General features: G+C 33.5%; 4 protein-coding genes and 1 long non-coding RNA gene across 6 annotated transcripts; 3 read left to right on the top strand and 2 right to left on the bottom strand.

Moving 5' to 3' along the window:
- Positions 1-12207: 12207 nt before the first annotated feature.
- LOC133183138 (adenosine deaminase-like protein) lies at positions 12208-21735 on the top strand. Its single transcript, XM_061318094.1, has 8 exons — positions 12208-12466; positions 12789-12910; positions 13592-13652; positions 14366-14656; positions 14953-15033; positions 16425-16560; positions 19353-19453; positions 21118-21735. The coding sequence occupies exons 1-8, from the start codon at positions 12434-12436 to the stop codon at positions 21325-21327; spliced, it is 1035 nt and encodes a 344-aa protein (XP_061174078.1). The 5' UTR covers positions 12208-12433; the 3' UTR covers positions 21328-21735.
- Positions 21736-26808: 5073 nt separating this feature from the next.
- Positions 26809-38982, bottom strand: LOC133184042 (uncharacterized). Its single transcript, XM_061318913.1, has 4 exons — positions 38932-38982; positions 38640-38814; positions 27965-28093; positions 26809-27572 (listed from the first exon to the last, which is right to left on the bottom strand). Exons 1-4 carry the CDS (start codon positions 38980-38982, stop codon positions 26809-26811), a joined length of 1119 nt encoding a protein of 372 aa, XP_061174897.1.
- Positions 38983-55143: 16161 nt separating this feature from the next.
- Positions 55144-73177, bottom strand: LOC133181564 (protein shisa-5-like). The gene is made up of 4 exons (XM_061316053.1): positions 73094-73177; positions 59420-59618; positions 58000-58124; positions 55144-55745 (listed from the first exon to the last, which is right to left on the bottom strand). Exons 1-4 carry the CDS (start codon positions 73131-73133, stop codon positions 55603-55605), a joined length of 507 nt encoding a protein of 168 aa, XP_061172037.1. The 5' UTR covers positions 73134-73177; the 3' UTR covers positions 55144-55602.
- Positions 73178-81144: 7967 nt separating this feature from the next.
- LOC133183137 (uncharacterized) lies at positions 81145-87369 on the top strand. Its single transcript, XR_009720589.1, has 3 exons — positions 81145-81178; positions 85775-86021; positions 87313-87369. It is a non-coding gene; the product is annotated as an uncharacterized LOC133183137 (long non-coding RNA).
- Positions 87370-90007: 2638 nt separating this feature from the next.
- LOC133181559 (neuronal acetylcholine receptor subunit alpha-7-like) lies at positions 90008-123519 on the top strand. Of its 2 annotated transcripts, XM_061316046.1 has the most exons (11): positions 90008-90498; positions 98262-98349; positions 105781-105926; positions 112401-112445; positions 112836-112945; positions 116467-116723; positions 119300-119494; positions 119773-119793; positions 120819-120905; positions 121332-121441; positions 122970-123519. In XM_061316046.1, exons 2-11 carry the CDS (start codon positions 98280-98282, stop codon positions 123399-123401), a joined length of 1473 nt encoding a protein of 490 aa, XP_061172030.1. In that variant the 5' UTR covers positions 90008-90498; positions 98262-98279; the 3' UTR covers positions 123402-123519. The 2 variants fall into 2 exon arrangements, with proteins under 2 accessions (XP_061172030.1, XP_061172031.1); XM_061316047.1 differs by lacking the exon at positions 119773-119793.
- The last annotated feature ends 1862 nt before the right edge of the window (positions 123520-125381 follow it).

The following is a 125381-nucleotide window of genomic DNA, read 5'->3' as shown; positions in this document are numbered from 1 at the left end:
TTAATATATCACAGACCCTGAAAATTACTCCTGGGGGGACAAGTCTGTGTGACCCCCTCCTGTGTTCTTTACTCGTGGCCGGAGAATTTAGTTGCTGGTGCCCTGTAAAGCCGGGATATTGGAAACACCTGGTACTTCTGATCAAACATTGACTGTATTTGTATAGGATCGCAATGGATTCATTAATGTCATAGCATTATCAGTACACGTGTTTGACTGTATCTTCTGTGATTTGCATAATTCATGTAACAAATTCAGAGATAACCCCCGTGGTTCTTATTTACATCCAACTACATATAATTGTAAGGTTTTTTTTCTTCTTATTTATAAAAATAAAACAACACATTTTTTTTTCTTAAAAGTTGTAAAATTGTTTGAGTAAGAAACTATTAATGCAAAGTCGTTGCCACTTTAGCACAAAACTGACGACAAAAAGTGACTACGCACTTTGGCATATGTAGATTAAAAGTCTGAAAATGTATGTGGCACTCTTTCCTTGAATAAGACGAGAAAATAAAAGAAGTGAATTAAAGTATTTTGAAAATCCCTGTATTTGCGCAGATTCCTCCGGGAAATCGCCCATGTTTGTGTTTGATGAAGGTATTTTTGGAAAGTTTTTTCTAATTCTGTTCGCTTTATCAGTACATACCTGAAAATGATTCATATGCTGAGCAGATCGTTTATTACCATGGTAATATATATATTTTTAAAAACAACTACCACAACCACAGCTATATTGTCATGTTGTAAATTTTACATTTATCGGATGGCAGTGAATTTAAAATTTATATCATGACACTATTATTTTCTTAAGCAGATAAAAGCTTGGATTTCTTATTTGTATGTTTTGCTTTGTATCATTTGTATGATTGTTTGTTTTGTAATTGATTGTAGTTATGTACATCCTTTTATAAATAGGTAGACAGATATTACAGGTTGTGCTGTAATTATACGATCTAGTATAACGATATAATGATGAACATTCCGCATTCCTTGTACCAGAGATAAGGATAATGTATCAAGTCATTACTGTCAAAATCAAACACAATCACTTCACATATGTTATTTTTCCTAATAAATGGACTGTCCACGTCCTAAACCATCAAAGTCAGATTTTAATAATCATGCAAAAATTGTCAGGATGTCCAGTAAGTGCTCTCTCTCTCGCTCGCTCTCTCTCTCTCTCTCTCTCTCTCTCTCTCTCTCTCTCTCTCATGATTGCTTTAATGACGTTGAAAAAAATTGTATTTTCGCTACTGTCTAGATCCATGGAATACACGTGAATTGGTTTCTTTTTTAGTGGACGGACACATTCAGTCTTCTGGACGGAATGCAAACAATCCCTTCATGTATTTAAAATTTGTGGATTTTTTTCTACAGTCTTATTTTGAAAATACTGCATTTTTCAGAATGTGAGTTTTATATATATGTTTTTTAAGCATGCTGAGTAAGGAACGAGGTGTTCTCTGCTTTCGTCACTAAGAAGAGTATATTTTGTAGCCTTTGTAAATTCTTAGAAGCGAAACCTCTACGACCTTCATACGCCATGTGATTTTATTTTTTGTTTAAACGCATAATTGTTTATCATAGCTCGTTGTTCTATAAAGCAGATGTAACTTTTATGCTTTGATCTATAAAAAGTTGCAATGCCTTTAATAATGAAGTTCATCGAAATCTTTTCATTACTTCTAGTGTCATTGTCTTCCGTTATTTTGGCCGCTACAATAGACGCAGCGTGCATTTTTACCACCTATAATAACTTCTTTAGACGGATAGCACAATTAGTAGCAAATGACTAGAAATACAAATCAAAGCTAAATATTCACAGTGTCAAGAGAGTATTCTATTTCCATAGTTTTCCCTATCTCGTTTCCCCAGACATACATGTAATATTTCCATGGTTATCCGTTCGTCCTTCTCTCTATCTAACTCCCTAGCTCACCAATATAATTTTTCGCCAAAATCGCACACGCAAATAAACAGTATCACCATGACTGTGTAGGTCATGTTTTCAACTGATGGTGATTAAAGGTCATGTCATCAATTGATGGTAATTCAAGGTCATGTCATCAATTGATGGTAATTCAAAGTCATGTCATTAATTGATAGTGATTCAAGGTCATGTCATTAATTGTGATTAGTTCAAGGTCATGTCATCAACTGATAGTGATTCAAAGTCAGGTCATTAATTGAATGTGATTCAATTCAAGGTCATGTCATCAACTGATAGTTATACAAGGTCATGTCATCAATTGAGCATTAGGATGATCAGAGACACAACAGGGGACGTTAGAAATACTCTTTTGTTAGTAAGAAAGAAAGCTATTGTCATGATTAAGTTTTGAATTTATTCAAAATTTATAACATTGTCTAATTCAAAGTTTATTAAAGAAGGACACTATGTATTCAACATTTACACTATCAAATTTTAAGGTCAAGTTCATGTACACGCTATTAAGCGAGGGATACTTGAGGAATATTTATAACAATTTGTAACACGTATCATGCACTGTGAATGGGAAAAGATTATCATTCTAAGTTTTAATATCATGATTCTACATTTCTATTATTGGTGTGCCATTCAATTTCAGTGAAGATTAATAAATTATATATGTAATATTCTGCTGTTTCATTAAAAAGTTGTCAAGAAAGACAACAGTTTGCTAAATTGTGGTAATTTACAATTTCCACATACATGTATTTATACATGAACTTGTAATGATTACAGTCAATCAATTTCTTCTGCGTGTAAACAAGACCCACAAACCCTGATTTTATTTGTTTTTACTTTAGTTTGGATTTGTTTTTACTTTGAGTTCATTTTGCGAATGATAATATCTCAATAATTGCTTCACAGCAGTATTCAATTTTAAAGATGGATGATAACTCGTGTTTTCAGAATTTCTGGATGATAACGCCGTTAGCGTCTGAGGCTGCAGAATTGGACGCCTTCCATTTGGCGCGAGTATCTGTTAGAACTGCCTATAACTCGTCCCTAGATTCACTTTACTAGACAAGACATGTAATTCACTGGATCTGTCCAGATCTAAGCGATAAATGGTAGACTTTAAATGTCAGAACAATCTTGAATTAGAACAGTGTTAGATTTCAAATCATTGAACTTATAACATTGAACTAGATCACTTATTTTATCGGTTTGTTCGTCAGTTTGAATGCAATAAGAAACCACATTCTTTAATCATTCCACTTTAAAGAAAGCTTTTTTAAATCACATAAATAATAAAATGAACAGATAAAAATGTTAAAACTGGATGTTCTTTTAAATTAATCATGTTTTTCCCCCCATATATCTTTTTTAAAAAACAAGATTTTGAAACACCTGGTGGCACAGAAAGAGTAATGTTGATCTTATGCAATTTTATTTTTGGACCTCAGGAATGTTTCAAAAACAGATGAATAAAAGATATAAAATCAAGGAAATGATGATATAACAAATGCATGTTTATTACGTAGTAATTTTATTAGAATATTAGTGTTTAGGAACAAAATGGTTGACTTACTGTAGTCCTATTTTATTACAATGTATATGACATTACCTATACTCCAGTATATACTGTGAAATAGAACATAGAGATAAACTGTGGATGTCATGGAAAAGTCACAGTTCTCGTAGTACAAAATAAAAACAACAAACCAACTAAGGATGTTAAAATTGTATACACCAAGGCAGCTTTCTTGTATAAGAAAAATAGATGAAGAATGACTAAAGTCCCGGTACACGTTTCCAATATTTACTGATCTCTATTGATTGCATGAGACTGAGATCTATGAGATAAGGCCCATTTTTACTGGATATATATAAACTGAGATCCATTGAGATACGGCCCATTTCAACTTGACATCAATAAAACTGAGATCTATTGAGATATTGCTCATTTCTACTGAACATCTATAAAACTGGGATCTATTGAGGTATGGCTCATTTCTACTGGACATCTCAAAAACTGAAATCTATTGAGATATGGCTCATCTCTACTGGACATATATAAAACTGATATATGAAATAGGGCTCATTTCTACTGGACATTTAAAAAAAAAAAGATATCTATTGAGATACGGTTTGTATTAAACTGAGATCATTTGAGATACAGTTCATCTCTACTGGACAGGTATAAAAACTGAGATTGAGATAAGGCTCCTCTGTACTGGACTTGTACATGTAAAACTGAGATCTTCTGAGTTACTGGAAATGTATAAAATTGAAATCTATTGAGATACGGCTCATCACGACTGGACATGTAGAAAGCTAAGATACGTTTCATCTCTACTGGACATGTACGGATGCATATATATAAAACTGAGATCTATTGAGATATGGTTTATCTCAACTAGACATGTAAAACTGAGATACGGCTCATCCCTTCTGGATATGTATAAAACTAAAACCTATGGATCTACTAGACATGTATAAAACTGAGATCTGTTGAGATATGGCTCATCTCTAATAGGCATGTATAAAACTGAGATCTGATGAGATATGGCTCATCTCGAATAGACATGTATAAAACTGAGATCTGATGAGATATGGCTCATCTCGAATAGACATGTATAAAACTGAGATACGGTCATCTCTACTGGACATGTATGAATATGTATACATATAAAACTGAGATCTATTGAGATACGGCTCATCTCTACTGGACATTTAAAAAAAACTGAGATCCTTTGGGATATGGCTCATTTCTATTAGGGAAGGAACATCATTGAAAGTCAATATAAAAGACAAATGTGGAATATCATTGTATCCCAGATACACAGATTCAATGTCGATTTATTAATGGCCGCTTAATGTAATGGTATGTTTTTTTTTTTTTTTTACTTTAGATGTTTTGAAATTATATGTAGAGTGTAAGACTTGGTAAACACAGCTGACTCCGGATCTGTTTATATCATGCTGAGTAATGTGCATATGGTCAGTGATTAAGAATGGCATTATACACACAAAACAGACAGGAATCTCTCTTTCTTTCTCTCTCTCCAAATTTTTCCTGATTCTTGCTGGCTCAATGTTGTCAATATATCTAGCTAACTTAGCGATTTCCGAATTGTTACAGCACTAGTCATTGTTTTTACGGCTCCTAGACACATTCCAGAGAGGAAATTGATAAAGTTTACAAATGTAAAGACGATACAAATGTAATGGCTGGAATGCTCAATTTTTGTCAAGTTTGGCTTGTTACTATTATTGCCTAAGTTGATGTTTTAATCTCTAGAAGTGTTAACATATATGATGGTAATGAATTGAATTTCAACATGTGTTATATACATGTACATGTATAATTAGAGAAAGAGAAAAAAGTGCCAATGAAAATAAATAATAGAATATTTTGTTGTATTACGCAATAGTTTACATTATGTACATACGGAAGTAAAATATTAAGATCGACTCGTCACAATTAAGTCTTTCCTACAAAAGTAAAAATTTCAGAAATAAGATAGCTCCAGGTCTGTCTGTGATGCCAAGATACAAAATGAGTGGGAGGAAAAAAGAGATGAAGAACACCAGTCTGGTGTGAAAACCTCCATCTCTCCCCCTCCCCAACAGCTGATATGTATCAAATGATCACACGACTAATTTATAAATGTAAACAAACCTACCTTTTGGATGTTTGCTTCGACAACTTCTCGATGGATCAGCAACACGGCTCTACTCTACAGCGTATAGAGATTGCTGGAAGAATTCTCAGAGATAAAAGTTTAATCACTCTATTACAGATTGTGTTTAAATGCTGGAAAAGTGCTGTAAACAGGATTTCTTATCTTACACCTGGTACCTGTGTATTACGTATGTAACTTCTGTCAAAGGAATGTTAACCCGTTATACACCGTTATACAAAACAATGGGAGCGTCAGCCCCTCTATACATCGACCAGGGTCGTTAAAGGATGTTATTTTTATGGTGATTTTTTAAATGAAAAATTATTTTAAACCAGTATACATGTAGATTTAAAGAGATGAATACAAAGAATACACAATACGTTGTAATCCTAAGGGCAGCATTCTGAAGCTGGGTTTGTACTTGTCCACATATCACGGCTGACGTAGCCCTGTATTTTAAAACTTTTCATTGTAGAGATATACCTTAACCTTTATTGATAAGAATATTTATGCATACAAAACAAACTTCTCGGATATGCACACAAAAATCGATTGCACATGAGATTTCACTTTTTAAATCGCATTACGACCATTTATATCAATTATTTTTTACTCTACTACCCACGCTTTAAATTTCTTTCAATTGATTTGCACGGTACAGTGCAGTGCTCTAAGACAGTAAACTTAGGTTGAAAATTTACTTAAAGCTTATTCAGATCCTTTTTTTAATTTCATCAAGGGAGAGTCATCTTTTAAGTGCGTGTGGGGTGGGGAGAGTGGGATGTTATTAAAATGCACTTTTACATTTTTACCACAGCTTTTTAATTCCAGTCTTTGACTGAAAAGAAAAAGAAATAATCCAATCAATCAATCAAAGTCACAATCGTAAATAGCTTGTTTTTCTATTGTATACACCCCACCCACCCCCCTCCCCGAGAAATCCCTTCCCGTGCCCGTGTTCCTACGGGCCTATAATGAAGATTATAAAGATTTTTATTACAGATAATTTCGGAGCGTTGCAGACGTTCCAGACAGAGGCGCTGTTTGGAGATAGAAAGCCTGCATTGGTATGAAACATTCACTAAAGTTCGTTGTCTTAAAATGCAAATAAGGAATGAATCGTCTTACTCGTGTTGTGTGTAAGATTCCAAAGACAGACTGCAAAAATCTAGAGAAAGTTACAGTGTATAGAAGTGATGCATTTCAGAGAGAGAGAGAGAGAGATGTCTGTCTTTGACAATCTGCACTATTTCCATGAACCTCACATTAACTTATTTATTTATTAAACAACTATATAACGGAATGTTTATATTCAGTGACCCTCGTCAAAAGCTATCAGTTTGGAAATTAGCTCTCTTAGGCCCATGTCACAGTGTGTGGAAATTTGAATGAGGATCCAAACTTCCTCTAACCATAATTTAAAAAGGAAAAAAAACCAAATGAACTGTCCTAACTGAATCAGGCAATTACTATTTTGGTTTCCACTATTCTTTCCACAAATCAAGGAATAGCGGATTCGATATCCTTGTTTGGACGTCTATAATGCTACCACTGGTACCAGTGTGATTCCAAGCAATATATAGAATGTTTTGTAAATTCGTTAAAATCTTTAAAACAATGAACAACATGATACAATTATGTTTCCAAACAATCTTTTATTAAGAGGGGTTGTAAACATTTTTTATCCACCCCCGCAAAAAAGTTACAAAACTAGTAAATCGAGTGTGAGCGTTCCTTTTACAGTGTTATTTGCATGATGCATGTATGTAGAACCAAATTTGACCTTGCTGCAGGATTGCATACTAGACCAGGATTTCAAGTCTAATTATTTGAAAGCGTAAAAAGGTCCAAATAAGTAAAAGAACTACAAGTATACTCTTGTACAATATTAAAAAGGATATTCATATACATATTTACAATGTACTATATACTACCTGTATGTACTAGGACATGTAAGTCGGGATTGGGGAAAAGAGAGAAATGGGAACGTATGAAGTGCAATATAACTTAAATTCAAATAACTGAATACTAGTACCTGTATATATATTTGATTATTTGAGAATATTTAAATTCAATATCGTGCGCAATAATTTGAATTGATGCACTCATCTAATCCATTAATGCATAGTTTTCTCATGCGCATCATTTGAATTGATGATCATGAAAGAAACAATGGATTTGATTATCAATTCAGTAGAGAGCAAATCCATTTTGTCACAAATTTATACACACACTTTAAAATAAATAAATAAATAAATAAATAAATAAATAAAACAAAATCCCCTTGTTAGGGGTATTTATTGCTCCTCAAACAGAGTGGTATCTTCTTTTTTATTTGGAACTGTAAAATAATGTTAACGTACGTCTTACAGACATGTTGCATTCAACGATGTTATCAAGGATGACGCATCATAACAGTACAAGCTTATATAAATTAAGTGAATTAATTCCTCATAGATGTTTTCAGACGGTGTGTACCTGGTATGGAACCATCAATGGTGAAGAAATGGACTCACCCCTTAACTTTATATCTTTAAACGTAGTAGCGGGGTGGGTGGAAGGGGTGTCCCAAATTCTTTTTGCCAGTGAAATATGGACAATGGAAACAATATGCTGAATTTTCTTTCTATATATCAGAAGCATAAATTTTCTAGTTGTAAAACTGGATATGTTTTCTCTTCATTGAAAAAATATACTGCATCCCAACGAAAGATAAACCAGTTCATTGCCACAGTGTCAAGATTTCATCGAAAACTCGATGGAGCCATTCTATCTCTAGATCGGATTTTTTCTTATCAAAATGATTAAATGTTAATAAGTTTTGTTTTGACATTTTGGATATATGTGTCTGTGTTCCTTTTGGCGTTTGTAAATCGCTCAAATACCCATTACATTTTAGCTTCTCTCTTTTTCCTCTCTCTCAAATGAACTGAAGTATACCAAACATAATGGTTTTGATCACACAAGCAAGCAAATTTTACTCGATCTATGGCAACGGGTTTAATCGCCCTCCCCCTTTTTTAAACCGTAATCCTCTCTTTTATATTCCAAATCAATATGTGAAAATATTCAATTAAAATGTTGTACATTTCAGGCCCGTAGCAAAGGTTTCAAAAGGGGGGGGGGGGCAACATTCCAAAATAAAATCTGACAAGCAAAAAAAAAACAACAAACAAACAAACATAAACTGACCAAAAGTGTGTGTGTGGGGGGGGGGGGGAGGGAACTTCCAAAAATTATCTGACAAGCAAAAAAAAATTTATATATATATATATATATATATATATATATATATATATATATATATATATATATATATATAAAGCACTAAAAACCAACAACACTGTATATCCTAAGTGTCGGATCTACTAAGTAGATACAAGGTCACGGATGGAAATTTATATAAAGCACTAAAAATGACCAACGACACGAACAATAATAATTGTCAAATTTTCGGGACAACCTGTCCCTTCCTCAGGACAAAGAAAAAAGTTAAGAAGTCATAAAAACAAAGGAAATAGAGAAGCAAAAACAACTAGCACTACTACTAAACTACCAAACACTAAATATTTACAATGTTACATGTTTAATTTTGAGTTTATAGACAGTTGTGAACAAAGAAATCCGGAGCGCTATGAATTGCGTCCGGTCTATCGGGTGTACTCTGGTGAAGTGTGATTTACATAATTGAACGAATTAATTATCGCTAATTAATTACGGCCAACAGTAAATCGTACATTGTCTTATTCTCTCAACATAGCGTAACTCTACATGATAAAAAGAAATTAAAGAAAGATAATATGGAAGGACAATTTTGAAATATGAATTTGGATATATTCTAAATTTGGAAATCGGAAAAAAGAAATAAACAAAAATGTGAGCTGTAAATATTTGGGTAGGTTGTTCCAGGATTACTAATACGAATTAACGGTAAAGTTTACACTATATAGAGAGAATGAACTTGTTTGTTACAATTCGGGATTGGGTCTAGTTCACGTTCATCCTGGTGAAGTCATTAAGTTTGTTAATACCATTAGGGCGGAATGACTTCAGCCTGTGCATCCAGAACTTTTCCTTGCCTTTTCTCTGCGCGTCTGTCCATCTTGGATTATGGTCAATAACCACTACTGTCATGTCCTCCCATTTGTGACCTTCAAGGTTGAAATGTTCCCCAACGGGTTCATTGAGTTTTTTGGTCCTAATGGTAGAACGGTGATTATTGACTCTCCTGCGGAGATCTCCTGTTTCACCAACATACTGTTTGGAGCAAACTTTGCAGCTGATGAGATAAATGCAGTTGTCTGTTTGACAGGACAAATTCCCTAGTATTTTGTAGCTGCGGCCTGTAACGGGGCTGTTAAAACTGTCTGTGTCAGAGCTGTACTTACAGAGAAGACATCTTCTGTCAGAGCAAGTTTTAAAGCCCCCGTTAGGTAATGGATTGTCCAATCTGGTTCTTACTACCATGTCCTTCAGGTTCCTCGGGCGCCTGTAGCCCCCATTGGCTGCATACAGGCGCCCGAGGAACCTGAAGGACATGGTAGTAAGAACCAGATTGGACAATCCATTACCTAACGGGGGCTTTAAAACTTGCTCTGACAGAAGATGTCTTCTCTGTAAGTACAGCTCTGACACAGACAGTTTTAACAGCCCCGTTACAGGCCGCAGCTACAAAATACTAGGGAATTTGTCCTGTCAAACAGACAACTGCATTTATCTCATCAGCTGCAAAGTTTGCTCCAAACAGTATGTTGGTGAAACAGGAGATCTCCGCAGGAGAGTCAATAATCACCGTTCTACCATTAGGACCAAAAAACTCAATGAACCCGTTGGGGAACATTTCAACCTTGAAGGTCACAAATGGGAGGACATGACAGTAGTGGTTATTGACCATAATCCAAGATGGACAGACGCGCAGAGAAAAGGCAAGGAAAAGTTCTGGATGCACAGGCTGAAGTCATTCCGCCCTAATGGTATTAACAAACTTAATGACTTCACCAGGATGAACGTGAACTAGACCCAATCCCGAATTGTAACAAACAAGTTCATTCTCTCTATATAGTGTAAACTTTACCGTTAATTCGTATTAGTAATCCTGGAACAACCTACCCAAATATTTACAGCTCACATTTTTGTTTATTTCTTTTTTCCGATTTCCAAATTTAGAATATATCCAAATTCATATTTCAAAATTGTCCTTCCATATTATCTTTCTTTAATTTCTTTTTATCATGTAGAGTTACGCTACGTTGAGAGAATAAGACAATGTACGATTTACTGTTGGCCGTAATTAATTAGCGATAATTAATTCGTTCAATTATGTAAATCACACTTCACCAGGGTACACCCGATAGACCGGACGCAATTCATAGCGCTCCGGATTTCTTTGTTCACAACTGTCTATAAACTCAGAATTAAACATGTAACATTGTAAATATTTAGTGTTTGGTAGTTTAGTAGTAGTGCTAGTTGTTTTTGCTTCTCTATTTCCTTTGTTTTTATGACTTCTTAACTTTTTTCTTTGTCCTGAGGAAGGGACAGGTTGTCCCGAAAATTTGACAATTATTATTGTTCGTGTCGTTGGTCATTTTTAGTGCTTTATATATATATATATATATATATATATATATATATATATATATATATATATATATATATATATATACAGTTGAACTTCAGTATCTAGAACACTGGTATCTCGAATACAAGAATAATGAAAATGTCGAAATTATCTGAAAGTCACAATCGTTTATTCTTACCCTCGATATCTCGAAGCAGGTTTGAACAAACTTTATATTTTAACCAAAGATGTATCTATCCAAGACTAATTACTGACATAAAAATTTTGCATGTTCAAAGCTGCGCTATATATGTTTCCCATAAGCAAAACGTCAAGAAAAAGCTAGGCACATTTTTGTCTTATTTTGATTGGATTGCAAAAATAGCTTCATTTCTGACTTCATCTACAGCCTGTAAGTGCATTTAATTGTGAAAAATGTATTGGAAATATTTCTAATATAAACACTTCTACAAAATAATAAACAAAAAACAACTATACATATCTGAGTCACATTCTAAAATGCTGGTTTTGGGGGGACAAAATTGACTCTTATCATGTATGGTCCTTTGCCCACAAAATTTAGAATTTCCTTGTCTTCAGAATTGAGTAAGTAAAAATGTTTTGCCATCAAAAACTTTGAAAGCTGAAAAATTTGGTATTTGTTTTTTAATTAATTGAAATACATAAATAATCTTTTCTAGGGATATGTTAGCAAACCTACCCACTTCATTTTGTAACCTCAGTGCTGTGCAGAAATTCTTAATTTACATAGAGATCTTTCTGTGTTCAAAATTTGTAGCTACAGATAAATAATTTCCATGACCCCAACTTTGTTTGAGTTTCACATTTGTGCAAATAGCTTTGTTGACTTGTAAACTTATTTGTGAATGTCGTCTGTGATACCAAGAGACATAACTCGTACTAGAGTTTCTGCCCTTACTCTCTCATTTCCGGTGTAAACAAATTATCGTGAAAAGAGTCAGAAAACGTGTCGTACAGTTGCAATATTATCGATATATTTAAAATATCAGACAGAAGCCTCCAAGGCCAAATGGAGCAATGTGTTTATTTGAAGAAAAAATATTGATGCTTTTTGATTAAAGCAAAATTTGATGAATTCAGAGCTGAGCAATCAAAGAGTGAAAGACTAAAACAGTGAAAGGGCAAGGAATATATCGTGCAGTTCGAATTTACTCGAAACGTACTAAATATCCTGAAGAACAAATGGTACATCCTTAAACGCACTATAGAGCAATGGAGGAATTTTGCAAAAGCTTACCTAAAGTTGTAAGTATCAAATTCGATTGTTATTTTTTCCTTAAGCTGTTGTGTGAGATCACAGAAGTTCGCAATTTTATCAATAAAGTCAATAGAAATCACTCGATTGACCAAGCCATGAGCTATGCGTTAGCATAGCATGGCTTGGTCAATCGAGTGATTTTTATTGACTTTATTGATAAAATTGCGAACTCCTGTGGTGAGATTGCCTTAGGTCTACCTAACAAAAAGTTTTGTTTTTTTTTTTTTTTTAAAAATTGAGTAAAAAGAGAAATGTTTCTGTATGTAGTTTATTACAAATAAGATTTTTAATTGAAAACATCATTTGCAGGAATTGCATGCACATATCAATGGCTCAGTTAGTGAGGTTACAATCCAGAAATTACTGGCGAAGAAAAGGAATTTTGACCAAAGTTTCAGCTTTAAGAAAGGAAGCACTGCCACTCTGAAGGAGTAAGTTAAAATAGAATCAAAGAGCAATGAGTAACTTACACTTCAAAAATAATTTGTCGTATCTTAGATAAGAAATTTAGAAACATCTCTTATATCGGAAATTAAAGTAGAATACAAACTGTATAATAGCCATATTTTAGTATATGTTACATGTGATTGTGTGTGTAATAATAGTAGTTTGCATACATATTCTCAGTGCACGATATACATTTAATTGATTTTACATTTTTTTGTCTTTTCTTTACATTATGTTTCATGTGATTGTATGCCAACTCGATAAATAAAATTAAATATATCATGTTATACTGAACATATACCTACTTCCAGAGAACAGTCCTTGCAAGTCCTTTGATGTAAATATATTTTATGATGGTACTGTATTTTTCTATATTTTTTCATTGGTTTGAATTTACCTAGTAAGGAAAGCTTCAGGTAAGATGATTATTTTTTGTACTTGTTCATAAGCTAGTATTCATTGGGTAAGGAGAGGGTTGAGACATTCTGTTTCTTTGGTAGCCTGACATCCCAAAGGATTTTTTTTTTTTGCAATAGAAAAAAACCTCTCCTATAGACAGGAGCTACTTTCTACCTAAAATACTCTCTACCAGGTGTGATCATTTTCAATCAATTCGAAATTCTGAATAAAATTTTGTTTTTACAATACATTTTTTTCTGTTATAGGTGCTTTGAAAAATTCCGCCTCATCCACCAACTCACAGACAATGCTAAATCTGTTTACCAGGTAATAAGCTGAATATATTTACCAGGTAATAAGCTGAATATGTTTACCAGGTTATAAACTAAATCTGTTTACCAGGTAATAAGTTAAATCTGTTTACCAAGTAATAAGCTAAATCTGTTTACCAGGTAATAAACTGAATCTGTTTACCAGGTTATAACATGTCATAAGCTAAAAATCTGTTTACCAGGTAATAAACTAAATCTCTTTATCAGGTAATAAGTTAAATCTGTTTACAAGGTTAGAAGCTGAATCTGTTTACCAGGTTATAAACTAAATCTGTTTACCAGGTAATAAACTAAATCTGTTTACCAGGTTATAAGCTGAATCTGTTTACCAGGTAATAAGTTAAATCTGTTTACCAGGTTATAAGCTAAATCTTTACCAGGTAATAAGCTAAATCTGTTTACCATGTAATAAACTAAATGTGTTTACCTGGTAATAAACTGAATCTATTTACCAGGTAACAAGCTATATCTGTTTACCAGGTAATAAGCTGAATCTGTTTACCAGGTAATAAGCTAAATCTGTTTACCAGGTAATAAGCTAAATCTGTTTACCAGGTAATAAACTAAATCTGTTTACCAGGTAATAAGCTAAATCTGTTTACCTGGTAATAACCTGAATCTGTTTACCAGGTAATAAAAGATTAATTTTTTAATTAAAGTGAAAAATTGTGATAACTTACTGACTGTCTCACCATTCTTTCTTCTCAGGTTACATATGATGTTATTCATGAATTCCATGAAGATAATGTAAAGTACCTGGAACTTCGGAGCACCCCAAGAGCAGTTCAGGATACTGGCATGTCAAAAGAGAGTTATGTAGAATCTGTGTTACGTGCAATACGAGACTGCAAAGATTTAGACATCAAGGTGAGACTTCTCCTTGCGATTGATCGCCGGAATGGAGTACAAGTTGGATGGGAGACGCTGAAACTTGCTCAGAAATTCCAAGAATCACACAGGGATCTCATTGCAGGAATCGACCTCAGTGGTGACCCAAATGTGAGCAAGCTAGGTCCAATTTTTATATTGTTTGGAAACACTGTTCTTCTAAGAATACATAAATTGATGTTAAATTTATTAATGACATGGCTGAGCAATTATTACCACCGAATGATGGTCAATTTGGAAAGAATAAATTACTTATTTCTTTCAAAATATGAGGGCTGTTATGAAATTATTGAGACACTGAATTTATTTTCTAGCCATTATAAATGTTTTGGATATTTTTGATTATAAGATCAGCTGTTGTTTCAAGTAGACTGTGTAATGTTAAAATCCGCAGTGACAATTACTAGGTTGGTGATGCGAGAGACTACCTCCCCATTTTTAGAGAAGCGAAGAAGTCGGGTCTCAAGCTAGCTTTACATCTTTGTGAGGTAGGAAATGTACAGGATTCATGTTTAAATCTGGCTGAACTCACAGTAAAGGTTTCGATATGTGACTAAGGAATTCAAATTTAAAGCTGGCTCTGTGTCTGTGTGATGTAAGTAATGTAGAAAATTTAAATTTGAAGCTGGTTGTATTCCTGTTTGATGTAAGTAATGTAGAAAACTTAAATTTAAAGCAGGTTTTACATCTGTTTGATGTAAGTAATGTTGAAAATTCAAGTTTTAATAAAGCTGGCTATATACCTGTTTGATGTAATTAATGTTAAGAACTTAAATTTAAAGCAGGTTTTACATCCGTTCGATGTAAGTAATGTAGAAAACTCAAGTTTAAAGCTGGCTATATACCTGTTTGATGTAATTAATATTAAGAACATAAATTTAAAGCCTGTTTGTTATCTGTTTGATGTAAGTACTGAAGAGAACTCTCTGACTCATGTTGGTTAACTCAGTAGGTAAGATATATGGCAGACTTGGTTAACAAGCTACTTTACACCTGTGTTAGGTAGAAAATACACAGAACCTAATTTTGAAGCCAGGTTTTACTTCTGTAATGACAAAAATATTAACAGTATTTGGTTTCAAGCCGGTCCACATCTGTAAGGTAAGAAACAAGCTGAACTCGTATCTCAAACATTCCATAACTTACACTTGTAAAAGGAAAAAATAAACAGGGAAACTGAACACCAGTTGGAGTTAATAAATGTAATAATTCAGATCATCAGTTTACTTTATACCCCTTTTTTTGGTAAAAATAGACAAGTATTCTCAGGTCTTAGGCTGGCTTTACATGGATTAAGAAAAGGGCAGGACTAATCTCGTGAGTAGCTTTTTACTTAGATGAGTTACATCTGTGACAAGAAATAATAAAGATCAAAGACTCAGCTTTTAGGCTTTGTACTTAGATGAGTTACATCTGTGATGGATGAGAAATATTAAAGATTAAGCTCTTAGGTATAATATTTTGTGGTATGAATTGAAAGGGTTCTGGCTATGTACCTTATCAGAGGTTAAAATGAGCAGCACTTTGACTGCAATTGGATTTATACTTGAGCCAGAGACTGAAATAAGTATCTGTTGTCCATTTGACTAGGTGTTGTTGATTTGTCAATTTTTAAGGCATATTCTCAAGAACTACATACATAATGCAAGGACAGAACAAAACATATACACATAGGTATGTACTTTAAGAAATGTTTACATTTGTGCCTTTATTGGGTGTACAGCTCTGTCAGGCATTAAGGCATGCTGGCCTCTTGTTTAATTTGGCTATCTCCACAGTGACATGTCACTGGTTATTTTAAATTATTGTCTTTTAATGTCACTTAATGTTTATTTTAAAGTTCTATATTATGTAATCTTTAGTTAATTGAATTTCACAGGTTCCCGCCCCAGAGGAAACAATGGATATGCTAAACCTGCCCCCTGACAGGATTGGACATGGTACCTGTCTTCATCGGGAGGCAGGGGGAAACCAGGAATTTGTAGACACTGTTCTTAAACACAACACTCCACTAGGTATTACTAAACATGTAGACACTGTTCTTAAACACAACACTCCACTAGGTATTACTATACATGTAGACAGTGTTCTTAAACACAACACTTCACTAGGTATTACTATACATGTAGACACTGTTCTTAAACACAACACTTCACTAGGTATTACTATACATGTGGACACTGTTCTTAAACACAACACTCCACTAGGTATTACTATACATGTAGACACTGTTCTTAAACACAGCACTTCACTAGGTATTACTATACATGTAGACACTGTTCTTAAACACAACACTCCACTAGGTATTAATATACATGTAGACACTGTTCTTAAACACAACACTCCACTAGGTATTACTAAACATGTAGACACTGTTCTTAAACACAACACTTCACTAGGTATTACTATACATGTAGACACTGTTCTTAAACACAACACTTCACTAGGTATTACTATACATGTAGACACTGTTCTTAAACACAACACTCCACTAGGTATTACTATACATGTACATGTAGACACTGTTCTTAAACACAACACTCCACTAGGTATTACTAAACATGTACATGTAGACACTGTTCTTAAACACAACACTCCACTAGGTATTACTAAACATGTAGACACTGTTCTTAAACACAACACTTCACTAGGTATTACTATACATGTACATGTACACACTGTTCTTAAACACAACACTCCACTAGGTATTACTATACATGTAGACACTGTTCTTAAACACAACACTCCACTAGGTATTACTAAACATGTACATGTAGACACAGGTGTCACTATACATGTACATGTAGACACTGTTCTTAAACACAACACTCCGCTAGGTATTACTATACATGTACATGTAGACACTGTTCTTAAACACAACACTTCACTAGGTATTACTATACATGTAGACACTGTTCTTAAACACAACACTCCACTAGGTATTACTATACATGTAGACACTGTTCTTAAACACAACACTCCACTAGGTATTACTATACATGTAGACACTGTTCTTAAACACAACACTCCACTAGGTATTACTATACATGTAGACACTGTTCTTAAACACAACACTTCACTAGGTATTACTATACATGTAGACACTGTTCTTAAACACAACACTCCACTAGGTATTACTATACATGTAGACACTGTTCTTAAACACAACACTTCACTAGGTATTACTATACATGTACATGTAGACACTGTTCTTAAACACAACACTCCACTAGGTATTACTAAACATGTAGACACTGTTCTTATACACAACACTCCACTAGGTATTACTAAACATGTACATGTAGACACAGGTGTCACTATACATGTACATGTAGACACTGTTCTTAAACACAACACTCCGCTAGGTATTACTATACATGTACATGTAGACACTGTTCTTAAACACAACACTTCACTAGGTATTACTAAACATGTAGACACTGTTCTTAAACACAACACTTCACTAGGTATTACTATACATGTAGACACTGTTCTTAAACACAACACTTCACTAGGTATTACTATACATGTAGACACTGTTCTTAAACACAACACTTCACTAGGTATTACTATACATGTAGACACTGTTCTTAAACACAACACTCCACTAGGTATTACTATACATGTAGACACTGTTCTTAAACACAACACTCCACTAGGTATTACTATACATGTAGACACTGTTCTTAAACACAATACTTCACTAGGTATTACTATACATGTAGACACTGTTCTTAAACACAACACTCCACTAGGTATTACTATACATGTAGACACTGTTCTTAAACACAACACTTCACTAGGTATTACTATACATGTAGACACTGTTCTTAAACACAACACTTCACTAGGTATTACTATACATGTAGACACTGTTCTTAAACACAACACTCCACTAGGTATTACTATACATGTACATGTAGACACTGTTCTTAAACACAACACTCCACTAGGTATTACTATACATGTACATGTAGACACTGTTCTTAAACACAACACTCTACTAGGTATTACTTTACGTGTGTATGTAGACACAGGTGTCACTACTATACATTAACATGTAAACACTGTTCTTCAACACAACACTCCACTAGGTATAATGATACATGTAGACACTGTTCTTAAACACAACCATCCACCAGGTATTACTACAGTAAAACATGCTTATAACAAAGTACCTGGGACGGATGATTTTGCTTTGTTATAAACACAATTTGTTATATCTGTTAAGTTCACAATATACTGTATGTGTACATTAATTCACTTAATCAAAATTTAGTGCAGTAAGTGGGTATTGAGTGGTTGGTCTAATCATGAATTAGGGCTACACACATCCGCACCATGTATTGTATTTTTGAATGATTTATTAATGGTATTCATGAATTAGCCTATTGTTGTCAGCGCCAAAGCCGCTAAAATATGAAGCCCGCTTGTTTAAGTACACATACAGTATTTTAAAGCCATGAGAAATGAAAATCTTAACTGTAAGTGTCAATTCGTTATAAGGGTGTTTGCTATAAGCTTGTTTTACTGTATATACATTTATGGAGTGGGATTTTGTTTTGTTTTTTTTTAATCTATGTTCTTCTTGGAAAATGTGGATTAATAATTTTTTGTTGAGGTAAAATCTATAGTTCTTTGATAATCTTATTTCATGATCTAGCTCAATCATGAAAAACAACAATAATTAGTATGCAGCATAAAATAATGAAACCACTTTAAGGCATTTATTATGTTTATAGAAGAAGATTAATAGCATAAAATAATTTATATCAAGCAGTGTATTTTAGTGTATTCATTGTTGCAGAGCTTTGCTTGACCTCTAACCTCATTGGTCAGACTGTCCCTAACCTTGACAACCATCAGTTCAAGTTTTGGTATGAGAAGAAACACCCCTGTATCATTTGTGTAAGTCAAGATGTCCCTTGTATTAACTGTGTTTATCCAAGTTAGAGCATTTAAAGAAAGAATACCCTGTAATAATTGTGTAAGCATCTTTCCTAGCCAAGGGTTTCTGATCGGCTACTCTCCTCACAAACCCTTGGCCTATGGTGCTGTCAAAAGTCGGGTTTGTTTATGTCACATAATCCTGAATCTTACTACATATGCACGGATTGCGTCATCGACAGAAATAAAAAGCAAATTTAAAAGTAGAAGTTTTTGGATATCGAATTATTAAAAAGAAGGTATCGATGTTTGTTATTTAGCGTGCAGATCTACATCTGCAATATAGATTGAATGACACCAGAGCTATTTATAGAATTGAATATTAGAATGAATAGAATGGATCGTTGTTTACTCTTTTTTTTTATTCCGAGACTAAAGAGTCAAGATATATCCTAAATACAGTTGTTGTCATTGGTCAAACGATAACATTCAACTCCAATCACAACACTAGAAAAAAATACAATTTTTTTAAGCACTATAGGCCAAGGGTGTGTGAGGAGAGAAGTGGATCAGAAACTGTTGGCTAGCAAAGATTTTGTTTAAGTCACTTACAAAGAACACCCCTGTATCATTTGTGTAAGTTAAGATGTCCTTTGCATTAGCCGTGCTTATGCAAGTCAATTATTTAAAGAAAAAATCCTGAATAATTTGTGCAAGTCATGTAGTCACAAGAACACCCCTGTATCATTGGTGTAAGTCACTTAGTCACAAAGAATGCCCCTGTATCATTGGTGTAAGTCACATAGTCACAAAGAATGCCCCTGTATCATTTGTGTAAGTCACATAGTCACAAAGAATGCCCCTGTATCATTTGTGTAAGTCACTTAGTCACAAAGAATGCCCCTGTATCATTGATGTAAGTCACATAGTCACAAAGAATGCCCCTGTATCATTGGTGTAAGTCACTTAGTCACAAAGAATGCCTCTGTATCATTGGTGTAAGTCACATAGTCACAAAGAATGCCCCTGTATCATTGGTGTAAGTCACTTAGTCACAAAGAATGCCCCTGTATCATTGGTGTAAGTCACATAGTCACAAAGAATGCCCCTGTATCATTTGTGTAAGTCACATAGTCACAAAGAATGCCCCTGTATCATTGGTGTAAGTCAGTCACAAAGAATGCCCCTGTATCATTGGTGTAAGTCACTTAGTCACAAAGAATGCCCCTGTATCATTTGTGTAAGTCACTTAGTCACAAAGAATGCCCCTGTATCTTTTGTGTAAGTCACTTAGTCACAAAGATTTGTTAAGTCATGTAGTCACAAGAATACCCTTGTATCATTTGTGTAAGTCACAGTCACAAAGATTTGTTAAGACAGTAGTCTCAAAAATATCCCTGTATCATTGGTGTAAGTTAGAGTGATCAACAGATCACCCATGTATCATTTGTTTGAGTTGTTGTATTTATAAAACATATTTAGTATCATATTTTTGGACCTTATATTCCCAGCACACATGTATTATCTGATTAACTGACTGTCTAAGATAACATCCAGTATAATCTTATTTAAAGCATAAAAGTTCTCTTTTTACATATTTATCATTTTTCTTTGGATAAGTTATAGTTGCTTCTAGAAATGTAACCAACATTAGACTGACACTGTTGTAATTTTCTACTTTACAGACAGATGATAAGGGGGTCTTTAGTACCTCCTTGTCAGAGGAGTATCAACTGGCAGCTTCTACTTTTGACCTTAAACAATGTGACTTATGGAATCTATCAGAGCAAAGTATAAACTATGCTTTCTGTGAGGAGAATGTCAAAGAAAAACTGAGAGATAAATTTAAAGTATACAAATCTAAGATTGAGGAGCAGTTTAATATAAAACTGTGACAAGTAAGGTCTGCAATCTGATAGTCCTTTCAGGATATTTGTTCAGACTGAAGACCTAGACTTTATTTTTAGAATCTTGTATTATTGATTCATATTTCAAAGAATCAAGTTGAATCTGATATATTATGTCAATTTTGGTTTGTTTTTTTTCTGGAATATCCATCGTATATAATATATCACACTCAGCAGAGCTTATGACATCCCACAAAGAAATTATTGATACAGAATCAAAAAGAGATTCTATGACTCTATAGACTTTATGTGGATATATTGGCAAGATTGCAGCACAAAATCTAGTGTTTGGATTGATGATGTCTATGGATTAATGTTGGTTTTATGCCGTTGATGGATTGATGATTTCTATGGAAGATACCGTGGTAAAATTGTCATTATTAATAAACAGATAAATTAGAATGAGATGTGTTATCATTGCACCACCAAATTGACCTTGCTTTGACCTTTGCCCTTTCAATTAGCACACAAGAAGAATTTATTTATACTTGCATGATGTATTCAGATCAGTATCTTTTAACATCATAAATAACTAAATCAGAATGATGTTTTAAATACCCCACTTAATTTTGTGATTAAAAATATCTTTCTCATTCTTGGCCGATTCTGGTCATCATTTTCAAACTTCACACTGAGGTAAATCAAGCTGAGATGTAATTTGTAGCAGGGTATAAAGATTAAAGAAAAACACACAAGGCTTCCATTTTTTTTTTTTTATAGCTAATTGCATTTTCTTAGACATTTAGGTATATGATTGACTTAGAATACGATTAAGGGCTCAAAGCAGGTGTGACGGTCAATATAGGGGATGCTTACTTCTCCATGGCACCTGGTTCCACATATGATTTTTATGCCCCTCCATGAATATGGCCGGGGCATATAGTGTTTGTCATGTCTGTCTTCCGTCCTTCTGTCCTTCCGTCCTTCCATCACACTTTGTGTTTAGCTCTGTTCAAAGCTCAGTTTCAAAGGAAACTATCCAAAATATTTTTATCAAACTTCATATGCTGATAGATATTGATGAGAGCTATGCAACTGCATCAACATTTTTTGACCTTGACCTTTCCTTTGACCTTGACCTCACTTTTCTTAAATTAGTGTTTAGCTCAGTTTTAAAGATACCATTCAAGATAGTGTAATCAAACTTCATATGTTGATACACACTGATGTAAGCTATTCAACTGCATCAACATTTTTTTTACCTTGACCTTTCTTTTGACCTTGACCTCACTTTTCTTAAATTAGTGTCAAACTCCATATGCTGATACATACTGATATAAGCTATTTAACTGCATCAATATTTTTTCACCTTGACCTTTCCTTTGACCTTGACCTTACTTTTCTCAATTTGTGTTAAAATGTTGCATTATTAATATACCCTTGGCGGGGCATTCATCTCCTATGGACATATTTCTAGTTTTTTTCAGTTGCCCATGTTTGGTCAGCTTTCAATTTGTATTGTTTTATTGGACAAGGAATGTTCTGATTGTACACTCAAGTACTCTGAAGTTGACATTGAAAAGATGCTTGAGTTTCTGATTGACAATATCTATGTAGTTTTTGGAGATCAGGTCTTCCAACAATCTGTTGGAATTCTCATGGGTACTAATTGGCCCCGTTATAAGCAGACCTATTTTTGTATTCATATGAAGCAGAATTTATTTAAAAACTTCTATATGAGAAGAAGAAAACGCTTGCTGTGGCCTTCAACTCGACATTTACAATGCAGATATATCGACGACGTATTATTAATTAACAATAGTTACTTTCATTCATATATCGATATATATTCCAGTGAACTTGAAATAAAAGACACCACAGAGTCTGACACATCTATTTCATATTTGGATAATTTACTAGTACTTAAGAGACCTAACCTAACAACAAAACTTTATGATAAACGTGATGACTTCAACTTTTCTATCGTCAACTTCCCTTACTTATGCAGCAATATACCCTTATCACCTGCATATGGGGAATATGTCTCCCAGTTGATTCAATGCGCAAGAACATGCTCTACATACGATCATGTTTTAAAACGAAGCAAGCTATTAACCAATAAGTTGATGAAACAAGGATATTAACAGTCTTGTTTGAAGTCATCATTTCGCATGTTCTATGGTCGATCGATACAATGACCTTATCAGCAAATACAATCTATCATTAGGTCAAGTGCTGACTGACGATTTTCATACTATTTTTTAGGCCATTATTTACACACTGAAATTTCTACGGATTTTCCCGTTTACCTGATTATGACAAGGAGCACATGGTGGGTATGACCGGTTGACAGGGAATACTTATTCCTCCATGACACCTGATCCCGCCTCTGATGTTTTTGGAGGTCTGTGTTTGCGCCGCTCCTGATTTGTTTTGTTTAAACGGACTATGAGCTTGAATACGTTCATTATCTCCATACATGTATTTCATTTAAATATACTATCGCGTTTTACAAAGTGATCTTATGCAGAAAGCAATAAAATATCTTGGATTTAAAAATATCAAGTAGTTCAGTATCATGGCCTTGCTCAAAAATCAGAAAAGTTTCGTTTGTTTACATGCATTCTGGGGATATGAGAGTGTTTACAAATGTAATGGGAGAGGAGAAAAATGCAGTGGACCAGACCAGGATTCGAATCCGGGCCCTCTGAATCTCCAGTCAGGTGCTCTACCAACTGAGCTATCTGGCCACCGGCGATCAAACCCGACTGACCGCCACATTCCTCCCTCCTTAAAGGTCTTCGGCCCCTGCAGACAACAACCCAGGCTCTTCCGTGGCAGGTCTTTCACCTGTCACTTCCAGGGCATGGCACGGAACCAAATGTAACAGGACAGGAGAAATGTGGCGGTCAGTCGGATTCGATCGCCGGTGGCCAGATAACTCAGTTGGTAGAGCACCTGACTGGATATTCAGGGGGCCCGGTTTCGAATCCCCGTCTGGTCTGCTGCATTTTTCTCCTCTCCCGTTATATTTGAGCCACACATTTTCTCCTTTCCTGCTACACAACATAAGACCTGATGGAAAACCCCGTTACAGAGAGACTAATCCATTGTTATAGAGTTCACAGAGTCTTAAGAATGAGTTCTTCTGGGCTACGCCATGAATATTATTCAGAAACATGCTTTTTTCTGGAATTAGGACAGACCCCCTCGTCATACACCAATTCAAGGAGTATTTTAAAGGAAATCGAAAAATACGATTTTTTCCTGGACACCAATATTGTACTATGATTAGTGGAATTACCCAGAAAATGGTTATTTTCATGTTATATGAAGATATAAACATTTTATCTGCACAAGCTGGACTGTGAATGAATTCTTTAAGAAGCACTTTTAGGAAACCATAAGTAAAAAATTGTATATGATTCTTTAAATACACAAGGTTTTGTTCTGCCTGTGAAAATCATCTTCGCCACTCACTGCTCCAATGAATACCTAGTTTGTGACTTATAGATATAAAATGACACCCAATCTTGACAATATGTCGCACGAAATATGAAGAATATGAAGTGAGGTCTGTCTATCCATGAAGAGGCAGATGGCGGCCAAATGTCACATTTCAAGCAAATTGCATGATCAAATTCCCTTGTTCCACTATTTATTTCCGTGTATTGTAAAATTAGGTAATATTGATAACCCCATGAACAAACTGTTTATATATGACGTTGTGCACGGTGTTGGTACTATAAGATCTGACTCTTTAGATGTCGTAAAGAAACTGGCGTTTTCAAGATGATAAAGTTACTAGAAATTAAAAACGAAATTAATTATTTTATCCAAGGTAATAAATTATTCTAAAAATTCTCTTTTTAATAATATAAAAATATCATCTATGATATGGCTTTATTCATTATTGGTTATTGCGGCGAAATTCCCGTGTCCAACTTTACATAAATTATTAATCGCGCAACTACAAGATATAAAAAGATCCACTTTCAATCCTCTAAATTAAATAAAATTTAGGAAATACAATAATATGTATACATTCTTTGTGATATTGTTGAATTTTTAGCATCATTTTCTCAATTTCACGAGTTTGGGCTGTATCTACAGTGCGTAAGTAATATGTCCAACAGGAAAAAATCGTTTCCTAAAGTTGACATTAGCCCGCATGGCGATGTGTACGAGACATAAATGCCAAACAAAGATAAATTTTGATGAATAATCTTTAAGTACATATGTTTCTAAAATTAGTTATGTTGATACATGTTATATAACTGCTGATACGTTAATATTAGTAAGGCTTTGTTAAGTGTAGCCATTTTGTTATGCACGTACGAGTCGCTGTACTATTACTTAAGGTAGAACCTATGTCGGAAAAGTCTTTGTCACAGGATTTTCAAACTTTTTAAAATGATTTATTAGCATTTGCTTATTAATCAGTTTAAAATAAATGGTGTCTTTCCTTGTTATTAAATACAGTGCAACTTGTGTAACTTGGTATCATATTATACACTGTAACTCTATATTTTCAGCCATATTGAGTGTTGCAATTAAGACACAAAAATGATATAAAAAATAACAAAAACACCGTTGTGAATATCAAAATTAACTGATTTTATTGACTGGACACTATTTTGTAGAATTGATCAGGAATTCATTCATTTTTTTCAAATTTTCTAAGAGATAAACCCACATTTCAACAAATGTATGCAAAGAGGCTCATTATTTTCAAAGGATTTTTAGTCAACCTAACATACTAAAATTGTAAAAAAAAATTCAAAAGTCTTTGTCACAGGATTTTTAATCTTTAATATGATGAAGAACATACTTAAATGATGATAAAAAGTGATTAAAATATACATGTTGCCTTACTAACTTACGAAAAATATGTCAATTTATTAGTACAACTTCTGTTGACCTTTTTGCACTTACACAACATTTGGTGATAAAGACTGTTTTAAGGATATTTTCTGTTTCACTTCGTAAATATTTATCAGAAAATGTAACTTTTTATTAAAGAATAATATTTAAAAGAAAAAATTATTTCTATACAGCAACCATCAAAATACTAATGAACAAGGGAAAACTGTCAATGTGACAGCAAATGGGCCAGATTTCCTTTTGTGTGAACAGTACCGTTACTAGTATTTCTCACAAATTTTTTTTAAAAAAAAAGTTTCTATTCTGATAACTCTAGGAGGTGAGTCATACCATCAATATACATGGTAACCTATAAACATGTTTTGCATTAAAGTGACTAAATTCAAGAAATTTTATTTTTCTCACAAATTATGAAAAATTAAAATCCAAGTACTCTGCACCTATCTGACAAGTATACAATAGAAAAAGTTCATATCTTGAAAATATGCAATATTTTGCACAAAAATGATTAAGTTCAACAACTGGTATTTAAAATTTCTCACATAATTAGCAAAAATTAAAAATTCTAACTACTATGCACAAAATGTTCAATACCAGTACACATCATGATATAAGCACTATCAATCTTTGAACAGATCCTGCCACCTATGCTTCCGATGACAAATCATCAAGGAATTTTATTATTTTGTTGGCAATGGAACATTTCTTTGCAATCTTGCACTCTTTTAAAATGCTAGCAATACCATTCATATCATCACGGTTGTGAATTTTCCTTAGCTGAGACATCCCTAGGGAACAAGCAGCAAGTTTGTTGCACATATTTTGTGAAATTACCTTTTTCTCAACTAATGCATGGAGACTAGATTTACAAGCAAAATAAGACAGTTGGAAAACAAAATCATTTAATTGATTTTCATTCAGACTGAAATGTTCAAACAGTTCCCGCAATGCAACAACATCTTCTAATGCATTATGTGCTGCATATTCTTTGCCTAACAAACATTTAATGAGGGACTGCTGAGAAAAACTTCCATTTACTTCATCCTTATTGTACAATGATCTTGCAATAACTAACGTATCAACAAAACCTGAAATACTTCGGTTTAAAGTTTCACAAAGACCATATTTTTCCAAAGAATTAATGAGAACAGGCACATCAAAGTTTTTAATATTATGTCCTACGATGCAAGGATAAGTAAATTTCTTCACAAATGCAAGAAATTGTAACAGACCATCCTTTTGCTTAACTGCTTCAATGCTTTTTTCCTGGAGAAGTAGTTTTCCATCTTTGAAACTCAAACCAGTGGCTGATGATGCACCAGGACTTATGGGCTTAGTAGGGAATACATATGTATTAAAAGTTTTATCACTGCAGACAGCTGCTATCTGAATGATATCTGAAGTACGCCCTGTAATGGAACACATTGAGACATTATAATTATACATCTGAGGTACTAAATCATTCAATAAAACAATTTTTTTTTTCAATAAGATTTCACGAAGTTCTGCTTCTGCCTTTTTTTTTTTTTTTTTTTACAATTCCACACTTTTTTTTTAGTCTCTGCAAAAAAATTGTCTTTAGACTGAAAATATGTCACACTACAACACACTGAAGTGCTTAGGATGAATAATTGCTATATATTATTTTGCATAAAGATATCAAAACTTCTTGTGGAGAAGTAAAATGATTTTTTTTTCTTCAAAATTTGCAGATATGAAATATATATGCCCAAAACAAAGATGCTGCATCTGTATTGTTTCCACAGTTAACCAAATTATTCAAGCAAAATTATGCACACACCTAGTCCTGTTGTTTCCAAGTCAAAGAACATAAACGGCTGCTGAGCTGTTAGATGCTTTTCAGGCAAAACACTTATTTCCTCAATATCAGTGTGGTCCTGTAATTCAATATTGGTGCTGTAGGTGTCACCTGATTGAAAATATAAAACATGTAATACAGTACAAGTCGTTTTTTATCATACCGGTTTTATATCATACTTCTTTTTTTTATCATAGATATTTGAAACACAAAACCATTTCTTAATAATTCATTGTAAATTTCGTCTGTTATTATCATAGATAAAAGTGTACACTTCGCTTACTATAATAGAAAATTATCGTCCGTAATATTTTTTTCACACCTTGGGACAATCAACAAAACAAAAGATAACACCTATCTACACCTGTGGTTCATGCACTGTCCCTTGTCTATACACAACAGCTTGTTTGGGGAGATTAGTCACACTTCAGTGCACTTACCTGAGTGATTGATACGAAGTTTGTTTATTTTACAAAGTAGATTACATAACAACACAAAACCATTCGCAATCTTGTTTTCTTCTTTTGTTAAAATCCTGAATTGTACATTGATAATAAATGTGTTTTACCAAATGTGTTGAAACTAAATTTTGTGTCAATTAACCCAGTGACATATGTACTAACGTTAGTATATATTGGTCCCTGATTAACCCAAGCTTTCTTACGCTTGTTGCCTGATCAATGTTCATAATTAATTACATTTATAAAACTGCCCCATTAATTAAGAAGTGATTTTTTTATGTCTACTTTAGTTGAATAAAAGAAATGAATAAAAAAATGAAATATTGGTAGTTTGAATTGATCATATATTTAAAAATGAAAGTAGATCAAAACTAGAGCCGAGCTCGTTGCAATGCAACGAATAGGTCTTCCGTCGGAGCTCCGGACAGGACAGAGAGACCTTGAGTCAAGGTCATGCAACATTTTAAGGTTATAAACAATCCTGTAAGGGGCATCAACTTTCAATGTTTCAACAGTAGAAAGACAGTAAAGGAATGTAAAATTCCCCTGTCAGTGAACTTGAACTTGTCCAAATAACTTTGCGTCAAGCCATGACACATTCTGCAGCTGGTTAAGAGCAAACACCATCTTTATTATGTCACCGACATAAAAAAAAATCACAGTCACGTATTCTTTCAGACTATTCATCCAAAACATCATATTCTAAGTGACCTCGAATTTAAGTCAAGGCCATTACACACTCTGGATGATATATTTATCATCTTTTCAGTGAAATGCAAATGCATGCAATTTTTTCTATTACAAAAGTATAGACCTTTTTGTTTATTTTTTTGTATGTTGTTTAACGTCCCTTTCGAGAATTTTTCAATCATATGGAGACGCCACCATTTGTCGATGGAGATCTGCAAATTTTGACCTATACTCGGCACACATGGCCATTTAGCAGTGAGGGATCTTTTTCGTGCCAGCACCTACTGCCAGACGGGACCTCAGTTTGTACGGTCTCATCTGAAGGATCAGTCTCTGCGTCCCACAGTGGGATTCGAACCTGCGACGTAAGGATCAACTCCATAATCCACGACTCTAGAGCAGACACTCTTACCACTGCGCCACTTGGGCGACTAGACTTATTACACTTATTATATCAGTGACCTTGAACTTGCCTAAATGACCTATGTTAAGGTCAAAAACAACCTTTGAACAAATTATGAGCTTCCAGTGATACCCAATGACAAAGATATACCTGAAAAATAATATTGTACTTTACTGTCAGTGACCTTGAACTTGCCAGAAAGACCTTGGATCAAGGTCAAAACATTCTTGGATCATAAGCAATCTCTGTATCAAGTAAAAGCTTCCAGTGATTTTATATAACAAAGTTATAGCATGTGGAAAAAAAATAATATTTATCTACCAGTGACCTTGAACTTGCCGAAAAACCTTTGTTCAAGGTCAGGAAAACCCATCTCAAGCAATCTGAGAAAAAGTATCCTGTGTTCCTCCCACCCCTTATAAATTTATAAATCAGGCACGAATTTTGCCACTTCTTCTGCCAGTCTAGTACTATGTTATCTCAAACCGGTGGATCATAAGCAATCTTTGTTCCAAGTATGAGCTTCAAAAGTTATAACACATACAGTAATCTTACAGTTTTCTGTCAGTGACCTTGAACTTACAGGCATGACCTTGGATGAAAGTCGTGTCAAACCCTTTAATTTTGTCATAAGCAATTTCTGTATCAAGTATGATACTTGCTATTTTTTTCCAATGACCTTGAACTTGCTGGAATGATGTTGGATCAAAACCATGACACACCTTCGGATCATTAGTAATCTTTGTACCAAGTATGACCTTCCAGTTTCTTCATAACAAAGTTATAATATCTTTGGCGATCTATCACGTATAGACAGACAGCTAGGCAGACGGACAGTGTGATTCCAAAAGACTCAAAACACCCCCACCCCAAACCCACACACTTCGTTTTGGGGGATATATAAATTCCTTTGTTAAATTATGAACACTCTTTCCGGCCCAAACCTTCTCCCTGGAATCAATATTTGAAAAAAAAAAAAAATGAATGTATGCTATGTTGGAAATTTTCTCATTCTAGTCCAGGGATTCTTGAGAATGCTATTTTCAAATGACCCCATGCGCGGATCTAGGGGGGGTTGGGGGCAGTTAAATGTATATACTAAACAAGAGGCCCATGGGCTACATCGCTCACGTGAGTAACTTTGGCCATGCTGTTCATTACCAGACTTCCCCCCTTGTAATACCTAATGTGGCCCCACCCTACCCCAGGGGCCATGATTTGAACAATTTAGAATCTACACTACCCCAGGATGCTTCCAAAAAAAGTTTCAGCTTTTCTGGCTCAGTGGTTCTTGAGAAGAAGATTTTTAAAGATCTTTCCTATATATTTCTAAGTAAAACTTGTATTTCCTATTGTGGCCCAGCCCTGTCCCTGAGGGTCATGATTTGAACAATTTAGAATCTACACTACCCAAGGATGCTTCCAAAAAAGTTTCAGCTTTTCTGGCTCAGTGGTTCTTGAGAAGAAGATTTTTAAAGATTTTTCCTATATATTTCTAAGTAAAAATTGTATTTCCTATTGTGGCCCAGCCCTGTCCCTGGGGGTCATGATTTGAACAATTTAGAATCTACACTACCCCAGGATGCTTCCACAAAAGTTTCAGCTTTTCTGGCCCAGTGGTTCTTGAGAAGAAGATTTTTAAAGATTTTTCCTATATATTTCAATGTAAAACTTGTATTTCCTATTATGGCCTCGCCCTACCCCCAGGGGTCATGATTTGAATAATTTAGAATCTACACTACCCCAGGATGCTTCCACATAAGTTTCAGCTTTTCTGGCCCAGTGGTTCTTGAGAAGAAGATTTTTAGATTTTTCCTATATATTTCAATGTAAAACTTGGATTCCCTATTGTGGCCCCGCCCTACCCCCAGGGGTCATGACTTTAACAATTTAGAATTTTCACTATCCCAGGATGCTTCCGCGTAAGTTTCAGCTTTTCTGGCCCAGTGGTTCTTGAGAAGAAGATTTTTTAATGACCCCACCCTATTTTTGTCTTTTCTTGATTATTTCCCCTTGTAAGGGGACTTGGTCCTTTATTTTAAAAATTTAAACTCCCCTTCCCCCAAGGATACTTTGTACCAAGTTTGATTAAAATTGGCCCGGTGGTTCTTGAGAAAAAGTTGAAAATGTGAAAAGTTTACAGACGGACGGACAGACAGACGGACGGACGACGGACAACGGGTGATCAGAAAAGCTCACTTGAGCTTTCAGCTCAGGTGAGCTAACAAGTAAAACTGACCATGCCCCCCCCCCCCTTAGAAAACGCGGATCTGTGTTAAAATGGTATGAAAAGTCTTAGGTATGAAGCTTTAAAAGTCAACGACCCCCCCCTCCCCCATACACACACACAAACACACACACGAAATAGGTTTTTCACCTTTGGGAAAAGAGTTTCTATCTTTTGGCTCGTCAAGAAATTTCTGGGTTGAAATATTTTTTTTTATTGGGATCCCCTCCCCTCCCCCCCCCCCCCTCCGTGGAAAAAAATTCCTTGATCTGCGCCTGGACCCCATCTAATTTTTTCTACATGTATCCGTTAAAAGAGGATGTGACCCTTCATTTGAACAAAACTTTACCAAAAATATTCTTTGTTAACTTTCGTTGTTATGGTCCAGTGGTTCTTGATAAGATAAAAATGAGAAAAATTTACGAGTAGCTTTAGAACAACAACGACGATAATGCTTATATACACCAATATAGCAAACAAAGATGAAGAATTATGAACAGCAAAAGCTTACTTGGGTCTTTGGCTTGGGAGATGAGATACTTATTAAAAATTGAAATTATTTTGTCATTTTTTTTTTTTACAATCGACGGGCCTGCATTTCAAAGAGAGAGAGAGAGAGAGAGAGAGAGAATTTCTAGCTAGGTCTTTGAATAACAGTGAGATCGGTTCAGAAAACCAGGTCCCTAAGAATGTACATGTATATAAAATAGGCAGTGCCTTTCTCTCGGAATTCATCACCTGCTTCTATAAAGCTCCATCCTCACTTGTACTGACATGTACCTGGTAAAACCAACCGACTGCGAAGGAAAACATTCTATTTATATCGAGGATGGGGGTTTACGTATAGTGATGAGAGGAAATTTATTCACCTATACGTTCATTAAATATGAAAGATTGCTTCTGAGTATTTGTATACGATCGCACGACTTTCGTGTTAATTTATAAAAAGTTAGATTATGAAAGCAAAGAACTAAACTAACATTTGTTGTAGATGAATTGAATAATTATTGAGCCGTTTATAAGGTTTTTTTAACATCTGTAAGAACCATTTTATTTTAAAAAACAAATAATCGTCCTATTATTGGCGCCCATGATATATTAGACTATGTGTTTAAATAAAACATAATTCAGATATCGACATCCAAGAGAACGACGCATTCTTTTTCAGTGGCGGAAACAGGAATCTTGAAAAGGGGGCCCGACCAGTTTTGTGTCGGGGTAGGGGCCCAAAGCCACATTATAAATTGATTTATTAAATCTTGTGTATATTTTGGATACAAAAGGGGGCCATGGGCGGATATAGGATTTGTGATGGGAGGAGGGCGTGGATATCTTCGTTCAGGCAGGGGTCTGGGGGCCGCCTTAAGGCCCCCAGTGGGCTGATATTTGTATGTAACTCTAATATTATTCCAAAAAGTGTTGTTTTTTTTTTTTTAAATTCCATTCACTGACCTACACATGTATCTCCACCGCAGCCAACGAAACAATATAAACAAACACGCTGTAACGTGCAGTTCCCTTTATAGCAGTATGAAATAAACGAAGCACAATGATACAAAAAGAATATCTGAATATTGAAAAATTAAATATTGCAACGTTTGTTTTTATAAGTATTATACGTATATGACAGATACACTGTAGGGTAGGGTGGTGTAATTTCGACCGATTATTTTTTTATATTTAGATTTGTTCAAGTATGTCACTGCCTATTACATGTATTACGCTCAACATTTACTGGATTATTTTTCCTTCGGAATACCTTTTATTGTTCAGATTACATTGTGTTATATGTATTATTCGTCATGATATAAAATAAATGTGTTCGATTTACAAGATATGTGTGTTGGGTAACTTCAACTGCACACAGGGTATTTTCGATCGATGTGCAAATATAAATGAAATTATTCGCGTCATCTCTAATTTAAAGAAAATTCATATATATTAATTTAAATTATTCTGTTGTAAAACATAAAAGATTGTGAAAAAATGCTGACAAAAAGAAAAAAAAAGCAATTTTCAAAATGTACCTAATTTGAAGACATTAAGTGCACCAGGTGCCTAGAGACTAATTTACCGATTTATCAAGGCATGCTACAAATATATATATGCGCAGGCATCTAAACCGCATGTAAACAAAACAGATGATTTTTTCACGGTTATAGAACTAGTTTCTACGGAGTATTCTTGTACATAATATTATCCTAATACTTTTTTTATACGGATGGTGCTCATGATTTTTTTCTGGTAACAAATAGCATTGCATTTTCATTGGTCGAACTGAGTTACCTGCTGACGCCGTATTCATGCAAAGGGTAACTTCGGCCGATTTCTGTTCAGCTGATTTGCATTTTATTTGTAAAAACTAAATACTATAAATTTAAAAGGTATGAATTTAAGTTGCAAATTTAAACATAGTTGATAAATTTCACGCCAGGAATATCCACTGTGTCTTTCTGTATATACAAGATATTTTTAGAGGTGATAAACTGATAATTCCCCGCAATGGTTTAAAAATACTCGTCCGTAATTTTTCGGGCGATAAAGTTTCTTCTTGGATGTAATTTTCCAGTAAAGAAATAAATTTCGCCTATTATTATCAACATTGATTTGTATATGAAAAATGCATTTTCTTTCTGCATAAAATAGATGTGTGTACACTATAATGGGTTATAAACAAATTATTTTACGGTATTTATGAACAGTCGAAATTAACCAGGTGGTCGAAGTTACACTCGTCTGTGACCATCCTAACCTATATCCTGACGTTAAAAAAAAGTCTTGTATCTATGTAAGTAAATTACTGCATAGTTACACCATTTGATAAATAAATACATCAATCAGTGGATAGGTTTGTAACGTAGACATTCTGATTTTAAATTCATTTATTTACCTCACTCGGCACACCTCGGCAGATTCGTACCTCATCTGGATGAAGGTGACGGAATCAGCCGAGGTTTGCCGAATGTTATTTATCTTCGACCAGCCTTTATTTCTTTGCATCATCATAGGAGATTGACAAGTGCTGTCTACCCTTCAAACGAAATCGGGAGACGTTTTCCGCTTTGAATAATTATGAGATAATATTCATAGCCTAGGGAATGCAAGGTTTTCAGACTTGATTTTTAAGAAAACTGATACTTGGTCATAAAATAAAATTACCATTTTTTAATTGACCATTAATTATAAAACCAAAGTATGGCATTATTAATATTAGTCATGTCATATTTTGAAAATTTTAGGGGGGGGGGGGCGTGCGCCCCCAAGCCCCACTTAAATCCGCCAGTGGGGGCAGGCTCCCTGAACCTCCTCTAAATCTGTCAGTGTTTTCTTTCATTATACGGACTTGCAGAATAAGCGAAATACTCCAGACATTTAATAAAAATCTCAAACCCGATCTAAAACGCGTTGACAAAGTCAAACCAGACGGTTTTAGTTTTTACGGCATTTTTACAGTGATATGAGAAAAGTCGGATAATTGCTGTTAATTTTAAGAAATAAAGTTCGGCATTTTTCAACCTCGTTCGGTATAATATAATTTACTGATAATTTTTTCTGTTAAGGAGGAACACATGGACGAAGGATAAAAAAGAAGTATTCTGCATGTACATGTACACATCATTGCTATAATTGGGTACTCGGGATTAAACCCAAAATCCTTCGTTACATTGTATTTGGGTATAATTTTCACATGTTCTCAGGCGGATAATCATTTATTTTTATCTGTCTAAAGACAATAATTTCAGTTAATAGAGAAATGTTTTTATTTCGTCGTTTTTTCCCATCCTTTTGGTTTACACGTTTGCTTTGTACACAAAAGCGTGTGTTCATATACCGCTGTTTCTACACGCTATCGATGTGATCAGGGAGAACATGATATCCTCCAGCAATTTACTTTTTATGAAAACACTCAATGAAAACATATTAGGTGAAAATATATACACCCATTAGTATCTTAGTACCTTAGTATCGACCTGTTTAATTGCAATGTCACCAACCGTAACGATCGCTGGCCAGGACTTGAATATAATTTATTACCGTTATTAAAACAACTCGTCAGCTGAGTGGACCTATGATTTAAACAGTAAAATAGGGAAATTCCAGAGTTTGAAGTGTATTTATTTTGGGCGCTCTTCCGCATAAACAAATTAAATCGCATTTACGCGTACTTACATGCATGTACCAATAATTTGTGTCATGGGTAAATTCAATGTATTAGATGAAATAAAACAAATGCATAAGATTAATCTTCCTAAACAACACGTTTTTAAAACAATCTATCTGATATAACTGACGGTATAAAATAACAAAGGAAATAAAGGGTTTGTGTTTGTATTTAATTTGGAATGAGAACAAATCTTAACCTGTCAAATAACTTATAAAACATACTTCGTTTTCCAGACACTAATTGCCATGCGTAATCTTCACATGCACTGACCAAGAGGTCACAAGTTTGAAATGTATGGCTTCTCATTGCGTGAGTTTTGTCAACACATGTCGGAGTAGACTATCTAAGCCAATTGATCCCTAAAGAAAACTGCATAGGAAGGGTTCTTTTTTGGTACACTTTTTAACGGGTAAAATTCATTCGACGATCGATAGAATTTTCAAATACAAGTGAAATATTGAGGCGGTTAAGTTACATGCGTCCGACCTAGTATTTTGTATGCAATAATATTGTAAGTTAGGAAGAAAATAATACAAACTCAAAAGTACTTAATTTTATTTTCGATTTTCCTGTCAATTAAAAATGTGACCTCTACATATAATTATCGTTTTTAATTATATACATCCTGTTTAATGTTCATGAAAGAAATAGCAACTCGTTAAATAATAACATAAGAGAGATAAATAAACTGTTTCTTTAATACGCAAAGAAAGTGGTCTTTTCGGCATTCAAAATGCATTGAATTTGAAGTGAATAAGTGAAAGGCACTTAAGACTAGCTGATTAAAACGAGCGAGTGATAATTAAACAGTAAGACGGAATCATATGAAAGATTCGAAATGATTTTAAAGTAATTTTCCACAAAGCGCAATTATCTCAACAATGCAATGTTTATAAGAATAAATATGCAACTTTCTTGTAATTGAGCGAATAAAATATAAATCGAAATGTACTAGCGACTTAATCAAAGATATGAAATAATCTGAAAGATTCAACATATTTATCCACTCATCACTTAGTTAAAATGTATTTGGAATGGCCATTCTATGGTTTGTTTTGTGTATGACCTTAGGTCGCTGGTTCACACGCCGATTGATCCTCGGTGACCTCCTTTGACACGCGCTATCGAGGGAGGGGTTACATAATTGTAAACACACGAGGTGAATGAAAATGGCGTGTACTTAATGGCTGTGAATAGTCTATGTTTAAAGTTTTGTTTTATTTTCTAACTTTACTGTTTGTTTTTATATGATGAGAAGAAAAGGTTATCTTTTTTTCCCTGTTTAGTAGACTGGTTTATCCAAATTTGAAAACAAACGAAATAAAAGGGAAAGTTGTCAGTAAATAATTTGGAAATAAAGCACAAAATACTTCAAAAACCTGATTCTAAAGAATATTAGCATCTAATATAGCAAGGTTTATTATTTATAGTAAGTTTATTTTAATTACACGCATGAAGAGCTCTTGTTTACTTGCTGAATGAAAACACTTACCTGTATATGTGTTATGCTTCTAGCTCATTTAGAACAAAAGACTCAAACAAAATAACATTTTCTTGAGATCAATAAGATGTTAAATAACAACTTTAACTACGGCAGCTATTTCGAATTATTTACCGTTTTTGAGTTATAAAGCAAAAACTTTAAAGGGCCCCAGATCCCTAATTTTAGGAGCCAGACCCTTTTTAGTGGTCTCAAATGAAAGGCCTTAAAATTGTGCACAACTTTTATTCTACATGTTTTATCAAAATATTTTTAGTTTAGAAGATACAAAGGAAAATATGTGTAAATTTTCGCTCTTTTTGGCGTTCTAATTTTTGACCCCTCTCTAGCGTCATTTTGAATACAGAAATTGAAAAACAAAAACCGATGTGCACAACTTCAGTGCTTCTATTATTTAAATTCGGTAGAATTTCTACTCCAGCTTCAGTAGTCTCTGAGCCTTTGTCTGGAAATGAAGCCTCCTAAATTTTCATTTAAAGGGAGATAACTCAAAAGCGGAAGTGGGTTTTTGAAATGTTTGACAGCATTCTGATAGAATTTTGTAACGTCTTTAAACCCTGCAAATTTGAGCAAAATCTGTTGAGAAATGAGCAAGATATGAGGTCTCAAAGTTGGCGTCTAGGAAAAAAAAAAAAAGAATAATAAGAATAATCTTAACCATCAGAATCAGTAGAAGGTCTTCCGCCTGGAGCGGAAGACCTTAATGAAAATAAACAAGATGGATGCCAAGAGATCTAGAAGACAGGTCGAAGTTCTTTTAGTTCTAGAGAGTTTGAAGAGTATTAAGCTTTATTTAAGTGAATTTCTTTATTACAAAAAGTTAAACAGTAAGTAAATATCGAGAAATGATTTTAAAAAAAAAACTACAAAAAATTGAAATTACATGTAACATAACATGTATAATATAAATACATCCAATAATTTATACAAACGTCATTTCATGTCAGACGTCTGACATGAATTTCAGCCGACTATGGTTATTATAAAAGTCGCTTATTATAAAGTTTTGGCCTGACAAATAAAGTATGATAATAAACGCATTGTACTGCACATGTATTAAATTAACAACATATCATTTGGGATATATCAATTTTGGATGCATGTCATGGCCTTCAGACAAGCATCCTTTTTTTAAACATAATTATTCACTTTGTACTTAAAATACAGAATGGCATAATTAATTCATCATAAAATATGCATATAAGTTTACCTTCAAGGACAGTCTTCACTGCATTTCTAGAACTGCGGTTTGCTCTGAGCTCAAGCCTGCGTCTTTTGTACTTTGATGATCTCTGCAAAAGTCTTTTCCGTTTGAGTTTGTTGGCCAGCTTAATTGTGTGTTTTCTTGTAAATGTACCTGGACTGAGGCAGCAGTTTTTGTTCAGCTAAAATGTAAAAATTTATGTACTATGTGCAATTCGATATTGAGTTAACATTTGACAAAGATACAAAAATCAGTCACAAAATTATATATATATATATATATATATATATATATATACCAAAATGTTATCAGGAACCTGTTTGTCCAAATTGTTGTTGTCGTTTGACATTTCACCGGATATTTACGCTACGTATAATTTTAAAACCGGATTCGATCAGACATAGCAAAAACGTTTCTATGACGTAATACGACGTAGGTTCTACGTTAATATGTCTCAGTTACATATCAAATATACATAAATTAATGTCATATATATATCAATCATTACTGTATCTTGAAAGAACATTTCATACTGTATTAGATAATAACATAATTTTTACGGTTATCATCTACATGAAATAAACGCAAGCATCAATATAGATGTAGCCATTTTGTCACAGGTATGAAAAACGTCATTTTACACACTACATATATACGAATGACGTCGGGAGAGTCAAATTGTATCGCCGTGCTCTTTTTTTTCCAATTTTCTGCAGGTCCGGAGTACCAAGTAGGGTAAAAGGTCCTTCTCCAATTATTTTAGAACAATCTTTTGTTTTAGATATTCTGAAAATTTTCATTCTACTAAAATTTCACACTAAAGGATGTTTTCGTTATAACAAAAGATTTGACCTATAGGAGAGAACAATTTCCTGAAAAAGTCACATTTAAAAATCAATGTTATTTAGTTGTTTTCTATCGTAGATTTGTCTAAATTTTTCAAATTTGCATTTTGAACCGAATTTTTTTTTATTTGCAACTTTGAAAATTAACCTCCAAAATTGGTCAAACAGTATATTATCCGTTAAAGCACTAATTTTTGCGTAAATTTTGGAATAGAAGTCCTTCAGGGCAGGCCTACCCCTAACTTAAATTATGAAATTTTGATAGATTTTGATCTGAAGAATGATTTAAAACAAGATTTTTTAGGGGCACCCCTGCCCTAGGGTCGAAATTCGTAAAAAACCTACAAAAAGTGCGAAAACCTATTTCTATCATACTGGATTATATTTATGTCAGACGTATGTTCACATAGTCAGTACGAGTATAGCTCAGAGAGACAGACCGTAGACTCTCACCATGGACAATTTTAGCGTCCTGGTTCGAATCCACCTGTTGGCACACTTTAATTTTTCAAATTTTTCACCTGTATAAACACGAATTTTTCATACTGGCTTTTTCATTTTACTTCTATTTTCTTCCTTAAATGTATATGTTTGCTGTTGATATTAAAGACATTTATGGAAATGCAGATCATAAATTGGTTGAGGCTATCTGGTACCGCTTGCAGGGTGGCTGGCAGGAGTTATCTCTCCATAAATGCGTACGAGTTATTCCGCATTACGACGGTGATAACCATGAATTTGTCCCCTTATTAAAAAGTTCCACATCAATCGTTCTCTAGAAAGGTTAATGTTTAGGCCCTATTTAATATGTAAAACGTAATAATTAAGAAAAAGAAAGGGAGAGAGACAATTAAAGTCCTCTAATTGCTGATTTTGGAGCATATAGTGCATTCGAACTTTAGGGTGGAGGGGGAGAGGGTATCGTCACAATAATTTTAACGTTATATAATATTTACTTGAAAAGAAAGATGACTTACGGAGCTCTCTCTCTCTCTCTCTCTCTCTCTCTCTCTCTCCCCAAAAAATACAGTGTGTGATGAAGTTTATTTTTTATTTTTTTTATATATATTATTTTATGTACATATTTATCTTTTTTATTTATTTATTTTTGTAAATACATACCTTTGGTTTATCACTCTAGACTGCGATGTTTTCAGTTACCTTTTGTTGTTATTCTTTCCTTTTGACAAATGTTCACTCGCTTTGTCATTCTCCCAGACATGGCAAGATAAGCGAACGTCTTTCTTCTTGAAATTGAAACTCTTATAAATTAAAGTACAAAAAATTAGGGAATTCCGAATCCCACTACATGTATCAGTGAATGCCGGTATGCAAAGACTCTACATAGACCTTTTATTATATACGAACAATTTAATCAAGGGTCAAAAGGAAGTGTTTTTGAATGTCTCTAAGTTACTAACAGCTCTCTCTCTCTCTCCATCTCTCTGTCTTTCTGACGGTAGTGAACCCCTGCCTCAAACCGTGCTTGCTGTGTTCTACATTTAATCTAATTTTCAGACACTCTTTATTAGCTTTCTAGTCAATTCTATGATTACCTTGTACAATTTACTAACAATGATAGCATTTATAACATAGGTCCAAGTAGTATTTCAAGACTATCCCAAAAATAAAATTCGGCATCTATATGTATCCCCCCCCCCCCGATGAAAAAACTAAAATTGTTAAACCAGTATTTAATAGTGATATTTATTTTCTTTAGTGCATAATATGAATAGAGAAATGTTTAAACGCCAAGAATCAACATTTAATAGTTCTAAATATGTGTATAAAAGTTAGAACAAACTAAAGTCACCTCTACCGACCGCCAAAGTGTTGCTAAGATTGTCAAATCTTTGCACACCTTTATTTACAGTATTAAGTTTAACATTGTACATTCTTAAGTCCTTCTTAAGCATGGTCTTAGACTTAAGTACCCTTTATGTTATGACACCCAGAAAATGAAACTGCTCACCTCTAACAGGTACTACATTATGTAGCTTGTAACTGTAACACGTACAGATATCAAGTTATGATACTACCTACCTCTAACAGGTACCAGATTTCAAAGCTACCTACCTCTAACAGGTACCAGATTTCAAAGCTACCTACCTCTAACAGGTACCAGATTACTACCTACCTCTAACAGGTACCAGATTTTAAAGTTACCTACCTCTAACAGGTACCAGATTTTAAAGCTACCTACCTCTAACAGGTACCAGATTTTAAAGCTACCTACCTCTAACAGGTACCAGATTTCAAAGTTACCTACCTCTAACAGGTACCAGATTATAAAGCTACCTACCTCTAACAAGTATCAGAGTTCAAAGATACCTACCTCTAACAGGTACCAGATTTCAAAGCTACCTACCTCTAACAGGTACCAGATTTTATAGCTACCTACCTCTAACAGGTACCAGATTTTAAAGCTACCTACCTCTAACAGGTACCAGATTTCAAAGTTACCTACCTCTAACAGGTACCAGATTATAAAGCTACCTACCTCTAACAAGTATCAGAGTTCAAAGATACCTACCTCTAACAGGTACCAGATTTCAAAGCTACCTACCTCTAACAGGTACCAGATTTTAAAGCTACCTACCTCTAACAGGTACCAGGTTTTTAAAGCTACCTGCCTCTAACAGGTACCAGAATTCAAAGCTACCTACCTCTAACAGGTACCAGATTTCAAAGCTACCTACCTCTAACAGGTACCAGATTTCAAAGTTACCTACCTCTAACAGGTACCAGATTTTAAAGCTATCTACCTCTAAGAGGTTCCAGATTATAAAGCTACCTACCTCTAACAGGTACCAGATTATAAAGCTACCTTCCTCTAACAAGTACCAGAGTTCAAAACTCCTGTATTAGGTACCGTTTTTTAAAGGGAGCCTTTTTCTATCAGATTCCACATTATAAATAGTCGCCTGTGTGGCGCAGTGGTAAGAGCGTCTGCTCTAGAGTCGCGGAGTAAGGAGTGGATCCTTACGTCGCGGGTTCGAATCCCACTGTGGGACGTAGAGACCGGTCCTTCGAATGAGACCGTATAAACCGAGGTCCCGTGTCGCAGTAGGTGCTGGCATGAAAAAGATCCCTCACTGCTCAATGGTCCTTAGTGCCGATTATATGTCAAAATTTGTAGCTCTCCACCGGTAGATGGTGGCGTCTCCATATGAGTCAAAAATTATCGAGAGGGACGTTAAACAACAAACAAACACATGATAAATAACGTATCTCTATTAGGTAGAAGATTATTAACTACTACCTCGAACAGGTACTAGATTTTGAAACTTTCTGCTTTTGTTTAATAGCTTCATCTCTTTTCTCATGTTATATATGCCAACAATTACACATACACAAAACAAATAATGAACCTTAGTCTTGCTACAATACATGAAAAATTAAATGTCATGGTTGTAAAGTTCATATTGTCGTTTTGTACATATTGTCGTCGGTGACAATATACACGTATAGTGTTGTAGTGTCGTCAATCGACAGATATTGTTGTCGGCTGAACACATATATATATATATATATATATATATATATATATATATATATATATATATATATATCATATATGTATTTTTTGCCAACATAATCATAATGAGCTTTCCCTTCTCGTACATATTGTACGTTGCGTCACAGCTAGTGTTGCTTAATGTGTTTGTAGTTTTTTTTTAACGTACTTGACGTGTAAATCACACAAACATATCTGAAAACCTATTATATGCAGCGCAATTGTCAAGGTACATATTGTCGTCCTGTTCATATTGTCGCCGGCGACATAAACTACTTGTACTAATGTGACGAGTGCAAATAACATGATATTATATAAATCCATCATCATCATCTCTCTCTCTCTCTCTCTCTCTCTCTCTCTCTCTCTGAAACTTCAATCAAATACCCCCTTTCTGTCAAAAACGAACTTTCATCACTTTTGTCTCACTGATGTATAAAAATTGTCGACCCCAAACACCAATAACTTCAGTACATGTATAAGAATAACGCAAAAAATAACTTTCGGATAAACATTACTACTGAACAAAAACTTCATTTCAATTTCCAAGTATACATAGCAAGAAAAAAAAGAAGAATTGGCTGGTTTATCAGATATCAAATATCTCAAAAATTACGGTATCTTGACTTATCATAGTGATGTACATAATGTACATCATTCCTGGACACAATTTTTCTGACCAAAACATTTTGCCTATTGTATTGCGATCGAGTTATGCCAAATAATGTACATCAATCCTGAACACAATTTTTCTGACCAAAACATTTTTTCTCCCTACTGTATTGCGAGTTATGAAAATTGTTTACTTATTTAACTGGCGCACACATTGTCTATCCTTTGTCTATCTTTCTGTTTGTATGTCTGTGTGTGTTAATCTCTCTCTCTTCAAAACCTTAGTAAATATTCTTCAACACAATATATCGGCCACAAAATGTGCAAATGTTCACAGCTAGTATATGTCGCCGACGACAAAATGTTTTGTCGTCCATTATGCAGGATAAAAAAGGCTCGATATATATTGTCGCCTCAATATGTACCGATGGTCGACAATATGTCCAGTGAGGGTAGGTACATATTGTCGCCGACTACAATATGTGCCGTCATCATGCACGTAGCAACAGGAAGGGGCAGAGGGGGCCTGCCCCCCCCCCCCACGTTTTTCCGAGCATTACTTTTTACTATTGAAAAGTTCATGGAAAGGCCAGTTGCCCCCCCCTCCCCACTTTTTGTTGTTGTAAAGTCAATTAAGGGTAATGAAGTAGTGTATGAATAAAATTTGGTACTGGAAGAACCTCAGTTAACCCCCCACTCCCCCCCCCCCCCCCGAAATAGAATTTTCGAATTTTGTCAATTTCCTTTTTTTTTTTTTTTTTTTTTGCTTGTCATGCTTTTTCAGGTAAGTTGAATTATATTTTAAATTTTTTTTTCAATTTTGGAAGAGGTACCCTTGCTCATGATAACTATGCACGTAGTTTGTTTTATAAGTACCCAGGAGAAGAGAAGATTTTCAAAGAATTACAGCGCATTCACTATATGATCAATATAGCCCCTTTCTCTCTCTAAGCACCAGAACCCCCGATCCTAGGGACGTGATTTTCACAGTTTTACTAGAGATCTCAAGGCGGTAACTACCATTGAGGCAAGTGAGCCAAATGCCTCACGAAGATTTTAGAGTTTTCTGAGAAGTGAATAAGCTTTACTTTTAACTGTAATAATGTATGTCTTTGTACTAGATTAATAATTTAAATTTTTGTTTCAATTCCTGTACATCAGGTGCTTCATTATAGTTTAAGAGGAATGTAAAAAGAAGAATTCAAAGCATCTGAAAACTTTCTAAGATTAATGTCTTTAATTTGCTAAAATCCAGGTTTTGGAACCCCCCCCCCCCCCAGTCAGGACACTACCCTGGACCCGCTTAGGAATCGGGTGTCCCCCCTACCCGAACCATAACCTCACTAAAAATTTGAGCCTAGTTACGACCTTGATCTTAAGCAAGATTTTGCAAGAAAAAAAATCATACAAATTCTTATTATAAATTTGATTCTGTATTGATTTTCTAACCTATCCCTAATGATCAAAATTTAAACAACCTTGAATCAACATTGCCTAACCTTTAACTTTTTGGCACAATGGCTTTTGAGAAGACACAACCATGTTTCCACTATTTCTGAATTATATCCCCTTGAAAGATAGTGTAGCCTTTTATTTGAACAAAAACATAATGATTCTAATCACCAGAGACTGATTTATGACAAGTCTATTTGGTGACTTGGAGAAGATTGTAAATGGGAATGGATAACATACAGATGACATACAATATACAGACAGACATGCAGACAGACAGACGCTGAACTCTCTAATCAGCAAAGGTTACTTGCGTCTTATGCTGTTTTGAGATAAAACTATGTCATTATGTCAACCCAAACAAAGTCAAGCGACATATTCTTATTCCTAGACCTACAATTTTGTCCACGAATATTCTCACAGATGGCTTGGAGAGTTTTAATGAAATTTCAGAGATAGTCACCAACTCTAAATGTGCAATTTAGGTTTATGCACATCAAAATCAAATGGCTTAAAAGATTTTCAGGAACTAAATTGTAATACCAAAAATCATCCAATTAAATTGCTTTGTTATATGTTTAATTTATTATTAAAATCAATTAAAATTGTGTTTTACTATAGAGACTTTAACGTTTAAATAACAGCAACAAGTAAAGGAACTGGATTATAACTGTCAAAACCATATTTTTGCTTGCTGTACTAGATTCACATGATTTCCTTATCTGTCGCTGATACGAGGGGTGATCAAAAAGTTCGCGGAATAATTGGATAACTTCCTTAAAAGACATAAAATGAGGTTTCAGTGTTTATTATTTTTTAAAGTAGTCCTCTCCGATTTTAATGCACATCTGCCATTGTTCTGCCCATGCGCGAATCACGTGATCAAGGCAGTCACGTGACATGCTCCGTAGCAGTCTGTTCAAAGAAGCTTAAAGATTTTTCCGAATCTTATATTTCTTACCATGCAAGTTATTTTTTATAACAAGAACAGTCCATCTGTCAGAAATGGCCAAATGTCGGCAATAGGATAGGTGGATAAGGATATCCCTTCCCACAATTAGTATGGTGACCCATCACAACCCGAGTTCTCTGTCTCGGGAGCGTCGTTTATCCAATGTGCATAAAGTATGGGCGCATTCTTTTTATCATATCTCATATGTTTAAAGTCTAAAGTAAACGATATTTTAGGGATTTAATGATTGTATTATTATTACGACATTCAACCATTTTTCTAATTGTAACTTGACGATGTTCATAACAAATTGCTCAGCTAAGGACACATCTTTTCCCCGGCTTGCTTTCGTTGGGCAACATAACAAACATCATTTTTAACCATCCCCCTGCCTTCACTAAAACAATCAATCCAATTAATGTTTGAACGTCTGGTAAGTCTTTTGTCTTCATAAACCTTGTACAAATTATCATCTTCTACTGCAAAAAAGAATTTCCAATGTATACGTTCAACTTTACAGCCGTTCGTTGCTCGAGTACGAAAGAGTCAACCATTTTGTGTCACAAGTGACCTACATACTGACGTCATTTTCAATTGTGACGTCACAAACACAGCGCAAAACATTATTTAACATCTGTTATTTATAGAACATGTGTATGACTATATGTGTGCCAAATTTCATTCTGATCTGAATTGTGGTTTTGTAAATATAGAGACAGTTCGCGAACTTTTTGATTACCCCTCGTATATACATTGTATTTTAAGAGCCATTCTCTGTAATGACATGAACTTTTATATAGGAGCTGTGGCACGCATAGTCTCAGAATTTCTCCAAACTCTCTATGATAAAAGTCTTTAATACCGTAAACTCAAATCAGGCAAAAATTGGTTGCTACGTGTCATGGTTACCATAGCAACGTGTCCTAAAGTTTGAAAAATGGCATTTTTTAACATGTTCAGAGTCCCACAGTTAACATTTGCAGCAAAGCAAACAAGTGGCAATGACTGTTTCTGAAAGTTGAAGGCCTGGTGTCTTAAATGCATGATAAACATGTTTGGTAAATCATATATTATATACGTTACTACGGAAACAAAGTATTCAAAAGTAATAATTTTGTTCATTTAATTTTAAAAAGTCATACACTTAAGAATAAAAACAATTATAGGTTGAAATGCGAGCAAATAATAGACAAGAGATCCTTGTAACATATACCAAGGACAAAATATGATATTTTCCATAGGATGGCAATGCTTGCCATGGTTTTAATACCACGAAGGGATTTTAAATTTACTCTATTAGTGTTTTAATCTTATCCTATCTTTTTAAAAAGCATATTTCTATATAACTGATGATCAATTTTTAAAGGCGTTGGAGTGACCCTAATTTTCACATTTCAAAAAATTTAAATTCAATTCTTTAAATAGAGCGTTGCTGTGGAAATAAGGCGAAAAAACATGCATAAAAATCTGAAATATATTCTGTTTCCTTGGATACGTACCCTTGTATGTAGATTCCCAAAACTTTAATGATTGATATATATGAACAACTAACCTGAATTTCAATTTTGACTACCATCCAATCTCTAACTGGATGCAAAAAGCTGGCACATAGGGTTTAATATTGACATAAAATTAACAAAATCGAACATTTTCTCTTCTTGGTAACCATAGCAACAGTGTTGTATTTTTTAACAAACTTTATCAATATATGATATTAAACTTTAGTTCTGCCAGAAAAGTACTATTCAAGGTGAGTCAAATAATATGTTTCTTGATTAAAAGGTAAGTAAATTCCTAAAGCAGCAAAAATATCACTATAAACAACTAGTATGTTGTTTCCATGGTTACACTGCAAAGTAACAATTAATCCCAATTTTTCTTATGTTGTCGTAGTTGCAAGGTCCTAGGGATGTATTTGTGCCAGTCATGAATTTTATTGTTTTTCATTAAGATAGGAGCATTAACCCAATCATAGCAACAGATTTTGCATGGTAGCACTGTGTTACCATGGCAACCATGAAAGTTATATGTAGAATAATATTACCAATACCTAATTACTTAAGGTCAAATATTTTTTATTGTGTTTCTTAGGTTGTTGATTGAGTTTGATCATGTGACATCTATCATATGTGAATATTGAGCGTTTTTTTTTTTTTTGTTTGTTTTTTTTTTTTTTAGCTTTTTTAGCATCTTAAATGTATTCCAAATGTACCCATGGTTACCACTTACTTAGAGATAAATTCTAAATAGTTTCTTTATAGCATAAGTGGCAACAAGGTGTCATGTTTTTGCGAGAATGATTTGTTTGTTTTTCTTATTCTTTATTAAGGCTCAATAAAGATTCAAAGTAGATGAAAATCTCAATTTTTTCAACTTTTCTGGCTGTTACCATGGCAACAAAGACACATAGCAACGAAATTTTATTTGATATATGTTTCTGGTGTCAAGATGTAATAATGGACAAAGTTTCATCAAAATCGGTGACCATGCGTGGCAAGAAGTTTAAGTGGTTACAGAGAATCGCTCTTAATTACGCTCTATAATCTTGATTAATCTTTTCAAAAAATTGAATTTTTCCTGTAATCTCAATTTTCTCTCTTGGCATAGTTAAGTGAAATTGGAACTTGTTACAGGAAGAGTAATTCATAATTTAATAAAATTAATGTTAGGATAGGTGAGTCATAATCTGGTACATGTCTGAGATAAATAACTTTAGGTAGCTTTATGATAATTGCTGCATAGAATTAGTATGTAAATTATAATCTGGTTCTTGTTAGAGGTGGGTAGCTTTGAAATCTGGTACCTGTTAGAGGTAGGTAGCTTTGAAATCTGGTACCTGTTAGAGGTAGGTAACTTTGAAATCTGGTACATGTTAGAGGTGGGTAGCTTTATAATCTGGTACCTGTTAGCGGTAGGTAGCTTTAAAATCTGGTACCTGTTAGAGGTAGGTAGCTTTGAAATCTGGTACCTGTTAGAGGTAGGTAACTTTGAAATCTGGTACCTGTTAGAGGTAGGTAGCTTTAAAATCTGGTACCTGTTAGAGGTAGGTAACTTTGAAATCTGGTACCTGTTAGAGGTAGGTAACTTTGAAATCTGGTACCTGTTAGAGGTAGGTAGCTTTAAAATCTTGTACCTGTTAGAGGTAGGTAGCTTTGAAATCTGGTACCTGTTAGAGGTAGGTAGCTTTACAATCTGGTAACTGTTAGAGGTAGGTAACTTTGAAATCTGGTACCTATTAAAGGTAGGTAGCTTTATAATCTGATACCTGTTAGAGGTAGGTAGCTTTGAAATCTGGTACCTGTTAGAGGTAGGTAACTTTAAAATCTGGTACCTGTTAGAGGTAGGTAGCTTTAAAATCTGGTACCTGTTAGAGGTAGCTAACTTTGAAATCTGGTACCTGTTAGAGGTAGGTAGCTTTACAATCTGGTACCTGTTAGAGGTAGGTAACTTTGAAATCTGGTACCTGTTAGAGGTAGGTAGCTTTATAATCTGGTACCTGTTAGAGGTAGGTAGCTTTGAAATCTGGTACCTGTTAGAGGTAGGTAGCTTTGAAATCTGGTACCTGTTAGAGGTAGGTAGCTTTAAAATCTGGTACCTGTTAGAGGTAGGTAACTTTGAAATCTGGTACCTGTTAGAGGTAGGTAGCTTTACAATCTGGTACCTGTTAGAGGTAGGTAACTTTGAAATCTGGTACCTGTTAGAGGAAGGTAGCATCATGTTCTGGTATCTGTTAGAAGAAGAGTGCTTTATTTTTGTATCATATGGCTTAAATGTCTGAATTATCTTTTTTTTGTGTCTGTTTTCTGCATATTTAGAATCAAATTACCCTCAAAATAATTCAGTTCACTATTATTTTTTCTATTTAATCTTAATGTTTTAATTTCAATAGAATGCATGAGGGGTATGTCTTAATATCTTAAACCAATCTTCTCTCTCATGTTTGCCACATTTCTCCGATTGCCAAATTTAGATAAACTTTAATAATAGTTGAAGCATTTAAATTATTTGGATATATATAGGTCTATCATTCACCCAGTTACTGCGTGCAAAAGTTTGAATATATTGATGCGGAATGAAATCGATAGTTGTCGCTCTCTGATCATTAAATTATTCTCTGCATTCACAAGCACTCTTTACCACCAATATATCGAATGATATGAAATAAACCGATATTTTTGTCTAAATGTCTCTAGTTTTTTATATGCAAAAGCATTATTTTGTTTGTATGTTGTTTAACGTCCCTCTCGAGAATTTTTCACTCATATGGAGACGCCACCACTTGCCGGTGGAGAGCTGCAAATTTTGTCCTATACTCGGCACTTACGGCCATTGAGCAGTGAGGGATCTTTTTCGTGCCAGCACCTACTGCGAAACGGGACCTCGGTTTATACGGTCTCATCCGAAGGACCGGTCTCCACGTCCCACAGTGGGATTCGAACCCGCGACGTAAGGATTAACTCCTTACTCCGCGACTCTAGAGCAGACGCTCTAACCACTGCGCCACGCGGGAGACTCAAAAGCATTAAAAAAGAAATGAAATGAAGAATTATTCACTGAAAAATATCGAGTAGTTAGAATGAAAAGTTTCTGTTTGCAGCAGCAAAAATCCTTAAATTCTAAGTAATAGTTATTGTATATTTATTATGGTGTATCCTGATTTATTTGGACGAATGGCGGTGACGAGTGCGAAGCACGAGTCTCTGCCCTTCGTCTAAATAAATCAGGATACACCATAATAAATATTCAATAACTTTTTTGTTATAATTATCATGACCAGTCAAAACATCAATATTGTCTTGTGACCGGTGTTCGATGTGTGATTTTTAATAAGACCAATTTAAAAAAATCAAGTTTTTGTTATGTGACTACGTGTACACGTATATTCTCTCCTTCACGCCAGTATTTTTCTTTTTGCCTGTGTTTCAACGGTAGAGGATGTCGGGCTGCAGCTTTCCAACTGTGAACACGGAGGATTTACGAGATTTAGGCCTTGATTTTTTATCGAATGATGAGGACCTAATTTTATATCAGGCCTGCGAAAAGTTTAAAATCCTAAAGACCTGCGAAAAGTTTTAAAAAATTGCCGAAGAAAGAACCCAAGGATGCCCCTGAACCTCTATTGGATATATCTACATCTGATAAAATGAACGTTCCTGATAAATTGGAAGTTTTGGGTTAGACCGGCGGTAGCAGTACATTTAATAACTGCACTTTCATTTCGTATTAAACTGTGAAAAGTAGTTTGGGATACATGACTGTGCCTTGCAATTAAGAAAAAACCCTTTATTTCAGTGACAAAAGCATTGTCTTTATATTAAAAAACATTTTTTATTCTGTAAATTCAAATTTAAAAAAAACGTTGAAATTTCCTTCGTGTTCAATAATTTATTTATACGGCACAGTTTTTGCTGGCTCCGTCCATCAGTGTATCTCTATAGTTATTGAATTTTTTTTTATTTCAAAGGAGAAACACCACAGCCATGATACAAACTAGGAATATTATACATAGAATTTTACCGTCAAACTATGTACATTCTTTTTTGCAATGCTGTTTATATCAAGACGCATCCTGTTCATAAAAGTTCACACCTTGCATCATGCGGGTGTCACTCTCTCCCTCTCTCTGTGTGTATGTGTAGGGAGGTGTGCATGAGAGGGGGTGGGGTTAGATATTAATTTTTATTGCTCTCCATTGATCCAGGACTGTGCTCTCTAGGCAATATTAATTAAAATGTTTTGGGGGGCACAACCAAAGAGAAATTCCTTTAGAAGCCAAAATATATGAATTAAATAGAATAGAATATGTAAATAAATAAATTACATAGGATAGAATACCGGTATGTAAATAAATAAATAAATAAAATAATTAAATATTCAAGCAAATAAACTTCATCATGCATGTGTTTGGGGGGGGGGGGGGCACAGCTCTGTTAAACACCTTTGTTTCCATTTTATAATCATTAATGTTAAAATTATTGTGACGATTTTATAATCATTAATATTAAAATTATTGTGAAGACCCACCCCTTTCCACCCCGAAGTTCGCAAGATCTTAAGATCAGCAATTAGAAAACATAAATTTCTCTTTCCCTTTCTCTCTCTTTATTATTACGTTTTACATATTATATAAACATTAATCTTTCTATAGAACGATTGATGTGGAACTTTTTAATAAGGGTACAAATTCATTGTTATCACCATTGTAATGTGAGATAACTCGTACGCATTTATGGAGAGATAACTCCTGCCAGCCATCCTGCAAGCGGTACCAGATAGCCTCAACCTCATAAATTCTCTTTAACTAAACGCAATCAACCGGAGCTATACCTCAGTGTAAACACACTTTGTTCAAGGACACGAATCATTCACTTTGTGTTACTCGATACTGCAGGTGTCACAAAAAAAAAAAATCATGCCGAGCAAAAATTGCTGTGTTTGTCTTTCAAGAACATCTCTGGGTAATAGTACTGTTGTGCCATTGGGAGAGATACTGCGCTATGCAGAGTAGATGCAGTTCATTCCTCGGGAAAATTGTGTGCATTGGCGACATGTTATGTCAAAAATGCAGGGGGAAGGTTTACAGATTAGAAAAGAATGTGGTAAGGTCAGTTAAGGTTTTATGTCCCGTTGCCATTACCCAGGCATCAAGTAAGGACCCTCTTATAAAGGATGTTTCTGTAAATACCGATGTAGGGTCATATGAAGACAGTTGACTATAACTAAAATGATACATGAGAAACAAGAAACTACACGCATGTGGCCTAAAGTCAAAGACTGGAACGGATATCGATAAGCTTTTTCTAAAGACTGAAACCAATATCGGCCATATAAGTCAACGTATATATTTACCTAGAAGTGATCCTTTGAAAAATTTTTGAGCGAAAAGATTCATATTTCTATTAAAAAATCAGTTGACTTTCATATAAACTTTAGCAATGTCGATATGATTTAAGCATTGATAAAACAGGGGAAAACCTACTCTGAGAGAGAAAGAGGGGAAAATTAGCTCTAGTGTAAGATTCCTGAGTATAGATTCCGGGGTGGGGGGTGGGGTGGTTATGGGGGAAATCCTACTTTGTACAGCGGTTGTCATAAAAATTACATCATTCAAATGTTTTGATTTTATAATTCCATTTTTCTCGTAGAAAGACACATTTTCTCTATCGTAGAAAAATATATTCCTTCGCAAAATCAAGTTTGTAAATGCTAGGTACATTACCTGATTTAACATATTAGAAAAATATAGAAAGAAAATGACAGAATTCAAAAGGTTTCAATAAAAAAAAAAGGCAGGCGGGGGAGGTCGGGAAGGGGATTTCGGACCCCCTCCCCCCCTTGGATTTTCAGCTATAATTTTTTTTTGTTTGTCAAAAGCTTGGAGAGTCATATTTTTTTAGTTGGTTGGACCCCCCCCCTTCGCAAAATTTCTTGGAACCGCGCATTAACCGATTTTCTGTGCTTGCTTTTCTCTGGTCTTGGTTGTCAGAAACCAAGGCGCATGCGGGGCTTGATAGATATAGAAAACTTGAAATGACCTAATGGAAAAAAAAAATGAAGGAGAAACGGTTGAAAGAGAAAGCTACTTGATGTGTTTTCTCTTTGCAAGACAGAGAGTACAAAGTGAGAAAAAAGAAATAGAAAGAGGAATCAAGGATATGAATGGGGATATGTATGCCTGTGACAGTTTCATAATAAAAATCTGACAATTTATTAAATATTTATAAGATTATAAGATTTTTAGTGTACATCTTAATATTTTCAACGAAGATTCAAAAATTGAAAAGTTTGTGCTCTGTTATTTTATTTAGATTTAAAAAAAATAAATAAATAGAATTCACATTAAACAACTAAAATATGCAATTAACGTTTGTTACGTCAAAACAACGTTATGACTTTAATAACGTTATTTTGACGTAACGTCAATGTGTACCAACACCGTGCGCAACGTCATATATTGTAATGTTTTGAATCCGAAAAATGAAAATATGTTTTGAGATAAATTTAAAAAAAAATCCTACCATTATCTCCCCGTCGTCAGCAGAGAGCAACAGGTTTTACTTGGCTTAGTATGTAAAAAAAAAAAAAAATAATAATAATAATAACATGGTAAATATGGAAAGTAACTCTTTTAAATATACATCTAAAATATTCATAGATTTCACTAGAAAAAAAAAAAACCCACACATTTTTTATTAAGCCTCTACAGTTCTCCAATATTTCTCCTCTATTTAGGGATATCCGCTCCTCAGCCAGGAACGATAATTCTTAAAACTATAAATAAATTCTCAAGTCTCAAAATGAAGCTTGAAAATAATTCTTTTTATGCAACAATTTTCATTTCATGCATGTGAAGTATAAGAAACGGTCGAGCAAGAGTTGACATTTGTAGCCCATAGAAGTACAAAAATAACAGCATTTTTAGAGAAATCAAATTTCCTTTAATTTAGAGTTAGATACCAGTGTTTCTTAGCTTGATAAGAAATTAGAAGTGATCGGTGATGTCTTGCGATGATAGCACACGCTTTTTACACTATGTGTACATGTTATATAACAATTGAAGCACCCTTGCAGATAAATAGAGATAACAAAGTACCGCATAAGATATCAAAGTACCGCATAAGATATCAAAGTTCCTCATAAGATTGCAAAGTACCGCATAAGATAACAAAGTACCGCATAAGATATCAAAGTTCCTCATAAGATTGCAAAGTACCGCATAAGATTACAAAGTACCGCATAAGATAACAAAGTACCGCATAAGATATCAAAGTTCCTCATAAGATTGCAAAGTACCGCATAAGATATCAAAGTACCGCATAAGATATCAAAGTTCCTCATAAGATAACAAAGTACCGCATAAGAATAAAATACATGCAATTTTCTCCGAATGCCTGGATACCTTTGGTTTTTAATCCTTATATATTTGTTGATCAGTTTTCAATTAGAATGCATAGCACACGCTTTTATTCGCGTTTCCAGAAAATATATTTGAAATTTGACTATTTTCCATATATGATTAACTATACATTGGTATATACACATTACTTTGAGAATCCGGAAACATTTTTGTCAGCATTTGCAATTACTCAACTACTGATTTTCAGAACCTGAGCATCAGACTACATGAAAGGCTTCAAAATCTTCAATCTTTATTTAATTAATTTGTAACTTCTAACATCTTTTACTGCAGTAGATCGAAACAAAATATTTACATTGTTTAAGGAATGATACAATTGTTTTAAACTTGCTGTTAACCTATATTTCAACAAAAAAAATGACATACAAAGTAATCTAAGTGGACACCGGAAACTCTCTAAAATTACATTCAAATCTTACTACATGTAGCTTGCAAATTAAAAAAAAATACTAGTAGCCATTGGCTAATTTTGTTTTTAGAAACTGAACAACAGAAAAGGATACTTGGTATAAACACTAAAAGTGTAAGTCATAACTGTAAGAAATATTTACATTCACAATTTAGAATTCAACAACTCATCATGAGAAAGCAACTGTATCATTAATCTGTGTCGTTAAACTTCACAACAAAATCCTATAATAATACAAATTCATGTTAGGTAGAGTGATCACACATTATGCTGGGTAGCTTGGAGCTGGCTGTGGTTGCATGGGATAACCTGGCTGTTGTTGCATGGGATAACCTGGCTGTTGCGGCATTGGATAACCGGCTTGTTGATTTGTGGTCATTGCAGTATTTGAATTCACCACTGTCACACCTAAGAGAAGGCAATTTGTTAAAAATTCTATCCCTGGACTTTGGCGAAAATAATTAAAAACATTTTTTTTATTTCATTGCACTTGTAACATGGTGAATGCTTCCAAATGTGAATGAATTGTTGATTGGCATTCTAACCTGGTGTTGCTAATTAACATTCTTACCTGATGTTGCTGATTGGTATTAATTCTTACCTGGTGTTACTGATTAACATTCTTACCTGGTGTTGCTGATTGACATTCTTACCTGGTGTTGCTGTGCCATGCATTATGAATAGTCTTACCTGGTGTTGTTGATAGACATTAATTCTTACCTGGTGTTGCTAATTGACATTCTTACCTGATGTTGCTGATTATCATTCTTACCTGGTGTTGCTGTACCATGCATTATGAATAGTCTTACCTGGTGTTGTTGATTGGCATTAATTCTTACCTGGTGTTGCTGATTAACATTCATACCTGGTGCTGCTGATTGACATTCTTACCTGGTGTTGCTGTGCCATGCATTATGAATAGTCTTACCTGGTGTTGTTGATAGACATTAATTCTTACCTGGTGTTGCTAATTGACATTCTTACCTGATGTTGCTGATTAACATTCTTACCTGGTGTTGCTGATTAACATTCTTACCTGGTGTTGTTGATTGACATTCTTACCTGGTGTTGCTGATTAACATTCATACCTGGTGCTGCTGATTGACATTCTTACCTGGTGTTGCTGATTGACATTCTTACCTGGTGTTGCTGATTAACATTCTTACCTGGTGTTGCTGATTAACATTCTAACCTGGTGTTGCTGATTAACATTCTTACCTGGTGCTGCTGATTAACATTCTTACCTGGTGTTGCTGATTAACATTCATACCTGGTGCTGCTAATTGACATTCTTACCTGGTGTTGCTGATTGACATTCTTACCTGGTGTTGCTGATTAACATTCTTACCTGGTGTTGTTGATTGGTATTAATTCTTACCTGGTGTTGCTGATTAACATTCATACCTTGTGTTGCTGATTAACATTCTTACCTGGTGTTGCTGATTAACATTCTTACCTGATGTTGCTGATTAACATTCCTACCTGATGTTGCTGATTAACATTATTACCTGGTGTTGCTGATTAACATTCTTAACTGGTGTTGCTGATTAACATTCTTAACTGGTGTTGCTGATTAACATTCTTACCTGTTGTTGTTGATTAACATTCCTACCTTGTGTTGCTGATTAACATTCTTACCTGGTGTTGCTAATTGACATTCTTACCTGATGCTGCTAATTAACATTCTTACCTGGTGTTGCTAATTAACATTCTTACCTGGTGTTGCTGATTGACATTCTTACCTGGTGTTGCTGATTAACATTCTTACCTAGTGTTGCTGATTAACATTCATACCTGGTGCTGCTGATTAACATTCTTAACTGGTGTTGCTGATTGACATTCTTACCTAGTGTTGCTGATTGACATTCCTTCCTGGTGATGCTGATTGACATTCTTACCTGGTGTTGTTGATTAACATTCATACCTAGTGTTGCTGATTAACATTCTTACCTAGTGTTGCTGATTAACATTCTTAACTGGTGTTGCTGATTGACATTCTTACCTGGGTTGCTGATTAACATTCTTACCTAGTGTTGCTGATTGACATTCTTACCTGGTGTTGCTGATTAACATTCTTACCTGGTGTTGCTGATTAACATTCTTACCTTGTGTTGCTGATTAACATTCTTACCTGGTGTTGTTGATTGACATTTTTTCATGGTGTTGCTGATTAACATTCATACCTGGTGCTGCTGATTGACATTCTTACCTGGTGTTGTTGATTGGTATTAATTCTTACCTGGTGTTGCTGATTAATATTCTTACCTGGTGTTGTTGATTGGTATTAATTCTTACCTGGTGTTGCTGATTAATATTCTTACCTGGTGTTACTGATTAACATTCTTACCTGGTGTTACTGATTAACATTCTTACCTGGTGTTGTTGATTGGTATTAATTCTTACCTGGTGTTGCTGATTAACATTCATACCTTGTGTTGCTGATTAACATTCTTACCTGGTGTTGCTGATTAACATTCTTACCTGATGTTGCTGATTAACATTCATACCTGGTGCTGCTGATTGACATTCTTACCTGGTGTTGCTGATTGACATTCTTACCTGGTGTTGCTGATTGACATTCTTACCTGGGTTGCTGATTAACATTCTTACCTGGTGTTGCTGATTGACATTCTTACCTGGTGTTGCTGATAAACATTCTTACCTGGTGCTGCTGCACCATGCATCACCACACCTGTTCTACTGTGACCACAACACGATTTACAGATACACACCAATACACCGACAACGACAGCAATACATCCAAGTCCTATCAGGACAGGGACCCACCTAGAATATTAGGGAACATAAAACAGAAGCAGGCTTCTTACTATCTTTCGTTAATATAACATAATTTAGTTCATTAGAGACTATAGTATGAAATTGACACACGATTTTTAATGTGTTTTAATCTTTTAACTATCAAATCCTTTCATTCCCTATCAAGTTTATTATAAGAATTTGAAAAATTATTTATTTTACAGATATTGTTTGAATTCCTTTTCCTCATCGAGAAGAAGATAAAGAAGCAAACTGTAATTTTTAAGGATTTTAAAATACCGTTATTAATGTGCAAGTATTCTCTAACATATTTTCAAGTTTGACTTGAACAAAACCTTTTTTCCACTGGTGGTTATATGTTCTAAGTTGCACATATAAATCTGCAGTAAAAAATCTTAATTTTCTTTCTAAAACCATAGTAGTTAGAGCTCCTGAATCATCAACATTCAAGTTTAAGATGCTTGTGTGTATGAATCTTGACCTACAAAACTGAGGCTTAACAACGAAGGTGTTCCAGCTAAACAGTTCGATTCTCTCTCAACACGATCATAATTTACTCGTATTAAAAAGAATTCAGGAACAATAATTTTTCTTTGACTTTTTGAAAATCAATTCTATGCACCCAGGTTCGATGAGATGGCATCCATATTAGATGCCTTGGCGTTACATAAAAAGGCGTCTTAATAAGTATTCTCAAAAATTAAAACTAATGAATACACCCATTTAAAGTTTATTCGAAAAATTACCCTCATTCTTCCTTATCAAGAATAAACAATATGAATTATGCGAGAAAGTCTTTTAAAAAGATTTTTTGTGACTGAGCTAAACTTGTTAGATTCATACAGAGTTTCCTGTTTTTAGAGCAAATCCTTGCTATTGTTAATTTTATTGTGAATCAAAACTAAATGTTCCTATTTATACAAACAAGGAAAATCTAAGCAAAAACAACAAATGTAAAATTATGAAAATCATTCAGGTACAACTGTCCTCATCAAATGCAGCCATTCGTCTTATCTTACTTTGATAATTATATAAGGTTCGGGGTATTATTTGAAAGTCGATTACAAATATTGTGGTTGTGGCATTAGTGTTTCTTGGTTTTTGTTACCACTTACAATATCAAATAAGGATGGTACAATGTAAATTGAGTGAATAGTCTTTCTGGGAAGAAAACTATACACAAAACTATCTCAAAATTGTAGCATAAAATGAATTTCTCAGATGGCAAAGAAAACACAGAGAGAGAGAGAGAGAGAGACAGAGACAGAGAGAATAATTAAGAATTCTGTTACACTTAAACCTACTCGTGTTGTGAGAAGTAAGCTGCGCAAAGGTCTTCCCTCTCGCTAGATGGCGCTTGAAGGAGAAAATTAGTGCAACAGTCGTATTTTCCCAACTGGAAACAACAGTAGTCGTCACACCACTTTTCCTCGTTGTACGACAATAGTAGGTCATAGTGAGCTTTGCAGCACTCCCCTGCCCACACCAACAATGGGGCACTCACTGTCCAATAAAGTTTTATCAATTAAGTGTTATATTCAATATACTTATGCAACCTTGATAAAATGTACAAAGAACTCAGGATCATCAAGGGTTTGAATTGTTTTAAAATATCAGTAGAAGGTTTGAAAAAAAAAAAAACTTCTCGAATTTATTTTCTTTCTTGGAATTCAACTTAAAAACAATCAAAATAAATCGCCTCTTAACTACAACCGTTTTTACCAACTACAACAGTTTCTGTTCTACCAGTAAATGTTCTACCAAGCCTCTTTCTTTACTCCTCACTAAGATATTAACAGTAGTGAAGGAGAAACTTCAAGAGTAATGTGCAACAATATATTCAAGAATTGGTGTAAATCAGATGTGGATACTAAAAAATTCCAAGGAACTTTTGGAACATTTGAAATCACAAAATTTTAACAAAATCAACAACATAAAACTTACGACTTTTCAACTTTATATACAACTATTCTCAACGATAAATTAAAGTCCAGACTTTCTGACATCGTTGACAGCTGCTTTTTCAATAAAAATGGAACTCGTAAATTTACTTACCTTGTCATTGGTCATTTGCAAAATTACTTTGTTAAAAAACAATCTGATTGTACACACAAGTACTCTGAAGTTGACATTAAAAAGATGCTCGAGTTTCTGATTGACAATATCTATGTGGTTTTTGGAGACCAGGTCTTCCAACAATCTATTGAAATTCCCATGGGTACCAATTGCGCCCCGTTATTAGCAGATCTATTTTTGTATTCATATGAAGCAGAATTTGTTCAAAATCTTTTGCGTGAAAAGAAGAAAACACTTGCTCTGGCCTTCAACTCGACATTTAGATATATCAACGACGTATTGTCAATTAACAATAGTTATTTCCATTCTTATGTCGACACGATATATCCCGGTAAGAATCCGGGTCATTTCCCTCCAGTGCCTGTTCCGCCTAGGTCATTTCCGCCCAGGTAATATCTCTCCCAGGCCATTTCCCTCCCTCACCAAGGTCATTTCACTTCACAACCTTGGGTATTTCACTCCAAACAAGAATATTATCGGGTTATTTCGGGATATGAATGTTTTTTTAAGTTATTTAATTATTAATTTCCATTTTTTTTTTTTAAATATATTTGTATTTTTAAACTTTAAGATTTTTTATATAAGTTCTTTATACTTGTAATAATATTATTTGAATAAGTATTGAAATCTTTGAACATTGGTGGGTTAATTTTTATTTAATTATTTCATTTATTTATTTATTTACATTTATTTATTTTATTTATTTATTTATATCATTTATTCATTCTAGTTTAAAGATTGATCAAATTAAATGTGCAATAATGCAAATTTTCTTTTTAAAAATTATTTTAAAGAATTCAATTAAATTATTTATCTTTTATTTTTATAATTCATTTTTTTTATTTCATTTTATTTTATTTTTAAATTTTTTTGTAGACTTAAAAATGTCAATAATAATAATAATAATAATAAAAACTGATTAGGTTAGTACCAGGTTAGTCTTCATTCTCTTTGCTTTATCTACATTTTATTGCGTTTATCAAGAAAATGTAAGATAAAATGCAAATTTTATTGGCCAATTGTTGTCTATTGGATTTATGATACATTACACAAAGGCAATATATATATATATATATTCATGCTGGGAACATATGTGTATGTCTGATTTTTCAATTGCTTTAATTATATATCGAGAATTCATTAAGATCTTATAATAATTATCCATTCTGGAAAAAAAAATATTAGGTTTATAATAAATAAGTATAATTATACTTTAAAAGAAATAAAAATAAAAGTTTTTTGGTTTTTTTGTTTTGTTTTGTTTTTTTTTTTTGTTTTTGTTTTTTTTTTGTTTTTGTTTTTTTTTTTTAATTCCACAATGCTATAATACAAACATACATATGAAATTAACACAATCCTTTCATTGTAGTATTCATTTTTTGAGAGACAGAGGGAGAAAGAGAGAGGGGGAGAGAGAGAGGAAAGAGAGAGAGAGAGAGAGAGAGAGAGGGAGAGGATGAGTTAAAAGAGAATGTGGATGACAGATAAATAGAGGAGGTAGCAAAACTAGTTTAAAGACAGGGTTTATTCATGTTAGTCTGAAAGTATGGAGTGCCATTTTTGCCAGGAGGTGTTAAACTCATTTATTTTATTGCATTCTCTGGCTGTATATTTCAATGACTTATAAATAATTTTGAATTCATTCAGAAAACCATGGATAGAGAGGCTGAGGTTTTGACAACGAACTCTGTAGATATATTGTTTCATTGACAAAAGCAGCCTATTTAAAGATTTTGATGATATTGTATTACTTGTATCTCCAAATATAAAAGTTTTACCATCTAGATTTAATAAAAGTCTTTTTGGTGACAGTGTCTAACCATGTAGATTTTAAAGCTGTTATGTAAGACACAATGTTAACCATTTTTAATCCTCCCTGTGCATACTTCTGAGTCACAACTTTTCTTTTTATTTTGTCTACATTTGATTTCCATAAAAAATTAAAAATCAATTTGTTTAGGTCTTTTACAACACCTAAAGGTGGGTTAGGTAAAGTAATAAATAAATGATTAAGCTGTGATATAAGTAGTGATTTAATCAATGAGATTCTTCCAATAGGAGTTAAGTTTCTTTTTTTCCACTGCTCAATGATGGTCTTAATTTTAACCAATTTTTTGTCATAGTTCAGTTTTTGTGATTTTTGCTAAGTCAACATCATAATAAATGCCTAAAAGTTTAAAGTTTGTTGTCCATTGAAATTTCAATTCAGGACAGAGTCTATCCTCAGAATATTTCCTACTTCCAATCCAAACAATTTGGGTTTTTGATTGATTGATTTTGAGATCTGACATTTTATAAAATTCTTCTAATTCTAGCATTGTAGCCTTCAATGATTTTTCAGAGCCATCAAGAATTATCATTGTGTCATCTGCATATTGTGACATTAAGTACTCTGCGTCATTTATCTTAATTCCTTTAATATTCTCATTATTTCTGATTTTAATAGACAGTATCTCAGCACATAAGAGAAATATATAAGGAGAAATTGGGTCACCCTGTCGACAGCCCCGTCCTAACTTGAAGAAGTTGGATAGAATTCCTGCCTGACACACACATAAAACTATATTATTTTGAAAAAATTTTATCCAGTTACAAAATTTGGTCCAAAGTTAAAAAATTCCAATGTTTCTTGAATAAAAGTCCATGACACGGAGTCAAAGGCTTTCTCAAAATCTATCATGACTAAAATCCCAGGAATATCATGCAATTCTGTATAGTGCATCAAATCATATACAAGACGTGTATTCTCTCCAATGTATCTCCCAGATATAAAACCTGTTTGATATGAACTTACTATTTTGGGTAAAACTTTTTTTAATCTGTGTGCTATGCATCCTGATCCAATTTTATAAATAATGTTAAACAGTGATATTGGCCTCCAGTTGCTTAGATGAATTATTCCTTGTTTTTGTGTGGAAGAAAATTCACCTATTTCATAGCCATAATTCAAGGAGCGTACTACAAAATGACCTAGATTTCTCCAGAATACTTTAAAAAAATTCTGCTTTAAAACGATCACTACCTGGACTTTTGTTATTAGACATTGTCTTTAATACAGATAGAGCTTCATTATATGAAATGATACCTTCCAACTGAAAACGTTCAGTGTCATCTAATTTAGGAACATTAAATTCTGCAAGAGATTCTTTAAGATTCAATTTAATAACATCCTCCAATACTTGAGGTGAATATAAGGTTTTGTAAAAATTTTCAACTTCTTCTAGAATTTCAGATTGTTTTGTTATTTCCCTTTCTTCATTATTTTCACTTTTAATAATTTTTGGTATTATTTTATTAGTAAAATGTCTATTTTCAAGATTTAAAAAATAACTTGTTGGTTTTTCTCCTTCACTATCCCATTTTGCCCTTGACCTTATCATATTACCCATAAGCTTGTGTTACCTTATTGATTCTAATGCTTTTTTCTTCTCAGCAATAATAGTAACATTATTGTCATAATTTTTTTCCAGTTCAGTAATTTCATCACTTAAATCTTTCTCATTATTTACCCTTTCCGTTTTAATATAGCTTGCATATGAAATTGATTTAGCTCTTATCTCCATTAGAAATGTTTCTAAAAATAATTGGTCATTTATAGTAAATTGTATTTCAGAATTGGATATTTCCTTAATGTAGGCTTCATTATAACTGGCAGTGCATATTGTTTTTTAACCTGATTAATAACATTATTTGTGATTTCAATAAATTTTGGGTCTTTTAAGAGAGAATTATTAAATTTCCATAAACCTTTCCCATGTAGGAAATCATTGAACTTAAGGGTCAGTAAAATTGGTGAATGATCTGATCTATAACTTCCAAGAATATCACAGTTTTGTATGTCAGTCAACAATGAGTTGGATACAAGAGCAAAGTCTTAGCGTGCTTGTTTCAGAGGGTTTGGTTTCCTCCAAGTAAATCTTTTTGCTTCTGGGTGGAACTCTCTATAAATATCTATTAAATTATGATAATCTATTTGTTCAAGTAATTTCTCTCTGATTTTTGGGTTATTAACATGTAAATAATTAAAATAATCTTTGTTTGGATCTAATACCAGATTAAAATCACCCACAATTATTGCTTCATTGCCAAGTTTGGTTATTAACTCTGATAAATTCTCGTAAAATGCTGGAGAATCTTTATTTGGCCCATATATGCATCTCAAACTAATTTTCCTATTTTCAACAGTTAAGTTTAATGCAAGAAAATTGCCAGAATTATCTATAATTTGGTCATGGACTACAAAATCAAAATTATTATTAAAAGTTTTGTATTTTTAACTTTTCCCGATCAAAATTAAACTGACTAGAATTACATGTAAATAATGTGAAAACGTTTATTTATTTCACAAAAAATACTAGATTGCTTAGTTTTAATATGGTTAAAAATTAATTGAACTTAAAATCAAATTTATTCCTCTGCGGTTGTTTCATCAAATATAGGTGTATTTTTTTTTTAAATTTTGCTTTGATTTTATCAGGATTGGTTCAAATTTGTAATTTAAGGACTTTTGTAAAAGATATATACATGTAGTATACTTAGTGTACGAAATGGTCTGTAATATAACGCATATGCAATCTTTCAAAATAATTCAATATTTCTCAAATGAAGTTTAAACAGTGTTTCTCGTGAACCTATTGCCCGCATAAATGCATAAGTTCGTGAGGATATCCTATGAATGATATACATGTAGAAGCAGTTCTTCATAAATATTTCAACATATTGAATGGAAGAATTGGGTGTCTCTACGAATTCAGAGTGCATTAGAAGTGTATTTCTCGTCGTTTATTTACACCTTAAAATAAAGAATGGAGGGACAGAGCAGTGAAAATCTTTCCAGCATTTAAGGAAAAATAAAACGAATTAAAACATAAAAGACAACATATTGATATTAATTTCCGCTTCAAAACTAGTTGTCCTTAGGATCTTCATGTAAATGGATTTTCTTTAATTAAAAAATTACAACAAAGTACTGTCCTTTGAATACTGAAAGTGTTTGATTCATAATAAATTAAGTTTTTCGAAAATAAAGCCGCAAATAATCTTTGCAGGTATTTTTTCAACTGTCTAATCCATTTTAAAGAATTACATATTGTAGATATTTTTATAATTATTGTATTACGGTAAGATTTGTCCGTCAAATACTAATTCTGGGCCATCCCTGAGTTTTCCTCTTATTGTTGAACCCAAATTCATGAAACTTCAAACAAGCCAACACGCGTTATAGTTTTTGTACTTTCATATAGAAATAGCAATGAATAAACTTTTACATGAGTTTGGGATGTTCATGTATCAGCATCGAAGGTCTGATTCCAACTGACTATAATTTTCAATAACAAAACATACATACTAAACAAAAATTTAACAGAACAAAATAAAAGGATTAACAAAAGTATAAAGAAATCAGTTACCAAATAGTTATTGAGTGACTGGTGACATTTTAGCGGCATGTACATAAAAAAAGTTTAATTTAGATGAAAGATTAAGTGTCAATAAATATAAACATAAGTCAATTAAGAGATTTAAAACTGTCCACCTCTGACTGTGCCTCTGGTGGGATCAAGGCTATGCGTAATTTATAAAATTTATCACTTGCCGAAATATACGGAAAAAAACATAACTATTTTACGCAAAGTCCGAAAAGTTAATTTACACAGTAGTTTACATTAAAAAAAAAAAAGTCATATTTTACACCGTGACAATTGTTAATACAGATTTTGTTCAGAGAGGAATCAGAGTGAACAATCATTGACATTGTAAACAATCTTTTATGAATATCCTGAATTAATATACATGTAACATAAAGACATTAAAATATTTCCATAGATCTTCAATTCTTTTTGTGATTGAGTATTAGGGTGAAATGAATAAAAAGAGCAATTTCTTATATACACTGAAGAAATCAACCTTTAAAACTGACAACCCATTTAGTTGCTTCTTCAATTTATTTTATTTGATATTATATTTAATATCATGTCTATATTCCGGGAGGCACTTTTAGTATGTGAATACATGTTCCAAGTATTTATGGGTTTTTTTTCATATAATTAGCAAACTTTATTTTTTTCTTTTCATGAGTATAATTTCCTATAGTTTGAAAGAAAAAAAAATACGAAGTGATAACTTTAAACAAAAGATAAATTTTAGTATACCCGTTTTATATTATACCCTTTTCTAACAATAATGATTATTTACATTTGCGGCAGATCTTTTTTTGTTTTTAATAATTCTGTCGTAAGATGAATAGAGTGCAAGTGAAAAAAAAATTGAACTATGTTTCGAATATCAGTGGTACGAAATAAAACGATAAAAGTACATTTTTCATACATACCTGTGTATCTTCTTTTATAATACTGATTTTGATTTATTTAAGAATACATGATATCTTGTAAATCTAAGTGCTTCTACAAACACACAATTTTATCATATACTGGGCCGGTTAAAATGACATTAACTCTGGATTACTTTTTCCCCTTAAAAATATGGTTCTTATGGGTGACGAAGCCCTCCACATGCCAAAAGTTCCGCAACAATATACTGAATTTTAAATTTGTTTGATTTCTTTTTTTAACATTTTTTACCAGGAATTACAAAAGCAGACCCTCTCACGTGCATTTTTTATCAGTGATATATGCATGCATTTTATTTGAAAAGACAAGATAAAGACACAGACAGATATGGAGTGAAATGACCTAGGTAGTAGAGTGAAATGACCTGCCGTGAAATGACCTACCGTGAAATGGTATGGGAGAGAAATAACCTAGGAGAGAAAGGATTTTGGAGAGAAATAACCTGACACCTCCCGGTAAGGTTGAAATAAAAGATACCACAGTCTGACACATCTGTTTCATATTTGGATATTTTATTAGAAAAAGACTTTAATGGTAATCTAACAACAAAGCTTTATGATAAACGTGATGACTTTAACTTTTCAATCGTCAACTTCCCATACTTATGCAGCAATATACCCTTATCACCTGCACATGGGGAATATGTCTCCCAGTTGATTCGATACACCAGAGCATGCTCTACGTATGAACAATTTCTAAAACGAGGTAAATTATTGACAAACAAGTTGATGAAACAAGAATATCAACAGTCATCATTTCGTAAGTTCTATGGTGGATACAATGACCTAGTCAGCAAATACAATCTTTCATTAAGTCAAATGCTAACTGACTTTTTTCATACTAATTGTTAGACCATTATTTACACTGAATTGTCGACGGATTTTTCCGTTATTTCCCGATTATGACACGGAACACACGGCGGTGTGACCGGTCGGCAGGGGATGCTCACTCCTCCATGGCACCTGATCCCACCTCTGATGTTTTTAGAGGTCCCTGTTTGCTCTGCTTCAATTTTGTAATGTTTAATGGACTTTTGAGCTCGAATACTGTTCGTTATCTCCACATATTTCACTTTCTATCATCTGCAACTCTTCATACCACCAGTAACCCTTCCTGCTATATGCAACTCTTCCTACTATCGACAACCCTTCCTCCCAGCTGAAACTTCCAACCATCGACAACCCTTCCTCCCAGCTTAAACTTCCTCTTAGCTAAAACTTCCTATCATCTACAACCCTTCCTGCTATCTCAACTTCCCACCAGCTAAAATTTCCTGTCATCTACAACCCTTCCTATCTGCTGAAACATCCTATCATCTACAACCCTTCATACCATCGACAACTCTTCCTACCATCTACAACTACCTCTTTGCTAATATTTCCTATCATCTACACCTGGCATCTCAACTTCCTACCAGCTAAGATTTCCTGTCATCCAAAAGCCCCCCCCCCCCTACCTGAAAAATCATCCTAACATCTACAACTTTTCCTACCATCGACAACCCTTCCTCCCTGCTGAAACTTCCTATCATTTACAACCCTGCCTACCATCGACAACCCTTCCTCCCAGCTAAAACTTCCTATCATCTACATCCCTTCTACCACCGACAACCCTTTCTTCCAGCTAATACTTCCTTTACGACCCATTTTACCAGGTTAAATGTTAGGTGAAAAGTGGTAGGTGTTAATAATACGTTGAATTTTATTTCAATATGCAATTCTCTGTTATGATAAGAGACAGGGAAGTTATTATCTTTACTAGTTTATTGACAATCGAACGACTTAATCTTTACTTAATTAAATGAAAAGGGGATTTGTTTTTTTTTATATTGACTAGATAGTCAATTGATAATATAATATTTCGTTTAGGGAATATACTTTTAAGCTCGCCTTGTTTTTGTTCAAGATTGTCTTGTTTCTTTAATTCTTTTTATATTCTGCTCAAATGAACTATAATTTCTATAAAATGTGAAGATAACAAACATTATTCAAAATTGAAATCCAAAATAAAATAATACACATAAAGAGCAGGAGATACTCTTTAGTCACTTTATTGTAAGGCTTTGTGCCTTGTCCTTGACTGCAGAAAAGGGCTGTAGATGACTGTATTTCTCTTAACTTTATAAATTTTTAAGTTAAGGTTGACCCCAGCAAGTATTTTTGTACCTCCAAGATTTTATTGACCCTTAACAAAATTTTAAGAAATGCATTGCATTTGTTAATTATTATCTGTTTTACTTAATAATATAATAGTAATACTAGTAACTAATTATTAATTACGTAGTAATACGTATGTTGTTTTTTATGTCCCATTCGAGGATGTTTCACTAATAGAGAGATGTCACCATTTACCTGTAAAGGGTAACACATTTAGACCTATACTCGGCACTCAGGGCCATTGAGCAGTGAGGGTTCTTTATCGTGCCAACGATTACCGTGACACAGGACCCCGGTCTTTAAGGTCTCATCCGAAAGACCTGCGATTCTCACTTCGCATGCCAGGAGCTTGGCGAAGGAACAGTCACTGCCTATGTTAAGGTCTTAGGTTTGATGCGGCGCGGCGAACGAGAATCGAGCCCAGGTCCCCCGATCACGAAGCGAAAGCCCTACCACTAGGCAACGTACCATGACCGGTTACATGTACCAAAGGTATTATGTAAACCTATTTAAAAGTTTACATAATGGATAATTCTAACAGTAAGGATGGCACATTAATTGTGTAATATTTACATTTCCAACTGTTTTCTCAGTGATAAATCTTCACGTTGATTTCTCGATAATAGACCAGCACTTCAATATCTCTTCTTGTAAAATGCATTTTAAAAATACCTGAAGTGAACTTTTTTAAAATAGAAATTCTTTTGTTAGCAACTAAACATAATTACAAAGGGTGATGTGCCGAATGGCTCCTCGGTAGATTGACAAAAAAGAAATATTCGAATTTTACACTAATTTTTGCATACACTAAATTCTTTGAAATATGTACCACTTATAAGAAAACCATATTTAAGATAAATCACTTAATTTCAGGTAGGCGTACATTGTTTACATCAAGACCCTATTTTTTTATTCCCGCCCAACTTTACAAAGCTCTTAAAATACATGAGCGCAAGTAGGTACATTTTTCTGTCTCGGTTGGTCACTTTATTTTATTAAAAATTATCTATGTGTGAAAGGAGAAAATTGTACTTCAATGCGCTCAATTCATGTGATTAAAAACATTTGAAAATCCAAATGGCTTTCCCCGTTGTAAACTGGCGTGAACTCGCTGGACCTTTCATAACCATATTCACCTAGAATGCAAACCACGTGATACACGTACTAAAAATAGTTATGTGTATTCATCTGGGACCTGTTTCACAAAGGTTTCCTAAGATATGTCGTAAGATATAACTTAAGATATGCCTAAGTTATAACTTAGGAAGTTCCTAAGATTTGTTACGGCTGTTTCACGAAACAATCTTATCTTAAATTTATCCTAAGACATATCTTAAGTTGTGTTACGGACTAATGAAATAACTTCTCCACTCTATCTACAATTATTACTGTTAGGAGGATGTCTATGAGTAAAAATCTTTAGTTTGAATCAGGTTTTTTCAAGTAAAAAACAGCTTGAAAAGGGGAGGGTCGGGAGGTTAGGGGTTACCCTTCACTTTCAAAGGACTTGGACAGAAGTATGGTTTAACCTTGACAAGTTTCCTACTTCAACTAAGCACTCACACATCCTCTCTCACACACAACACATACCCCCCACCCCACCCCCAGTCACAAGACGTGTATTTTTTTAAACCAATTTTTAAATTATTAAATTAAAAAATTAAACTAATTTTTAAACTAAATTTGTGCTTTTATATGTTTGCCTTTTATTTTGCTTTGTATAAGGTATCGGAGGTTCGCAATTGTTTATTCCCCCCCCCCCTACTATATATTTTTCTACTAGTATCGTTTCAATTAGGAAATGGAATAAATTTAAACAATAATTGCTTCGAAGGGCAAGCAATCTAACAGAGGCCTTATTTTCTTTTTATTTCTTCGCGAATGAGTGCCCCACGTTAGTTGTCCGTGTTACTGTGTAATTTAAAATAAGAATTTTTCGACAGATAAGAAATTCCAAATTCGCGACTGTGGAAATGACACCACTAACAGAAAAAAGTTGAGAAAAGGAAATTTATTATAATCTTCATGCATAATTATACCATGACAAATCAGCCCAAAAGGGACAGGGGGACCTAATATTCTGTAACACAACATACATTTGTTCAGGGGAAGAGTTGAAAAGAAGCGGATGTCATTAAGCGGAAACAGAGGGAAAATGGTCAAAGCCTTGCACTTCAACGCCTCCTTCCTCCCATGGGAGATAAGATACAAGCGATTTTTGGAGAGACAGCTATATCAGGAGCTGAAGAGAACAAATTTATTCCCTTATCAAACTTTAATCTTTCAAATACTAAATATCGATTCAAATACTAGTAATATTATTAGATTGAAAAATATGTAATAATGGTTCAAATTATATGCAAAGTTTTGTAACACAGACAATAGTGTATATAGCGTGGCATTTTTTTGTTTACAAAATCGTGCTCTTTAAATGAAGGGGAATTAATCCAACATGTGCACCGTCCATTTTGTAGTAACATTGGGAAATCCACAAATTCGTAAGAAATCAAACATTCTTTAAGTACAATGTATTTGTAGTTCCAACTTCACTAATGGACATTTTTATATACCTTGGATTAATTTTGACCAGTGATACAGACACATCTCTGACAATTCTTAAAATCCTTTTCTTATCTATTACATACAAAGTAAAGCAGTTATAGCCTGAAGGGTCACAATCATTCATATACAAGTAGTCCTTTGAATTTTTTCTCTCCCTAAACACACACAGTATCTCTCTTTAAGAATCCTTGTACATGTATCTACAGTCGTCATATTTAGTTTCTTCCTAAGTCATTGATTTACTTGTCTTAAAGTTACGACATAACTTAGGAATATCGTAAGATAAGACGAGGTTAGTGAAACGGATAAGTAATGAACTTAGGAAAAAGTTCTTTCCTAAGATATAACTTAGTCCTAAGTTAGCTTTGTGAAACGGGCCCCTGGTCTCACATGTGGTCGACACAACTTGTCAGCTCATATCGTCGCGATTTTGGCTTCGTTTGAGTAGACAATCAATCTATAGCTTTGTTAATTGTTGATTATAAAAAAATTAATAAACATCTACTTAAAACTACATATCCGTATTTTGATAATGAATTGATTGCTTGAGGTGTTCAACTCCCAAAAATACATCTGTACTGGTAAACATTGTCACGTGATATGAAAACCTACTCTGTCTTGACATGAATTCCCTCTACTGTACTAAGACCCACTAATTCTTTTCATTTTTAGTCATAAAACAACAAATGGTCACAAACCAGGATGAATTTTGCTGTTACATTGTCTACAAAATCAACGATAATGCGGTTTCCTCATAATGATTTAGTATCCGAACTATTGAGAACTGACGGTGTCATTTTTATTCACTCTTGTTTGAAAACTATTAAAATCATTGTAGATTTATTAGAATTCGTCCTAGAAAAAAAGGGCCCCTGACGTAAATTCAAAATTGCCGATACAGGGCAAGTTATAACAAGCATCAGTTTTCATTATCAAGTATAGAGACAGGTAAAAAAAAAAAGGTGAATTTTTGAAAACGGATACGTTTCTGAGAAATCTTCCTTTCGGTTTTAACATAACTTAGTAAACAATGCGCTATTGAGATTTATTTATATAGACTTTAATATTAAAATAAAGAAAGTAAATTCATAAAAGGATTGACAAAGGATATCTAGGCAGCTTATGCTAATAATATACACTCTCCCAAAGTCATTGCTATCATTTAAAAGAAAAGTGTACTAAAATTGTAAAAAAAAAAAAAAAAAAAAAAGTTTAAGTAAACTACTTCATTTTCTTAAATCGATAATGTTGCAAAAGCTGACGCATAAAAATTCAAATTGACCAAATTCTGAACCCTTTAAATTCTGTAATGCTTCTAAATAATTTGCATTTTTTCCTAAACATTTGACTGTTTTTATGATAAATCTGTTTCTATGGGGTATTGATTTTAGAATACCAAAAGGAAGTAGCATTAAAAACCAAATTCAATAAACGATTCATCAATTTCTTTCTCATTGTTATAGTCCAATAATAGCACAAATCTTTATCCAGTGTAAAAATACAGCAAATTTTTCAATCATTTCTTTAATTGCAAAAATACTTCAAAGCAGGGAAAATTAAACGAAAATCAAATTTAATCTATGACAAAGGGTGATCAGAGTTTTTGTTTTCACATGTACAGTTTGTGTGCCCTATTTTCTCTTTGGTGTTTCTCCATGCACATGAGCAACTTCATAAACATAATTCTTCAATTCAGGACGATATATAAAATATTCACTTTTTAATCTCAAAAATTCCCTAAATAAAGCTTGCAATGATGTATGATACAATTGTATGTTGGATCATAAAGCCAAGAATTTTTAAGATTATTTCAAATAAAGATGGAATAAAACAATACCTAGAAAGAGGAAAGTCGTCAAAGTATACAGAAATTCCATGACTGGGGAATGTGTAACCTCTCGTCCAGGTGAGGCGTGCAGTGACGTTACCTGGGTGTTAAGGTAATTATCTATCAAGGGAAGTAAATCATGAGAAGATAAATTATGAAAAATCTATTTTTATATCTATTTTACTGAAAAAAGTAATGGAAATGGATTTTTATTGAGTTAGGTGATTTCATACTAAAATACGAAGACATAAAATATATCTGAAATAAATTGTTGCAGAGACGATAAACGTGCATTTTAACGACAATCATATCGACCGGAAAACTCCATGTTTTTTGTATTTGTTGGACTATTCTTATGCAAAACTACTTTTTTCTAACAAAACAGATAAAGTTTTATCTGAAGACTTGATCTAATATTTGAACAGTGTTTCATGCGCGGAGTGTTTGACATTTTATGGCACGTGGAATAATTACTATTATTACAAGTGAGTTATAAATGAAAATGTAAAAATGTGCCACAAGAATGTTCTCGTATGAAGTCAGTAGCAGGAAAGATAACTTTAATTCACTGAAGAAACATATTTCATTGACAAAAAGTAAAAGGGGTCAGGCTCAAGTTCTTGAACGTAGATAGTCTTCTCCTTATACAACATTTGGTAAAATTATCAAAATATGAATACATGTATAAACATATACATGGTCTACTACATATCCAAAGTATTATTTTAAAAAAAATCAAATTCTTCATTAAAATATACAAAATATAAATTTTCATCACTCAAAAACAAAACTTCGCAGCTAGACATTTCATTTAGTTTTTCATAGACATTTTATTTCACAGATATATCGTTAACACTTTACCAAAGGAATATAAAGATAAACTATTTCTTGGAATACCTTTGTCATTTACCAAAATTACATATAAACTGCTTGTTATACTGTGAATGGCATGATTATTTCGTGCATTTTACCGAAAGTGATCGACTGACAGGTATACATTTAAAAGAAAATCGGAGAAATTAATTATTTTATTGTAATAATGATTAATAATTGTTTTATCAATTAAATGGAATTCCATGATTTGGAATCAATCAGAAAAAGTTGAAGCTCCTTCTACTGAAATTAGCACTAAGATTATCAATGTAAGTAAATTTAATGTCCTTCTTAATTCTAGTTATCGGCTTTTGCTTTCGACCAAAAGTGTTGCCATGGCAACTAAAATTAGAAATTTCTGTGATTTTTTTTTCAATGATTTCAATAAGACTTGTTACACACAGAGAGGAAACTAAGGTACTTAATTCTGTTTATCAGTTTTGACTTGGACGAACAGGTTTGCCATGGTTATTAAAAAAAATCTATGAAATTCTTTCAGAATGCTACTCCCTGATAGGAAGGTCGTGTGTTCGAATCACGGCCGCAACTGACCTAAGTCGATAAAAAATAGGCAGCAACTGTTCCTTCGCCAAGTGCTCGGCACTTTGAAGTGAAAGTTGTCTTTCGGACGAGACCTTAAAAAACGAGACCCCATGTCACGGTAGGCGTTGGCACGATAAAGATCCCTCACTGCTCAATGGTCCTGAGTGCCGAGTAAAGGTCTAAATTTGAAACCCTTCACCAGTATATGGTGACGTCTGGTGAAAAATTCTCGAACGGGACGTAAAACAACACACAATCAATCAATCAATCAAATTGTTAGGCCATTATATTTACCATATTTTACGATATTCATATGTGTATAAAAAGAAATATGCATACATTACATTCTGTTCAATTCCTATCTCAGGTTGACAATTAATGTTTAAGGCCACGTGATTTCCACAAAAAGATGAAACAACAATTTCTGAAACCTGTTTTCATTTATCCTTCCCTTTTTTGATCGATTATCCAAATTGAGGCAATGTTTAAGGATGATTCCCCCTTTGTTATTTAATGGTTTCATCTGTGATGTAAGGTTTCATATTTGAGAAGAAAATTGATTAATCTCTGTTTTTATCCATTTGAGATAGCAAATCTTATCTAATCACATCATCTTTGTCACCACTGTTTTCATAAGACACTGAAGTGCTATTGATTAAGTAGGTGTTAATAGGCAGAACTTTTATACTCCCAATATACATTCTAATTGTTTTACACCAAATCATGTACGTTTTCCCTATAATCTACAAAATAAGATTAATATACAACATGGTCGTCGGAACCGGGGGACACAATTTTGCGGATATATAGATTACTATAGAAAACATAGCTACTGTATGCCTGTGCCCCCTCAATAAAAACGTCTGATGACCTGTTTTTGTTTGTTTTTTTTTTTTGGGGGGGGGGGGGGGTTTGTAAAGGAATTTTGGTAGTTGATAGTGCCCCCCAACTGAAAATGTTTAGCTGTGCCCCCCCCCTCCTCCCCCAAACTGAAATTGCTTCCTATGGGCCTGTACAAGTAAGATCCCTCTATAGATGTAGTCTGTAACTATTTGTTATATAAATGTAGTCTAAGCAGAGCAAAAGCGGACCTCTGAAAACATCAGAGGTGGGATCAGATGCCATGGAGGAGTAAGCATTCCCTGTCGACCGGTCACACCCGTTCCTTGGCATGATCGAGTAAACGGAAAAATCGGTAGACAATTCAGTGTGATTTCAGTGGCATGCATGCTGACTTATTTCTCTTTTAATGATAAAATGATTATGTAGACAAGTCGCTCTTTATCATACCATTTTACAATATCTAAGAACAATACATATTCAATTGTAAAAAATATATTTTGTCGATGTGCTAAGTTTCATTCCGTTTGATTAAACGGAACTTATGTTACTTAATTTTAAAACCAATATGTTTTATCAGCACGAAGCACTCTCAGCAATATAAGGCCTAACGTCAAAAAGAACGTCGTGAAAGTTTCTCAAAAACACTTTCCCTCTTCATTTCTCACACGGTCTGTATAACGTCTCACACATTCCCACACGGTCTGTATAACGTCTTACACATTCTCACACGGTCTGTATAACGTCTTACACATTCTCACACGGTCTGTACAACGTCTTATACATTCTCACAAGGTCTGTATAACGTCTTACACATTCTCACACGGTCTGTATAACGTCTTATACATTCTCACACGGTCTGTGTAACGTCTTACACATTCTCACACGGTCTGTATAACGTCTCACACATTCTCACGCGGTCTGTATAACGTCTTATACATTCTCACACGGTCTGTATAACGTCTCACACATTCAGTAAGAACGTCTCCATAGCACATGACACACGGTCTGTATAACTTCTTACACATTCACTGAAAACGTCTCCATAACACATGACACACGGTCTGTATAACGTCTTACATTCAGTGAAAACGTCTTCATAACACATGACACTTAGATACCTAACTATTGTTTGAGAAGCATGATTTGGCTTGTCAGTGTTTTCAAAATCTTAACCGCTTAATTCTCCTCTCACAATTTCTACAATTGTGAAGCTCACATCACTTTCCATAATGTTTCTTACTCTTTTAAACCTTTAATTTATTTCCTAGCAGACCGTTCATCATCCAATTCAAAATCGCTATCATTCAGAAATTGTACAAATGTATGACTCATTCTTGATATATTTCCCGGTTTCTCCAGTATTTTCAGAGTTTGTTTTAGAGCTTTCCATAGTGCAAAACAAAATTATATCGATATTCGCTGCTAGGTGACGTTCTTCGGCGTCATCCTTTTTTGCTTTTGTTGAAGAGAACTACTTGTCTTCTGAAATTGAACTCTTTTCAACGAAGCAATGTATTACATTAAAATTTGATATCTAAAATTATATAACAAAACTAGATTTGAACGTTTAATTTTCATTTCGTTTAACATCAATTTATTATAAATATAGCTATGGGCATTATAAAGTGTTTTATAAGTGAATTACTAAATTTTGATCTTGCTCTGTGACCCCATTTTCATGGTCTAAAACTTTAGATAATTTTGTATTTATTGTGATATATTTGACTTTTTTATTCAAGTCATTTTAATTTATTGTAAAAATATGTCTACCCAGTTTGGTTATAATATGTCATTAAAGAAAAAGGTTATGACAAAATGCTACGAAATTTTTGAATGACCCTAGTATAATGTATCAATATAAACCTTGTCATCTTGATAAAAATATCCCCATATGGTACCCTTTCATACAAGGGATAATTAGAATTATTTCCCTTCATGTAATCCATTATCAAAATTTGTATAAAGACTTTGGCCTAACAAATGGTATGCGTCATTCAAAATTCAACCTAACGATAGACCGTACATGTATTTGCAAAGGAGGTCAATAAAATGGTCCTTAGATGAACTTTCGAAATTCTGACTATAACCGAAACTGTTGAAACCTACCGTATTTGTCAGTATCTTTTCTCTGTTTAGAAATTGTCTGTACACAAAGTATGTTCTAGCATAGGGATTGAATACCATATGCAAGTGTTATAGGAATATTACACCAAGAATATATAAATTAAAGGCCAGGCTTTCTGACTTTCTGATATCATTGACAGCTGCTTTTTTCAATAAAAATGGAACTCGTAAATTTACTTACCTTGTCATTGGTCCCCAGAGGTGGGATCAGGTGCCATGAAGGAGTGAGCATCCCCTGCCGAACGGTCACACCCGCCGTGTGCCCCTTTTCATGATCGGGAAATAACGGAAAAAATCCGTCTACAATTCAGTGTGTAAACAATGGTCTAACAATTAGTATGAAAAAAGTCAGTCAGAATTTGACTTAATGAAAGATCGTATTTGCTGACAAGGTCATTGTGTCGACCATAGAACTTATGAAATGATGACTTTAAACGAGACTGCTGATATTCTTGTTCCATCAACTCGTCTGTCAAGAACTTACCTCGCTTTAGAAATTGTTCATACGTAGTGCATGCTCTGGAGTATCGAATCAAATGAGAGATATAGACCCCGTATGCAGGTGATAAGGGTATATTGCTGCATAAGTAAGGGAAGTTGACGATTGAAAAGTTAAAGTCATCACGTTTATCATAAGGCTTTGTTGTTAGATTACCATTAACGCCTTTTTCTAATAAAATATCCAAATATGAAACAACCATTCCTCACGATAAATTAAAGTCCAGGCTTTTTGACATAGACAACTGTTGTTGTTTTTTTAAATGGAATTCGTAAATTTTCTTTTCATGTGATTGGTCATTTGCAAAATTATATTTTGTTATAAAACTTTCTGGTGGTACACACAAGTACTCTAAGTAGATATTAAAAATGCCTGAGTTTCTGATTGACAATATCTATGTAGTTTTTGGAGATCAGGTCTTCTAACAATCTGTCGGAATTAACATGGATTATCAGACCTATTTTTGCATTCATATGAAACAGACTTTATGCAAAACCTTATTGGTCTTTTGCAAAATTATTTTGTTAAAAAACTTTCAGGTGGTACACACAAGTACTCTGAAGAAAAAAGTTAAAAAATGCTTGAGTTTTCGATTGGCAATATCTATATAGTTTTTTTGGAGATCAGGTCTTCTAGGAATCTGTCGGAATTCCCATGGGTAACAATTACACCCGGCTTTTATCAGACCTATTTTTGCATTTATATGAAACAGAATTTATTCAAAAACTTATACATGAGAAGACACTTGCTGTGGCCCTGTCGACATTTATATATACCGATAACGTATTATCAATTGTAACGTATTTACATTAAATACTGGGATCGTACTCGCTCAATTCCAGGGTTTGGGGTGTTCAACATTGATTTGAAATAATTGGTATGATTTTAGCGGACTGCCGAAATATACAGGTATGTCCTAACGTTATGTAGGTTAACAATAATTCAATGGTAAATCACTATAATAATCAGAGGCAAACTATAAATGATTGACACAAGAGACCAGTCGCACTCGGATTACAGCATATACCGTAGGATGCCCTATTCAGGACGGACAATATATATGATAGCCCTTCAACTACTACACTCAGTGTTAGATGCCTTATTCAGGACGGACAATGAGATAGCAGCCTGGACTTGATATAAAAGATACCACAGAGTCTGATGCATCTGTTCCCTATTTGGATATTTTACTAGAAAAAGATGTTAAGTGTAACCTAACAACAAAACGTTATGATGAACGCGATGACTTCAATTCTTCTATCGTCAAATTCCCTTACTTATGTAAAAATATGTACCCTGATCACCTGTATATGGAGTTTACATCTCCCAGTTTATACGATACACACGAGTATGCTCCATGTACGAACAAATTCTCAAACGAGACAAGCTCTTGACAAATAAGTTGATGAAACAAGGATATCAACAGTTTCGTTCAAAGTTATCATTTCGCAGGCTCTGTGGCCGATACAATGACATTGCCAACAAATACAATGAAATATATGGAGATAACGAACAGTATTCAAGCTCAAAAGTCCATTAAACAATACAAAATAGGAGCAGAGCAAACACGGACCTCTAAACATCAGAGGTGGGATCAGGTGCCATGGAGGAGTGAGCATCCCCTGCCGACCGGTCACACCCGCCGTGTGCTCCTTGTCATGATCGGGAAATAACGGAAAAATCCGTCGACAATTCAGTGTGTAAATAATGGCCTAACAATTAGTATGAAAAAGGTCAGTCAGCATTTGACTCAATGATAAAAAAACCACATAGATATTGTCAATCAGAAACTCAAGCATGTTTTTAATGTCAACTTCAGAGTACTTGTGTGTACAATCAGAATGTTTTTAACAAAATATTTTTGCAAATGACCAATGACAAGGTAAGTATATTTACGAGTTCCATTTTTATTGAAAAAGCAGCCGTCAATTATATCAAAAAGCCTGGACTTGAATTTATCGTGGGGAATGGTTGTGTATAAAGTAGAAAAGTCGTAAGTTTTTAAGCTGTTGATTTTGGTAAAATCTTGTGATTTCAAATTTTCCAAAAGTTCCTTGGAATTTTTAAGTATCCACATTTGATTTACACCACTTCTCGAATATATCGTTGCACAGTACTCTTGAAGTTTCTCCTTTACCACTGTTAATATCTTAGTGAGGATTAAAGAAAGAGGCTTGGTTGAACATTTACTGGAACCCGCTATGTATCTTTGTAAGGATTTTTATGAAGATTAAGTGAAATGCTGACTGACGTTTTTCATACTAATTGTCGGGCCATTATTTATATATCTATATATGTTGTCTACGGTTTTTTCAGTGTTTCCCGATCATGACAAGGAGTCGTCACGGCGGGTGTGACCATTGGGCAGGGGATGCTTACTCCTCCATGGCACCTGATCCCCTCTCCGATGTTTTAGAGGTGCGTGTTTGCTCTGCTCATGATTTGCATTGTTTTAATGGACATTTGAGCTTGAATACTGTTCGTTATTTCCATATCTCATTTAATACCAATGTAAAAATGTTGAAACGATTTAATGAATAATATAATTGTGATTTTATTTCAAAATGAATATGATTAATGGCATCGAAAATTAAACGCATTATATTGTTATTAAGCTACATTTTTCTTTGTGTTGAAAACTTTCAGTCATTTATTTCCTCTCTAAGATACCATTCCTTTGAATAAATGAAAATGTCGTATTTTTAAAACTAAAATTAACCAAAGCAGTTTTTACAGTTTTTAATAAAGTAAATAAAAGTACGCATTCAAGTATGTACTATGAAATTGATTTATTTCATTCCTTTCAATTTTCAAATGCAATTTGTAGATGGATGTGAAAATTGAAAGGATTTAAAGTCTAAATCTCAAAATCAGTCATAGAATAAAGATTCATCAAATGTCAAATTGTTATAGCAAAGTTTCACGGAGTTGTCCAAATTAGAATTCAGTATTCAGTTATATACTATACTATGGAATTCTATCTAAATAAAAAATCTTTCGTGCGAAAGAGGTGTCCACTAGAACTTATAAAGCTGGAGCACCAAGCGATACTTCCGACCGCGTTCTTATCTTAATAAATCTGATCAAAATTATGTAAGGGTTGTGCAGAAGTTAGACTAAAATGTCTGAGACAGTTTAATAGAAATAAACACAGAACATGACTTCTACAGTGATATTGTGTGTGTATGTATCAGGAATTGCCGCAGGAGTTGGTAAGTATATGGCTTTCTTTTCATGTGTGAAATAAACACAAAGGTTACGTCAGATTACGGTGTCAATGTACATAAGATAAAGATAGCATGGGCGGATACAGGATTTGTGATAAGGGGGGGGGGGGGGCGTGGATAACTTTGTTCAGGCAGGGGGTCTGGGGGCCGCCTTAAGGCCCCCATTGGGTCCAGGGGAAGCCCTGGTGGGGGCCCAGGGGGCGAAGCCCCCGGAAGCTCCTGGGTTTTCGTGTATTTTAAGAGTAAAACCAGGCACAAAAATAGCGGTATTGGTTTGTTATATACCAAAGTATGGCATTATTGATATTAGTCATATCATACTTTGAAAATTTTAGGGGGGGCGTGCGCCCCCCACGCCCCCCCTTAAATCCGCCAGTGGATAGAGACAGCCTGGTTTTACACTATTAAATTGAAGAAGGTAAAGATAAGGAACAATTATCAATTTTATAAATCACAATATTGATCGTGATGAGGACATAAACCCCTGGGAAAAAAAATCAAAGGTGGGAGCAGCTTTCTGGGATGGGCAAGCATACTCCTGTCGACCGTTCGCACCCATCACGTGTCCGACTCCTCTGTATCAGATAAAGAATTGAAAATTGATATAAAATAATGGTTAATATATATTTTGCCGTTATGACACACAGATCATCCTTGATAAAGATACAACAACTCCAAAAACAAACATATACTGCATTGAAAAGGGTAGAGTTCATGATAAAAAGCAGATGTCTCTGATGAGAGTGTAGCTCAACTGGTGTGATTTCTAATATTTTAAAAAGAAAATGTGCAATTGTAAAATTTCCTTTTTGAGTTTAAATCTACAGACATTTGTATCTAGAGGTTTTGTTTAATTGCACCAAATTGTTTTCGAAATCAGACTAAAACTATAGACGAAAAACCCACATCATTTTGAAAGAATTTCTAAGTTAATTCCATTTTCCAAGAAGATCTTAAAATTGCAGCAAGTGTGCACTGCCACAAACATTTTCTGCCTTTAAAGCTTCAGAGACCGGGGTAGTTGATCTTCATGATTTTTTCATGTATTTAAGGTATCTAAGGTACAATGTAGAGAACTTATTGACTGACGTTTTTCATACTAATTGTTAAGCCATTATTTACACACTGAATTGTCGACGGATTTTTCCGTTATATCCCGATCATGACAAGGAGCACACGGCGGGTGTGACCGGTCGGCAGGGGATGCTCACTCCTCCATGGCACCTGATCCCACCTCTGATGTTTTGGAGGTCCGTGTTTGCTCTGCTCCTATTTTGTATTGTTTAATGGACCTTTGAGCTTGAATACTGTTCGTTATCTCCATATATTTCATTTGATACATAGATCATGATAACTAACGTTACATCAGCAGACAAAGGAAGCATTCAAATCAGCAAGCAAAGGATAAAAAAAAAGTCAGCATCGATGCTGTAACACAATAAATTCCCTGCATTGTAAAACTGAAACATGAAAAGTGGTAAAATATTTAGGAATTACTTATTTCAGACAGGTATAAGTTATTTTCAAACTATAATATAAGATGATCTTTTCTGTTCATCAGAAGATTAATACCAATATTTCAAAGGCGCGTTGCTTTATATATACAAAGAACAATAATATACGCCCCATATACATTATTTTCATTCTGCTCAGCTGCACTACAATGCACGCAATAAGGGCAATATCATGAATGAATAAAGGGTTCAACTTGATCATCTATTTATTTTGCGATGTCACTCGACTTTCCTTGATAGCCTGAAACCTTGTATTAGAATTGGGGAATACGTCGGTAGCCTGCAGTTAGCTTGAGCTTTACATTTAAGCTTCAAAGGACAGTCAAGATACTGTATGCAGGGAAATGTTTGCCCCCGTTTTATTTTCGCCCTACTCATAGGTGGGCGAATTCAAATTTGTGCGAATTCAAAGAACACAGTATAATATCCAAAACAGAACTGTGACTGGGCGACTCTAAAATGGGGCAAAGTTGTTTGAAAGGGTGAAAATTACATGGGGCGAAAATTACCCTGTATACTATAGCTCCGTCGGAAGAGCGCTCGCTCCGTGATCGGAAGAGCTTCAAACCTGACCTAAAGCCGCGACTGACCTAAGTCGATAAAAATAGGTAGCAACGGTTCCTTCTCTAAGCGCTCGCCAGTTGCAGATTTTTCAAATAAGACCTTGAAAATCGCCTTGTCCCCTTGTCACGATAGACGTTGGCACGATAAAGATCCCTCACTGCTCAATGACCCCGAGTGCCGAGTTTGGGTCTAAATCTGAAGCCCTTCGCCGGTATATGGTGAATTCTGTACATGAGAGAAAATCCTCGAACGGGACCTTAAAAAACATACAATCAATCAATCAATCAAGTTACTAAGGACAATAGTATTTTGCAGTTTTAGACTTTTATCCTTGAAGATGGATATTTATTTACAGGTTCAGATATGGGAGGAATTGACTTGCAAGTATTTCCTCAATTTCTTCTTCAGTCCTCTTGAACATTAGATTGGTACAATTACATTGTAGTATGCAGATTGGCCATTAACCACAATGAAATTAATGGAATGAAATTAATTCAGTCAAAAATTTACAGGGATCAGGCAATGTATCTCTGACTTCAAAGAGCGAAGAATGTATTTCTAGCATTAGTACTTAAGTTGCCGATCACAACCACTCTCAGTCATGCGTAAATTGCTCACCCAATTAATAGTCTGAAAAATTATCAGAAAAATAGAAATGCGATGAATTTTTACCTAAAATTTGCAAACACAATCTGATAATAGGGAGCTATACTTTCAAACAAAGCAAAGCTTCATCGTTTTCAAGATGATAATATTCGAATATTTCAAGCCAATATTAGAAATAACGTAATCTTCGGTGTAATCAGTGTTCCGCCATGTCCTACCATGAGTCTGAATGTCCAAAACATCTGTAAATATTTTATTTATTGTACGCTGTTGTGCAGAAACACATGTCCCTGGTATACTGACTCCTTATAAAAGAGAAGCAGCTTTGTCCACGGAAAAGTAACCATTTTCAGTTTACAATATATTTTAAAGTCATGAGGAATGAAAATAACTTCGCTATAAGCGTCAATTTGTTATAAACATGTTTGCTATAATCATGTTTTACTGTAGAAAGTTTAATTAAATATCATAGCTCGAATATGTGTTATTTCTTTCTTAAATAATAGTTAATATCTAGAAAATTCATATTTATAATATTTATTTGGATCTGTTTAGTAAGTTGTTGACCAACCGTCTCACTTAATATAAGTGTTATTTTCACATTAAAACGGATGCTTAAGCAATATAAGATTTAAAAACTTTTGGTCTCAATGTCATTTTTCTCTATACTGAGAAAGTATTACTCGGTATATAATCCTATTTTTTTTAATATCTTATTATTTTTATAATATGAGTCAAATCAAGCAAAGATAATGATGATATAACTCATTTGAAATTGACCATTTTGGGTTTATGCCGATGGCATTAAATTGTTCCAAACTATTGACAATTGATAATAATTGTTCCAATGAAATTCTAACGTTACCCACTATTTTTGTTTCATTGCTTTCGATATAAGAATGAAAAAGTAAGAATACAAGAAAAAAGGAAAACGTATTGGAAAAGCAAGATATTCTCTTTGCATAATCGTACAAGTACAACTAACCGAGGGCGAAATGACCAGATACAATTTCATTTAATCATATATTTCAAGGCTTTTCATTTATCATTTATTTACATGTATTTCCGTTTTTTTACACTATGATTCTGAGAAATATCTGTAATCTATTACCTAAAACGTGTGAAAATCTACTGTTATGAGTATATATTTTTGTCTGCCTGGCTTTTGTCTCTGGGCCAGAACTATGAAACTCTAACCTGGAATGAGTTCAACCTTTGGTACACTGTTGCGTATGACCTAAAAGAAGATTATCAGGAGGCAACTGTGAGATGGTCAAGAAAGTCAATGACAAACGATATGTTGACATCATGACCGCTATAGAGCAATGGAATTCTCGGCTGGAGTACGAGGATACGTAAAATCAAACTTAAGTAAATTGCTGTCCATGAAAAATATGAAATCATCATCTGGACTCAAGATCACATTATTCAAAGATCAGGGTAACACGACAATGTACAGGTTTAACAAGGAACCCTTGAATAGAGTAGAATCAAATAATTGTATAAAATAAAAAAAAACATCATGAATGAAGTGCTCAAAGGCCAAAGTCAAGTTACAGGGCAGTACCTTGTATAAATACCACCTTTGTGTAGGTGTTGATTAGAGTATATGTAATTTCTAGTATGGAACACTAGAGATGTCAATTTCAGAAGATAAACAATGATTATCTGGATATGGTTAGGAAAGAAAAACTCCCTTTTTGTTCTGATGAACAGTATAAATCGATAGTCAAGGATTGAAGAAAATAGTAGGAGACAGTTTTATTATTATAATTTAATAATACTTTGAGGTTCGCCCATTTCTTATATGTTATGGAAATTTCTCTTATGTCATGCTCTGGTTGACAGGAAAATTATCCTGTTAAATGCTTATTACATACAGTAGTGGATGTTTCAGTTAGAAATTCACCAAGTATCATAGACGTTCAACAGACAGCACGAGTTACTAACGGAAATATACAAATCACAAGTCAAGTCAAACATTCTACGTCACAACCAATACTATCTAGCACAGTAGAGAATGACGTCACAACTTACAACTCACATCGTCAGCCATGTACCCCAGAAGAAATTCAGCATCAGGCGTGTCTGAACAATGGAACCTGCTTTGTTTTGTTGATAGAAGGACGAACTACACATTGTCTGTAAGCATAGAACAAATGAAATGATCTTCAAATCCGACAAAATGCTTTTCGTTAAAGTCGCTTGGTCCGATTTAGACTCATATATTTTCTTACACAATAGAAACACTTGTATACAAAGAGTATGTGTAAAAATAAAAATACAACCTTTTTCTTCGGTTATTACAACATATATAAGAAACCATGTTGAAAAAAAACAACAGTTCAATATTTAAATGACGAGACCATGTCACTCTAAAAGCCACACAGATTGGAATGTCAAGGCTGGGAACAAGAAGTAATCTTTAGACATGTTGTATTATTATTATCCCAAGTGATCCACTGCTCCGTGTGCTTTTCTTTATAAATATACTGCTTTGCGATCTCTCATATCCTAGTTCCATTCCCTCTTTTTTACTCTCAGAGTCCGTTAGTGCTTTAGGACAACCACATTTTTGTTCAACTGCCACATGCTATTTGTGTACCTTGCCAATGAACATGCACAGGGTGTTATTGTCTTTGTTTTGTGTGTGTGTGTGTGTGTGTGTGTGTGACGTAACAAAAATACTTTTTTAATTTTATATATTAATATCTTTTAGAAGAAACCCAATCTAAGCATACAATTTAACGAAAGTGAATTTTTTTATGCACAATTATTTTTCTCGAAAAACCTAAAATAGTTCTTTTTACCATACAAATCAGACCAAGCGACTTTAAGAGTCCTTTTGTTTTAAATAAAATATGTACTGTACAATTATATCTTTCTTTAAATTTCTTTCTATAAAAGACATTCCTTAAAAAGTACATGTTGATCTGTTCTTCACATTGTGGAAAAAAAAATCGCAAGTGCGTGTGTGTGTGTATAGAGTTCATCATTTTAAGCAGGTGAAATTATACGATCTTGTAAGCTCCGTTTGGCAATTAGGTTTGGTTATTTTCTAGAAGACAAGACATCCGTCAACCTTATGAAAGAAAGTTAACTAAGTTTCACTGAATATCTAAGCATTGGTTTCTCAGTAATTCACCTATTAGTCAAAATACACTAATGTACATTAAATTCAAGAAATTCGAAAACAATTTTTTTTTCTAAATAATACTGTTGAAAACCGCATTTTCATTTTTGACTTCCGATGTCAAATATGAGAAATAAAGGAAAACAAAACAGGTGTCGAAAGATGAAATGCTACAAAACCTTTTGCAGGACTTGGCAGTATGTTTTCCTGAACATCTGAGATGTTATTTTGCGGGACTTTATCTGGCAACAAATCGGACCTGTACAAATCTTACATGACATTTTAATGCATGATTGTTTCAGATGCAGAACTCATTATTATGGATCCAGATGTTATTACTATTATCCGTTTTGTAAGTATCTATTCAAATATTAAATATAGTTAAAACACATTTTAAGATACCAAGGGTGGATTTAGAAAGGGGGGGGGGTCCGGGGGAAGAAGGTCCAGACCCCCCCCCCCCTGAATTTGCAGATTTATTCAATTAATATGTAAAAGTAACAAAAAGAAATGACCTTTGACTCGCCCAGGTAACACGGACTCCTCTAAAAACGGTAAGGAGAGTTATCCATCTGAAGATAATTGACTTAGGAAAGTGTCCCCTTCAAACGAAATAGGGTTTTAGGTTAAGGGAAGTACTTTAGTTTTTGTTTTTTTTGTTTTGTTTTGTTTTGTTGTTGTTTTTTTTTTTTTTTTTTTTTTTTTTTTTTTGTTGTTGTTGTTTTTTTTTTTTTTGGTTTTTTGTTTTGTTTTGTTTTTTTTTTTCTTTTTTTGGTTTTGTTTTTTGCTTGTCAAAAACCATGTAGATATATGGAATATATTTCTATTTTGATGTGTTGTGAATGTGATAACTGAAATGGTCGTAATTGATTCCATAAACAGCCAATCACTTAAAAATGGATAAACACGTGATTCCTGGTGGTTATCGCCCTCATATACACTAAAAATATACAATTCTTCCTGAAACACAGTCACAGCTCATCAAATATATACAGTTGTATAAAGTTTTGCATGGTGATATTAATTATCCTACTCACTTATAAATGACTGGCATGGGTATATGTTTTCACATGTGAAAGCATGTGTTAATATAATTATGAGATATGAATTGCAATTATTTTAAGAATGTATGCACACATTTTTTACGATGTGGATCCAGTTGACATAGGCTACGTAATTAAATTCAAAAATATACCTTCTCAAAATTATGATAGCAAAGAAAGACAGAGAAAATATTTGTATGGCAGTAAACCATTAGCCGTGATAGATCTTGAACATTATTAGGTCAGCTACCAAAGTCTCATTTACTCGAAATCACTAAACTTATCGACGGGTAAATTCTCAGGAAAATTCTGTACTATATTGGAAAGGAAAAATAAATAATAAAAAGCAAAGTATGATGCAGATGCAATGCGTGTAGCTGTTAAGCTAAATAAAAACCTTTGTGATATCATTGCAGATGTAGACATGGATGGATTTGGATGACGGTTCATATGAAAAATAATTTGAAAAAAAACCTATGCCTTTTTTGTTGTGATTATGATATAAAAGTTTGAAGCAACAATTGTTTTCTTTTCAATTAAGTATATACTAGTTCTTGGTTTCTCGACAACATTTCCATTTAAAAAAATGTTATACTAAGTACTGTACATGTATTTTACCTATATTTTTTGTTTCTTTGTTTTCATTGTTTTTATATTTATGTATAGTTTTAGCAAAATCTCGAACTCAGTATGTATTTTTATATGAATTCCTTATTTCGTCTTAAAAAATTAATTCAGTGTCTGCTATGGTCTATAAATCATGCTTACTACTAAAAGGATATGTTTAAGTTTGGTCAAAAATAGTTATGAATTAATTATATACATTAAAGGCGCAATTTTAATGCATGTATACTCTAACCCTATCAATTACTGTAGAAAAAATTCATTTACATGCTTCAGCTATCTAGCATATTAATATTGATGGTGATTGTTTTGTACTGTTTTAAGATATCTATGTTGGATGAAGATAAACGATTTTTTAAAACAAAATCAAACATTTGATATTCAGAAATAAACATGTTTAGATTCTGTTTTTCATTACTTGATTAATGCAAACAAACAACAAAATTTATGATAAACGTGATGACTTCAACTTTTTTTCTTGTCAACTTCCATTGTCTTTATAGCAATATAATTTTTTCACCTACATGATGTGTTGATTCGATACGCAAGGGCATGTTCTACGTACAAATAATTTTTAAACAGAGACAGTCTATTGACAAATAAGATGTTAATACAAGGGTATGAACAATCTCGTTTGTTGTCAACATTTTGCAAATTCTATGCTCGAAACAATAACTTTGTTGAAAGATACAATCTGTCATTTTACACAATTTGTTCATTTCAACCTTTAAATACTCAAAGACAATCTTTATTTAGTAATTAATACTTAAAAAGCTTATACCTTTATAATTTCCAGTAAATTTTACTTTGTGTTGTATTCAAAATAAATATAATGAATAATTAATGTAAAGATAGCTGTACTTTCTTAAAAAGTGATATCCATAAAATCATTTTCTGGCTCCGGGTGGTGAAATTCTTTGAAAAAACTCTATTGTTATGGAGTTTAACAATCATTGACTCAATTACTCGTGTATAGTATAGTAACTGTAAAGTAGATATACATATGTATCATACCTATAAAAACTTACATATACGAACATCATTTAAAACCATTTATTAAAGTGTTCATGAATTATAAGAGTAAAAAAAAGGCAAATTAAATGTATTTTCTATATGCGATTCTTTATATAGAATTTGAAATTATGGTAATTTTTTACTAGAGGTAGGGTGTGCTGAAAGAGTTTTAGTGAAAAAATATGTAGCGTGCTGCAATATTGATTCATTCTAAGAATGCAACAGCGAGGTTTTCACACTGCACGTGAGCCTGTTTGATTGACCACTCGATATAGTAAACAGTCTCGCAGTATCCCTAGCGCTTACTTGACGTGTGGATGACAAAACGCCAGTGTCTCTGTGATTAGCTTTTAGCTTCAACCATCGTTAAAGCGGCAGCTGTCAAGCTATATCGCAAACTCTAAAAGACGTACAGTACCAACTCTAGCCATAGCCAGTGGACCACTGGACAAACCACTGACAGACAGACAGTACCAAGGCCAGTCAGTGGACCACTGGATAAACCACATGATGGAATCAAGGATAAATTGACGCAGATTTCTTTTGCTAAAAGCAGATTGATGAGAGAAGTTTAAAGCCAAACATATGTTGGCAAATATCATTACACTTCAAAATGAATCGTCAACTCCTATACAAATATCTGATATTTCATACAAACTTTAAAAGCAACGAATGTATCGCAGTGAACATCAACGTGAATTGATACAATGGTTGGACATATAACTGTTTGGAACATTTCTTGTGGAGAACTACAGAACGATTTTTACTGCATCATCAACATTTGTTATAGTGATTGTATTGTATAAGGTAAGATTTTTAAGTGTTTCTATTTTTTTTTATTATTGATTTAATTTCCTTTACTTTTCTTATTATTAACATTTTAGCTTTACACCGAAAGTTATTTTGTATTGAACAAAACCCCTTATTATATTATATTCATTGTTATTAATTTGTGTTTCACTACCACCACCTCATTGCACTACGGCAACATAGGATTACCTTTATTTTATCTGTACCCTCTTCAGCTAACCTAATGAACAGTATATTTCTATACTTCCTGGTGTATTAATAAAGAGCATGTGTTTTGCTTCACCTCAATACAACTGTGATAATAACGTTTTTGACCATAACCTCATTGTAAATGATTCAATTACAGCTCCTCACTGCTTTGTATAAAAGCAAGCAGCATTCATTAGCGTTAATAACTTTTTATCGCCGATGAAAAATCATTTTCTTTTTTCTATCGTTGCTCTGGGCCCGTATATCCACCTTATAATGGAGTGGTCTGATTTGTATGAGAAAGAGTAAGGAGGAGAAAGCTCTTGTTAACGGCGACAAACAGCTCCATTTGTCATGATAAAATCACTTCTCATTGCCTTCTTCCTGTCATAGCAGCATCCAAACATCACAATAACTAAACTCCACCAGAACTGAATCAATCGTCTCTAATTCAGTTATTATGCTTTCCTGCACTTTTGATAGAATTACATGTAAATCAATTCGAACACGCAGTCCCTAATTTTCATGGATATCGTGGACAATATTTACAGATTTTATCTTTTCTTTTTTGGTTAAGTTTTCTTTAAAAAAAAAAAAGTAAGGAAAAGACTAAGAATCCAAATATAAGCCAAAAATGAGGATTTCCCTCAAGTCCCAAGTCACAATTCCCACATAAAGCAGTAATATTTGAGGTCATACAATTATGGTAAAAAACTTTGTCCGTATTGGAAACACAGGAGCAACGCAAAAGAAATGAACACCAGATTGGTCACATATTTACTTTCTATTTCTTAATTTAATAATAATAAAAATATGTGAAGATAATGAACAGTGATCGATCAATAAAATTACAAATATAAATCTGGAAATTCCAGAGGTGGGTTCAGATGCCTAGAAGGAGTAAGCATCCCCTGTCGATCGCTACACCAGCCGTGAGCTCTATATATTGATCAGGTAGACGGAATATCTCGTGGTCAGATTTAATACTTTTAAAAGAAATAGACATCCGTAGGGATAAGAGTTTTTCGTCTTCTTTTCTTATCCCAACACATATTTACAAGCACAGATAACAATGTAATATTATATTTAAACAGTTCTTTATTATGTATTCTCAAACGAATCTAATATGTATGACACTAAATATATTTTAATATATACAGCTGTACTTCATATTTTTAGTTTAATGTTGTGATTATAAATTATATCTTTCCTATTCTCTGTGTCAAACTTCCTTCATAGTCGGACCTAAAATTCTTTCTCTGAAAAGGTAAGCACCGCTTCGTACTTCATACTGTTTTTAATTTGAATCCAATGCTACTACGGCAGGGAATGCTCACTCCTCCATGGCACCTGATCCCACCTCTGGTGTTTTGGAGGTCCGTGTTTGCTCTGCACCTATTTTGTAATGTTTAATGGACTTTTGAGCTTGAATACTGTTCGTTATCTCCATATATTTCATGCTGATGAAAATCAATGTTAGGAAGGATACCGAATTTTTGTGAAATTTAGAGCAGAGGCTCATTGCTCCTTAATGGTCACCTGTACTGACCTAAACAATAACTTACACTGGAATGTAATGGCTTTGACACAAGACCTTTTTTGTAGTTGGCGTTATTTGTAGTCATTGACTTTGTATTGGTTCGCTTTGTACGTGATATTTAAGTGTATTTGATTACAGATTGCTCCCAAGGAATTCTAATTACTGTCTGCGGATTTTACTGTAATCCCCTGCTAATTATCTTCATCATTCATCATATGGCTCTCATATCGACAAAAGTCACGTCAGGACTTCAAAAAGATGTTCTTAAAAAGTTTAAACCAGTATATATTGTTTTTATCAGGAGGAAATTCTTCAAAAACATATGTCCGTTAAAATATTTTTAATATTCCCAACAATCAAAATGAATTTGAATTACCATACCTTTACTGAATTCCTAAACTTCATAAAAATCCTTACAAAGTAAATGTTCTACCAAGCCTCTTTCTTTAGTACTCATTAAAATATTTACTGTAATGAAGGAAAGCAGATGTGGATACTTAAATACTCCAAGGAACATTTAGAAAATTTGAAATCACAAAATTTTATTAAAATAAATAACATCAAAACGTACGACTTTTCAACACTTTATACAACCATTCCCCATGATAAATTGAAGTTCAGGCTTTTTGACATCATAGACAGCTGCTTCTTCAATAAATATGGTTCTCGTAAACTCACATTCTGATTGTACACACAAGTACACTGAAGTTGATATTAAAAAGATGCTTGAGTTTCTGATTGACAATATCTATGTAGTTTTGGAGATCAGGTCTTCCAACAATCTTCTGTAATTCCCATGGGTACCAATTACGCCCCGTTATTAGCAGGCCTATTTTGGTATTGATATGAAGCATAATTTATTCAAAAACTTCTACATGAGAAGAAGAAAATATTTCGATATATCGACGTCGTAGTATCAAGTAACAATAGTTACTTCCATTCATATGTCTACTCGATATATCCCAGTGAGCACATACAACCTATCATTGAGTCAAATGCTGACTGACTGACAGTTCAATATATAAATAATTGCCTAACAATACTAATTGTTAGGCCATTATTTATACACTGAACTGTCTACGGTTTTTCCGTTTTTCCCCGATCATGACGGAGCACACGGCGGGTGTGACCGGTCGGCAGGGGATGCTCACTCCTCCATGGCACCTGATCCCACCTCTAAATTTTGAGGTCCATGTTTGCTCTGCTACAAATTTGAATCGTTTCAATATGCTTCGAGATTGAATACTGTTCGCTATCCTCATATTTCATCCTTATGATTCGAAGGGACATTTTCCGACAACTGTAGTATTGTTCGATAAAAGAATGCACACACTCTAATACCAAAACAAAAAGTATAGGAGAATTCAATTGAAGTATTCCGTTGACGGTTCGTTGATAATCAGTTGACCATTAGTGTCATTCAAATAAAGGTACATTAAACTCATTTGCATATAGGGTGTTAGAATACACAGCAGTTGGCCGCAGTTGTTCTTTTCAGTTGACCACTGTTGAATGCCCCTGTAATTTCCGTGTAGTTTACCACTATCGAATACTCTTTTATTTTCACCTCAAGTTACCACTGTTGAATACTCCCATATTTTCTGTTCAGTTGACCACAGTTAATGCTTCTATATATTCTGTTCAGTTGATCACTATTGAATACTCCTATAAATTCAGTGCAGTTGAACACTGTTGAATACTCCTATTTTTCTGTTCAGTTGTCCACTGTTGAATTTTTACATTTTGTGTTCAATTTTCGACTGTTGAATACTCCTCTAACTTACTTTCAGTTGACCACCTTTGAATGCTTCTATATTTCTTTACTGTTGTCCACTATTGAATGCTGCTATAAATTTTGTGAAGTTGACCTTTTTTATTTATATTTTCTGTACAATTGACCACTGTTGAATGCTCCTATATTTACTGTTGAGTTGATCACTTTTGAATACTCCTATATTTTCTGTTCTGTTGACCAATATTGAATGCTCTTTTGTTTTCTTTTCAGTTGATCAATGTTGAATGCTCTTTTGATTTCTTTTCAGTTGATCAATGTTGAATGCTCCTACATTTTCACGTCAGTTGACCACTATTTAATGCTCTTTTATTTTCTGTGCAGTTGACCAGTGTTGATTTTCTGTGCAGTTGACAACTTTTGAATGATAATATTTCTGTACACTATTGAATGCTCCTGCATTTTTTGTGCAGCTGACCTCTTTTAAATACTTTTATATTTTCTGTACAATTGACCACTATTGCTCATTTATTTTCTGTGCAGTGTGCAGTTTACCACGATTCCACACTCCTTTATTTAATTAGATGCCCACTGTTGAATACTGCTAAATTTTCTGTTCGGTTGACGACTGTTGAATACTCCTATATTTTCTGTGTAGTTAACCATTATTTAATGTTCCTGTATTTTCTGTGCAGTTGACCATTTTTGAATACTGTTCAGTTGACTACTGTTGAATGCTCACATATTTCCTCAGCAGTTGACCACTGTTGAATGCTCACATATTTCCGCAGCACTTGACCACTGTTGAATGCTCACATATTTCCGCAGCACTTGACCACTGTTGAATGTTCACATATTTCCTCAGCAGTTGACCACTGTCGAATGCTCACAAATTTCCTCGGCAGTTGACCACTGTTGAATGCTCACAAATTTCCTCAGCATTTGACCACTGTTGAATGCTCACATATTTTCTCGGCAGTTGACCACTCTTGAATGCTTTTAGTAAGCAGCAATTTTTTGATAAAAATGGAGGGTACAAGCTGTGAGCTTGGCAAAATTTTGGTTTCTGTAACTTTGTCCGAAAAAGAAGGGGGGTCAAATAGGTGGAGGCCTAATACTTTAATGCTTGAAACATTTTCTTAATTAATATGCATTATTAAAGCATAAACAATCTGACTTAATTCTAAGAAATAAAAAACCAAAGGATTAACTGTATCTTTGTCTTGGCATAAAAATTAACAAGAAAAGTCTCTGAAATTCTTGTCGCATGTTGACAACTACACAATATTACGGACCTATATATGATACAGTATTTGTCTTTCCAGTATTGTTTAGAGAAAAAAACAAACACAATGAAATTCAGGAATTTTACACATGCATGTACATGGATGTGCACTCTGAATCACTCTTCAAACAAAAAACTTATTGATACATCAATTCATATTTTCTCGCTTTCTAGCAAAATACAAAGTTGAACATATTATTTGAATTTAAATCTGGATTGTTGTGAGAATTCCTGAATTCCATGGCCAATCCATAAATAATGTAACCTTAACCCAACATGAGTAAAGTCTGAGAGCTTTACCAACTGTGGCTGACAATAATCAACCCAATAGGATTTCACAAAGTCTCTGTGTTAAACAATGGTCAATTCTTTTTTACAGTTCGAGTGCTGATCTAGTGGACACGCATGTTTTAAAGTACATTTTATTAGCATTCAACTAATGATCGACCTCACATGAAATCTAAAAAGCAGTCAATGACGGTCAACGAATTATTTCATGCAATTGACAGCTACTAGTATTCAGAAAGTATTCAACTCCTAGTTGACATTCAGTTGACTATCAGTCGACAGCTGGTTGACCACTATTTCGAGGTCAAAAAACATTTTCATATAGGTTAAACTCAGACTTATACTACTTCAAGGCAATCAGAATTATACTACTTCAAGCCAAAGCGATTCTTTCTTTCAATGACGACAATGAAATTAGGAATATTTTGTACTACTGAAATAATATCTTTGAATAAACCATCGAAATCACGATATGCATTCACAATTTTCCGTAAAATGTAATAAATCACCCATTGATTGAGTTTGTTTGTGGACTTCTTGGACAGATTCCCGGTTATTAGTGAGTTCCTTTTGACCCAGTCCTACGTTTTCTGGTACCCATCTCTAATCAAGGAGGGCCATCCATCAATGGAGGGAGGGGAACGAGGTTACAGTACAGCTCTCTTTGTCATTATCAAGAAACTGTTACTTCCTCTGGAATTAAATTGCTATTACGTTTTAGATCGATGTTCTGACTGTTCTAGGCTGTGTTCTTATTATGTTGTGTTCAGTGCAAGACAGAGTTTATACGCGTGGTCAATTTGAGTGAAATTGTGAGAAAATACCAAAATGTCCTCAGAAATTGTATTAGTCATCATCGATAAAGACTGTTTATATGGATGACTGCTGGGGATCAGCAAACCGCCTTGTGTAATTACGTTTGCTTAACTTGACCTTCTTCCTCTCAGTCGAGCTTCAAGTGTACTCAGATATCAAGAAAACAGGCAATCTAATTAACAACACAGATAGTCAAACGTTTTAGTCGCAGCTGTAGAGTTTTCCAGTGGGAGGTTGCCTAGAAACATCATGAAATATAAAAAAAAATAGTTACTTGCTAAGCCTATATTATATATATGGTACCATCGATAAGAGGAAATATGATTTTTTTTTCACTTAGTGACACACGAATTTAATTTTACTGATATTTTTTTCTTGAATTTCCAATGCTCTTTATATCGAATGAATTTTAAAAAACCGAAAATAATATCATTAAATCGAATGTCTTTTGAGAAGAAAAAAATATACTAAGATGAGAGTTTAAGATAACTAAACTTTTTGGCATTGGAATCGACGACAGAAAATATTAAAAATGTCATTATAAAAGTAATTGTTAATTTTCGACAATGCTGCCTGATTTGATATAGTTCATCTATCTTTTTTCAAATATGAATAACAACATTAATTTATTATAAATGGACGGAAGATACTTGAATGATTTAAGTACTACACTTAGAAAAATGATCTTTATAATTAAAGAGAAAGACTTTTCATGTGGAATTGGTTACAACTATGATAGGACTGTACATTTTGATACAGAAAACTAAAATGTGTCACAGCTCGTTATCGACAGCAAATCAATAATTAATTCCTAGGAAAATATCAATCAAACCTAATTAATGAAGAAAGCAGTGGAATTCTTGTTTGATTACTCTTTGTAGAAATGCAAAAAAAGAGAAATATCTGTTAAAAATACACTATAAAATCAACACTGACAAGTTCTTTCCCAAGGCAACTATTTATAATGTATTTTTTTTCCTAATGGTTATGTGAAATGTTGGAGTAATTAGGAATATTGTTAATGAGTTGGCTAATTCGTTTGTTGTGTCATGTGAAGCGAGTTGTCACTTACCCCTCGTATAATAACCATTATGTTTATCCTGCCGTCAAATCGAGTTAGAAACCGCCGCAGTTCGAACACGTCCTAGAGAAAAATAAAAATCAAATTAGACTGATTTCAATAGAAAAGTGATGATAATATCAAACCCATAAAGCAATAGTTTTCTGTAATTAACAGGCCTTTTTCTGCGACTCTAATACAAGGTACATGTATATCAGATAATGATTAATGACAGGGCCTTGTTTATTAAAGATTGGACAAATTATGACACGGCCATCTGACACACACATTTGTTTATACAGTATTATCTATTATGGCATATAACTTCGTGTTAACATTTTCAGACTGAAAAAAAAAATTTAAAAACTTTTTTGCACACTTAGTTGCAATGAAAGTGTATCATTAATTTGAAGATTATAAATTATCGCTTAATCAAACATAAATTTAAAAGCAAGGAGATCAATTGTTAAAATTTAGTAAGAAGCAATCTTATTCGTTAATTTTTACAGGTTTTCTCTGTTTTTTCTTAACCCCAATTAAATTGCTAGGAAAATACGGAAAGTGTTCATTAAAACTTTTTATTTAATTGTCTGCACACAATGATAAATTTTTTAATAATTAAAAAATTAATAGAAAAATGTTCAATTCTCTCTAGTTAAGAGAATGGCCTTGTACAGGATAATAAAAATACACAGGGTTAGAAACAAAATTTGTAAACCATTTTACTTACAAGTGGACATTGATGCTGCAATGAATGAATCATTCTAGACTAACAACCATTTTACTTACAGGTGGACATTGATGCTGCAATGAATAAATCATTCTAGACTAACAACCTTTTTATTTACAGGTTAACACTGATGCTGCAATGGCTTCGGTTATTCTCCTTGATGACCTTCTGTTAATCATCTGTACTTTTTTGAGCTTTCTTGTTCAGGGTAAGTATATTGAATTACAACTGTTCAGGTGTGCTTTAGGACTTTATCTTATGCTTTTTCAATAATAAAATTATAAATGTTTTCACTAAGCCTGGAGTTTGGTGAAGAGTTCGTAACATCCGTGTATTTATTCCTCTTCTGGATGATGTACAATTCAACGGATACACAAGAAGTTGCACCATGTACGAGGGGTTATCAAAAAGTTCGTGGACTAATGCGATAAAATTAATACTATGTAGTCGGTGCTCACAAAATTTATAAAACAACATAAGTTTAAGTTTAAGAAGTATTGAAAGTTTTAACTTGATACGTTGATAATTTGCTAAGTTATCATTGAATATGGAAGTCATTATATGATCACCCGGCACTGTGGCCGTTTTATGACGTACGAAAATGTCATTGTTTTTTTTTTTAGTGTTAGCTCCCTCTGACTCAACACATTTTATGTTCTTTATATGTGAATGATTTTGAAGTAGAATTTCTAAAGAATGATACTGTTCCTGTACACTTGCGTGAACTTAATCTATTTGCATTAATGTATGCCGATGATATGGTAATCTTTGCTGAGACTGTAAATGAGCTTCAAAAGATGTTAGATATATTATACGAATACACAGCTCGCTGGGATCTTTCTGTTAATATAGAAAAAAAACAAAAATTGCAATTTTTAGAAACGGAGGTAAAATCAAATCAACAGAAAAATGGAATATTAATGGGCACCCAATTGAAGTTGTCGATAAGTTTGTTTATCTGGGTGTGTTACTAAATTTCAATGGTAATTACAATAGTACACAAAAGCAACTAGCATACCAAGGAAGGAAGGCCATGTTTGCATTAAATTCAAAAGTAAAAAGTATGTGTCTTAATACAGAAACCCTTTTGTCACTTTTTGACACCTATGTAACAAGTATTTTAAACTATGGTTTTGAGGTTTGGGGTAGTCATAATGCTAGTGACGTAGAAAAAGTACAGTTGGAATTTATAAAATCTGTTTTAGGCGTAAGGAAAAACACAAACTCTCCTTCAGTGTATTTGGAAACTGGTAGACTACCTATGAAAATTACTTGATTGTATAGAATGTTCAAATTCTGGTTCAAGGTTTTATCTAGTGGAAATTGCATAATAAAAAACTGTTATGATGAATTATATGATAAATGTGACAGAATGAAAAACAGTAAGAAAAATTGGGCCTTTTGTATTAAAGAAAAATTGTATGAAATTGGGTTAGGATATATGTGTTGTGAACAAGATAGAGCTTGTTATAGAATTTTTTTCCCAATTATAAAACAAAGATTGAATGACATATGTGTTCAAAACCTTATGGAAGAAATCAATTATTCATCAAAATGTAACATTTACAAACATATAATAGACAATTTTTCTTTACAGTATTATCTTTGTAAGCCCATACCCTCTATGTACAAAAAGCAAATTAGTCGAATTAGGCTTTCATCTCATAACCTTGAAATTGAGTCAGGACGACATAATAAAATACCTAGGGAGAGTAGAATGTGCAGAATGTGTAAAAGTGAAATAGAGGATGAATACCATTTTGTTTTAATTTGTCCACATTTTGAAAAGCTCCGTAAAAAATATATCAAATTGTATTACTGGCAAAAACCATCTGTTTTTAAATTTGTACAATTATTAGGTACACGCAATGTCCATGATCTTTGTAATTTAGGGAAATTTATTCATTTTGCTTTTAAATTGAGAGAAAGCATTCTCTCATATGGTAATTCTCCATGAAATCATGATTGTTATATTGTATTATATTTTTGTAATCAATAAGGACCGCTATACAATGCCATTTTGTAATATTTTGTATTATATGTTGAAATGCAGTAAGATGTATGTCTTAAGCAATAAATAAATAATAATAATAATGTTGATTAGATTCCCTGAAGTAAAGTAAAGACCGAAATCTGTCTTGTTTATATGATTTAACAATGTCATGAACAGCTGATTTCAATGCATAATATTTTTAAATGGATCTATACGTGGGGAAATGCTAGTATTCTCACTTGATTATATCAGCATACTTTGCTTGTCGGAGTTCACACATGTCTATTACACATGAGCAACGTCACTTTTCGACAAGAATGACTTTGGACACCCGAACTACAAATCGACATTAACTGTGCGTCTCTCCTTTCTCTGAATCTTTTTTGGCGTTTAAGAACGGGTACTCTGGATGCATTTTATTTCTCTGTAGTCTTTTTAAACATTTTCTAGGTCTATGCCAGTTTTTTTTTCAGGAGTGAAACATTATAGAATGTGGGATAAAGATCCTTCCCCCTTCTGGCGTCATTTTAACCCCTTAATTGTTTGGGCAATCCATATAAAATTTACGAGAACATTTCATAGAACTTATAGAATGCGGTGAAAATCGCAAACTTTATGGAACAACTGTGTTATACCATATGAATAAATTAGCATATTTATTGGATGACAAATGGTCATATATTTTTTTTCCTTTTTATTCAGGTAGAAAATACGTGTTTTGAGGTTGCGCCACCTGGGCATACTATTGTTTACAAAACATTAATAATTCATTTAAAATTAAAACTCGTGATATATAGCTTTTTGTAAAAAGTAAGAAGATGTTGCTCTTGTGTTTTACACATACAAAATGTGTAAAAATTCATTCATGTTCCTCAGGCAGTTTTGATTTTATAGCGCTTGTCCACGAACTTTTTGATTACCCCTCGTATTTTATAGCTCACCTAACCGAAGGGGATCACAGTTTTACATAAAGATATGGAGGAAAAAATCTCTAAAATCTCCCCAAGAACAGAAGGGCAATGATTGCAATTGGCTTAATATGAAATCTTTCTGAGGTAGTGTAAATTCAAGTTTCTTTAAATCATCCCTCCCGGTGGTGGGATGAGGCCACAATAGGGATCAAAGTCCTACATGGGAATATATAGGGCACATTCTTTAAAATCTTCTGAAGAACAGCCAGTTCTACGAATAAGCATCCTTTGTCTATTCCGATTTTCGTTTCTTTAAATCATGGACCTGGGGATTGTTTATCAACAGTAGGATATAAAAGAAAAAAATATCGTAATGTAAAAGGTGAAAACAACGTACAGTGATCAATCTCAAAGATCCAGTAGACAAAACGAATCATGAACTGGTAAAAAAGCACGGACAACTGGAAACACCAGAGGTGAAATCAGGTGCCTAGGAGGAGTAAGCATCCCCTGTCGAACGGCCAATTCCTCCGTGAGCCCCATCTATTGACTAGGTAGACGGAGTACTCTGTGGTAAAATTTAGTATAAATTTGAGAAAAATCACTGCTCATTATATTCACATTTCATCCTTGATGCTTTTTAGTGCTAACCTAGGTTATCCAAAAATGCGTAATCAAATTTGAATTGTCTCATGCAATTTCGAGCGTGTATCAGGCGTAATGCTTTGTACATTCAATCGTGTATGATGCTGAACGATAACATTAATAGTTTCACTAAGACTGTTTCTTTGAGAAAGCTATTTATTTATGAATAATTTATATCTTATAAATAAGACCCAAACATGTAAGGGGAATGAATATGTATATGATAAGCTTTGTTAGATGCAGTATCTAGCATGTTGCAGAAATATCCACATGCATGTTTCATTTTATTTGTGGAATAAAACGCCTCGTGAATGATTTCTATTTTGTTGTTGAGTTGTTGACTGCTCATTCTTGACCTAGAGTTGATTTATCAATGCCAGTATAAAGTAAAACATTGGTTTCAGTCTATTTTATCTTTGAATTGCTATGAGAAAAAGAAGGATAACATTTGCATCAATCTTTCTTCTGGTGAGTAGTTTAATACAGATAGAAGAAGGAAGGATTTACAAAGATATTACAGAGATTGGCAAATTATAAAAGGACGCCGTATTTGAAGGCGTTCGCATACCATTCCTCCCAGAAGTCTTTATTTTCTATATATAACAAAACTGTTGCTTGATGGTCTAGTCCATTATTTTCAGATCGTTGTCTAAAACAATGATTCCCAATTAAAATGAGTCGCCCTTGACTGATTTTTGCGAAACAAAATTTTGAATGAATTTTTGTGTTTGCTATCATTTTGCCGAAACTTTCACGTAAAATCTGTGGACTTTTCAAAAGTTCATGTAAAAAGCTTTAAAAAGTAGAGTAAATTCTAATTTGATATAAACTTTGCTATGGGGGTAAATACAGGGGATATGTTTTAGTAATGTATTACATTGCACATTATAAGTATTCTCATTTATAAACTTCTGTGATAAAAATAAAAAGTATATGCAGAAAAAACTGCTCACTTTCTAAGGATGAAATTCTTCAAAATCACATTTCACTTTTTGAAAGTTTTAACATTCCAGTCAACAAAAGGGAGTATGATTTACCCTACCTATACTTGATTTCTAAACTGCATAAGAATCCTTACAAACAAAGATACATTCCGGGTCCAGAAACTGTTCTACCACGCCCCTATCTTTACTCCTTAAAAAAATATTAATTGCTATAAAGGAGAAATTTCAGACGAAATATGTTAATACTGTTAGCATATTCTAAAAGTGATGTAAATGAAATGCTCAAATTTCAAAGAAATATTAGAAAATGTAAAATCACATAAATTTTCAAAAGTCGGTAACATCAAAACGTACGACTTTTCTGCACTTTATACAACCATTCCTCTCAATTAATTAAAATCTAGGCTTTTTGATATCATAGACAACTGCTCCTTCAATAAAAATGAAACTCGGAAATTCTCATGTGATAGGTCATCTACAAAATTACTTCGTATAAAATCACTCTGATTCTGCACATACCGGTAAGTGCTATGAAGTTGATATGAAAGTATGTTGGAACTCCTCATTTTCAACATCTTTGTATACTTTTTTGACCATAACTTTATAAAATCTTTTGGAATTTCGATGGGCACTAATTGATCTCCTTTATTTGACGACCTGTTTTTATATTTCTATGAAAAAGAATTGAATCAAAAACTTTCACATGCGAAGAAGAAAACACTTGCTGGGGCCTTCTTATAAAAATTTCACATATCTACGTTTTATAGGATTTCAACAATCCCGTTTAAAGTCAGTTTTTTACAAATTTGTTATGACCTTGTTTGTAAATAAAACCTATCGCTGGGTCATATGTTGTCTGACTAGTTTCATACCATTTTTAGGTCACTGCTTTTATACCTTAATTTTACTGTAGAGTACTCCGTCTACCTAATCAATACATGGGGCTATCGGAGGGTGTGATCAGTTGACAGGGGATGCTTACTCCACCTAGGCACCTTATCCCACCTCTGGTGTTTCCAGAGGTCCGTGTTTTTGTCGTGTTCATGATGCGTTTTGTTCACTGGATTTATGAGATTGATCAATGTTCGTTATCTCCACCTTTTACATTCAATAGTCAATAGTCATTCAATAGTTCAATAGCCTTGCTTCCCTGCAGAAAAGGATTTAAAAAGATTTTCTTTTCTCCTTGTATACATGCATTACGTGAAATTGGTACCAAATTTTTAGCCCAACCCTAACCTTGGTTAGGTCATTAATTGGAATTAAAGTTTTTATTTTTATATTATTCAGTGTGACCGTGCTTCTCTTGAAAATATTTATTCTTTTAATCTCTGAAATATTCTCGTGTAAAACTTTGAATCCATATTTCAACCCTATCCAAGTCCCAGGGGGTATGATCTCAACAAATCTGAACCTGCACTATATTGGAATGCTTGAGAATTGATGTGACTTTTCATAGCGCAGTGGTTCTTGATGTTCCATATTTCATGTGAAAATTTGTAAAGAATGTTTTATATATATTCTGATGTCAATTTATTTATAATTTTTCTCCCCGAATATGTTTTCTTCAAAATTTTAATCCTATTTTGTGGTAATGCCCTATCCCAGGGACCATGATTCGACCAAGTTAGAATTTCCATTATAATAGGAAGCTTTCACCTGATATACTGACTTCCTCCCCAACCCATGGTGGAACTCTCGACCCGCGGAATCTGTTCCTTAGCATTGCAGGAACAGCGTGCTAGACCGCTCAGACATCTAGGCAAGTCAAAACACTTGCTTTCGATGCCGACGGAATTCTTAATTCCTAGAATGGAAGTGTTTGTTTGTTTGTTTAACGTCCCTTCGAGAATTTTTCACTCATATTGAGAGCCACTACTTGCGGGCGGAGGGCTGCAAATTTAGACCTGTACTCGGCATTTACGACCCTTAAGTAGTGAAGGATCTTCTTTATGCCAGCATCTACTGCGATATAGGACCTCGATTTATACGGTCTCATCCGAAGGATCGGTATCCAAGGTCCGCAATTGGATTTGAACCCACGACGTACGGATCAGTTCTTTACTCCGTGACTCTACATCAAACGCTCTAAACCACTGCACCACGCAGGCGACTAGAATGGAAGTGAGATACAGTAATTTGGACATAAGTTTCATTAGAAGATCGTAATCGATACAAATTGCAATGAAATTAAAGAGGGATTCTTCTCATATTTCTTGTTTTTAAAAATTAATGAAATTTTTATAGATTCAAGAAGACATTATCACTAAGTGATTGTGTCAGTTAGATTAAATTTGACCGTTTTATTTTAGAAGCAAGGTCAGGTCAAGGTCATTATTTTTTTCTTTCACATTGAAAATAAAAAATACTATTGCCAATCATGCGATGCCTACTTCTATTTCAAAAGTTTAAATATTTTTCTTTTTGCATAGAAAGATATTACCATATAGGGTCTTTTAGATGATACTACCAAATCGACAAGAATAATTCAACTAAAATAGGTATTAGCTAATCCGAATTTCCTCTACTTTTCTTATATTTTAAGGAAATGTTAGTTATTATTATATGCTTCGTATATTTAAATTTTTCTTATTTTCGAATATGGTAAAGTAGTCATATAAAGATACAAATTGATACAAAAACAAAAAGATTTGACCATTTACTAAGAGAGAAAAAACATTTTTTTCTGATTTTTTGCTCAAATTTGTACTCAGATTGTAAGCTTTTAAAAGCTAATAAAATTATAGTTTGTTTTGAAAATCATATTTATTTGATATGTTTTTAATGTTCAGTCCATTATTATTGATTTTAATTACATCTGAAATTTGTCAAAGTCTTTATTTAAAATTTTTTATGTAAATTCATTGTTCTATAGTAATTTTGAGAAGCAGAAAAGGAGATATTTTTATACGCCGTAGTTCCGCCAAAAATATAGTTCCTGCTAGATTCCAATCTCAGTTCTTCACTTATTTTTCTTTTATTTTCAATCTTTCTTTTTTCATTTCTCTCTTTTTTGTTTATTCATCGCTTTTCATGTCTACCTTTTGGGGCAAAGAAATCATTTGGCATCAACAAGTATTGAACTTTTCAGCTTTAACTTCTTTTGAAACACTCAAAATATAAATATTATATCTCATTTGACACAGAAACAATACAGGGACAAAACGAGCGCCACCTACTTCATTTTCTCTTCGTGGAGAACCAGTACAACCCTTTAGAAAGACCAGTGGCCAATGAGACGAAGCCAATTATTGTAAAATTCGGAATCACACTGCAACAAATCATAGACATTGTAAGTAGTGTTCTATTAGAGCAACTGTTCTCTGTTAGGTAAGTTAGTGATTTTAAGTAATGATTTATCAAGCAATAAGCACTCATTTTATTTATCAGCAAATCAGCTCTCGATGTAAATAATAACTTATCAGTTTAAAAGACTTTTTAAAGACAAATCATGGATATTTTATTTTGCACTTGGAGAAGGATTGATTGATTGTGTGTTGTTTTACGTCCCATTCGTGAATTTTTCACTCATATAGAGACGTACCATATACCGGTAAAGGGCTTCAAATTTTGACCTTTACTCGGCACCCAGGGTCATAGAGCAGTGAGGGATCTTTATCGTGCCAATTAACTCCTGCCGTGACATGGGGCCTCGGTTTTTAAGGTTTCATCAGAAGGACTCGCAACTTTCACTTCAAAGTGCCGAACGCATGGCGAAGGAACAGTTGCTACTCATTTTTTATCGACCTAGGTCAGTCACGGCCGAGATTCGAACTTACGACCTCCCGATCACGGAGCGAGCGCTCTACCGAACTTGGAGAAGGAAATTCACACTTAAAACGGTTTGTAGTCTGTTGTGAGATGGACATTCAGAGAGAGAGAGAGAGAGAGAGACTCTTGTTAGGTGGAGGACAAGCTATATTTACAAAGCGTAAACCTGCATGGAATGCTCAGTTTGGACAAATCATAGAAACTGTAGGCAAAGCAGGTGGTAGGGATAAAATTTCTAGACAAATCATAAAAACTGTTGGTAAATCAGATCATAGGGATAAAGTTTCTAGACAAATCATAAAAACTGTAGGTAAATCAGATGACAGGGATAAAGTTTCTAGACAAAGCATACACTTTTTTAATCATCAAATAATAATCTATTGGAATCATACACTTTTTTATCAAATAATGATCCATTGGAACAAGTCATGTTGGCATCATAGGCAAAGTCCTGTTAGTTGACGAACGTGCTTCTTGGACAAATCACAGATATCATAAATCATGATTAATTTGTAGAGAGGAGCCTTTATTAACAGATCAGAGATACTGTAAAAGGAGCCCTTTATTGACAGATCATAGATATTGATGGTAGCAATCTAATTGTTAGAAGAAGCTTTTATAGACAAATCGCAGAAATTATTCGTCAGATTCAGTTGTACACAACATAGACGGAGGGAGTGGTTAATTACAATTAAGTAAATTGGAAGTAAAGGATACCTGAGACAAGTTTATACCTTTTAGATTCTGACTTCTGACCAATTATAATATTTGACAATTCATAAACTTTTAAAACAGTGGTCTATAGGGAAAAGTCATGGATATTTTTAATTATGGGATATTAAGAGGAACATAGACGTTGCATGTATGGTCCATTATGATTAACCTACACATTATATGTATGAATTGTTACGATGCTCCTACACATTGTATCTGTGGCCAGTTAGGTGAACACTAGATATTTTAGTAGTGGACTGTTAGAAGATACCTAGATATTGTAACTTTGGTCTGTTAATAATAAACTGAGACATTGAAAGTATGGTCTGTAACGACAAACCTAGACATTGTAAGTAATGTGTAAGTAAAAAAAAAGTGCCATTACTGTTAGTATTAAAAGTATTATAGGTGTAAGTATAAAAATAACCATGGTTGTAATTATAAAAAGTACCATAAGTGTAATTATAAAAAGTACCACATAAAAAAGTACCATAGGTGTAATTATAAAAAGTACCATGACTGTAAGTATAAAAAGTACCATAGGTGTAATTAGTGTAAGTATAAAAAGTACTACAAGTGTAAGTATAAAAAGTACCATGACTGTAAGTAGAAAAAGTACCATACTGTAACTGTGTATTAAACAACATTGCTTGTGAATAAGAGCTGTTTGAATAACTTGTAATTTAAAAGCAGAATTCCCTGATTTTGTTAAAATACTCACAATAAAATATTTTTATAAGATCTAATTATCTGACATCCACAACCGAACAGCGCACGCATTTAAGCCTTTTTTTCCCTTTTTATACATATATTTTATACATGACTTTATAGGCGCCAAAATACAACAGCTTTCTTTAATTGGTTTCTGATCTGAAAATCCTACATCTGGAATTTCCCTTATAAAGATTCATTTGATTTTCCCCTTCCCCTACTGAAACGATATACAATGAATTCGCTGTCACTGCAAACTTATTCCTTTGCTGGCTTCAGACTGTCGCTGTACAAGTATATGTAATGTAGTGGCTACATGTTATTTTGGACGAGAACGAGTTATATTTATAAAAACAACGGTATGAAAAGGCATTAGTTATCAATGCAAAAAAAGGTCTTCAAAAAGAATGGATTAAACAATTGGTCGTAATTTTGTGTATTTTGCGATAGAGAATAATACTTTATGTACACGTTTAGTTTTCTTTTTTAGCCAAAGCTATGGTGAATTTGAAATTGTAAAAAAAAAAAATAATAATAAACTTTGATCTCAAGTGAAATTAAGGAAACTTCACCCTTATTTCAATAAACTTAATGAAAATTAAGTTTATTGAAATAAACATTTACGAAATGATTGTTCTTCAAAAACAATGTAAACAAATTTGTGAGCAAAACAATGCGTGAGCAGTAGGACTGTATCATTTACAGAAAAAGATTAAGGAATGAATAGGATTCAAAAAACGATACGATACAACAGCGAGGTCATCAATCAGATGTCAGATATCTATTAACACTGTGTCACATGTTGACATCCGAATTCTACCGATATTGAATATTTATGGATTCTTTATAACCAACATGCTCTTGTACATGTAATTAATGCATGCGTAGGTAAGTATATGTAATAAACATGAGCCATATTTCTAGCTCACCTCGGCCAGTGGTTCTAAGGGTTATTTTTTGATCGAGAGTTGTCCATCGTCTGCCTGTCCTTCTCCCTGTCTCTCTTATTGTCTCCCTTTTAACATTATCGGCTTTGTATCTAGAGCTCCTGGAAAAAATTCATCCAAACATGGCACAAATCATAGTTCGATACACCACTTGGCCAGAACAGATGAAATTTGATGAAAGCTTGCTGACATATAGCGTAAATGTGAGTGTGTTCAAACATGGTCTTTCAGGGTACGGTGGAGCTACAATAGGATATCATTTTTTTTTTTTTTACAATGGAATATAATGGGGGAAAAATCTTTAAAAAATCTTCATCTCAAGAACAGCAGCATGTTGATGCAATAATCTCTTTAAAAGTAGACTTTTGCAAATTATATGGTCGTTATTAAATGCAACCTATCGTAGGTCGTATTTTGACGACATGCTTCATACCAAGTATTAAATCAAATATTTTATACTAATTTTGACTACGGATTACCCGATACTCCGTTTGTCCAATCAATACAGGGGGCCTACGAGGGCGTGACAGATCGACAGGGGGTGCTTACCCCCTCTTTTGAACTTGTTCATGCCTATGTTGTTTTTAAAGGTCCGTATTTTTTGTCCTGTTCACAACTGGTACATATTGTACTTTTTTTTAAAAAAGGAATTATGATGTTGTTTACTCTTTGTTATCTTCATTTATATTATTATATGTTATTTTTTATATTCATTTTCAAGCATCCTCAGGTAGTATAGATTTAAGCTGGTCAAATCAAGCCCAGAAGTTGTTTGGATTCATTTTTTTTTCAATATAATTGACCCTGTAGTTCCTGTTGTAAAAAAAATCGTGAATCAAATTCAACATACTGCATGCGGATATGAAAAGTCTTCTTCAGAAATGCAAGACCTTGTTATTCTTGGGAAATAAAGAGGGTAAATTATCTTTTAAAATATTTTTCTGAAGAACACGCAGGGCCAATGTCACGTAGGTGAGCGCTATAGCCCATAGGTTTCTTGTTTACTTATGTCGTCAAAATTACAACCATGTCGCTCTAATTTATAAAAATTATGCCAATTCTTTTGATCGTCAAATGTGCAATGCTGAAATGATATTATTGTAATTCCAGTTGAGTGCTCCTGGCCATACATTATTTATAGTCACTGAATATTTTCTCCTGTGTTTTATATATTAATTTGACTACGGAATATTCATCACGGCGGGTGTCATTGGTCAACAGGGGATGATTCCTCCTCCTAGGCAACTGATCCCACCTCTGAAATTTCAAGGGGTCCGTGTTTTATGCCCTGTTCACAAATTTGTATTTTTTTTAAGATCAATCAAGGTTCGCTATCTTAACCTTTGAAAACACTTGCCTAAATTAATCCATCAACACTAAAATACATGTAGTTAGAACCGGTTTTTGCAAGGCCACCTCTATGAAAGATTTCTTAAGCAGTGGATTCTTCCAACAATGAGACATACCATGCCATACAAATCAAAAATAGAATATTAACGTACTTAATCGTACTTTATACGATCATTTTTAATCATTGTAGAAAAAAAATACATAACCCGCTTACGTGGGTTATGTTTTTTTTCTAATTTTTGTTTTGTTTTGTTTGGTTGTTTGTTTGTTTTACAATAGATGCAGCCGTTAATTCCCATATTAACAAACAAAGGAAGTTATTTATTGTTTAAATGAATAATGAATTAAAACACAATAACATGCATACATGCATAACAGTTTCATTATCATATGCCTTTTATTGGAATATTCCACTACTTTGTGAACATATAATACTGGTGGCCAAATGTTTGAAATAAAACTTTTCGTGATGTTGTTCAAATTAATGAACATTATCTAAATCGAAAATTGTACAAAAGAAGCAAATTCAATCCTGATAAAAGACAAATATTCATTAATTGTGTAAAATATGTACTTTGTTTCCTCGCGAAAATTGATATATTGAATCCCGCTCACTCTTCTTTGAGTGAACACATTCATCAAAGAAAATTAACGGATATCCTTTTAGCATAAGAAAGCTAGTGATAAATATAAGTTTTGGAGGGGAGAAAAGATGCTTTATTTGAATAAATATTACTTGGTGAAGTTATCACGATTTCCATAGAATCAGGCGTAAAGAATATCCCGAGCTACAGATCGAAATGCATCACGTGACATTATTCACAGACAAATCTTTTACACGGAAATCCTGACAATTAATCAGGGACAAGTGACGAGAACGGAATTCCCTGACAGTGGCCAGATAATGGAGTCAATTATGTAAATGTGATCTGTCAGATTTTTTGTTCTGTACTTTTTCTCCGGTACTTGATACTTTCTAAAATTCAGAAATCACGACATGTAACAAACTGACATTTTAAGGGATCTTTCTTGAGAACAATAAGTCAACATTTATCAGTCAAACATAAAACATAAATTTCACTATGGATTATGGATACATCCCTTCCATGAATATACCCCACATAAGGCAAAGTATCACCCTGTATAAACATAAAATAAAACAGAAAATCCCAGGAAGAGAGGATCAATTAACAAATCCCAAATAAAAAAAGATCTTATTACTGCATGCATATCCTATTAATAAACATCTCCAACAGTGGACAAGAAACTTACTGTATGCACGTCCTATCAGTAACCAAATCTGAGAGGAGAATAGAATCTCGCCGTGTACATGTCCCATCACTAAGCAAACCCAATAAAGGAATAGAATCTCACTTTGTGCGTGTCCCATCCAAAAACAAATCCCAAAAAGGAAAAGAATCTCATTATGTGCTTGTCTCATCAATAAATAAATCCCAAAAGGAACAGAATACCACTGTGGACACGTCCCATCAATAAACAAGTCCCACAGATGATCAGAATCTCACTCTGTGCACGTTCCATCAATAAGCAAATCCCAAAAAGGAATAAAATCTTACTGCATGCTCGATCCATCGATAAATAAATCCCAAAAAGGAATAAAACATTGCTGTGTGCATGTCACATCAATATATAAATCCCAAAAAGAAATAGCATCTCACTGCGTGCATGTCCAATCAATAAGCAAATCCCAAAAATCACCAAGAGAAATAGAATCTCCTTGTGTAAGAATCCTATCAGGTAAATCCCATCAGCTAATTAGTCCCAATTAAGAAATACAAGCTCACTTTGTGAACATTCCAAAATTAAACAAGTACGTTCGAAAATATTCTTTGAAGAAAGTGTTTTGTTTTGTTTTTTTTAAATAAATATAGCATTTTGAAAGTAAAATAGCAGCCCGCACTGTTGATTTAATGTTTATAATTCTTCAATTCACTCAATAAAACTCTGCTGTAATTCTAATGATTCTTCAGAGGAAATCTTATATTCATAATTAAAAATGTAAAAAGCTCCAGCATGCCTTGAAGGGCAAGAGAATTTGATAGAAATTGTTTTTTAACTTGACAATTTATGAAAGGAATGATAGTCAATGATCCCAGTCAGAGTTATCTACCTTATCCGAATTATCTACAAACCTTTAGATTTCTGATTAATTAATTAACCCATCCTAATTTTTAGAAAAGAATAAGACATTCCCTGTCATACAGAAAATTTGGGATTCTACATTATATCTTTTATCAAATTCTTTTTTTTAGGATGAAAAAAACCAGATTCTGTACTCCAATATTTGGTTACAAATGGTGAGTGTTGAGCTTACAAGGAAACTGGATATATGAATTGACAAGTTATTAGAGAATTCATTGTTACAACAAAATTATTTAAGTAATATACATGCACAAATAACAATGAAGAAGAAATAATTGAAAAGTACATTCTGCTGATGTTTACCAAGCAAGGAAAGCAACGTCAACTAGTTTTTCATCTTCATCACAATACCTTGCACACGAGTTCTGAACTCTTTGTTTTTAAAAATGGTTGCTAAAAAATTACTTCATTGGCATTGATTTTTTTTTTTACTTAAATGCAAAATAAGTCAGATTAGAAATATTTATGGGACATAACATAAGGATTTCCATGTAGCCAAAAAATCAAGTCTTACTTCACATTGACACATTTTCGCTCTATTCAAGAAATGGAATGATGTTAACTTGATCTGGGAGCCACGGGAATTTGGTGGAGTTGAGGAACTCAGAATCCCGGCAAAAAAAGTATGGAAACCGGATGTGCTGCTCTATAACAGGTGTATATAGTCTGTTCTGGAAAACTTTTACAGAAACTGTAATCTATATGTTATTAGACTAAGTGTGCCTTTTAGTGCAACCATTAATATAAGCACTTTTTCGCGGATGCTGCCAAATTTTGGTAACATAATGATAAAAATGTAAGACAGAAAAACTGATCACATCAATACATGTTTGCACCAAATTATGGGGGTCGTTTTGGTATTTACTGCCATTAAGTTATATCACCTAATCGAATAAGTGATATCACTTATTCGAATCAAATAGGTGATATCACCTTATCGAAAAGAAAAAGAAAATATCACCTATTCATTTTGAATAGGTGATATTAATTATTCGACTGGGTGATATCACTTAATATTTAAATTATGTATGGAATTACAACTGCTCCTATGACTGTAGATAAAGTAAACATTTTAGTCTCTTGGTACATAAACAGAGAGAAAGTGCCAATAAATATAGCAAAGCTGAGTGCAATTAAAATATATATACAATTTTAAAAAGACCGATAACATTTGGTGTTTTAATTGTCTCAAACTATAACAAAGGGAAAAAGGGCAGCCCGGACTTGCTTAGGGTCAATCGAGACTTAGTTTATCATATGTAAAAGTGAGTTGTTCTATGGACCCTTTTTGGGTATATATAGAAACAGTCCATCCCCCTTTGTGCCAAAAAGGAGGTTTCACAGAGAATCTTCGGTTTATTTGATCAATCAATGCAGAAATAGTAGATGATGTGGTTCAGATTCAGTTCAACAAGTCCAAAGAATCTTTTGTTATCATTTTAAAAAGGTTGTATAGGAATAAAGAAATCAAAATCATCATTTTCTTTAATCAATGCTAAGAAAAAAAGAATGTTCTTCGAAAGCCTTTTAAAATTCCACTCTTTACTTTGCTTTGAAGCTAGATTGTCTTGAAGAAGGAACTATTCATTATTTAATGTTGTAAAAAATGCAAACAGGTGAATCACTCATTCGAATAAGTGATGTCACCAATTCATATCGAATAAGTGATATCACCAATCCAATTTAAAAGGTGATATCACCCATTCAATTCGAGTAGACGATATCACCTAATTCAAAAAAGGAAAACCAAACACGTATTAATCAACTTGCACTACAGAAAACAGGCAATGGGAATAAATTTTAATGTCTCAGCATATGTCTTTAGATAGTTTCTTAATGCCTGCCAAATATCTCTTGATATCACAACCCACAAAAATGTTATGCCCAAAAATGATGCTAAAATTGTCTGGAGTGCAACACTTTTTTGTGACATTTTGAAATTTCAATATTATTTGAAGATTTGTGAAATAAATAATAATTCTTTAGGTTGAAATAAAGACTTTCATGATAATATTCAAAGTATTTAGCTTTAAATGTATACTGTAGCAACTTTGGTTTGACCAAGTTGTGGTCATCTTTGATGTTGAAAAAAAATGTTATACCATGTCAGGAGTGCCAAAGAAAAAATGTAGTGTTGCCAAAAAGCATCGATTTTAAAAATCTGAAAGACAATTAGGTTAAAAAAGAATTTTCAAAGTGTAAAACAATAACTGACAAACAATATAAAACTTTAAAATGTTATACAAATCACAAGCAGCATTAATGAAAGTCACGTATCTGTGCATACCCAATAATTTCAGGAGTGCAACATTTGATGTTTTGCTCCCCAGCATGAAAAAAAAACTTTTATCAGTATATGATTCCCTAATTTTTATTTTGAAAATAAAGACACAAAGAACATTTTTACCAAATAAATTTATCAATTACAGGGTCTGTCTGTGTTTCAGATCTATATTTCTATGCTCAGGAGTGCAACTCATTTTTTAAAAGATTCAAGTTACGTATATTCATGCTAAGAAATATTCTTTAATTACTATTGATCTATTTGAATAATTAAGTACTAAAGTATTGACAGTTTTATGATTAAAATCCTTCTCCTTTTCAATTTTATCAACTCAGATGTGTTTTTATCTATTCTGTGATATTTTTTTGAATGTACAAAAACAAACACACTGAAAAATTGTTATAAAATTCAAGTAATTCCACCTCAATTTCACTGAAACAAAAAAACAAGATCTGATGTAATTTTCGTTTCACAGTTCTGCTTGAAAGACTCCCATGTGTTAGACTTATTGCTGATCAAATATGAATATATATAATGAAAAAGTCAAATGTTTCTGGTTAACCTCAGTTGCTAATAGTGTTTGCCCTGTGAAGAAAATATACTATAAAATATATTTTATCTTCTAAATATATATTTTAGCTAGTTTTTTTTTTACATAAATAGGGAATAATTCAAAATATATACATTTCACAATTTTGTTACCACTTGATGTTGCCAACTTTATTAACTTTTGTGTTATATGGTTTAAATTTCTAATTTTACTGCAATCAGGAGTGCAACAAAACTGTTTGATAATTATCAATGATCTTCATTTATCTTTACTGAAAAATAAATTTAAAAATGTTTGATACTATTTAATGTTCAAAATATTATGTCTATCAACTAGTTACAGACATTTTCCAGTCAATTCAGAGAATAGTTTTTCATCACATAACAGATATTTCTAAATACCATGTATATATACATTACACATTGCAAATAATCAAGTTTTGAAGTTTGGAAAATATGAAAAACTTGCCGTAAATGATAAAAAATATCAAAACGACGAACTGATTTACGAAGTAAATCTGGGTTATTGTGTGTTATGATTTTTAAAACAATGTTAAATAGATGTTTGGAGTACAACACAATAATGTAAAATAGGGTCACTTCAAAATCTAGTATTTTTCGTAAGAAAACTTGTATATCAAAATTCTTTTTTGGCTTAGATTTAAAGAATTGACTTAAATGGACAAAATGATTTTGGGGGAATTTTATTGTTTCATATTTCTTTCATGTTAAAACTTTTCAAACCAGAATTGAAAATATAATGTGAAATAACAATCAAAAGCCAATTTTTTTCCACATATACAAGAGAAGAAACTCAATCAAGGTTTAGGTCTAATCATTTATATCTCTGATACCATTTTGAAGCATGAAAAACTATAATTTCTTTTGATTATGCATTTTAGAAAGTCTTTTAGGATGTAGTGATATTTTCAATTTTCAAATGAAGTTTTACTAATAAAAATTCTGAAACTTTTTTATCCAGTTATCTATTCTATTGCAACGTCAGGAATTTGAACTAGAATGCATATATAAGTGAAAAATTTGCTATGGTTAGTTGAATTTTTACAAAAAATTTCAATATGGTGGTAATTATTTATTAATTCATCCCTATTTGAATAGGTGATATCACCAATTTGAAAAGGTGATTTCAATTTGAATGAGTGGTATCACTTGTTTGAATGGGTTTTATCATCTATTCGAATAGATGTCATTTAATAGCAATAAAACCAAAACGGCGCCTTATACTAAATATACATCAATACCTTTGATCGCATTAAAGGTTGTAGACACTATGTTTTACAGTATTGAGACTTACATTACTAGTATATTATTGGAACTTTCAGTGCGGACGATGATTTTGACGGAACTTACCACTCTAACATCATAGTAAACAACAGAGGGGAGGTCAAATGGATTCCTCCCGGAATGTTCAAGAGTACCTGTCAGATCGATATTGCGTGGTTCCCATTTGACGAGCAGAAATGCGATCTCAAATTTGGATCCTGGACATATGATGGCCGTTTTCTCGACCTAATTTTTGACGGATCTTCAAATGGCGATGCTTCTGACTTCATAAGGAATGGAGAATGGGATCTATTAGGTTGATATTTTGCTATCAATATGATTATCAAGTTCTTAGTTTTTTTTTATATGGCTTTACATTTCAGATGACGCTTTAAGCAATGAGAATCTGGATTTTGAATAAGAGACAATTAATGAATATAATATGCAGCAGACTAGAGGAGTGAAGAAAACTATACATGTAGAATTTAGATTCAATTCTCAATCATATTTATCTCATTTACTACATTTGAGTGTAATTAATTTTTTTCTCATATTTTCCACGAAACTTCTTGTAATCTAACATGTGTTTCACAAACAATAATTACAATTTTTGTGAACACTTAAATACTTGTTGAATGGTAACAGAAAAAGCAAGAGAAATTGAACTGTGAACTTGCCTTTAGAGCCTATATTATTCGTAAGATTTGCAAAACAATGGTAACGTTTTTGTCATTATTCTTATTTTTGAAGTACGATCATCTTAATGCATAAAACATGCTTTCATACTGTATGCTCAGACCTGCTAATTTAAAAACTTATTAAAACTCATCCAACAGTTCTAAAGATGTTTAAATCGATTTTCTATCTGAATGTTCTATTTGAATGTTACATGTGTGCCGGGTATAAGGAATATACTGGTATTCTATTTAAATGATACTATATTGAATGTTACAGGTGTGCCGGGTTTAAGGAATATACCTGTATTCTATTTGATAAGGAATGAATTTAATATCTATCCAATTTATACGGTATAAAGTGGATTGGAGCAGTTTACACTTTATAAACCGCGAAGCGGTTTTTAAAATTAAAAAGCGTAAACTGTTCCAACCCAGTTTATACCGTATAAATTGGGTAGCTATTAATTTCATGCCTTATAATTTAATTTTCATTCATTTAGTTTAAGAAAAAAAAGATGATTGCCCTTAAAAAATGACTTCAAATTGTACAAAATTTAAATGTAACGTCAGGCGGATCGATACGTTTTTGACGCAAGTCATTGTGACGTAGACAACCCAATTTATACGATAATATATACATTTTTGGTATCTCTCTATTATATAAACCAGCAGAGAGCAAATATCTTCATACCTGTATGAAGTTTTTCGAAGGTCATAGGTCATTACGTGACCTAATCACACAGCGCAGTAATATCTACATAAAAAGACTTACTCCACTAAGCAATATAGCATGTTTTTCATGCATAAAAATGTACAAAATACGCAAGTAAAATAATAATAATTTTATTTACAATGTAAACGAGTATTTAATACAGTTCTTGATCGATTTTACATAGAGAATAGAAAACTACGCGTTATAAGTTTCATGTCTGAGCTGCATAGCCTCAACGTTTACCCTTATTTTTCTCGCAGACCTCTGAATGCTATAATTTTTTTTTCATTAAACTTCACTCACAATAAATTTGAAAATCTGTTGAAAAATATCAATGTAATGCAATCACGCCACAAACAGCTGACAAACACTGCACTTTGGAAGTTCGGTAGGCACACCTCCATCATCGATATCGTTGTGACGTTGTCTTTAACAATGTAAGCTGTCGCCAGTGTCAACATCATAAATTAATAAATATGCCTTACTGAAATCGTAGATTTTATGTTTTTGATCAAAGTTTGTACTTGATTTCAAGTTATCTGGTCCGGACAAGTGTCTCCATCCATCCCTTTCCGACCGAAATTCCTCCAACTTTTTATTATCAAACATCGGACGTGTTTCTTGTGTTTTTTAAACATCGAATATGGATTCTCATGAATACAAAAATTCCCAGACACCAATATGCTCACTATAATTGATCACAAGTAGCCTTTCACAGAATATTCCCTTCAAAACAGAATCCTTTGCCAGATGAATTTGAAGCGTAACCGCTTTTCAAGCCAACTTACAACTAGCGTGATTTGTCAAAATCTACGACGTACAGTTAGTGCAATATTTATATTCGATTACATTCGATTGTCCGTCTCAAATGTATATATAAGTAATAAATAACAAGTTTAAAAACTTCAATGGGAATTGAAGTGGGTCGGTACGTGATCAAATCTTCTGAGAAGGCCTTCGGCCTTCACAGGATTTGATCACGTGACCGACCCACTTCAATTCCCATTGAAGTTTTTAAACTTGTTATTTATTTCTTAATAAAGTAATTTTTTTATCCAATGAAATGGCGAGTTACAATCAGAATTATAAATTATATGATACTATATTGAATGTTACAGGTGTGTCGGGTATAAGGAATGTACAGGTATTCCATTTAAATGATACTATATTGAATGTTACAGGTACTAGTATACCGGTGTGGAGGAATATAGTCAGTTTGAATGTAGCCATATTGAATGTTACAGGTGTGCCAGGGTAGAGAAATCTTTTCTGAATCAAACCCTTTTGAATGTTGTAGGTGTGCCAGGGATGTTACATCTGAATGTAACCATATATTGAACGTTACAGGTGTGTCAGGGTTAAGGAATCTTTTCTGAATCTAACTCTTTTGGAAGTTACAGGTGTGCCGGGGGTGTTACATCTGAATGTAACCATATATTGTACGTTACAGATGTGCCAGGGTCGAGGAATCTATTCTGAATCTAACCCTTTTGATTGTTACAGGTGTACCGGGTGTGAGGAACCAGAAATCATATGAGTGTTGTCCTGAGATCTATATTGACATTACCTACACGATCCACGTTCAGCGCCGGACGCTGTATTATGGCTTTAATATCATCATACCATGTGTTCTCATCTCCTCCATGTCTCTCCTATTGTTTATGCTACCACCTGACTCCGGCGAAAAAATATCACTAGGTGAGGATCATTATGACGAAAGTAGTGACGTCACATTTAGAAATACGAAAATACGGCTTATCTGTTGTCGTATTTGATTCAGTTTTATTAAAGTAATTGCACTTAAAATTTAGCTTTTCATAGACTAGAAAGCCGGGTTTTATCAGTACTTGTTTATCTTGCAATTCTAGACTGCACATGTAGACAATTTTATTTTGCTTTATAAGTTTTTTGACTAGAAAACTATACTTTGAAATGAAAAGTTTTTTACTTACTGAATGTCGATCTATGATTTCAAGGTAAACAAAGAGTTAAATGTGGTGAGTCGCTTTCTTAGATCTGTAGTAGAACTGAACCAAAAAAAAATTGAAAAAATCAATATAAAACTTCTGGTTCTTTCCGGAATATCCTTGGTTCAGGATGTAGAATTTCTTTCTTTCTTTTACTCTTCTATGTGTGCTAGCTAAGCTATTTGAAGCCATTGATTTCATGAAGCATGTGCTTTCATCAGCATCTGAGCAGATCACATTTTGCATATTTCTTATCAAGCTAATCTTCTCTATACAGCCATAAATTCTTTACAAAAGCATGGCTTGAGGTTAATCATGGAATATTTCCCAAATGATGCGACCAAGGCTATATTTCCTCTGAAGTTTGAGATCTGTTTATATTTTTCTGCTTGTAACTTGATTTTCTAAGTTGATTTTTTATCCAAAATTCAATTAAATAGCCAAGCAACAGATCTGCTAAATCCAGAAGTCACTCAAGAGAAATCTATTGATTAAGAACACGTATATCAACCCGTATAATTAACAGACAGTTCGTGGCTTTTTTTTAAAATTGCACATGATGTATCTATTTGAAGTTGCAGTAATACAGATCACTGATAAAGAAACGCGTGTCTAGCATTCTAAAGTTACAATTCTGAAAAAAAAAATGTATGATAGTTTTGAACTATCGGGAATTCACTTTTGTATCAGATATTGCATGAAAACGCATGTATTTACGGTTGTAAAAAATACATGGAAGTCTTCTCCTTTTCACAATTTATGAAGTAAATTAAATAAGAATTGAGATAACATTTCTCACATTTATTGAGCACTTTTAAATCTGCACATTTTGTTTTATATACATGTACACATGTAGAGTGCTTCAGAAGCTTCATGTTTTCTTTACATAATAAGGGCGAAAGTGTCTGCTATCTGTTAAGTATATGTTAAAATATGATTATATTTACTTTTATTCAAAATATTGAATAAACTTGTTGGCAATAAGACTTAATCAGAATGACTTTAAATTGCACCGCTCATTCTGTTGGACTATATCTTAATAAAATCATTTACAGGTGTGACAATTCTGTTGTCACTTATGGTATTCCTGCTACTGGTAGCAGAGACGATGCCACCCACTTCTGACGCTGTTCCTTTGATTGGTAGGTAATGTCACGTGATCAAGAACATTACTAATCACGTGATTAAAGTATTATGACCTTATACATAAACGTTACATTGCACATTGTCTTTCAGAAGTTTATGTCCTAATTAATTAGTGCTGTCGTTGGTGATCACGTGCCAGTTCCTCGTAAATAGTATCTTTTATAATATACTATATGGAGGGATTAAATTGTTTTTGTAAATGAGTATAACCAGATCTATAGGCTTGAAAGAAACCATATTACAGGATACGCTTCATATGTAATAAAATACTGCTCTTTCACCAACTCATACTTTTAAACAATGAAGTGTCAGATTGTTTAAATTCGGGTCACATTGTTAGCTTGCATTGGTTTAATCTTATTTGTATTTATTTTATTTATCCGGTATTTTTACTTGAATCTTTTACTGATATTCTCTTACAGGTATTTATTTCTGCTGTATCATGATAATGTGTTCCATGTCTATGATGTTCACAGTTATCGTTCTTAATTTTCATTATCGTGGACCGGAAACCCACAGTATCCCTTCCTGGGTAAGAAATCAGTAATTCTTTTGGAGGAAATCCTTAAGGCTAATCAGCTCTTGGTGAGAAAATACAATCTTGTATAAGAAAACAGAAGTGTAATTATTCCTTGCTAAGAAATTAACAAGTAATTCGTGTATCTTTACGAAATCAATCATAAGATTTCATTCATGAGCGAAAAATCAGTTATGAAATTCATATCTTTAGAAAATTAATAACGTAATTAATTTGTGAGTAAAAATTAGTTACGTTATTCAAATCTGTACTAAAAAAGATGCTACAGTTCCTCATTGACAATGTCTATAGTCTTGGGAGATCAGCTGCCCGTTTTACAAAAGATCTTACGACTAAGACCAAAACTTAAACTTGTAAATTCTTTAAATATTGATTATTCTGTTAAAAATTCAAAACAAACATCCTTTAAAATTCTTCTTAGAAAGATTAAAACCATTTTCGAATTAAAAAAGAAAGCTATCTCCAAAATTACATTTTGGTTTCTGTCGTACATGTAAGTTCTCTTGTCCTCAAACAATTTTGAATTTCTATCGACACTATTTGTTTACTTTTATTAGTCATCCTGTTAGCTTCTGCTTGAGAAGAAAAAAAAATCTTGTTACGACCTTCAATTCGACATTTAGATATATCGACGACATTTGTCAATTAACAATAGTTACTTTCATTTACATATCAACTGGATATATTCCAATGAACTCGAAATAAAAGACACCAGAGTGTTTGCCACATCTGATTCATATTTGGATTTTTATTGACTATAGATGTTAATGGCAAACTAATAACTAAACTACATGACAAACAGATTACTTCAATTTCTCCATCATCAACCTCCCCTATTCATGTAGTAATATCCCATTATCACCTGCATATAGTATCTATGTCTACCAACTAATACCCAAGATCATGTTCTGTGTAAGATCAATATTTAAACTGAAACAGGCTACTGACAAATAAATTTATTTAAATGGCTCTCTACATTTTTCGGTTAAAGTCAGCATTTTGCAAATTTTATGGTTGCTATAATGGTCTAGTTTTCAAATAAAACATACCACTGGGTGGTATTTTGACTGACATGTTCCATGCCAATTGTTAAGTGAATATTCTAATTTTGAATGTGGATTACTCCGTTTACCGGTTTAATACAGATGGCTCGTAGTAGGTATGGCCGGTGACAGGGGATGCTTGCTCCTCCTAGGCACCTAGAGTGTTTTCACCTATAGTGTTTCAAGAGGCCGTGTTTTTGTCTTTTTCACCATTCATATTGTTTACAGATTGATTGATTATTGAGTAACGCCAAGTTGGCAGTATTTCATTTATCGGCAGGATTTATGAGATTGATCACAGTTCGTTACCTCTACCTTTCATTTCTAGGACATCGTTGAAAATTTTTGAGAAAAAAAATAATGCGACTTAACTTATAAATTTTACTTATATTAACTTTGATTTAGTATCTATTTTTACGATTATTATTTTTTCAAGAATTTTTTTTAACAAGTGGCCTTAAAGATCTTTTGAAATTTAGGTGAACGAATGGATCAACGGACGACTTGCCTGGCTTCTATTGATGAAACGCCCTGGACAGCAAAAACACAAACATACCAACGACACGATAGAAAGGACGCGTCTCCATGACATCGTGGTCCAAGAACGACAATCAAGGTGTCTTCTGTCAGGACTTGAGTTTGAAGATGAAATCCGATTGGAAAACGGAGCTGTCCCCAAACCCGGAGATTCCCCATTTCTGAGTACAAAATCAGACCTTTTATCGATTTTAAGAGAACTGAGGAAAATCACAACGAGGTGTAAGAGAGAGGAGGAGGAAGTTATAGTGAGGGGGGAATGGCGGTTCGCTGCCATGGTGATTGATCGCCTCTGTCTCTGGATATGTGTGACCTTTACTGTTATATCTACTCTGGCTGTTCTGTTTTCCGCCCCGCATTTAGTGACAACTTGAAAATATTAACAATCTTAAGGAGAACAATGAAGATCCTTTGACACTTTCATCTCTACTTTGTATTTTTTACTTCTTATTTTAAACATACCATTGTCAATAAATGATTCTAAAGGCTAAATCTTTCAGCATTTACAAGAGACTGTAAAGATACTCTGCTGTTTTAACGAATATTGGGCATTTAGCCGGATCAAACTTCAATAGTGTTGATATAATTCATTAAGGATGTATTATGCTGAGGTGTCAGCCATTTTTACGGACTCCTCTGGTTTTATCAGTCGAAATATGCATAATTTTTTGCCCACTTACCCTCTATTATCTATTCGCATTTTGACTCTTTGTAGTTTTGAGAGTCTTCTGAAAAATAATAAGAAAGGTTTAATTCCAATTCATAAATTTCCAGGGAAAGAAATTTTCCATTCATCCGAAGAAGTCTGGTTTCCCGCCATATTTTCAATGCCTTGTATCTCAAAAATATGCTCACTAACTCATATTTTTCTACTTCGTAGATGTATTTTGTTTCAAATAATGAATACATCGAAATAAAGTGCCAAAATTTAAAAGTTAAATGCACGTTTTTTCAGCACAATACATCCTTAAATATGAAGACAAAAAAATCTTTGTTATATATCTGGACAGTTCCTGAAATCTTTAAAGTGAAAATATATAATATCTGTGCTATCTTGTATTCGCTTGCAAAATGTTTTAAGTTCTAAGAACTAAAATCACCTTTGGGGGGGGGGGGGGTCTTTCTTCCTTTCTTTTTTTCTTATTTTTTTTTTTTTTGTTTTTTTTTTTGTTTTGTTTTTTTTTTTTTTTTTTTTTTTTTTGGTTTTTAGCTAACCTGATCCGATGGCTCATGTGAGTATCTCTGTTCGAAATTTGTCCGTTGTCTGTCGTTGTCGTTGTAAACTTTTCACAATTTCATCTTCTTCTCCAGAACCACTGGCCCAATTTCAACCAAACTTGGCACAAAGTATTCTTGGGTAAAAGGGATCCATGTTTGCGCAAATGAAGGGCCACGCCCTCTTCCAAGGGGAGATAATTACAAATTAGTAAAATAATTAATGGCATCTTTTAAAATTCTTCTTTTCAAGAACCACTAGGCCAAGAAAGATGAAACTTATGTGGAATCATCCTCAGGTAGTGTAGATTCAAGTTTGTTCAAACCTTGACCCCTAGGGGTAGGGTGGGGCCACAATGGACGAAAATTTTTTAACATAGGAATGTATAGGAAAAATTTTCTCAAGAACAGCAAAGTCATGATTGGTCATATTTATGTAGTAGCATCCTCAGATAGTGTAGATTCCAATTTGTTCAAATCATTACCCCGAGGGTAAAGTGGGGCCACAAAGGACGAGCAAAGTTTTACATAGGACTATATAGGAAAAATCTTAAAGAATCTCGTTCTCAAGAACAACAAAGCTATGATTGGTCATATTTATATAGAAGCATCCTCAGGTATTGTAAATTAATATTTGTTCAGATCATAACCCTGGTGGGTAGGACATGCCCACAATGGACAATCAAAGTTTTACATAGGAGATTATAGGAAAAATCTTCTCATGAACAGCAAAGCCATGATTGGTCATTATCTATTTGGAAGCATCCTCAGGTAATGTAGGTTCCAGTTTGTTCAAATCATGACCCCCGGGTGGCATGGTGGTGCCACAATAGAAGAGCAAAGTTATACATAAGAATACATAGGATTTTTTTTAAATCTTCTCAAGAACAGAAAAGCAATGATTAGTTATATGGAAGCATCCTCAAGTAGTGTAGATTCAGATTTGTTCAAATCATGACCCCCGGGGATAGGGTGGGACCACAATGAAAGTTCAAACTTATGGGAGAAAAGCCGGAGTTCCCAGGTGGTAAAATGGGGCCAAAATAGGCAAAAAAGTTATATATATAGACATAAACCTTTAAAAATCTGAAGAAAAGTAGGGTCACGGTTAGTCATAGTGATTGCAAGCATCTACTAGT

This window comes from Saccostrea echinata, unplaced genomic scaffold (assembly GCF_033153115.1).
Source record: "Saccostrea echinata isolate AGI-Se365-2 ecotype Australia unplaced genomic scaffold, CSIRO_AGI_Sech_v1 ptg000009l, whole genome shotgun sequence".
NCBI lineage: Eukaryota > Metazoa > Mollusca > Bivalvia > Ostreida > Ostreidae > Saccostrea > Saccostrea echinata.
This window is presented reverse-complemented; position numbering and strand designations above follow the sequence as displayed.

Coding starts and splice junctions, on each gene's coding strand:
- LOC133183138 (XM_061318094.1), top strand. CDS start 12,434: ATGGAGGAATTTTGCAAAAGCTTACCTAAAGTT. Junction 12,911..13,591: donor AGCACTGCCACTCTGAAGGA/GTAAGTTAAAAT, acceptor TTTCTGTTATAG/GTGCTTTGAAAAATTCCGCC. Junction 13,653..14,365: donor ATGCTAAATCTGTTTACCAG/GTAATAAGCTGA, acceptor CTTTCTTCTCAG/GTTACATATGATGTTATTCA.
- LOC133181559 (XM_061316046.1), top strand. CDS start 98,280: ATGGCTTCGGTTATTCTCCTTGATGACCTTCTGTTAATCATCTGTACT. Junction 98,350..105,780: donor TTTGAGCTTTCTTGTTCAGG/GTAAGTATATTG, acceptor CATTTGACACAG/AAACAATACAGGGACAAAAC. Junction 112,446..112,835: donor CCAATATTTGGTTACAAATG/GTGAGTGTTGAG, acceptor GCTCTATTCAAG/AAATGGAATGATGTTAACTT.
- LOC133181564 (XM_061316053.1), bottom strand. CDS start 73,133: ATGGAATTTCTGTATACTTTGACGACTTTCCTCTTTCTAG. Junction 59,619..73,093: donor GACGACTTTCCTCTTTCTAG/GTATTGTTTTAT, acceptor TTTATTGGACAG/TGAGTGCCCCATTGTTGGTG. Junction 55,746..57,999: donor GCATGGTGCAGCAGCACCAG/GTAAGAATGTTT, acceptor GCCTTCTCTTAG/GTGTGACAGTGGTGAATTCA.
- LOC133184042 (XM_061318913.1), bottom strand. CDS start 38,982: ATGTCAAACGACAACAACAATTTGGACAAACAGGTTCCTGATAACATT. Junction 38,815..38,931: donor AGGTTCCTGATAACATTTTG/GTATATATATAT, acceptor TTTACATTTTAG/CTGAACAAAAACTGCTGCCT. Junction 28,094..38,639: donor AGTGAAGACTGTCCTTGAAG/GTAAACTTATAT, acceptor ATTTTCAATCAG/GTGACACCTACAGCACCAAT.